The 144,179-nt window shown below is 32.7% G+C and overlaps 4 protein-coding genes across 5 annotated transcripts in view; 3 read left to right on the top strand and 1 right to left on the bottom strand.

Moving 5' to 3' along the window:
- Positions 1 to 11,749, bottom strand: part of LOC127698903 (paired box protein Pax-1-like) — a 15,796-nt gene extending 4,047 nt beyond the window's left edge. The window contains exons 1-2 of one of the 2 annotated variants that reach the window (XM_052202637.1): positions 11,502 to 11,749; positions 9,768 to 10,615 (exon numbers count right to left, since the gene is read on the bottom strand). In XM_052202637.1, the coding sequence (XP_052058597.1) occupies positions 9,792 to 10,615; positions 11,502 to 11,535 (858 nt within the window). In that variant the 5' untranslated portion in view covers positions 11,536 to 11,749 and the 3' untranslated portion in view covers positions 9,768 to 9,791. Of the gene's footprint in view, positions 1 to 9,719; positions 10,616 to 11,501 lie in introns of those variants that run through there. The other variant, XM_052202636.1, reaches the window with a different exon arrangement.
- Positions 11,750 to 46,782: 35,033 nt separating this feature from the next.
- LOC127698877 (proton-coupled folate transporter-like) lies at positions 46,783 to 125,940 on the top strand. Its single transcript, XM_052202591.1, has 5 exons — positions 46,783 to 46,815; positions 110,041 to 111,164; positions 112,268 to 112,351; positions 116,005 to 116,161; positions 123,876 to 125,940. The coding sequence occupies exons 2-5, from the start codon at positions 110,042 to 110,044 to the stop codon at positions 123,940 to 123,942; spliced, it is 1,431 nt and encodes a 476-aa protein (XP_052058551.1). The 5' UTR covers positions 46,783 to 46,815; position 110,041; the 3' UTR covers positions 123,943 to 125,940.
- LOC127698876 (proton-coupled folate transporter-like) lies at positions 77,891 to 98,011 on the top strand. Its single transcript, XM_052202590.1, has 5 exons — positions 77,891 to 78,155; positions 87,768 to 88,894; positions 92,496 to 92,579; positions 92,983 to 93,139; positions 94,370 to 98,011. Exons 2-5 carry the CDS (start codon positions 87,769 to 87,771, stop codon positions 94,434 to 94,436), a joined length of 1,434 nt encoding a protein of 477 aa, XP_052058550.1. The 5' UTR covers positions 77,891 to 78,155; position 87,768; the 3' UTR covers positions 94,437 to 98,011.
- A 1,895-nt stretch (positions 125,941 to 127,835) lies between the features above and the next one.
- Positions 127,836 to 141,218, top strand: LOC127698878 (proton-coupled folate transporter-like). The gene is made up of 5 exons (XM_052202592.1): positions 127,836 to 127,906; positions 130,509 to 131,641; positions 133,304 to 133,387; positions 134,599 to 134,755; positions 137,052 to 141,218. The coding sequence occupies exons 2-5, from the start codon at positions 130,519 to 130,521 to the stop codon at positions 137,113 to 137,115; spliced, it is 1,428 nt and encodes a 475-aa protein (XP_052058552.1). The 5' UTR covers positions 127,836 to 127,906; positions 130,509 to 130,518; the 3' UTR covers positions 137,116 to 141,218.
- Positions 141,219 to 144,179: the final 2,961 nt, after the last annotated feature.

Below are 144,179 nucleotides of genomic sequence, written 5' to 3'. Positions count from 1 at the left end.
TGTACGGTTTGTTCTTATGTTGTGTTGTTACACCACTGTCCCAGATTAGGGAAGGGTTGAGCGCTCACAAAGATGTTTAATCTCGCCACATTCTTTATTTGCTTTTCCCAAGTCAGGAGTCTGTAATTAAGTGGTTGTCGTTGGTTCATGTCTGTCATATTTGTTTTGTTGTGAATTAGGCCATTACTTTTCTCGTTTGAATTGTTTCACATTTTTCATGTGGGGGCCTGTTATGGCCAACTATACAGTATGGATTTTTCTCATTGTTGAAGGTTGTGCGGTGGCCTATAATTGCTTACATCCACGTCATTTGTACTCTGGTGGATAGTTGTCTCATTAGCAATCATACCACATCTCCTTATTTTATATATTATGCAATTGTGCATAGCGAGCTATGTACACATGTACATATATCAACTTAATAATCAAGCTTCACTTTATCCGCTAAATATTAAACTGATAATTTCAAGTAATTTTTTGCTTAAATTCAGGAAAAAAACCATTTCCATTAATGATTTTTTTTTAATAGATTAAGTGTAATAAAGAAAATTGATAGAAAATAATAATTGGTCCATGTGCTTGTCTTCTTTTAGATACAGGCATTTGTAAACCCAGAATGTTTTGCAGGAAACGGATCTCTTTTGAGTTTTTCATAAGAAATGTACAGGATGAAATGGATGTTAAACTAAATAAATATGCAATAAGAAATAGTAAGAAAATCTTGTGTCAGAAGAGTATTCAACAGAGAGGCGGAAGATACTAAAGAGATATTCAAACTCACAAGTCAAAAACAGGCTAACAACGCCATGACAAAACATGAAAAAGGACCAAAAGACAAACTCAGTCCGAAAACCACAACATAGAAACATAAAGAATGAGCAAAACGAACTCCTACAAATACTGCGGTAATTTCAGGTTCTCTGGGAGGGTAAGCAGATCCTGCTCCACATATGGCACACTAAAGTGTGACACTTAAAAATTGAATTCTAATTTTTATAATTTAAGAAAAGTAAGGGTTGTCGGAAAAATTATTTTCGGAAAAAGTCGAATTGAGTACTAAATGATAAATTATAATGATAAAACCGAGCGACAAACATTTAAAAAAAAATTTACAGAGCTAAGCAGCAAGAAATAAGCCCAACGATGTTGTTACAAGTTTTTACGATGATTAGAAAAAGTACTTTAGAAAAAAAAACATAAACAGATGTAGTTTTTCTGGAGATGGCTTTAATCCATAATTAAGATAAGATAATGCGATACTTGCAGGTGTAAAAATTGCATCATACTATTTTCCTTGTCTTGAATTTTCTAAACAGATATATTATTAAGTAAGACTCTTCCTGTCAATGTTACCTCCCGCTGAATCGGATGTTTGTTACCGTCACGTGGTTACCGTTACATACATCTGCTACATGATTATTATAAACCATTTTGGTCACTTTATCACATTTATTAGATGCATTTCATAATTAGATTTGGTAAATTTTTGATAGATAGTAGACTATTGAAGGGAAAAAATGGTAAACAAATGATTTGAGACGGTCATTCTTATTGGGCTTCGTAAATTACCTGTATATCACCCTTGATTTTTAGATACGGATATGGTGTGTAATATTCAAAATACGGATGCCAGGAGTTACCAAAAAATATTGGACAGCACAACAGAAAGCACCTGAAAAAAAAGTAACAAACAAAGACAAACACCAACGAACAACATGATGATCCTAATAGACTGACTTTGTACAGACACAATGTTTGTTGGGATAAACAAGTGTTACGTGCGCACAAATTCCCCCTTTTGTCTATCTAGACCATATGTCGTAAAAGTAAAAGACACAATAAAAAAAAAACCTTACACAGTGCAGCTATTAACAAGATGACTATAACTTATAAACAAGTAACGAAAAGATGACACATAACTTAAACAAGGAACGAAAAGATGACACATAACTTGGAAACCAACTTGTCAAAATATATCGCTATTACAGCATTCTAGTGTTCAATCATTTACAGTGTTGCGTTTGTCGGACCGTTTACGATTTGATTAAAATCTTTCATAATGACATGCTTTATGCTTTCATCAAGTAAAATATCTCTAGTGGTTCGGTCCGTAAGATACAAGAGAAAATACCACATACCACCCGATCGAAGCATCATCCAACCTTATTACATAACTCCTGTTTCTTCGTCAACAAAAATCTGAAAGCAAGTGTTACACGTAGGTTTAGCGTTGCCGTTGATTTAATCGGAAAGCAAGCGTTCTGAATATATATCGTGTACAGGAAGCTAGCTTAAGCATTAACCATCGGAAACTTCTTCAGATTAATCTTAACATAGAAAACATATGAAACCTATATATAGTCTTTTTTCTTCCAGCTTTGTGATATTTCTTATAAGTTTTTTATTTACTCGAACGTCAATAAATTCGACGTCGGCTGCATGTTGCCAACTTGCATAGCAGAAGATTCTCACCCTCGATTAAGGGCCTTTCCTGTCATTTAAGATTTAAACGTTTTGTCAGACTGTTTCTAATATTTGATCCTTCTTCTTTACACGATCTATATTATATCATTCGCTAAATCAGAGAGGTAAATAGATTGCTAGTTATTGTGTTGATTGAAAATGAAAATTATATCATTACCCTGTAATATAACATATTAAGGTAGCTAGTATTTTTTACAAATCACATGTCTCCGAATAATCCTCTAATAGAGACTTCATAAAACCTCTAAAAAGTGTTGTTTCTAAGTTTTCGTTTCTTGAGCAGCAGTATCAAATCGCCGGATGTAGCTTATTTTGGCTACTATCTAGTAGTAGAGAGCACATTTTGACCCTGCTTTTAAAGTTATGTGTCGTTTATTTTCTTGTTAAAATTAGTAGTCGTTCTGTCGATAGCTGCACTGTGCAGGTTTTTATTGTGTGTTTTAATATTACGAAATACGGTCTAAATTGGTGATGAGGAGGTTGATGCACACTTAAAACTGGTTAAACCACATCACATTGTGTGCATATACCAAGTCTTGCTATCAGAACTGTTCATGTGTGCTGTTTGTTGTTGTTCGTCTGTTTGTTTTCGGAGGAGTCACTGCAAGTTGTTGATGTGGTCTGTTGTGCTATACAGTTTTTTTTTGGTAATTCTTGTTATCCTTTTTATGTATTATGTTTTTCTTTTTCGTGCAATAGATATAGGAAGATGTGGTATGAGTGCCAATGAGACAATTCTCCATCCAAGTTACAATTTATAAAAGTAAACCATTATAGGTCAAGGTACGGCCTTCAATTCGGAGCATTGGCTCACACCGAACAGCAAGCTATAAAGGGCCCCAAAAAATTACTAGTGTAAAACCATTCAAACGAAAAACCAACGGTCTAATCTATATAAAAACGAGAAACGAGAAACAGGTATGAACTACATAAACAGACGACAACTACTGTAATCAGATTTCTGACTTAGGACAAGTGCAAACATTTGCAGCGGGATTAAACGTTATCCTTTCCTCAATGGAATTTTTTTTTGCATACTTGATTTGCATAGGATTTTTCAATAAAATGCTGAAAATATGCTTTAAAGTATTAATGCATTGCCAAAATCAAATATTTCATCAAATAAATTTAAGTCAGATATTCTTATGAATATCCTTTTCATATTGGATACAAATTTTATTAAATCTGATGCAGACATTTTGTAGTCAAAGCGTTTCAATTGAGGTACTACACAGGCGTCAAAAGGCGTCATTATGGAGGAAAGGGTTAATAGTACCAAACCTTTTCCCTTTCTGAAATAATAGTATAACGATTGTATAATGATTGCAATTCTTTTATATCTTAATGGTTGTGTAGCTTTTTGGTTTTGGGCATGGTCTAGTTAGTAAAAGACCCCAACCCCTACCACTTGACGACTAGTTTTTGTATTGTCTTGAAAAATGGGACTGTCATGGAGCTTTATCGTGGCTGAAGAAATTAAGTGGCGTCTAACACAAAATAGAATGAAATCCGTCATTTTCATTATTACCAAATGGTTTATTGCTAGTATCAGCTGGCTTTAAGTGCCCATGGAAGTTGTCGGTACTCAGTCTTCAAATGATATGTAAGATGTTTGTGATATTTGAACCCCATAAGGTACGCCTCCATCGGTCGAAAGTAAGCATAAGCGTTTTGTGTGTACAGTCGAACCTCGTTGTGTCGAACTCGGTTGTGTCGAAAACTCGGATAAGTCGAAGTAATTTCTTGGTCCCGGTAAAATTCCCGTTTGATCAATGCATAATTACCTCTGATGAGTTGAACTCCGTTGATTCGAATACTCGGTTAAGTCGAGTAAATTTTATAGTCCTGTCGATGTAAAATTAATGTAAATTGACCCCGATGACTCGAAGTTCGAAAGTAAGAATTTTCAAAAGATGAAGACCTAATGATAAAAATTCAAATCGGATGTATTTCTTATGTAACCTAATCATTTTTAAAAGAGATTAAAGCTGAGTTAACATACTTGTTTGTATAACAGTTAAAATGTCATGTATATGGTGACCGGTAATTAACACCTTTGTTGATCGTTCAAGCGGAATGTTAAAGTGTTGAACATTTTTCACATCAGATAAAAACGAAACGAATTTAAATGACCCAAGCCGAGATTAAATGAATCGTTAGATTTAAAACTCATTAATTACAATAAATAAAAGGATTAGGACAATTATGATAAATTCATGATCATTTAATGTAAAGCAGAGGACCTCTGACTTATCAGAGACCGTTCAGAACTTAATTCGCTCCTCGAGTGATTTCATAATTTATAGTGACTGACCTTTGTAAATATTTGTGTAGACTATTGATTTTATTTGTGCATGTACTTGTGTGTTTAATTATTATGAATTACCAAAAATGGCGATTGAATACAAAATCATAAAGTGTCATATCGAAAAAAGGCACACTGTTCATTGTATCTAGTTTACACAAATCTCATACCGTATTTCATGCATTCCAAATTTATGACGACACACTCGACCTCGGATGAGTCGAACCTCGGATGTGTCGAATACTTTGGTCCGGTCCCTTCGACTTCGACACAACGAGGTTTGACTGTATTTGAACTTTTCGTCTTTTTGCATTGAGTGTATTTTAATAAACACAATAGTTTGCAACAAAAAAAATAATCTTTCCATGAAGCTTTTTTTTTTTACCTTATAACTTTACTATTTTAGAAGCAAGTTTGATGTCTTTGCTTCAAATTTTTAAATTATTTTGTTTAAACAAGTTTCTTATATGCTAATTACGAAGAAAAAGTCATTTGCATATACAAATAGAATAAAAGTCCTACATTACTTTCGTAAACTTTAAATAAATGTCGGGATTCAAAACGTGTTACGGAAACCAACTTGGTTTAAAAAAAGGAATGTGGGTATTTATGTCAATGATACAGCAAAACATTAAAAGAAAAAAGAAAAAAAAAACATCTGCAGGTCAACATACGGTCTTCCTCAATATACAGGTGAAAGGGTGGCGGAATATTCCAAAGGGATACTATATCAATAAATTGTGACTATACAATAAATTCAATTTCTAAATCATCCCGAATCTAAAAACAAATTGTGAATAAATTAAACAGACTTTTAAAGATCTGAAATCAACATCAAATTCTTCGAACATTCTTAATAAATATATTAAGTCCAAAATAAAGGAGCACACCCCCTCCCTCCCCCCAAAGCACTGAGTAATATTCTACTGCATTCACACACCCAAAACTGGCAAAAATACAGGAGCATACACCTAACACACGCCGATACATTTTACTGTATCCACACAAGTATGTATTGTGCAAATAAGACACATACACTCTAGACAATACAAAACAACATCAGAAGACAACTATTTAATAAAGTACAGAGTACTAAGGATCTTTAATCTACTCGACTGCATTGCTGTAGTGATTTACTTTTATTAATTGATTTTTAGTGTGTGACTATCCCATTTGGCAGTTACAAATCTCTACAGCGCTATATAATCTCTTTTAATGCATGTCCTTATGTGTCTGAAGTTTCCGAACTTGTTGAAGAGTTTTTTTTTATAGCTAAAATATATTCTTGTCGCATTTTGTATGAAAAGAGGCGTTGCTATAGAGTCGCCAGTTTCAAATATTAGTCATTGCTACTGTGGTGCTGTTTAGAAAGGGAGTAGCCGTTTTTCACAAAATACTATGATTCACTGAATACAATTTTTATAAATTTATTAAAATGGAGATAAAGAACAGCAACAAAAGTGCTGTTTCATGAGACTATATTCTTGTATTTATCGACCCCGTACTTATCCTTGTACTGATTCATCTCATTATATTGTTCTTTCTTTATTTCGGCTATTATGTTTAACTCTGTGGAATTAAGTTGTTTTTTTTAATTTATTTTCATATGTTTTTTAATATTAAAATTATGAATTACCAAAGACAAAATCTTAACATAATGATATTAAACGATACAAAAATAGGAACCTTTTGTCTTGGACTTGATAATTGAACAAAATTCAAGACTCATTCACAAGAAAAAAAAGCCTTTGACCTATAATTGTTTACTTTTTACACATTGTGATTTGGATGGATAGTTGTCTCATTGGCACTCATACCACATCTTCTTATTTATATTTGTGACGACCAAATATCCAAACAATATAAATGTCATGTCATATTTTTTGGGGTGGGTATTAAAACTGATTTGACTTTTCAAACAGCATGAATGACGACTGAAATGTTGAACTTATCTATTTTCTACATTGGAATTATATCCATGTAGAAATTTGCTTTGCATTGTTTTGGCGCTGACGAAAGTCATGTTGCTGTGGAGACTGTTGGCGTTGCTGTATGAAATCTATTTAGAAGTTATTAAAAGAGAAAGATAGATCTAAAAAGAGAAAATTATACAGGGAGGAGAATTTTGATTAAAAAAAGATGCTTCTACTGTGGTTAGGCACTGTTTCCTTTGTATTAATTTTACAACCTAAGTAATTTTTATAGACTTTGTATCTATAATTCAAATTATAGTGATACAAGTTCGTGTGTGTAAACAACATAAAGTCATAGCTGTAAACATTTAAACAAATGCTAAATGCTCAAAGCTGACAAAAATTATTTTATTTTGACATTTAAACAAATGCTAGATGCTCAAAGCTGGCAAAAACTGTTCATAATGGCAGAGTTTTTGGTAAATTTTAGTTAGTATTTCCAAAATAATCAGGAAGGACAGTTAAACCAAACAGTTATCTGTTAAAAGTGTTTTCATGTTCTGAATGTCCTACAAACTCACTTGAAAATGAATATCGTTATATGAGGGTCTGGATGGGAGATTCTTCATTTCTTTATTCTTTAACTTTAAGAATATTTTGTGTCCAATATTCTCTTTTCTTTATATTTTAACACCCCATTACTCTGTATTCTGTATTTTTTGGCTTATTTCATAAAAATAAGGAGATGTGGTATGAATGCCAATAAGACAACTATCCACCAAAGTTCAAATAAAGTACATGGGTGTTAGCAATTATAGGCAACAGTAAGGCCTTCAATAATGAGAAAAACCATCGTATATAGTCGGCTATTAGAGCCCCGACATGAAAAATATGAAACAATTCAATTAAGAAAACTAACGGCCTTATTTATAACAAAACAATTTACGAAAAACAAATATGACAGACAACCACTGAACTAAAGGCTCCTGACTTGGGACCGGCACATAAAGAATGTGGCGGGGTCAAACATGTTTGCGAGCGTTTAACCCTCCCCTAACCTGGGACAGTGGTGTAACAGCACAACTTAAGAACAAACTGTAAAAATCAGTTGAAAAGGCTTAACTCATCAGATCGATACAAAGAAAAAACATCAAACAAAAACACAGACTGGACGTGGCAAGGTATATATCCATCCATCATCCCTAACAACAAAAAGATACTAAGTACAGATCTGAGAGTTACTCTCAGTTACTGACAGCTAGTTCAAAACCAATAACAACTAATAAAAAATCATGTATCTAAGACTAAAATATCAATCAGTACACATCCAACATCCAATGGATTTAGTAAAAAGACGTCATTAATGGAGAAAAAGATGACCTTGTGTAATGCCGAAATATAGATATCGACAGATTGTAGTACCGTGAAAGTACATATGTGTAATATTTAGTATGGTTTTAAGTTCCTGATAACAAATTCAATATTCATTTCAATAAAACAATATTCAAAGATTCAATAACAGTGTTGAATAGGTAACCGTTTTTGTTTAATGTGTTATCCCTTTATTCTGCACTTTCTCTTATGATTCTGTAAACCCCGTCCAGAGCCTCTTATATAAAATCTGCATGAACCAGCTTTAACTGTAATGACGAATTTATGAGATTTGAATATATTGAATGCATATAAGAAAAACTGTTATTATATATCTTATTTAGACTTTTTGTATTAACATTAAAGTAAATAGGTTCCTTTAACTTTCACTGACACTGTGAATGAAATAAACAATGCAAAAAGTGGCCATAACTTTTTCAAAATAAATTTTATAAAAACTGTTTCATTTTTGCTTTATTTTATATATATTTTAAGAAGTCAATTTTTATTTGGTCGAGATTTATTAATGGGAAAGTATAGAAATTGCACAAAACAATAATATCTTAATAAGCATAATGCTAGTTTTAATAAGTAATATGCTATAAAAGTATTCATAATTCAAGTTTTTTATTTGACGTATTGTCGGTTGATATAAGTGAATGTTTACAAATTTTAGAGGCGTGAATTTCATGACACTTCCGGTAAAAAAATTTCGCATAATACCATTATAATTATGATCTAAACATGCATAAATTACAAATATGTTCATGTGACACTTAGTTGTACGTTAATTTCTCAAGCATGTAATTTCCTTTTCACAATCATTTATCTAATTAATTTTATTAGCTTTCAGTGTCTTATTATAAAAGTATTTTTATAATAAAATTGTACGGCTTCATGTGCATGAACATTATCTAAAATAGTTATTTTAAAACATTTGAATTTCACATAAATATTATTCGTTTTCTGCATGTACTCAAAATTTATATTCTTATTGTTACTAACTTTGATCTTTACAACGCTGAAGACTCTGAATAGAAAATTAATAAATTTAATATTGTACAAAACAATTTTATTGATATTGCGGTATAGAATAAAGTATCAATATTTGGGTAAGAAAATTCAAAAGTAATATTTTCTGTTTTTTACAAACGCATTATTTAATCTCGAAAATGTCATGTGAAATCAAAAATGAAAAAAAAAAGAAAAAAAAAAGGACGTTTTAATAGATCCAAGATTTTTCTCTCTCGTTCCATTAACAAATATACTTTAAAAAATATCTTGCAACTACTTTGTGTTCACGCAATGATATTTGAACTTTTTATTTGTGTACGTGTGATAATTTATATAAATAAATTCCTCTGTTAATCTTCATATTTTTTTTTCAAATATGCAACAAAAGTGCAAATTTATCTAAAATAATTTATATTCTTCTTACGAAATACGTTCAAATGTTATCATGAAATTGGAGGCTATTTTCTCTTCAGGTTATCATTTTAATACATTAAGTTGATAAACGATAATCTCTGAAATAAAACGAGTGTTGATTTTCAGACTGAAAATAAAAATATATTTATATTTTGAATAGTAGTTCAAATAGGACACTGCAATTCAAATTCCTCAAAATAAAATAACCAAAAACAAAGGAAGTTCATATGGCACATTATTTTACTATCTAAAATCAACAAACTTACACTTTTTTCATATCTCATAAATTGTTAACTTTGTAAATACATCGGTGACATGGTTGTTGGTTTCATTCCATAATAATTCATATTCATATTATAATTTTGTCCTAATGATGTCATCATTTGATTATCAGGTGGCATTACTTGTGGCATCTGTTGTGGCACTGGTGGCCTAAAGCCCAGAATGTCATTGACGGAATGTGAAGATGCAGCCCAAGCCCGCATCATACACGGCGTGACACAACTAGCGGCATTTTGTTGTTGTTTATTTGTTGCAAAATGTCCAATCGTATGTGGTTGATTTTGCATTTGTGGTGGTGGAACTTGTGGCATGGAGGGTGCTGGACAAGAATACGGATAAAATTGATTGTATATTGGAGCGGGAGCTGAGCATGCCACCGGTTGTGGCGGTTTGTTTTCATATTGCTGCGGTTGTCCGGGACTACCAGAAGTGTTTCCAATTTTATTCCTCAATATTCTACTGATGGAACTTACAGATGGAACGTTATATTTGTCACAAACTCCGTCTGCTAATAATTTGTCTCGTATTTCCCAAGCAAATATTCCAGGGTCTCTTTCTTTATAGATTTTGATATGTTTGACTACATTTGGAGTTGTCACCCTTGGTTTGCTCCCTCCTATTGCTCCTGGAAGTATGGAACCAGTTTCATTATATCTAGCTAGTATTTTACTAACACATCCATGAGAAACACGCAATTGTCTACTTATATCACACGGACGGACTCCAAGTTGAGCAAGCTCCACAATTCTTAGTCTTATTGCATTTGGGAGAGGTCTACCGTTGACAAATACTCCCCCTAATTGGTTCACTTCACCAAAGGTAGATGACTGCTCTGAAATCAAAATACTATATTTATTTTAATCAATTTAAAGAAATAGAAACAATGTAATCTCTATAATGGATGCACAAACTAAACAAAATACATTTTTACAAATTGCAAGAAATATATATGTCAGAAAATTATGCCTAACTCTGTTTACCGGATTTTTTTGGGTATCTATTTCAAATTATATACTTGTTTTAACAATTCTGTATGTCTAATAAATAACCCTTATCAGAACGAGTAATCGTGTATTTCACCCCCAAAGTATGTAATTCTGATATGTAATATCTTTGATAATGCGAAGAAAAATGGCAAATGATATCGCCATCAAAATAACTGGACGTGATGAAGGATACATTTCCCGTCACATTCAATTAAGGTCCACAGTATCTTGATTTTGTGGCCCCAGAGGGGATACGAAGTCCTCATAATAATCTCCAATAGCCTTTGGTCAATCGTTCAAAACTTGATATAAAATTTAAGGCCACTTGTTCCCATCAATATACAGTTGATAATCTGTCTGATCACCATAACTTTTCTTTCACGGCACATTTACACGTTCATTTGAACCGTAAAACAATAAAATCTTTCTTTTATCCTTAATGAATTTTCAATTGTTAAACGAACGATTTTACATTTGATCCTTCGTCGTTATTAATCATAATGTAAAACGTCCACGTTCGAATGTTATTTGACATTTGATTTGTTTATTTTCTTTTTTAGAATTGAACATGATGCACCTCTATCGCCATCTATGTGTACTGGTATTTCTGTACCATCTAAAAACAACTTGTTATTAAAGTAATTAATTAATTAAGAAGTATCAATTTACATATATATATATATACATATTCATAAAAAGTTGAATAGCCTAAATAATAAATAATAAACTTACCCATATTTAATGGATGCGACAATAACTCAAGCATCAAAACTGCTCGCTTTAATCTTTCGTTAAAAGTCTTTTCTTGTCCAAAACTTCTCAAGGGCTAATAGAACAAGGTAATCTCGAAATTTATCGACTTAAAACGTTCATTTTTAAAAGTTTAAAACGTCTCACAGTAAATCAAGTGTCTGCAGTTTTGTATGTCACTAGTTGCATTACTGTGACTTTTAGGTCTGTTGAAAATTGGCCATGGGCCGGCGCAAACTTCAAATAACATCATAAGTTTACGGTGATTGGTCGCTACTTGTTTTAGTGTCAATCATGCTAATCTTAAGTTCCTCCTACGGATCACTGAAAATAGTTCCGAGCTAATGAAAATCTACTACAGCTTTACCAGCGAATAACAGCAGGTCTTTGCTCTCGTCCATATATTAATATATTTATGTTCAAATGAATAAAATTGTACAAATTAATTAATTTATGGATTGTCAGAATTCCATCCCCAATGAATTTTAGTCAATAGAAACGTTATATACTTTCATTATCAATAAATCATGATTTCTCGATTAAACTTACTATATCTGTTTGAAATAAGAAATTAAGAAAAGAAATCAAATTTTTAATTGAAAATCATATGACAGACTTTGCATAAGGTGAAGAATCCTTTTTGCAGGTTGTTTTATTTAATTGTATGATGAAAAACGCATCATTGAAAAAATTCCCAAAATCAAAATTTACCGCCTTATTGAAATTATCATTTCTGTGCGTGACAATATGAGAAAGAACAAATCTAAAGGTTCTTTAAAATAACCAATATGACGAAAATAATAATTAAATTCCAATTAACGAAATGAAGAGAAAAGCATCAGAATTAAGCCCTGGTATGGTAATTGACTTGAGAAGGTTCTGGAACGGCACACTTGGATTCCTCTAATTGAATCGTCGTGCAATTTGAATCTTACGCAGATTATGGTGTGGCGATGATCCAATACAATAACATTTATAATTTGTACCTGCATGTGTACATGTTTTTTGAGAAAAAAAAAACCCGGACAAATAAATCACTTCTCTGCTGTCTATGTGCATTGTTATTTCAAGAGAATTGCAGTGATAAATTAGTGGATTAAAACATAATTTAGATGTTTAGGCTGTTTCCGAATTTTCAGTGTTTTCAATACATGGAAAGCGGTTTTTTATCTCTCGTTTTTTTGCCATTTTGTGCTGTTGTATCAAAGTCAAAATTAGAAATAAAAAATGGATTGAAAATATATCACAAAGGTAAGAAGTTCCCGATTATTTCATTTTTATCATTGGAAAAATTGTCAATTCACAAAAGCATAACATGTCGCAGACGTATACAGGGAATCGCTGTTTCTTATTTTAGATATAATTTTGTGATAAACTAAGAAGCAAATTTCTGAATAAATGTGAATCTAAAAAAAATATATATATATTAAAGTAAATAAAAATAGTAGGGGGTAATTTACTGCATGTTTGTTCAAAACTACATTCGATATAAAATATTAGAAAGTTACATGTATTCGTGACTTTTTTACGGACGGTTTGCAATCCTTACATATGATAAAAAACATAAAGTTAAATAGTATTATACGTTATAGTAAATTTTATTTTCATTAAATTTCTCTTCGTTTCATTTCATTTTATTTCTACTATCTTTGAATTTTAAATTTTTTTTAAACATAAGTCGCTTTATTTAGTTACTAAAATAGCATACACATTGCACACTCTTGGTAATACATAGAGTTTTTTTTTTGTCAAATAAGATTTAAAATCTATGTATGTATGTAGGCCACCATTGAAATCAAAATTCGATATTGTATCAATTATGTCGACACGTACTTTAAAAATAGCATAATAAGTAAATTTTATAATTAGATAAAACCCAACTGAATAAGCCGTTTTGGGGTCTCACAACAATAAAAAAAAAGAACATGCAATTTTTTGGGAGGTTAAAAAATATGTCTTTAAACCTTTTAACAAAACGGAGACTTAAAACGTTCGTTCGAAACTAAACAAATATATTTGCTTAAAATAATCTAATTTGTTTAAATTCCTTCCATTTATAATTTTTTTCCGCAGAAAACTCCAATATTCCATACTTTGATTTTTCGTAGCCATGAATTTTATAACTTATAAGTATAAAACGCATTATTTCAATACAAATAAACATGATCATGATAAGACAGACAGACAGACAGATGAATAACAAATAAACACAATATAATACGAAACAAAAATTGTATTTAAATACTTTAATAACCTTCAATGTTCAAATATATGATTTTTTGGGGTTTATTTAGTAAGTTGGTAAGAAAATATTAATATACAAAAGTTTGAGCTGAACAGTAAAGTTTCCTTTGCAACCCTATATTTACTGAGGTACATGTTTTAATGTAATTAAACTGCATTTAACCTTAAAATTATGAGATAACCCCAATCAACTCCTTCATGAATTTTTATTAGGTCCATACATTATAAATATATGTTCGTACTAACAAATAACCCGATATAAATAGGTTACGCTTATCATCTTATTTCTTCCTTTCTTCCCCCGCTAATGATACAACGTGTAACTTGAAATATTTTCAAACAGTTTGTAGATAAATGTAAACAAATATTTATGATTTTTATAATTTTCATTTGTTCTATTTGTGCATTTTAATCATTTCCAAGGGTATAGGATTTTCAAAAATGCAGTCGGAGAAATTGGTTAGGAATACAGCGATAAGAATGCAAAAAAAAAAATGACATTTTATCAATAGGGAAAAATATCTTTATTTTTTTCCTTCTAAGAAGAAAGGTTCATTCTTTCACCGTACAACTATTGTACGTTTTTATTTATACTTTTTCACATATAAAACATATTTTGCGACAAAATTTGCTGTAATTTGGTATATATTCATATAAAAAAGGAGACATAATGGTATCAATAAAATTAAATAATAAAAAATAAACGACATGGCCATTGCAGTGCATTCTATGCCAAGATCAAGTATATGTTAATTTTTTTATATGAATTATAAAACTTTTTAAATTCAAAAAATCTTTACTTATCTGTCAGTTTAATATTTCAAAATATCATATAGAAGATTAGCCAAAACGTGCAACTTTCACATCTTCAAAAATCATTTGAACAATTTAATTACCAAAAAATATCTGAGTGTTTGATAACGAAGATATCTTATTGACAGGCAAAGTTTGAATATCGAGTACAAAATGCTTGTGCAACCAGATGGTTAAAACATTAGGAGCTACCGCTGGCAGGAATAACGGATAGATTACAGTTCATCCTAGTACGACACCGATTCCCGCACTTCTTTTTCATGATGATGACGCTGTATTTCCTTTGAACCAAATAAATACCGAAGGATAGCCAAAACTTGTGGGAACGAAAATTGTAGTTGATATTAGAAATTAATGATCTTCCAAATTTTCAGTAAATATTATGTGCGAAAACAACGTTTCAAAATCAATCTGACATTTTGTTTTCAACAAATATTTTTTCTAGTTAGTAAATGGAGTAGTTGCATTCATCTGAATATAAAACAGTATACATTTTTTTTTATCGAAAACCAAGTTTGAAAAATAAAATCTTAATAAAAATGAGCCTCCTAATGGGGTTTTTGACTATGTCATTACTTGGCCGTTTTTATAGTGATTATTTGATTACCAGACCAAATATTTCATGATTATTTGATTATTTGATAATCTAGGACTGTATTTTTGATTATTTGATTATCTTGTTTAAAAAAATAATTAATGATTATGAGTTTATATTGGCAAAAAATTTGTGATTATGTGATTACTTGGACACCCCCATGAGGGGCCTCAAAATTCGCACAGTCGGGCAAAGCTCTTCCAATTCGTATTTGTTTTTGCCTTCTAATTGTTTTAATTCGAGTGCCACTGGCGAGTCTTATGTAGATGAAATGCCGGTCTTGCGTACGAAATTATATGACTGGTATCTTTGATGAGTTTTTTGTATACCTTATAGTCCTTATGCATAGACCAAAACAAACAAACACGTTTTTTAAAAATGTTTTGTATGGGTTACCTCAAAGATAACTCCGAAAAACATCAAGAAAAAATCAACAACAAGAAGAAAAAGCATGATGACAAAAAGCACTTAAAGTTCTCTAACATCGATCCAGTCACTGTTTTAGGAGAGGTTGCGTTTGTGGATAACCACTCCCAAAACTAGTTAAGCAAACTAAAAGTTTTAATACTTAAACACATTTAGATATAACAGATGTTATAGGAGGTGCACTGCTTCTAAGTGCGGAAAAGTCTCAGAAATTCTGTAATTTAGGAGTTATTAATTTAGAATGTCATCGTCCTGTATTTTAAACATGTTTTATTTACTATAAATTAAAGCAAAATGGATTACACACAAGTCCTATAACTAAACTTGGAAGTATTTATCCCAAGAAATTATTGGTTTGTTTCAAAGGAGCATCTTTATTTTCATATAAATAAACATATATATTCTCGTGCTAGGGGCCGTCTTAAACTTGCATTGAGGTGAGGGGTTTTTGCTCCGTGTTGAAGTCCTCACTGTGACTTTGAGATGAAGAACAGCAATAAAAGCACTGTTCCTTTGCTTTCTTAGGTTTTTCCTGTGCATGTACTTATTTTGTGTCATGGATGGATACCCCATATCCTTTGTTTTTCTATTATAAAGCTTATATTTTCTTATTCTTATAATATAAGTTTTGTGGCAAAATAACCAAGACATATTCATGATAAATGACAAGCAAAAGGCATGTCCGTGTTGAAGACCGTACTGTGACCTATAATGGTTTACTTTTATAAATTTTTACTTGGATGGAGAGTTGTCTCATTGGCACTCATACCACATCTTCTTATATCTATGTATGAATACACAAACTAGAGAGTAGAGTTGTTTACATCTACGTTATTAAGAATATTATAGATAGTTGTCTCATCATTGGCAATCATATCACATCTCCTTATTTTTATAATAATTAAAATATTCTATAATTCAATAACGAATCCCTTTTTCTTAAAACTACCTATACTGTTTTTTATAAGGACATTATATGATTTTTATTCTTTTGGAGTTTTGATGGGAAGTCAATATTTCATTTTTTGATTATCATTACTGCTTAAAGTTTTTTGTAGAATTTTGCGTGAAAATTAATAGTATAAATAAAGCGTACAAAATGGTTGTGTTTTTCAAGTTTGGTGATATAACGTCTATTTTCATTTAAACTTGAATTTAAAAAAATGTGTTTAATTTCACAATTTGTTTCAATTTTTTTTTTATACAAAACAAGTTTAATATTATTATCTATTTTCGAAAAAATTCTAATGTAAACGTTTCATAATAATTCAGAATTTTGAATTGATCTCGGTTTTTTGTGTGCTTTTAAACGGCTTGTATCACTAGTCCGTTGTTATGAAAACTTATACTCTCCCTTTTAGTTTTTCTGTGGGGAACCCTACGAAAAAAGTGTTCAAAGATTTTAAGGATTTAGTGAAATTCTTTTACTCATTTAGGAGAAGCAACGAATTGCGGGATTAAAAACCAATGCTTTGCTATGGAACACCCTTTTAGTCTTAAAAACATCCTTTTAACTGAATTCCATTCAATTGCGTTTGGGTAATTGGGGAACGGTAAGGTTGAGGAACAGGCAGAGGCTATCATAACGGAGCTGCAATTTTGAAAGCAATATTTTTTTATTCAATTCTAATCAAAACAAAAATATTTTAGATAGCTTCGATAGAATTAAAGGACTGCACAGACTAAAATGTATAAACCTTAATTGTATACTCGACTTAGTCTGAACACACCGTTCGCAACATACTTACATTTATATCATTTTTTGTTTTTATTTTTTGTGTGTTTAAATTACCGAACGTTTATTTTATATACTAGTGTTTTAGTTTAAATTTTCATGGGTTTCACTATTACAAGTGACCAAAGGTGCAGCGATCTGATACATTTGTTAAAAAAAAGTGAAATCTTTAAATATTTAAGAAGAAATTCTATGAATAAACTTAGTTATTTTAAGAGAAAAGTATCACACATGAACATTAAATTTTTGAGAATTTTTATTATTGTGCAAATGATTTAAACATTTTCAAAAGAGGTTTAAAATTTGGACAACATAGTCCCTCTAAAATGTCTAGAAATAGACCAAGGACCTGTTTATCGAATCGCTCTTATGACTTGGACATGTCATACGATCATCTTAATATGACATATCTTTATCCTAAATGTGTTTATCAAACATGTCGTAACTTAGGAAAAGTCATAGGAATCGTCATAAGTTTAGGACACCTTTTAAGGTGTCTTGAGATGGTATAAGGATGGTCCTAACTTTAAGATATTCAATCATGGTTAAGTTGTAATTCAATACGACCGCCGCATGCATATATAGGTTTATTTAGGGAGTAAGACTAACTTTTATAAAAATAACCCGCATAGGGACTTTAATAATCCACTGAACTATTTGGGTGACATTGATATTATACACAAGTATAGATTACCACAGGAAAGGACCCCATTTTTATTATTATTTTTTTTTTTTTTTGTATTTTAATTTTTATTTAATAAATATTCTTTAATATTTTAACATATTTTCACTTATTCGATGTGTTCTTTCTCTATTCAAAAGCTGTATATATATATGCTCACATTAAATAAAAAAGTTAAAATATTAAAAAATATTTACGTTAAAAAAAGGTTAAAAGACAAAAAAAAAAAAAAAAAAAAAAAAAATCAGAAAAAAGGGGTACATTCCCTAAACGCCTGTGATCCTTAATGAAATAATTTATGCACTCCGTATTTGTATAAAAGATGCACGAGATTTGCCTTTGAACTCTATAATTTAGTACCAATTCAGGAATATGACAGTTGTTTTCCATTCGTTAAGTGTGTTTGAGCTTTTGATTTTGCCATTTGATAAAGGACTTTCCATTTTGAATTTTCCTTGGAGTTCGGTGTTTTTGTTATGTATAAGTTGTCCAATTCTTATATTAAACGTATTTACATTTTTTGTTTTCTGTTTTTGTTTCATAAAGTTTGAATGTACAATTATTAGATAGATATTATCAATCATCTTTATAATAATACTAATGATAATCTAATTTTTGATCTCAAAATTTTTACTACTGGTGAAATTCGATGCATTTTTATATGTCTTTTAAAATTTTTCATATCCCATTTTCCCTTACGCTAACACTTATGACAGCGGTTAGGACATCCTAGCTAAGATAGTCCTAAGATAGCTTCGGTGTGCATGCTGAGAAATGTCGTAAGTCGGTCCTAACCTTATCTCAATTTATTCCTCAGATTGGTCTTAGGACAAATCTTAGGACATCTTCGACAAGGTCCCTGACTTCCAAGGAGCTAACAAAAAAGATTTCAACATACATTTTTCAACAATCGACAAGTGTCAAGCTCAAAATCGTTAAGATACTAAAATGTTGTGAATAAGTTTGAGACTATCAAAGATTTGCAAGCAATACTAAGTCCCTAACGACAAAAACTATGAGAGATCACAAAATATAATTTATGACGAGGGCCCTGACTTGGAACAGGCACATGAACATGCTGCGAGGTTAAACTAGCTGTTTTAAATCTAAACCCTTTCTCCTTTTTACCTCAATGAGCAGATCATAGAGCAATTCCAGAAATCTACTTGGAAGATTCAATTGAAGCATATACAAGTATGTGCCCAGATACACAATTGCACCGGCCCATGCCAGCAATCCAATTTAAACTTTTTGTGCCGTTGGTGTATCACTAAACTTTACCCACCATCTCTATTAATTCATAATAAACAATTACAATAATGTAAACTGTTGGAACAAATAGAAAGTAACTGATTGATAAAAAATATTTAGATTTTAGGGAAAAAAGACATTCAATATAAATAAGAAGATGTGGTATGAGTACCAATGAGACAACTCTCCATCCAAGTCACAATGTATAAAAAGTTAACAATCATAGGTCAAAGTACGGCCTTCAACACGGAGCCTTGGCTCACACCGAACAGAAAGCTATAAAGGGCCCCCAAAAATGACTAGTGTAAAACAATTCAAACAGGAAAACCAACGGTCTAATCTATATAAAAAACGAGAAACGAGAAACACCTATGAACCACACCTATTCAAGACTGGATATGTTTTTGAAGTTTCATCGATTTCCCACAGTTATTTGAAAGATTTCCAAATGAATTGAAAAACTCCGGAGTTATAATTTTGAGCGATCTTTCTAATTCATAACATCCTATCAAATCTTATAATATGTTATAAATATCCAATGGAATTTAAAATAACAGGTGAAAAAAAATAATCGATAGGCAAACTGAGTATGAAATCAATTTGAGAGAAAACCATAGAACATCTGATATCATATTTGTATTAAAATATTTAATCAATAAATATGAACATGGAGAAAAAGGAGGTTGTGTGTGTTTTTTGTTGATCTCCGTTTAGCTTTTACTCAGTGTTAAGAATAAGCCTTTTGTACAAACTAGTAAAATTGGGTGTTGAAAAACATTTTTTCAGTGTTATGAAAGAGCATTACAAAAGAACAAAATCTTTTAAGATAATCAATTTCCACAATATTTTAATATTTCAAGAAGGATAAAACAAGGGGATTCATTTAGCCCTGCATTATTTGATATATCTATTAACGATGTAATTGTACAAAGAATTGGATTATAGAAATGTCAGTGACATTAGTTTTTTTTCTTCACAAATATTGACCCTCTTTTGTTTTTGCAGATGCTTTACTGTTATTATCTGAAACTAAGGAGGGTTTACCTTCATTGGTAGTCAAGGTCGTAATATCCCCCCCCCCCCCCCCCCCCCCCCCCCCCCCCGTCAACGAGGGTTTATAAACAAATTAAATGTTTTTTTGGGGATAATGGGCAACTAAGTTTAGATGTAAATAAAGCTAAATCTATGGTTTTAAAGCAAAATAGTTTTAAAATGGTTCCTCATCTGTAACAGACAAATTCCAATACCAGATACAAATAAGTACACACTTTTAAGCATGTAGATTAAAAATAATGCAATTTTTTATCACAGCACTATAGATCTAACTGAAAAAGCTATAGAAGTTATCTTTTCAATGAAATCATATACGAGTACATTAGTTAAGCTTATAGCTTTGTACAATTTAGAAGTTACTTTTTGGATACTTATATCACACATTTAAGACCCAATAAGAGAGCAAATAATTCAGGAAAACAATTAGACCTTTTTCTTACATTGATAAATCACATATAAAAAAGTTTTTCAAATATTATAATAGCATACATTAGGTGGTAGAAAAATGTCCTCAAATTTAAGTGCAAGAGCTATTATTGTATCTAATAAAAATATATTCCTCTTGCTAAAGAATCTGCCTTTTCGGTATGGGCTTTCCTCATTGTTGAAGGCCGTACGGTGACCTATAGTTGTTAATTTCTGTGTCATTTGGTCTCTTGTGGAGAGTTGTCTCATTGGCAATCATACCACATCTTCTTATTTTTATATTTGAATTGACTCAAAACCTTGACTATTTAGGAATGTATATTGTTGTTTTTCATTTGCAAAATATTGTGCATGGAAGGGGATACGGGTCTGGATTTGGATGCATTTAAATAATATTCCTCGCAGAAAATATCTAAAATTATACGAATACAAATAAAGTTAAAAACATTTTTATCAAAAATTGATAAATAATAAACAAATACATATAAAAGACAACAGCAAACTAAATCTTTATAGGCATGAAAAAAATGTTTCTGAAGAAAAAACAATCTGTCTTTCTCCCAATTTGTATTTAGAAAGCTTAAAACAAAATTTAGAATACAAATTTTTAATAAAAAATGGGAGATATCTTAAAAAACCAAAGGCAAAAATATTATCCAAAATGTACAAAAAAATCGAAAATGACATATATCCTCAGGTATAGATCATACATTCAGGTGAATAAACTTGGGCCCTTTTTAAAACAGTCAATCGTACCGAGGAAAGGGAACTCTTGAACTATTTACTTAAATACTGTTGATGATGTTGTTTTTGTTTGTATTTTGGCACATGCTAAAGTTGTAGTATATTATGACAATCAAGATTTGAACTGAATTGAATTGAATATATTACCTCTGAAAAAGTAGAATAAGAACTTAACAACAGACCCATTACAAGGTAGCGGAAGTAGACTTCTCGATCTCTCTGCATCCGGTGCAAGTGGAACAAGACAAGAAAAGACAACACAACAAAAATCTTTTAAACCAAGGAACATGTATTACACCAATAATCGGCAGACGGGCTAAATGCAATCGTAAATTATAGCTTGTTACTGTTAGCATTACTAGCTGTCAGTAACTGCGAGTACTCTCAGGTCTGTACTTAGTGTCTTTTTTGTTGTTAGGGATGAGGGATATATATATACCCTGCCACGTCCTGTCTGTGTTTTTGTTTGGTGTTTTTCTTTGTATCGATCTGATGAGTGCTGAAATATATGTTTAGAGTAATAAAGGTATGGGACAACGCTTGCTGTATGATGACTTTAATTGTAACAAAAACTTTTGATATAGAATGCTGGTATTCATCCATACATTATATTTTTAAAAAGCTGAATATTCAAAATTCAGATGTAAAGCCTAACTTTTATTTACCAAGTCAGTTATGTAAAAACTATGTACAATTTTATTACATTTTGGAACATTAGAAGAACAGATCAAAAAGTGGTAAATAAGGTACTTATTTCAAACTAAAAAGATGTTTTTCAAAAGAAATGTATCTATCTTTTAAGTAGATAATCTATTTTCGTCTTAGAAGCGCCATATGTAAAATGAGAATCAGTGCCCATGATCTTTTGATAGAAAGAGACAGATATAACATTTTATATATTGAAAGAGACAAAAAGCTTTACTAAAATTGTGCTCTAAATTTGGTTGAAGATGGACAATAGTTTATTATTAGATGTCCAGAAAAGGAAACAATGATGATATTTTTTTTCGAAAAGAAAAACAATATAATTATGTCACAATTTTTTATGTATCTCAGTTGAGGCAACATGTATTTGGTTATTTACTCATGAAAATCTGTCTGTACTAACATATTTCGCTAATTATATTGATAAATGTCTAGATGCGAGACGAAATGTGAATTAATATGCAGCATAATGATTATTGTAACTGGTTTTATGGTTTTGGTACTGTCTTGAATCAAATAAAGAAAAACATGTAAGACTTCTTTTAAACTGAGTTTTACTGTGCGTATTGCTATCTGTTTGTTTATTCTACATTGGATAGATGTATAGGAGGACGGTTGAGATCTCATAAAACATGTTTAACCCCGCCGCATTTTTGCGCCTGTCCCAATTCAGGAACCTCTGGCCTTTGTTAGTCTTGTATGTTTTTTTTTAAATTTTGGTTCATCTATATGTTTCGGAGTTTAGTGTGACGGTGCGGGATTTTCTCGCTGTGTTAAAGACCTATTGGTGGCCTTGGGCTGTTTTCTGCTCTTTGGTCGGGTTGTTGTCTCTTTGACACATTTCCCGCTTCCATTCTCAATTTTATGTATGATGGATGGTTGGTTGTTGTTTGTTTAACGTCAATTGGCAAATATCACATGCACGTTCGGGACGAGAACAAATTTAAAATATTGCAATAGGTAGGTCCTGTAATAGGGGTCGTCCTGAATAAAGGTCGGGAAGTTTAGACGGACACAAGAAAAAGGAGGGTATATTGAATAGGAATATAAATTTTGTCTTGCAGCAGGTCACCTACGGACTCCTCAAAGAGTTATTGCATGGGTTCATAATGATATCGTGCAGGGAGCGTGGCACTCTCTCTAAACATTATACATTTCATTTTCATGAGCAATTGTGTAAAAAAGTAATGTTTGTTAATGCATATGTCTTTATTGTAACAAAGAGTATTCTTGTTCCTGTTCCTAATGTATTTGATGACGATTTTCCCAGAAACAGGTGTTCCGCACATGGAAACCCTATGATACGTTTTACGGATGTAATGTTACACAATAAAATATAAAAATATTATTTTCGTTGAAAACTTGTTTTTTTTTATTGTGTGTGACTGCAGTCTATTTTAGAGTCAAAGAGTATAACAATATGAATGGTGATTTTTATCCCAACTTAAGCCCCCCTATACATCTATTTGTCGAAGTTGGTGAGTGTAATCAGTTGTATTTTGTCTTCCTTCTATTTTTCATACATGTACATGCATAATGCATATAGAATTAAATATCACGGCTTAGTAAAACTAAATGTGAGCAATAGCCTTACCCAGAAGACATTTATCTCACAACATCTTTGAATAATACGTATTGGGGTAAAATGTCGTCTTGCTAGAATTAGAAGAATTGAAAAAGAGGAAATTAAGGCTATTTCATCAATTACCACTGAATTCATGTTTATATTAAAGGGAAACATGTAATTGTAATCAATAATTTGCATTATAAAGTGGAGAAATCTTCCCACAAATTTTATCATTTAGTACCTGAAAAACGAACCAAAATAAAAGTCAAAATCATAAAACGTTTGAGAACATTTATTGTTTGAATACAGTTACATCCATATGGGTTTATGCAAACCAGACTAAAAACAACAATACACACAACAAAGACATATTACAACAACAACAAATTACTTTAACCGATGTGGACCTTATTTTCGAAAAGATAATAACGGCTTAATGCAGTCAAAAACCACAAGAAAAAGTTTTATAAAATTAAGATTTATTTATATTTCTCGTATAGGAAAATTTTGACAATTTGTGTCACCAAATATAGTTGGTCTATTGCATATACTCAGATACTGTAAGCCAGAGGGCCAGAGAAACAGACCTGATTGCCAAAATTGAACATTGAAAAAATTAATGAACCATAATAATGAAGTCAAGGTCTGATGAACCTTACCAGACAGACATGTACACCTTACAATCATTCCTTACAACACATATAGTTGTCCAATGGCTTACAGTATTTGATAAATGGACAAAACCATTAAAACTTGCCAGATAGACATGTCTACCTAACAATCATTCCATGATATATACCAAATATAGTGGCCCTATCGCTTATAGTATCATAGATAGAGCCCAAACAGGAAAAACTTAAAACATTGTCCAACGAATCGAAAAAAAATTGTCAAGGTCAGAAGAAACCAGTCAGATGGACATCTTCACCTTACATTCATTCCATACACCAAATACAGCTAATCTTCTGCTTATAGTATCTGAGAAGTGACAAATGAACTATGAAAATGAGGTCAAGTTCAGATGAAACCTGCCAGTCTTACATGTACAATATACACCTTTTAGTCATTCCACACACCAAATATAGTTGACCTATTGCTTATAGTATCTGAGATACGGACTTGACAACGAAAACTTAACATTGATCACTGATCAATGAAATGAGATTGAGGTCAGGTGAACCATGTCTGACGGATATATGTAGACCTTGCAAGCATTCAATATACCAAATATAGCTACCCTGTAACTCATAATAAGGGAGTACATGTATTTCACAGTGACAAAACAACTAACACAAGCATTTTGAGAGTATTGCATGGCAATGCATAGACCCCTACCAGTTAAAAATGCATTGCACTAGAACAACATGTATAACTTGTCCTGGTATTAATTAACATGGTTAAACTATATGATGAATATCAAATCAAAATCTTCAAGCATGACGAAAAATAGTGTGGAAAACTGATTATTTGCGTGAGTTTTCTTAGACCGGGGACCAGAACGCTGCAAAATAAAAATCATCCAAACCGAACAAAATTCAAACTTGATCTGTAACATGTCATTGTAAAACTATATACCAAATACCAAATCAATATCTTCAAGTATAATAAAAAAAAAAATGCGGAAAACTGATTACTTGCCTGAATTTTCTAAATCAAAGGAATCATAACTCTGCACAAAATCATCAGATCGGAACAAAATTCGAGCTTAATCTGTAACTTGTCATGGTAAACTATATACCAAATATAAACATGACGAAAAAAAGTGCTGAAAACTGATAAGTTGCGTGAATTTTCTTAGACCGGGGACCAGAACGCTGCAAAAAAAAAAAAAAAATCATCCAAACCGAACAAAATTCAAACTTGATCTGTAACATGTCATTGTAAAACTATATACCAAATACCAAATTAATATCTTCAAGTATAATGAAAAAAAATGCGGAAAACTGATTACTTGCCTGAATTTTCTAAATCAAAGGAATCATAACTCTGCACAAAATCATCAGATCGAAACAAAATTCGAGCTTAATCTGTAACTTGTCATGGTAAACTATATACCAAATATAAGCATGACGAAAAAAGTGCGGAAAACTGATAAGTTGCGTGAATTTGCAAAGTCCAAGTACCATAACTCTGCACAAAATCATCAAACCGGAACAAAAATCAAATTTGATCTGTAACTGGTCATGATAAAACTATATACCAAATATCAAATCAATATCTTCATGCACGAAAGAAAAAGTGTGGAAAACTGATTTGCCGGACTGAAGGATGGACAGACAGACGAATGGAGTACAAACCTGAACTTCGTCGATAGGGGACTAAAAATATTCAAGCAGTTGCTTAACCATGAAAATGGCAATAGACATATGACAGACAGGAAACTTCGTAATATCCAATGGAATTTAAAATAACAGGTAAAAATATTAATAATCGATAGGCAAACTGAGTATGAAATAATTTGAGAGAAAACCATAGAACAGCTGATATCATTTTGTATTAAAATATTTAATCAATAAATATAAACATGGAGAAAAAGGAGGTTGTGTGTGTTTTTTGTTGATCTCCGTTTAGCTTTTACTCAGTGTTAAGAATAAGCCTTTTATACAAACTAGTAAAATTGGGTGTTGAAAAACATTTTTTCAGTGTTATGAAAGAGCATTACAAAAGAGCAAAATCTTTTATAAGATAATCAATTTCCACAATATTTTAATATTTCAAGAAGGGTAAAACAAGGGGATCCATTTATTCCTGTATTATTTGAAATATTCATTAACGATGTAATTGTACAAAGAATTGGATTATAGAAATTTCAGTGACATTAGTTTTTTTTCTTCTCAAATATTGACCCTCTTCTGTTTTTGCAGATGCTTTTCTGTTATTATCTGAAACTAAAGAGGGGTTACCTTCATTGGTAGTCAAGGTCGTTAAACCCTCCCCCGTCAACGAGGGTTTATAAACAAATTAAATATTTTTTGGGGATAATGGGCAACTAAGTTTAGATGTAAATAAAGCTAAATCTATGGTTTTAAAGCAAAATAGTTTAAAATGGTTCCTCATCTGTAACAGACAAATTCCAATACCAGATACAAATAAGTACACATTTTTAAGCATGTAGATTAAAAATAATAGAATTTTTTATCACAGCACTACAGATCTAACTGAAAAAGCTAAAGAAGTTATCTTTTCAATGAAATCATATACGAGTACATTGGTTAAGCCTATAGCTTTGTACAATTTAGAAGTTACTTTTTGGATACTTATATCACACATTTAAGACCCCAAAAGAGAGCAAATAATTCAGGAAAACAATTAGACCTTTTTATTACATTGATAAATCACATATAACGTGTTTTTCAAATATTATACAGCATACATTAGGTGGTAGAAAAATTTCCTCAAATTTAAGTGCAAGAGCTATTATTGTATCTAATAAAATTATATTCCTCTTGCTAAAGAATCGGCCTTTTCGGTATGGGCTTTCCTCATTGTTGAAGGCCGTACGGTGACCTATAGTTGTTAATTTCTGTGTCATTTGGTCTCTTGTTGAGAGTTGTCACATTGGCAATCATACCACATCTTCTTATTTTTATATTTGAATTGACTCAAAACCTTGACTATTTAGGAATGTATACTGTTGTTTTTCATTTGCCAAATATTGTGCATGGAAGGGGATACGGGTCTGGATTTGGATGCATTTAAATAATATTCCTCGCAGAAAATATCTAAAACTATACGAATACAAATAAAGTTAAAAGCATTTTTATGAAAAATTGATAAATAATAAACAAATACATATAAAAGACAACAGCAAACTAAATCTTTATAGGCATGAAAAAAATGTTTCTGAAGAAAAAACAATCTGTCTTTCTCCCAATTTGTATTTAGAAAGCTTAAAACAAAATTTAGAATACAAATTTTTAATAAAAAATGGGAGATATCTTAAAAAACCAAAGGCAAAAATATTATCCAAAATGTACAAAAAAATCGGAAATGACATATATCCTCAGGTATAGATCATACATTCAGGTGAATAAACTTGGGCCCTTTTTAAAACAGTCAATCGTACCGAGAAAAGGGAACTCTTGAACTATTTACTTAAATACTGTATATTGATGTTGTTTTTGTTTGTATTTTGTCACATGCTAAAGTTGTAGTATATTATGACAATCAAGATTTGAACTGAATTGAATTGAATATATTACCTCTGAAAAAGTAGAATAAGAACTTAACAACAGACCCATTACAAGGTAGCGGAAGTAGACTTCTCGATCTCTCTGCAAGAGGAACAAGACAAGAAAAGACAACACAACAAAAATCTTTTAAACCAAGGAACATGTATTACACCAATAATCGGCAGACGGGCTAAATGCAATCGTAAATTATAGCTTGTTACTGTTAGCATTACTAGCTGTCAGTAACTGCGAGTACTCTCAGGTCTGTACTTAGTGTCTTTTTTGTTGTTAGGGATGAGGGATATATATATATACCCTGCCACGTCCTGTCTGTGTTTCTGTTTGGTGTTTTTCTTTGTATCGATCTGATGAGTGCTGAAATATATGTTTAGAGTAATAAAGGTATGGGACAACGCTTGCTGTATGATGACTTTAATTGTAACAAAAACTTTTGATATAGAATGCTGGTATTCATCCATACATTATATTTTTAAAAAGCTGAATATTCAAAATTCAGATGTAAAGCCTAACTTTTATTTACCAAGTCAGTTATGTAAAAACTATGTACAATTTTATTACATTTTGGAACATTAGAAGAACAGATCAAAAAGTGGTAAATAAGGTACTTATTTCAAACTAAAAAGATGTTTTTCAAAAGAAATGTATCTATCTTTTAAGTAGATAATCTATTTTCGTCTTAGAAGCGCCATATGTAAAATGAGAATCAGTGCCCATGATCTTTTGACAGAAAGAGACAGATATAACATTTTATATATTGAAAGAGACAAAAAGCTTTACTAAAATTGTGCTCTAAATTTGGTTGAAGATGGACAACAGTTTATTATTAGATGTCCAGAAAATGAAACAATGATGATATTTTTTTTCGAAAAGAAAAACAATATAATTATGTCACAATTTTTTATGTGTCTCAGTTGAGGCAACATGTATTTGGTTATTTACTCATGAAAATCTGTCTGTACTTACATATTTCGCTAATTATATTGATAAATGTCTAGATGCGAGACGAAATGTGAATTAATATGCAGCATAATGATTATTGTAACTGGTTTTATGGTTTTGGTACTGTCTTGAATCAAATAAAGAAAAACATGTAAGACTTCTTTTAAACTGAGTTTTACTGTGCGTATTGCTATCTGTTTGTTTATTCTACATTGGATAGAGGTATAGGAGGAGGGTTGAGATCTCATAAAACAAGTTTAACCCCGCCGCATTTTTGCGCCTGTCCCAATTCAGGAACCTCTGGCCTTTGTTAGTCTTGTATGTTTTTTTTTTTAAATTTTGGTTCATCTATATGTTTCGGAGTTTAGTGTGACGGTGCGGGATTTTCTCGCTGTGTTAAAGACCTATTGGTGGCCTTGGGCTGTTTTCTGCTCTTTGGTCGGGTTGTTGTCTCTTTGACACATTTCCCGCTTCCATTCTCAATTTTATGTATGAAGGATGGTTGGTTGTTGTTTGTTTAACGTCAATTGGCAAATATCACATGCACATTCGGGACGAGAACAAATTTAAAATATTGCAATAGGTAGGTCCTGTAATAGGGGTCGTCCTGAATAAAGGTCGGGAAATTTAGACGGACACAAGAAAAAGGAGGGTATATTGAATAGGAATATAAATTTTGTCTTGCAACAGGTCACCTACGGACTCCTCAAAGAGTTATTGCATGGGTTCATAATGACATCGTGCAGGGAGCGTGGCACTCTCTCTAAAGATTATACATTTCATTTTCATGAGCAATTGTGTAAAAAAGTAATGTTTGTTAATGCATATGTCTTTATTGTAACAAAGAGTATTCTTTTTCCTGTTCCTAATGTATTTGATGACGATTTTCACAGAAACAGGTGTTCCGCACATGGAAACCCTATGATACGTTTTACGGATGTAATGTTACACAATAAAATATAAAAATATTATTTTCGTTGAAAACTTGTTTTTTTTATTGTGTGTGACTGCAGTCTATTTTAGAGTCAAAGAGTATAACAATATGAATGGTGATTTTTATCCCAACTTAAGCCCCCCTATACATCTATTTGTCGAAGTTGGTGAGTGTAATCAGTTGTATTTTGTCTTCCTTCTATTTTTCATACATGTACATGCATAATGCATATAGAATTAAATATCACGGCTTAGTAAAACTAAATGTGAGCAATAGCCTTACCCAGAAGACATTTATCTCACAACATCTTTGAATAATACGTATTGGGGTAAAATGTCGTCTTGCTAGAATTAGAAGAATTGAAAAAGAGGAAATTAAGGCTATTTCATCAATTACCACTGAATTCATGTTTATATTAAAGGGAAACATGTAATTGTAATCAATAATTTGCATTATAAAGTGGAGAAATCTTCCCACAAATTTTATCATTTAGTACCTGAAAAACGAACCAAAATAAAAGTCAAAATCATAAAACGTTTGAGAACATTTATTGTTTGAATACAGTTACATCCATATGGGTTTATGCAAACCAGACTAAAAACAACAATACACACAACAAAGACATATTACAACAACAACAAATTACTTTAACCGATGTGGACCTTATTTTCGAAAAGATAATAACGGCTTAATGCAGTCAAAAACCACAAGAAAAAGTTTTATAAAATTAAGATTTATTTATATTTCTCGTATAGGAAAATTTTGACAATTTGTGTCACCAAATATAGTTGGTCTATTGCATATACTCAGATACTGTAAGCCAGAGGGCCAGAGAAACAGACCTGATTGCCAAAATTGAACATCGAAAAAATTAATGAACCATAATAAAGAAGTCAAGGTCTGATGAACCTTACCAGACAGACATGTACACCTTACAATCATTCCTTACAACACATATAGTTGTCCAATGGCTTACAGTATTTGATAAATGGACAAAACCATTAAAAATTGCCAGATAGACATGTCTACCTAACAATCATTCCATGATATATACCAAATATAGTGGCCCTATCGCTTATAGTATCATAGATAGAGCCCAAACAGGAAAAACTTAAAACATTGTCCAATGAATCAAAAAAAAAAATTGTCAAGGTCAGAAGAAACCAGTCAGATGGACATATACACCTTACATTCATTCCATACACCAAATACAGCTAATCTTCTGCTTATAGTATCTGAGAAGTGACAAATGAACTATGAAAATGAGGTCAAGTTCAGATGAAACCTGCCAGTCTTACATGTACAATATACACCTTTTAGTCATTCCACACACCAAATATAGTTGACCTATTGCTTATAGTATCTGAGATACGGACTTGACAACGAAAACTTAACATTGATCACTGATCAATGAAATGAGATTGAGGTCAGGTGAACCATGTCTGACGGATATATGTAGACCTTGCAAGCATTCAATATACCAAATATAGCTACCCTGTAACTCATAATAAGGGAGTACATGTATTTCACAGTGACAAAACAACTAACACAAGCATTTTGAGAGTATTGCATGGCAATGCATAGACCCCTACCAGTTAAAAATGCATTGCACTAGAACAACATGTATAACTTGTCCTGGTATTAATTAACATGGTTAAACTATATGATGAATATCAAATCAAAATCTTCAAGCATGACGAAAAATATTGTGGAAAACTGATTATTTGCGTGAGTTTTCTTAGACCAGGGACCAGAACGCTGCAAAATAAAAATCTTCCAAACCGAACAAAATTCAAACTTGATCTGTAACATGTCATTGTAAAACTATATACCAAATACCAAATCAATATCTTCAAGTATAATGAAAAAAAAAAAAAATGCGGAAAACTGATTACTTGCCTGAATTTTCTAAATCAAAGGAATCATAACTCTGCACAAAATCATCAGATCGGAACAAAATTCGAGCTTAATCTGTAACTTGTCATGGTAAACTATATACCAAATATAAGCATGACGAAAAAAAGTGCGGAAAACTGATAAGTTGCGTGAATTTTCAAAGTCCAAGTACCATAACTCTGCACAAAATCATCAAACCGGAACAAAAATCAAATTTGATCTGTAACTGGTCATGATAAAACTATATACCAAATATCAAATCAATATCTTCATGCACGAAAGAAAAAGTGTGGAAAACTGATTTGCCGGACTGAAGGATGGACAGACAGACGAATGGAGTACAAACCTGAACTTCGTCGATAGGGGACTAAAATATTCAAGCAGTTGCTTAACCATGAAAATGGCAATAGACATATGACAGACAGGAAACTTCGTAATATAAGAATATAAGGCATTTGCATACAAGGTATGAAGCATCCAAGTCTACTACATGTACCTTCTGAAATATAAAGCTTTATAAACAAATAGTCTATGCCGTCGCTGCCGCTGGATTGTAATCTCTATATCTTGCATTCTGCGACTTTCGGCACATCATTAGTGACATGCGAGACAAAAAGATCAAGCTTTAATGAATATTGATTAATATACTTATGATCTAAGAGACTGATCGTTTTATTTCATTGGGGGACCTGGAAGGAAAAATTTGAATTTTTCTTATTTTTTTCAAGTCCCACCTTGAAGGAAAATAAATTCAAGACCACCTTCCAAAAGCCATGAATATCTCAACGCCACTCCGGGATCCTTACAAATTTCTCAATACTTTAATACTACCTGTTTCTGTATTGACCCCGTTATGGATTTAAGGTTATATACTTATATTAGCTTATTGGCCCCGAGACTCGAGGCCGAAGGGTTGAGGGCCAATACATGTGACAATGTATCTACAAAAGGGCCGATACAGAAACAGCCAATTCATAAGACTTTAATTATATGATACACAATCCTCGATAAAAAAACCAAGAAACTTACTGTTAAATACATTGTAGGTACAGGAAATCACATTTCAGTCATTTGTCATGATTTGAACTTGCCTCTTCCAAGTCACGACGAATTGTTTTGTCAATTATATTGTTGAGATTTCTGATTTCCACTCCAGGAACCTAATCTATGCTAATGCAATTCTATTTATCTAGAAAACATAAAGTACTTGGGAAAAATATTCAGACATTATATTTTTTTTTGTCGACGGAATGATAATAAATTGAAAATTCTACTCGGAAAGTATGTGGAATGTTTCCGCAAATCGTAACAAAAACGGATCATAATTAAATTTTCTTGTCATTAAAATTGAAAAATGTGTCTTCCAATTTCTTTTAGATACGTCTATCCTCCAGGTTATGTATGATACGTCCAACATAATTTGGAAGCGAAAATTTGCCACTGGAAGGGAAAATCCTGTATTGCTTTTCGGCCTTTTTTCTGTATCGGACTGGGCCGAAAAGCAATATTTACTGATGATATATGTCAACAGGGCAACATCAACAGTATTACACATGCTGATTTATCCGTATCAGGACTGATTTGCTCATATCATTTTATAAATATAAATATCACACGATGAACGAAGTTGCATACCTATAAATATTCAATGAGGTACGAAATGGTAAGGGTACGAAATGACTATAATCCATTACATCATGACAAGAAAACAACGCCACTTATGCACAGGCACTTGTTTCAGAAAAAAAATTTCCTTTATACCTTAATATAACACAAGGTACTTAACTCGCATGTTTGAAAAATGTCAACCGGTCGCGAAATTCCGTTATATTTCTATTTCTCGGTTGTCAACCCCACTAAAACTTGTTATGCCGTAAATCTAAATTGATTTATCTACACAATAGTGTATAACACGCCTACCTTTGTTGTCGGAATCATTCGTAGTAGTCCTACCCAAGTATGTCAACCGTAATTATTTCGTCTACCAACACCCGATTGGAAATATAAGACTCGCAGTAAAAGGTATCTTTCCACTCTCTTTTTATATCTCGGTTTCCGATTGGTCAAATTTTATGGGAAGGTCTATTGCTAAAAATAAATGTTTCTTGGAGTTATCTGATCATTTCTCATTTCATATGTATAGTCCATTGAGAGTCTGAATGACATTGATGGAATGGGGAAAATTTGAGTCTAAACATAGAAAATCGTAACTCATTAGACATACCTCCAAAAACACTTGTTAGATTTTTTCACGGAATCTTTTACAAATTTACTATCTGGATGATAAGTTCTATTCAGACAAAAACTAACAGTGTTTTTAAATACTTTTTATAATTAATCATTTACTGCGAGTCTTATATTTCCAGTCGGGTGTTGGTAGACGAAATAATTACGGTTGAATACTTTGGTAGGACTACTACGAATGATTCCGACAACAAAGGTAGGCGTGTTATACACTATTGTGTAGATAAACCAACTTAGATTTACGGTATAACAAGTTTTAGTGGGGTTGACAATCGAGAAATAGAAATATAACGGAATTTCGCGACCGGTTGACATTTTATTTGTGTGTGCATTTTTCTTCCTAGCTGGATGGTAGTTTTTTTTTAATTGATTGAACACAAATCAAAGAAAAAACAGTCACAGCCTTATAAATACCACACCCTATTACCGGTTAGTATTAAAGCCGATACAATGGGATCTGTTTTCAAAACACTTGTTTTGCTATAGTGTATAGCTGAGTTTTGTCTGTCGTTCCGATTCGCATTGCAATGCAGTGGATTTTGCAATCGTGTACACCAGATTTTGATCTGTTTTGCCTATTGCATATGCAGTACCGACAGCCGGCAATATGATGTGTACATTTGTACTTAGCAACTCGACTCAGCTTTTTCACATTTGTTTTAGAGTTGTCCCTCTTTTTACAGTTTCGCAAATAGCGTCAGATCGGTTTCAGTGCTTCCCTTCTGTTTGCATATTTTAATGGAAATATATTTTGGTGTAAAGGTAGAACTTGATCAAATTTACATAATGTATTTGCAAATTTATCAACTACAAGTACATGTATAAAGGTAAGTTCCTTAAAACCTATTTGATGTTCCAGAATGCAACTAGTTTGAAAAATGTTTAAAACATGTTTTTTTTTCGTATATTTGGATTTGTTTTGTATCGTTGATACAATTAATATATTGAGTCAACTTAACCACAAGCCATTTTCAGATGCGGATCAAGGATTTTGAAAGGGGGGCGGGCCCCAAAACTAGACAATATTTGTGGGGAAACCGATGAAAAGTCTGGATTTGCCATAATTAAACCTCCATAATTCCCCCCCCCCTCCCCACCCAAATCCGCCTCTGATTTTTGTTATTGCCATTATACGCCATTTCAGTATATAACAACAGTCGAAACCCCAAAAGGTGGTCTTGTGTTAGCGTACTCGCCTTTAAAGTCTGAGCGTTGTTCCTGTGTGTTCCAAACTTTTTCGATGTGATATCGACATTATTTAAAGATCGACAGAGAAGGATACATAACATCGTCTATATAAAATCAAATTGTGTTATAATGGAAATTAGGGACATATGCCGATATGTTTTATTTATATCGGTAAGTTATCGTTCTTCAAATGCTTTTCCAAAAGCTAACTTGAAGAGTTTACTGCAGTAGTCCTGCACAAAATGATTATGCCTGAGGGTATCTAACCCACGATTATGGTCTGTGATTGGTTTCTTCTCTAACTCAAGTAAGTTTTAAGAACAAATTAATCCAATGAGTTAAGAACAAAACTCATTAACAAGCGAAAAAAGTTACATTTAGTAGCAAAGTAAATTGAGGGATTAAAAACAATTTTATTATCTTTTTTTTTACAAACACATAAAACAAACTACGTCAGTTTTCCAGTTTAGAGCTCTAATATTCCAATTTAAAAAATTATTTTTTTTGGTGTATAATGATCATACCAACGGAGTATTATGGTAGAAACTATAACGAAGCTTAGATGAAGATAAAGTAAATGTATTCGCATAGACTGAAAATATTGCCGTTCGATCGCCTAGTCTCTGGAAATTGTACATATACATAATATGTGTAATTGTCGACATTGTCTTAATTAATAAGATACACCATATAATGCAAAAGTACGTGAAAACATTCCTGTTATTTTTTCATGTCAAAATATGCCCAGGAAAACATGTATCCTCAAAGTTTTTCAATTAATAAACAAATAACAAATTTAACTCCCTGCATGTGACTATTAAATTATATGGTTTAAACTATAGAATTCGAACTAGAACTATGTTATGTTCTATATACTGATCGACAAGGGATAGTCAATGAAATGCAGTTATGACCAAACGTATAATAATTATGGACAGATGTATAATGATTCAGCTTATTGATGATACTCCAGTAACGTATCCATGCAGAATTCGGAAAAAAACGAGGGTAAAAATAAATTGGCACAACGAAATTGATCCCAATAAAGGGGAGACAAGTCAAATATCTGAAGTATAAGGAAAATGAATATGGTTATACAGCTAATAATAAAATTTAATGATCTAATAATTAAATTGATTTATTGCATTCAAAATACATGTATTTGTTTATTGAGTTTCGATTGTACAGTCAGTCCATTGTTTACGGTTTGCCATTTAAATCTTTACAACAATATATTTAAACATACGAAAGAATATGCTTTGAAGCGCCTCGTGGACTTTTGTCATATATAAACACGTGTTCCCGCTCAATTTTCATTCAATGATTATTTCTCAACAGAATTGCACAAGGACAGGACCAGAGCGTAAATAAGATAAGTTGTTTAAGTTTATCCGTTATACTTTAGATATGTTTCCTTTTATTCATTTTAATTCACTTTATATTTAAAGAAAAAACCTTTTTTTTTTTTTTTTTTTTTTTTTTTTACCTGTGAGTTGAAATTCTGCGACGATAAAGTAAAACGGGTAACTTTAAATTTAACACGTGTTCGCATGTGTTCGTATAATTATATGTTTCTCGTCACGTTCATTATTAAATTATTGAATTGTTTAATGTCACTTGAATTAGATTTATATATATATATATATGCTTATTTATTACCATTCAATTTCATTTACTTATGGTTGTTGCATTTAATTCACAGTTCTTTAACAAGGTATTTATATCGTTTTAAGTTTTTGTTTCTATTTTACCATAGTAGCAATAAATATTCTCATGTATAATTAGCTATGGAATACTTGTGTAAGCTTGCTGACAAATATACGCTTAGTTACATTATTTTAATTTACGTTCTTTACCTGCATATAATTCGGGTACTAAATTGACACTGAAATACCGGTTATTCAACGGAAGGCCCGATTATTACAAATATGACGGCATTTATTTAATTATAATACAACTGCTGTTTAGTTTGCTGCATGTTATTGTGCATATAAAGCTTTCTTTAAATTTGATTCAACAAATGACACTGATATTAATATTATACCTGTTATCATGTTATGGAACGCACGATTATTACAAATGTAATGGCATTTACAACTGCCGTTCAAATTACTGCTGGTTATTATACACCTATAGATGTCTTAAGAGGCGTACATTATATAAACATTTATAATAGTATATATTTTAGGTACGGGGCATTTTATCTATATGCAGCCGAGGCATCAATGTAATGTTTCATAAATTAAAGCATCTTTATATATTTATAAAAACAATATACTTATAATGACTTCATTTTATAAAAGAATAGAAGAAATGAAGTAAGCCGGAGATTAAGACCAAGGGTAAACAACGTTGGGGTTCAACGACCTGCTCATCGTGAAGCACCAGCACCAGAACAGGTACCCGTCCCTGAGGAAGTTGTCCGAGTGGTTAACAGAGGAAGACACGGAAAAAGAAGGCGTGCAGCGCCCGAGCTTCAACAAGCAGATCAACCTGTGGAGCCCAATAATCAACCTCCACCTCAGAAACAACTGAAAACTACGGCAGCTCAGGCTCAACCGGGTAATACTTTAAATACTACTGTCCTTTGTTTATACCATGTTCTAATGAAATTGACACAATTATTTCTCAGCAAATAATAGAGAAAATTCGGAATTGTAAAAATGTTGATTTTGGTACTCTTCTTAAACAAAATAGTCAATATTATAGTAGTTTGGACCAGAAACAAAGTGTTACTGTTAAAAATGGAATGCTTGTCATTTCTCATTAAACTTCAAAGGACAATACAATAAATAACATTGAATTATGGACTGAAGCATTTGCAATTTTTTTCTAAAATTCTTCTCCAAAAACATGCTAGCTTAGCACAAGACTTGTTTACATACATGTTAATCATAAATGATTTTATATCAGATGCACCTTTTGACAGAGTTTACCCGTATGATAGAAAATTTAGATTAAGTGTATCACTAAAACACTCCAAATCTTTGTCTGAGATTGATGGCTTTCTTTGGTTGAAATTCATTGTAGAGGGATCGCAAGGCACACCTAATCCTGTAGTTTGCCACGTTAACTTACAAAGACCTTGTTTTGACTATAACTTTAAAGGTTATTGTGATAAATCTCAAGTGTTTTACAGACATAACTGTATGAAATGTTCATTACAACATCCAGTCTTATGTGTTAGATTTGATAGCTTACAAAGTAACCAAGGTTTTCATAAGGGATCATTGATGCCACCAGTGTTTATCCAAAATAGATCTCGTATGTCTAACCAGTTTCAACAAAACAGGCCTTCATTTGTTCAACAAATAGATATAGGCCACCAATAAACACAAGGTATTCCGTCCCTAGATTTAATCAAATGACATATAGTTAACTTTTCTTTCAGAATTGTCAAGGATAAATATGATATTTGGAAGAAGGGACATTTACCTATTAATATTGAACAATTAAGATTATCCTAATGAACAGGATAAACAAATTTTGTTTATTGGTTTTAAATTTGGATTTAGCTTGAATCATGATTGACCAAGATTTCCACTTGAATCAAAAATTTAAAATCTGTTTTGTCAAATCCTATTGAAGCTAGATGTAAGATTGAATCTGAAATATCATTATGAAGAATAGCAGGTCCTTTTTGTAAAAGACCAATATCTAATCTTAGATATTCTCCAATTGGATTAGTTAAAAAAAAAAAAAAAAAAAAAAAAAAGAAGTTTTTTCGTCTGATTACCCATTTATCATATCAGCCATTGAGCAGCGTTAACGACTTCATTGATGAAAGGTTTACCTCGTTAAATATTCTTCATTTGATAATGCTGTTGATTACTTCCGGTTTATACATGAGATTTTGACTACTTGGTTTTAAAATTGTAGATGAATACTACATAGACGAGGCAATGACATTGGACTGCTCAATTTCATATGCTAAATTTGAGAAGTTTTTAGCCTTTTTGAATTGGTTTTTAAAACAATCTGGTTTAAATAATATAGACCACTATTTGGAAGATTTTTAATTTTGTTGGCTAATCAAATTCTGATGAATGTGAACAACTGATATTTCAGAATGATGAAATTTGCAAGGATATTGTAGTCTCACTTGCAAATAAAAAAAAATGAAGGTCCAACTACACTGATTGAGTATCTGGGTCTTACAATTGATACTATTAATATGCTTGTTTAAATTCCACATGAAAAAATTGAAGAACTTTTAAACTGAATTAATAATTTATAAGCCATGAAAAAAGTAACGTTAAAAAAATTGCAGCCAATATGTGGTTCATTAGTTTTCTACGCGAAGACTATACCTGCTGGAAGAGCGTTTAGTTGTATTCAACCATGGACAAAGTGTCAAAATCGTTTCATTTTTAGCTATTGATATGGAAATTAATTTTGGAACAGTATAACAGGATTTCGTATTTAAATGACATAGGATGGATATCAAATTTTTATATTGAACTATATACAGATAGTGCTGGTGAATTAGGTAAAGGGTGTGCATTTATATTAATGGTCAATTGAGTGGCATAAAGAATGGAATAGTTCAGAAATAATTGAAGATATAACATATTTTGAAATCATTCCAATAACACTAGTTTGATAAATTATACAAGAAACATACTTTTTCACATTGATAATCTGGCAGTAGCGAATGTTTTAAACAAAATGTCAAGAAAATATTTACTAGTTACGTCCGTTTTGAGTTTAATTATTCACTGTTCACTCATTGGTAATTTTCAGTTTAAAGCTGTTCACATTTTGTCAAAGGACAATGCAATTGCTGATGCATTATCTCGTGCAAATTTTCACAATTTCAATGTCTGCACCACTTGACAGCGATTTTCCACATCCAATTCCAGTGGAGTTCTGGAACCTTTTAAAGATGAAGTGAATAAACTTTTACAGCAATCTGTTTCTTCAAATAAAATGGATGTGTATGAAAATGCATCTATTCATTCATAAATTTCTGACCTTTTTTCGAATAGAGGAAAGTTGGCCACCTCCTGTTAATCATACAATTAATTTACATATCTTTCAAAAATAGTTATTCCTATAACCTTCAAAACATATCTATCAGGAATTAATCATAAGTTGAAAATGAATAATTGAAATGATTATAGCAAATCATTCATTTTGGAAATAATGTTAAAAGGTATGCAGCGTCTGGGTAATAGATATGATTCAAGAAACCTATTACTGTTGATGTATTAAAACAACTTGAATTAATTCTTCAATGTTGGTAAATGTTAAGGGGAGGATTTGCTTAAGCCTTTTTTGGATTTATGAGAATAGGAGAAATCACAAAACTGATAATCATGTTTAAAACAATTTCAGATATTAATTTTGATGATATTAATTCTAAAATTTTTGTTACAATTATGTCTTCTAAGAAGGATCAAATTGGTTGTTCGACAAGTTTAATATTGTCCTCAAATGATAATGATGATGAACATTGTTTTGTCAAAACATTTACAGATCACTTACAGTTATATACAAGTTGATGTGGGCAGGAATGTCCGGTATGTCACTATATAATTTTGTACCAATAGTAGAGAATGTGAAACATGGTGGGGGTTTACCAGATGCTGTTTTGCTCCACTGTGGTGGCAATGAAATTAGACTTGTAAACTGTGCAAAAACTTTTATATTATATTTAATTTATGCTAGATATAGTTGGACGTATGGTGAATGGAAGTTAAAAAATTATTTTTTCAAGCATATTACCAAGGTTGAAATGAAGATGTTCAAAAGATTTAAGAGCAATGGATGGAACCAGGAAACGTATTAATAGGGGAATTAAATCACATTTAATTAAAACTGGGGGGTTACACTATAATTCATTCTGATTTTGAAGTCAAACTTTTATTTTTGGTTAGTCATGATGGAGTATATTTATCGTTTATTGGCAATGATATAGTTTTGAATTCTTTTCAAACTGCTTTAGAACAGTTTGATTATATACCAAATAATTCTGTTTATCCGATGCATGAATGATGTTTGTTTATATTTGTTGTATGTTAGAATGAATAACAACTAGTTGATCATATTTTTGTTTAATTTATGCTGCTTATTCAATTGTCATGGCGGATTAGCATTTGATTGAGAGTTCACTAAAATGCCAATTTTGGCAGTGATTTATTCAAATATTGTTCATTGAGCTGTTATGGATCTGCCCAGCAGCTAGAAATTATTATGCATTTACTGTTGGTTTTACCTTCAGTGACCAATTGTCATCAAGTTTTAACTTGTTGGCCAGTTTGTTGATGTTGGTTGTTTGTTGGTTGATATTGTTGAATATTGTTGAATAAATGCCATGACAAATAATAAGCCAAATTTCAATTGTTTGTTGTTTATATTATTCTGGCGAAGGAATGAAACAAAACAAATCTATAATTGTATATTTATTGCACAAAATGAATATGCAATAATAAAATTTAATGATCTAATAATTAAATTGATTTATTGCATTCAAAATACATGTATTTGTTTATTGAGTTTCGATTGTACAGTCAGTCCATTGTTTACGGTTTGCCATTTAAATCTTTACAACAATATATTTAAACATACGAAAGAATATGCTTTGAAGCGCCTCGTGGACTTTTGTCATATATAAACACGTGTTCCCGCTCAATTTTCATTCAATGATTATTTCTCAACAGAATTGCACAACCCACCCTCCCTCCCTTTAATAAACAAAATTGCTGCTGTTTTAAGTTTATTTTTCAGATTACATGGTAAACAGATCCACATGTGTTGAATATTTCAATTAGATTGTCATATATCATCAAAAATGTCGGACGTTTCAACATTCATCGGCGATTCAATGAAACCTGAATATTCAAGAAATTTGCAGTAATAATTAAAAAAAAAAAAATGTCTATCGTCATGGCATTACGTTCTATATGGAAAGTGCGTTGGATGTCATCATCACATTGATTCAACTGGCAGTGATTTATTCAAATATTGTTCATTGAGCTGTTATGGATCTGCCCAGCAGCTAGAAATTATTATGCATTTACTGTTGGTTTTACCTTCAGTGACCAATTGTCATCAAGTTTTGACTTGTTGGCCAGTTTGTTGATGTTGGTTGTTTGTTGGTTGATATTGTTGAATATTGTTGAATAAATGCCATGACAAATAATAAGCCAAATTTCAATTGTTTGTTGTTTATATTATTCTGGCGAAGGAATGAAACAAAACAAATCTATAATTGTATATTTATTGCACAAAATGAATATGCAATAAACGAGATCTACGTAGGATTAAAAAGCAGAGGGGAAATGTAAATTGACACACTGGCAAAAGGTTTGTTGTCGAATGTTATAAAAAGGGGAGGAGGCAATTCAATTATGTTACAATTACCCATAACAATAAACTAATCACTGATACCAGGCTTAAAATTTGTACGCCAGACGCGCGTTTCGTCTACGAAAGGTTCATACTTCAACGATTTGTGTTTCGAGTCCACTCGATTCGGGTCTTGTATTTAACCACCACGTCTTTAATAGAGTGTTGTGTCATAGGAATATAAATAAATATGTTATTCGTCTACTAGATTATGAAGTAACGTGAATTTAGCAGTTTGACTCTATAAGAGTTTTACAATTTTTTGGAGAAACCATGAGAGGTGAGTCAGAACTTGGGTATTTCCTTTATTCAACATTTTATTCATTTTTACCTCACTGGGTACATTAACAAAGTAACCCGCTATATATTTAGTTCGAATATCTTTCAATTCACCACAACAGAAAATATAATGAAATTCATTTCCAACAGCTTGTTTACAGAGATTGTACAATCTTTCATCCCTTGGTATACCATTCCAACGTCCCGTCTCAATCGGAAATTTAAGATTGCTGGTTCTCAGTTTACAGATATAGCTTCTATTTACAGGACTTAAACGTAGAAGATAATCTTCTAATTTAAATTCCATCTTAAAATTTAGAATAATATTCCCCATTGTGAAGAATTTGTAACATCTGAAAACCACTTTTGTATAAATTGATCGTGCAATCTCTGTTTTACAACGATTTTCAAAAATTCAGGATTTACATATTCTTGATTATTCCATATTTCACTAAAGCCCGTTTCATCAAATATGGATTTAATATAATTAACCCAGAACATGTTTCTATTACCATTTTCATATAATTTAAACAGTAATTTGTATATTTTACCAGACACTTTCTCTGCATTTCCAACTAATTTGTTCCAGAAAGACATCATTTTTAATTTTATCTGTATTTCTAAGGGTATCGCCCAAGTTCGCCATACACCATAAAAGTAGGCGTGCTTGTTCTAATCCCTAAAATTTTCTTACAAAACTGTAAATGAATTTTTTCTCTAATGTTTTTAATTTTCAAACCCCCAAATCTCAGATGAATATGTCAATATAGGAGACACAAATACATTAAATAGTTTTAGTTGTAAATATATAGGTATACTAATATTACGAATTTTCGTATATAATGAATACAGTGATTTCTGTGCTTGTTCCACAAGTTTTTTTCTTGCAGAACACCACTACTTCTGTTTCCGACACATTAACTTTGAGTTTCCATAAATTACAGTAATTTTCAAACACTTTCAGTGCTTGTTTTAATTCTTGTGGTGATTCTGCAAATATAAAAGTATCGTCTGCATAAAGTAACAAAAATGGTTTCATATATATACCTAGATTCTCAAAACTTATAGAACCCAGAGTTTCAAGTCCGATTTCACAATTTTCAGACAAATATTCTTCTAAGTCATTTGAATAAATAGCGAAAAGAAATGGAGATAAATTCTCTCAAGCTCCTTGCCTTACTCTGATTTTTTTATCACCATCTTTAACACTCCTTGCCTTACACCAATAGCACACGTAAAAAAATCAGAGTATCTATCACCATCTTTAACACAAGATTTGATATTGCTATATAATGAAAAAATAACTTTAAACATTTTCCCTTGAATGTTACTTTTAATTAATTTCTGCCACAGCCCAGCCCTCCAAATTGTATCAAATGCTTTTTTGAAGTCTATAAATGTGCAGAATAATTTTTTTTCTTTGATAAAAATAGAGCAACTAAACAATACAAAATAAAAATATTATCCTGCATAGAATATCCAGTGCGAAAGCCTGCTTGTGTCCCAGATATAAGATCCGTTTCATCTGAAAAAATATTTAATCTTGTGTTTAAGATTGAAGTAAACACTTTACCTAGACATGGCACTAAAGAAATCGCCCAATAATTGTCGGGGTCCTTCGGATCACCTTTATTTTTGTCTATAGCTTGTATAATTCCTAGAAATGTCCATGACTCAGGACTATCACCACTATCAAATACTAGATTAAACAATTTATGGTAGTATGGTAAAAATTTGTATAAAGTTGTTTTCATGTATTCATTTACAATATTATCTATGCCAGGTGCTTTTGAATCTTTCAAATTTTTAATTGCTTTTATGATTTCATCCTCTGTTATTTCAGAATTAAAAAGATCAATATCATTTTGAGAATAAACTCTTGAAAAATCATCCACACTGGCTTCTTCATCATTTTTATTTAAGTCTTTAAAATATTCATATAGGCGATCAAGTGTAATGTTATTTTCTTCAGAAGTTTGAAACTTTGAGAATGACTTCAATATACCCCCAAACTTTTTTGTATTGGTTTTAGAAGCACTTCGAAGTTTCGTCTTAAGTTTCTTCAAATGTTCATTATAACATTTTTTCATTTCTTTCTTTTCTTTCTTATATTCTCGACCCGATCTCGTGAGTATCTGTTTATTTACAGACGACTTTCGCAGATTATATTGTTTACGATTAATATAGCGACTTGGGCATGGTCAATATGATATGATTAACTGAAATTTATATTCTTTGAATTTGTATCCCGAGATTGATCTGACCACCGACGGCCTGTTTTTTGGTTAAAGCGTCAGAGAAATCACGGACTATGCATTTGACGACTTTAAGAACATACATTCGCTAATATATAGGTTAAAGCATGTTTCTTTTGATTTTCATTATATTTTGTTTAGACATTGCTCGAGATCAGATCTTCATGTACTGGTGCAGTATGAAATCTATGAATTACAGTAACCAATATGAAAACAAAACCATCAAAAATACTAGGCTTAAAATTAAGTGTACGAGACGGCATGATTTCTTAATTTCGTGTGTTTTTTCACGGGGGTTGGGAGGGGGTATAGGGCTGAGATATAAGGATATAAGATATAAAATAAAGTCTGAACACACTTTGTTGAAGACTGTGTCATGCCTTTGATGTCTTTTTGTTAATTTTGTCTTTGGGTTGCTGCTTCATTGATGTCTACCTCCACATCTTCTTTCATTCAAATATATTCTTGAAAGGGCAAGTCGATTTTAAACAAGTTCTGAGTAAATTCAACAGAGATGGCAAAATATCACAAACACAACACAAATTTCTAAAAAAAAAATATATGAAGGGAAGCTCCGCACTTATGTAAAATTTAAGAATAATTATGGTTTCGAAAAATATCTAAATATCATGTCCAATTTTGAACTAAGAAGATCATTAACAAAATTTAGGGTGTCATCTCACCATTTGCAGATTGGACGATACCAGGGTACTCCTCCACACCTTAGACTATGTCAGCAGTGTAACTCTGGTAATATTGAAGCTGATGTTCATTTTCTCTTTTATTGCACAAAATATAACGAAGACAGACACCATTTATATCACATTATTTCGGAATCATGTCCCAGTTTCATTAACTTAAATTCCCAAGAGAAATTGCTATGGCTGCTGTCTTGTGAGAACTCAACTGTATAAAAAGAGTTGTGTATATTCCTAGTTAAACACTGCAATTAGCAGATTTATATGACATGTTTCGCATAATTAGCAATTGTTGTTATTTAATTAAAAAAAAAATTTGTTAATTGACCGGATTCAGTTTCTCTATTTATTATGTTCATCTGCTTCTGACACGGGGAGGATTGCTGTTATAGCCTATCGCAATCAACAGTATATCCTAGAGCACCGTCCCTTGGTGTCTCCTGCAGATGAACAAATTTCCATCTTTATAGATAATAATTAAAAGTTTGTTCAAACTTTATTATTAATATTCTTTTATTTTTTTTATTTTTGCACTGCTGGACATAGAAATAATAATGGTAATAAGGAAGGAAGGGAAAAAAAAATACTCAAGAGTACTTTAAATGTATTTTTGTTATTAATACTATTTTCATTTGTCTATTATAATATCTGTCACGTTATATACTGTACAATGTCTCATGTTTGTTGCTTATACTATCATAATTGTTAATTGTAAATGCCCCCTGTGGGACCCTGATTGGAATAATAAAATATTTGATTTGATTTGATTTATAGCAAAACTACACAGCATTATTTATGACACCGGTGTATACTTTAAAGAAAGGTACACTTAGCAACATAAAAATAAAACAAGACATTAATTATTAGTGGGGTCTAAATGTTCACAATTCAATTATAGTTATAAAATAGCCTTTGCGGGAAAAGGGGGATAACTGTATTTTAGAATTTTATAATAAAATCATGTTCGAAAATATAGGACGAGAAAATCCGAATTTTAACTGTTTACCTGCATTTATAACGTTCTAGTTATTGACCCATACCGCAAAGGCCCAAGGAAGTAAACATAACACCGACTTAATGTGAGTTGTATTTTATGAAGTATTTCAAAATAATTATATGTACCGTTGTTGGTGAAATACACTTTTCATTTATTAAAACCTGTTCATCATGTTTTACAAAATTTGATTACTGAATGATGGAAAGTAACTTAAATTTCTAGCTTTTGCTAATTTTGAAATAAATAACTCTTATAATCAAGATTTAATGAAGTTTTTTGGAAAGCCATTACATTGATGTGATCAGATTTAAATCAGTCAGCCTGCAACCAATGAAAAATAGAGTTGCGTGAAAATTATATCGGATGATGACAATAATAAATGAGTCATCAGAACAAGAACTTAAGAGTGTCTTGTGACTGACAACCTTTCAAATTTGACATCCACACGGGAAAGGGTGTATCATATACCAATACTGTACAAAATAAACCACACCAGAGAACTAAGGATTCGTAAACAAAGGTAAATCGGACTTAGATTCCCCCTTTTTATTATTTCATTTATATCTTTTGTTTCTTTTACTTGTATTTGCTCATACCATTACAATTGGTGTAGACCTGGAGATATAAAGGTAGTCTAACTTGTTGAGATAGGGAAGTTCTTCTTTGGCTCAATTGTTTAGAGCGCTGCCTTCCACATCCCGAGATTGAGGGTTCGAATCCCGCTGGTACAATCCGTGGATTTTCACAACAGTGGCGCTGCGAGAATCTACTACTGGTACACACGAGTGTATGTGGAGTATTGTCCGGCGGTTGGATTTTTCCTAAAAAAATATTCTGATCCCCAATTTGATGAAAACAAATATTGTGGTCAAGCAGATGACAAAAAAAAAATATTCTGAATCCAGATTCCCCCCGGCCCTACATTATAGTGTTTAATTTTGAAAAAAATAATTTGATTGATAGCGTCGCTTTACGCGAACATTTTTTCTGACTCAGACAAAAAACCATAACCCCCCCTTGAAGTTAAATGGTTGCTCCCTTAAATATGGTCATGAGGTTTGACCAGGTCATTAGATGACAAGTGCCATGTCATGGGTGACATGCAGGGGAATGGCCAGAGGGTTTCTGAGTGGAAGACTCGGGGTGTACAGTAGTGGACCTGTGAGCTGCTCGGATGGATGGTACGTAGCCCCAAAAAAAGAAAAGTGGGAAGAGTGTTGTAGACCTGGAGATATACAGGTAGTCTAACTGGTTGAGTATGGGAAGATATTCTTTTGCTCAATTGGTTAGAGCGCTGCCTTTAGATCCCGAGATGGAGGGTTCGAATCCCACTGGTACCATCCGTGGATTTTCACCGACACGCCGAGTCGTATTTTAAACTTGCTAGTTCACACGGTAACAGTCCGCAGGAAGACATGTCACCCTTCTCGGACACATTATTCTGACTCCGAGCTGACTAATCATTGCTCTTACTCCATAATGCGATTAAGAGCTTGACATCTCGTATGGAAACTTATTATATATCTTTAGTGAGGGACGGTAGGAGGGGGTGTCATCCCGAATTCCCGAAAAAATAAAGTATTCTTTCCCGGATTCCGAAAAATTAGTCATTAATTCACGAGTCCTGATAGTTGTAAATTTCGAATTCCCGCCAAAATAAAGGCCCAATCCTGACGTCCCGAAAAAGTTCCTTCAGCCCGTCTATAGTTGAAGCCAGTGCTTTGACCTCTGTATGGCTTTTGGTTGTTTTGACGCTTGGTAGCTGTTTTATTGACGTATTCCCCCTTATTTGCTTTTATATATGCATATGTGACCAGCCATTAGTTTTTTAAGGATTATGGAGGTACCAGGGTCAAAATGAGTTTTTTTGCATTTTTATGAAGTATAATTAGATTCAAATCTTTTTTAATTAATCAAAATATAATTGTAGCTTTGATAACTAAATAACTGAAGAATTTTAATTCGGTTGCCATAGCAACAATGTACCGGAATCTGCAATCAAATTCATATTGATTTAAACATTTTTCTTTCTTTCGTAAGGAAATAAACATCAATGCAAAGAAAGTGAAAAACAAGATATATAATATACCATCAAGGAGCTGTATATTATTTTTCAAATATGCTTTCTAATATTCATCTCGTCCTGAACATGCATGAAATTTGCCACTGGATGTTAAGCAACCAACAATCAATCAATCAATCTAATGTTCATCTATTATCTTATTGTGAATACATATTGTACATGTATCCTGACAAAGTGCTTAAATCAAAGATCTGTTAATGCAGAGCAAGATGAAAAATCAAACAGCATAATCAATTAGGTGAAAGGGATGCAGTAAAAATTTCAACAACCGATACATCTTGTTTATGTAGCTATAAGACAGTCACAGATAAAAAAAACCTAGGAATAACTATGGGATGAGACACTATTGGGGTCCCACTGGGCAGGTATATCTTGCTTGATTTACATGTACCGGTGTATGTCCATACATATGTTCATATTTTCCCTTACAATGTGAAACAATGAGATTGACTCCAAAAACTTGGTGTTTATTCTTCAATCTATTTCGGGAAAGTAAAAATTTTTCGGTACTTTATTTTCATAAATAATATCTCGCAATGGTGACATAATTTAAACCATTTTGTATATTCGAAAACGTATTAATGATTCAGGAGAAAGGTTTTACGCAATTAAATCTAAAAGATAAATTTTGTGAATTTAGAACGCGATTCTAAACGGGATTTTAACCTCAATCATTAATTTTAAGTAAAAGATCTACTTGTTTTGTATATCTTAATATGAAATTCAAATGTCCTCAAGTCATGAAAAAATGAATCTTTATATTACCGCATGATATAATTGGCCATTCAATAACAGGTGTCCCGATTACGTTACGTGACTTTACATCGACGTTTTCTCATTATGACGTTTACCGCCATAAGCCTAGAAATGTCTTGGCGGGTCACATATGTCTATTAAAACTCCGTGTTAAATTTTGAATGGTTGTTTGATAAAAGATGTAGTTTTAAAACGCTTTGCCGTAAATTATGCTTAAGATCAAAATATGTAGCACCTATAGAAATTGGGATACATCCTTCATATGTTACTTCAGGATTTAGAAAGTACAGCATATCTGCAAATTTAAAATTATTTCTCACTTTCTTAGTTTATATTATAGAATGGATTCCATCGAGGAAGATAAACCACTTTTGCTCGTACCAGATGGGCCCACGGAGAAACCAGTCATTGTTCGTCCAGTGTATCAGTTCGTTGCGATAGAAATTATTTGCATTCTGCATTTTGGAGCTTTGATGGCAATGCTTCCAATCCAGCAGTTTTATATTATAGACGAAATTGCAAAGAAATATGGGGAAGACGGTGAAAAATCAAACGTTGATTATTGCCCCAAAAGCCCCGAATTTTCAAACAGTACCAGTAATATTGTACAAGCAGAATCTGCAAACATACTCATGTATCTGGGATTCGTCGGCACATTAATCGCTGTGATTCCCATATTGGTATTGGGTTCACTAACTGACAGATACGGAAGAAAATTTCCATTGTATCTATCATTGGTTGGAATTTTACTCAAAGAAATTGTAATGACTGTTACCGTTTACAAAGGGTTGTCACTCTGGTTTTTAGCTTTGGGAGAATTTTTCCTCGGCATCACTGGACATTTTGGTCTATTTTTAGCTGCTATGATGGGGATGATTGCCGATATTACAACTCCTGGTAAAGACAGAGCAATAAAGATAACCGTTTTGGAAGGAACTGCGGCCGTTGCCATAGCATTTTCGATTTTAGGTATTGGCTTTTGGATAAAAGACGGGAATTATAGACACCCATTGATAATGTGCATCGCATGTACCGTTTTGGATCTAATATTAACATTAACATTATTGTCCGAGACGTCCAAGACAAAGAAAAAGAAGGACACTAGGATATGCACCAAATCAGTTATGTGCGCATGTTTTGATGTGTACAGAAATGGGAGCAGGAAAAGAAATAAAAAAATGTTGATAGGACAAATCATATTTTGTATCAATGTTGGGGCACTCTTGGGGAAATCTAACGTTGTTACTTTATTCCTCCTCCACAAGCCGTTGTGCTGGAGTGAGGTTCACGTTCAGGCTTTCACATGCTTCCACATCTTGGTGAACTGGGGTGCAATATTATTTGGCATTAGAATTTTACACAAATACCTTGCAGATTACACTATTGTTATAGCAGGAACAGTGTCGGCCATAGCAAGCTCTGTCACTTTGGCTTTTAGTATAGAAGACTGGATAGTTTATTTATGTAAGTATTTTTACGGTTAAAAAAATAAAGAGACATAAAGGGTATGCGTCAGTGAAACAGCAACCTTACAACACAGAAAAGTCTGAAGACGACTGGAGGTAAACATATGGTTTTCAACAATAGAGTATAACAAGCTCTAGATCGTCTCGAATAGAAAATGAGGTTGCAAGTATCAAATATCGATCAGATGTCCGCATTAAATTAAAAAAAAGCATTACGAGAACTACTGACGAGGCTTGTCTATCTTGGACATGTGGCCGGTTAAAATCTCACACTCCTTTAATCTCGATAAGTGAAATGGCAAATTTGACATCGTCTTTCTAATACAGCCATCGCAAATGTCTATTTCATCAAGATATGCAGGTCAAACACAAGATAATTATAGATTATCGTTGGTTATCTCAACGAGATTGATTTTCTCGCTTGAGCCGGTACGGCGAAAGTGAGAAAAGCAATCGAGTTGAGATGACCAATGATATTCTGTTTATCGCTATTTTACCAATGAAGACGTTGTTAATTTCCTTGACAACGGCACGTGTTCCCTTAGTTTCTAGCGATAATTTTGATATCACTCGACTCCGCTGAGAACGGAAATTATCAGTCAGCAAGATCAAAGGAAAAATTCGTAAAATAGCGATAATACAGCAAACATTAATTTTCTTGATTTATTCAAATATATCATCCTTTATTAAAACAATCAGGTAGAAAAAATGCTAAGAGTTTTGTGTGAGAAAATGATGGTTTATTTAAATTGGCTTTGAACGAGTTTCCAGTAACTATGAGTACTCTTATGTCGGTAGTTTGTATTTTATTTTTGTTATTATGTTTTAGCTTCGTGCCGACGTAAAGAGTCAACCACTTTCCAACTGATGATTACAGTTTTTTCTTATGTTAGGCTGTTATACCGCTGTCCAGGTTTGGGGAGGGTTGAGCACTACAAACATGTGTAACCCCGTCACACTATTTATGTGCCATTCTGAAGTCAGGAGAATCTATATAAACGCAGTTGTTGTTTTTTGTTATCTGTCAGGTTGTTTTAAGCATACATCAGGTCGTTGGTTTTCTCTTTTGAATTGTTGTATCCTTTTTCTTGCCGGTGCCTTTTGTAGCTAACTATTCAGTATATGGGTTTTCTCATTGTTGAAGGCCGTATACCATGGTGGCATATAGTGTTGTTCACATCTTTGTTATCTAGTCTTTGGTTGCTAGTCAACTCGTTGGCAATCATGCCACTTATTTTATATTAAGAAGCAAATCGGAAAATTAAGCAACAATTTACCCCTCGCACAACATAAAATCAGTTACCTCTTTATCGAAGGTGAAAGGCAAGAACGTATATTTCGTGTGCTACATGGATTCGATCAATATGTTACTTAAATGACATTATGATTGTATTTAATCTGATTTAAATGCAGATCTTGTGTCCAAGCTTTGAACACAGGATCTATATTTTTGTCGAGCCTGCGACTTTTGTCGCAGAAAGCTTGACATAGGGATAGTGATCCGGCGGCGGCGGCGGCGGCGGCGTTAGCTAACTTCTTAAAAGCTTTATATTTTAGAAGGTGGAAGACCTGGATGCTTCATACTTTGTATATGGATGCCTCATGTTATGAAGTTTCCGTCAGTCACATGTCCAAAGTCCTTGACCTCATTTTCATGGTTCAGTGACTACTTGAAAAAAAAGTTAACATTTTTTGTAATGTTAAATTCTCTCTTATTATAAGTAATAGGATAACTATATTTGGTATGTGCGTACCTTGCAAGGTCCTCATGCCCGTCAGACAGTTTTCACTTGACCTCGACCTCATTTCATGGATCAGTGAACAAGGTTAAGTTTTGGTGGTCAAGTCCATATCTCAGATACTATAAGCAATAGGTCTAGTATATTCGGTGTATGGAAGGACTGTAATGTGTACATGTCCAACTGGCAGGTGTCATCTGACCTTGACCTCATTTTCATGGTTCAGTGGTTATAGTTAAGTTTTTGTGTTTTGGTCTTTTTTTCTTATACTGTATGCAATAGGTCTACTATATTTGGTGTATGGAAATATTTTATGATCTATATGTCAGTCACGCAGGTTTTATATGACCTTGACCTCATTTTCACGGTTCATTGCTCGGTGTTAAGTTTTTGTGTTTTGGTCTGTTTTTTTTAAACTATAAGCAATAGGTCAACTATATTTGTTATGTGGAAGAATTGTTAACTGTACATGTCTGCCTGGCACGGTTCATCTGACCTTGACCTCATTTTCATGGTTCATTGGTCAATGTTTAGTTTTCTTGGTTAATGTTAAGTTTATGTGACAGTTGTAATAAAGCTTTATATTAAGGACTATCAACATAATATCAATGATTAGTAAAGCAGGCGAGACATTTCAGCGTGTGCACTCTTGTTCCAATTTGCTTCGATGTCACAAATTTTATCTTGATTCTGATACATACTCTACTACCTTTATTCGTGTCTCTTTCGAGGCACACTACACTAAAAAACGCAACTTGCACAGACTCTGCTACGGGAAATGAAGTAGTGTGACTTATTTAGAGGGAAGCATGTCTTCTCCGAGGCGAAACACGTCTTTCACGGAATCCAAGATCATAACATAAAAAATCAAATTAAAAGGAAAAAATCTACGATATGTCTATTTTTGTGCATACGACTTGTGTTTCTGGACTAAACTTCACCAGGTACTCTCGAGATCAGATTGGCAAACCAAAGGCATAAATCATTAGTATCAACAATAAATGGACCTAAGCTGAATTACCAAAAACTTATTTTTGTCTCCCCTGCGACTGCGAGACCAGGTATTACTATCCGGCGGCGTAAACTATTTGTATAAAGCTTTATATTTCAGAAGGTAGACGACCTGGATGCTTCATACTTTGTATGCAGATACCTTATGTTCCGAAGTTTCCGTCTGTCCTATGTCCATTGTCCTTGACCTCATTTTCATGGTTCAGCGACTGTTTGAATTAAAAAAAAAAAATTTGTCATGTGAATTTCTCACTTATAATAAGTAATAGGAAAACTATATTTTGTATACAGGTTCCTTGCAACGTCTGCATGTCCGTTAGACAGAGTTCAACTGACCTCGACGTCATTTCATGGATCAGTGATCAAGATTAAAGTTACATGATTAGGTCAGTTTCTCAGATACTATAAGCAGTAGGTCATCTATATGTGGTGTATGGAATGATTGCGAGTGGTACATGTCAGTCTGGCAGGTTTCATCTGACTTTGACCTCATTTTCATGGTTCATTGGTAAATGTTAAGTTTTTGTGTTTTGGTCTGTTTTTTTCAAATACTTTAAGAAGTAGGTCAACTATATTTGGTGTGTGGAATGATTTTAAGGTGTACATGTCTGTCTGGCAGGCATGATATGACCTTGACCTCATTTTCATGGTTCATTGGTCAATGTTAAGTTTTTGTGTTTTGGTCTGTTTTTCAAATACTTTAAGCAGTAGGTCAACTATATTTGGTGTATGGAATGATTGTAAGGGGTACATGTCAGTCTGGCAGGTATCATCTGACCTTGACCTCATTTTCATGGTTTATTGGTCAATCTTTAGTTTTTGTGTTTTGATCTGTTTTCAGTTACCATAAGCAATAGGTCAACTATATTTGGTGTATGGAATAATTGTAAGGTGTACATGTCTGTCTGACCGGATTTATCTGACCTTGACCTCATTGTCATGGATCTTAAAAAAGCGTAAAGTTTATGTGATGCTTGTAGTAAAACCTTTATTTTTTAAGACTTTCAACATAAAATCAATGTTCATTAAAGCAGGTGAGACATTTCAGCGTTTGCGCTCTTGTTTATATTAAGGAATAATATTTTTCAATAGTATATATATTGCTAAATACTTTTGGTCTCTATTTGACACTATTACTATATTACAGATGCAGTGATTGGTATTATGGCAGTCTCGATTTCACCCTTACTAAGATCGGTTCTTTCAAGGCTGGTGTCACCAGATGAACAAGGTAATATTTTGTTCAGACTCTTGTCAGATCATGTTATGTCACGAACAAGACAATGTTTTTATCCAAGCTATTGTATCATTCAATGAACATGTCAAATGATGAACGATAGACTGATTTTAATAGCCTCATGTCACTTCATAAACAGAGTAATGTTTTGCTTGGGTTCGGATCTCCTGAGGAACAGAGTTATGTTTTTGTTCAGGCTTATGACATTAAAATTTTTTTTTTATCCAGGCTTGTATCACTAAATGAAAAAGGCAAATGGTTTAGCCCAGTCTCTGGTCAACGCATGAACAAGGTAACGTTTTTACTAAATGGAAAGATGGTAGGTAACACAGCTGCACCATTAAAAAGGGTGAGAAGATACCAAGGATCAATTAAATCTGCAGCAGTAATTTTTCCAGCATGTCACTAAAAGAATGTTCATGTCGTAATTGTCATTACATTTTATTTTTAGGAAGCCTTTTTGCTTGTATTGGTAGTTCTGAATTGTTGCTGACATCACTTGCACAGCTGTTTTATGGTTTTGTTTACAAAGAGACTGTTAGTTATCTTCCAGGATTGGTATTTTTGATAACGGCTGGAATTCTAGTCATAGAATTCTGTTTATCTTTGTAAGTATAATCTTTAGTACAATTTTTACTTTTTATAACTAAATTTCTTTGTATTCAAGCATGAAATGCATGAAAGAAATTCTGGTAAGATAAGAGTTTTCAATACATATATTTTTCCCTTCGTGCCCCTTCCTAAATTTTACAACTCTCTGCCTTATTGGAGGATTTTTTGCCATCAGTCATGGTTTATTGACTTTGAAACTTTTGCATAATTAAGAGATTGTGTCAGTTTAAGATGAATCACTTTAAATGGTAAGTCATTGATATTTGGTATGCAGTTGCATTATCATTTGCACGTCTCATTTTCATGGAGATTATATGACCTCATCCCCTCAGTCATGGTTGACTTTGTAACTTCTGTTTCGGTAACATGTTAAAGATTGTGTTTAGGTTAGTTTAAGGGGAACCATTTATGATAGAACCTTTATGATAAGTCAATGGTATTTGGTGTTCAGTTGTATTAGCATTGGCATATCTCATTTCTACTGAGATTATTTTGCCCTGCATCATCAGTCATGGTAAATTGACTGAATGTTTTGCATAGTTTACATGTTAAAAGTATTGCAATTTTAGTTTGAAAATTTGCATTTACTAGTAATCAAAATTACGTACAGGCAAGACATATCTATGTGTCAACAGTTTATTCTGTATTTTACTGATAAATGGACTTTTATGCAGTCAACATAATATTTTTACCATGGCAGTTGCAGGCGAGACACAAGGTTCCACAGAACACTTTATACAAATTTTTAAATCAATTATTTTTTTCAAACTTTTCTGTAAAATATGTACATATATTCCTTATAGGAGGGAATTTTGGCTGAAACCATCATCTGGCATCGAAATAACAGTTTTTGCAAGAATTTTGAATCCTAAAAGCAAAATGTACAACAAAATTATATATGCATCTTCATATCAATTGAATAATAAAGGTTATGACTGATCAGATTGAAAGAAGCCCAGAAAACAACAACTAACAAAAAAAGACACAAAATACCATTTGAATTTTCAACTTCTTCTCCATATTTCTTTCCATCTTCGTCTATTACATAAAACTGTTGGATTAGGAGCATTGCCATCAGAGCACCAAAACTGATCACATTAACTGAAAGCTAATTCAAAGGCAATTAGATTATCAAAATAAGGTTTCGTTCAGTGTATGTTCACTTGTGTTAATATGTCTTTTGATTGAGTTAAGCCATTTCAATTGATATTTTATAGTGTGTCTTTCTATGTTGTGATGTTACACTATTGTTTCAGATAAGGGTGAAGGTTGGTACCTATTAAAACGTTTAAACCCGCTGCATTTGTTTGCACCTGTCCTAAGTCAGGAATCTGATGTTCAGTAGTTGTCGTTTGTTGATGTGGTTCATAAGTGTTTCTCGTTTTTTATATAGATTAGACCGTTAGTTTTCCCGTTTAAATGGTTTTACACTAGTCATTTTTGGGGCCCTTTATAGCTTGCTGTTCGGTGTGAGCCAAGGCTCCGTGTTGAAGACTGTACTTTGACCTATAATGGTTTACTTTTACAAATTGTGACTTGGATGGAGAGTTGTCTCATTGGCACTCATACCACATCTTCTTATATCTATTTATTGAAAACCTGAAGTAAGAGCGCATTACATATACATTTTTGTAAAATTCAACATAATATTATATAATACATATACATTTTATTTCATTTTCAGAGTTCTATACAGTATTATGTCCTCAGAACCGATATCTGTAACAGAAACAGTTATTAAAGTCTCCTAGATTTTAGAGCGGCTGTATCAGGAACCTTGATAGAAATCTCTGGATTTAAATTTATATCAAAAACAGTAGTTGAAATCTCCAATATTTAAGATCTGTGATCCAATATCAAAAACAATTGTAAAACATCCTGTATTTGAGAGCTGTATATGTAAGAAACAATGATTGCAATCATATTAATTTAAGACATGTCTCCCTAATGCATGAAATCTCATAAATTTTAAAAGTTGTCTCCCTTATGCAGGTAATCTCCTTAATGTTTAGATCTTTCTATTTATAAGAGAAACAGTGGTTGAACTCTCTAATATTTTAGACAACCAGTAGTTAGAATCCCTTGATTTTAAGATCTGTCTCTATGTTGTTTTTTACCAGACATATATGGTGGTATCTCCTTTATTTAGGATCTGTTGGAATTTATCAGGAACAGGGATTGAAGGTTGCATAGATTAAAGAACAATACCATAGTTGAAATCTCCTTAATTAAGATATGTCTGTCTTAATTAGACATTCAAATGAAACCTCCTTTTAAATTTAAGATCTGGTTATCTCCATAAAAACAGTGAATACATTCTCCTTGCTAAAAGTTAATGGTCAACTGATTGTCATTGTTAGAAACTGCAGTTTAATTCTTCATAGATCTTTCTGTATATCAGAAACAATAGTTGAAGTCTCTTAGATTTAAGACTGGTCTATTTCAGAAAAAGTTGTTGAAATCTCCTAGATTTTAGACAGGTCTATTTCAGAAAAAGTGGTTGAAATCTCCTAGATTTAGGATATGTCTATATAGGTCAGAAAAAGAGGATGAAGTCTCCTAGATTGATTTGTCTATTTATCTTAATACCTTATATTTTGATTCCAAAAAAAAAATTAAGCATGAAGTGTTACACCAATACATTCATCATGCTTTTATAGTTATTAAGTTCTGAATTTAAGTACAATGAGTAAACACCTCAGACACCCATCGGAGTGGTCTATATTTTATTAGTATCCTCCTTTAGTACAAAACTCTTCATTAACATCTTGGTCATTGTGACCTACATTTTAAGCTTGAGTGATTTAAGGTAATTTTTTGCACTTTGGTTATTATATCTGACATCGATTGATATTTAAGCATTATGATCCCCTTGTTTAGAACTGTAATTTTTTAATGTTTAGAAACATGGGTAATTAAGTTCTGCATTAAGGTATAGCTAGGGAGTCTAAATGATAGACAATAGATTTTTCTTAAACTTCTTTAAAAGACTTCTGGGTCAATGTACTTTCAAATTTCAATATAAAAGCTGATTAAAATTCAATGAGAGAATTGCTTTTCATAAATGCTTCCGTAATATCAAATAAGGCCTTATTTTCTTGAAAATCAAAAAAACACAAATTGTCCTATCAAATTCAATATAATCATCTTCCCTTGATTTTAAAAGGATTTATTCTGAAAATTTTAAATACACTTTTCAACATTTAATTTTTTGATTAATCTTTAGGTTAATCTTAAAATTTCTAGTTTTAGATGCTTCTGTTGTAAATTGAATGATACGTGGTAAAATATTTTTAAACCAAACAAGTATTTTGGAAACATATAAAAAAGATGTGGAAACATGCCCAGAAGAAGTGCTCAGAAAAAGACGCATGAACTTCCTTAAGGGCAGTACTTTTGAAACCACATGTCTAGTCATTTGTGTTAAATAGTACAGTGCAATTTAACTAACTTTTAGTCACTACATATCTACAATTTATTAGTGAATGTCTTTGTTTAGTTCTTCATTTAGGACCTTTCCCCTAAAACTCTACATAGTATATATATCAATGATATTTTACTATTGTATCACCCTTATTTTGTTTAATATAGTTCCACTACAATTAGATCACTATAGCCTATTTTTAACCATTGAGTAACTTCAATGGTTTAGTTTTGTGTTCATATTATATCTGATTTCCAGTGCAGCATATAAGTGAAACATAGCTGTATAGTACAACACAGTCCCTAGGCATTTGAGTGCCTGAAAGCTTCATCTCATGTTCAAACGATTTTTGTTAATTTTTTCATTCAAATTTATTTTTAAAGACACAGGGTGGTGTGTTTATGACATCTCTAAACTACCCTCAAATCTACCTCCAGAATACTGCACAATTCAGCATTACTCGGGAAATCAAGACCTACATTTACAATTTACAAGACAATTATGCAGCATTAATGTTTATTAATATTGGGCATCTGCCTGGGCCATACAGAGACATTCTGTATTTATAATATTAGGATTTTTCCTATTTTTTTTTTATTCCATTTCATGTTTTTATAATCAGATTGTTTATGTTTTTTACAACTTTAGTTAAATCACTTTACCAAATAACACCTTCTTCTTTATATTTTGTTTCAGTTTGTAAGTAATCAGTATTTGTAAGGGTTACATGTTTCATCGGATCAGATCTGATGGTTCTTAAAATATAGTGTTCATTTGAGTGATTATAATGTTACACCGGACTTTTTATTGAAATATTGTGTTATTTTGAGTAGTTATTTTGTTACATTCTGTGTTTTAAAATATTTGTTATTTTAAGTGACTTTTTGTTAGATCTGTTTTATCAAAAAGGTAATGCTATTATACATATCTGGATGAGTGTTTCATCCTGATTTTTTTTTATGTATTCATGCATAATGTTATATGAGTCAAAAATATAGAGTGAAATATATTTACATGTGTATTATGTACATGTTTGGGATGAATTATATAAAAATAATGAGAGCTTTATAGAAATTTGCTTCATTTGATTAAAAGGAAAAATGAATAGGGTTGATGTCAATGAGATAACAACCTACAATAATATATTACAACAAAGAACATCCAAAGGGTCCACCAGAGAGTCTAAATAAATTGTGAATCAATTATCAGAGGTACAATGTATAAAATCTACACCATATATTTAAACAGTTAAATAGTAAAAACTTTACTTTAGACATACCGTGGTAAGCAAGGTAAATAAAGTACACATATTTTTTGTTTATTCTTTGTGAAATACTGTAAATTATATTATATTATAGCGTGCGTTTATCATTGCGATTTTTTTTTTTTTAAGAACGGAAAAAGATTTGAGAATGATTAGGGCTATTCCAGGACATTTTGCATACAGATAAATGTATAAGATATCAGAATGGGAGTTTTTCACTATTGCAATACCCACTTAGTCGCATAATTCGCATTAATAAAAACCTCGCAATAATTTCTGAATTTACGGTAACTTATCCATCTCATTCAATCAAAGGAAATAATGCCATCTGAAAAAAATCCAATGTTTCCCTTTTTGAAAACACGGTTTTTAGATACATTCCCAAAATCATACTTGAAGTTTAATATATTATTCTGAAAATGAATTTAGGATAGCTATATTACGATTTAAGGTGGTATGGGGTCTTCCACCATCTCAGATCGAGTAAAATAGCACAACACCATAGGCCTAGATTTTCAATCAAGTCGGCAAATTTTGATGCCGTGATGAAATTTACAAATAAGAATTTTCATTTAAATGAACAAATTAATGTGATTTTATCTTATAATCATTTATATTTTAATAAAGGTAAAATATTTTTGATTGTTTTCATTTGTTTTTACTTAGCATATATATATATATTGTTACATCTTGTGATCAATTTATTTGGCAATCGCCAATGGCAGTCAGCAGGGTTTAAGAACATCAGTTGTTCGACCTGTTAGTCAAATGCGTTTTGTTAAAATATACTTTTTCACTTTTTTGGCCTTTTGGAAAATGTTGTTTGTGCTGTATTTAGACCCTTCTACAACAAAATTTGTTTTACATGCACACGTGTAAAAATTGCGATTTTTATCCAACGCAATTATAGGTTTGAACGTAGTAGTCAATTTAGACTTATACAAGTCTAAATTGAAAACTACGTTCAAACCTATGATTGCGTTGGATAAAAACCGCAATTTTTATACGTGTGCATGCAAAACAAATTTCTTGGTAGAGGGGTCTAAATACAGCACAAACAATATTTTCCAAAAGACCAAAAAAGTGAAAAAGTAAATTTTAACAAAACGCATTTGACTAGCAGGTCGAACAACTGATGTTCTTAAACCCTGCTGACTGCCATTGGCGATTGCCAAATAAACGGATCACAAGATGTAACAAAATGGATCTTATTATTAATTTATTACCAAACAGAAAACAATAAACTTGCGGAAAAGATGGTATACCACAAACATGAGGTGCAAAAATTTGTACACCATATCCGGATTTCGACAATTAATGTCTCTTCAGTGATGTTAGGAATCGAAACGGTATTTGGAAGGCCATATAATTTACCTCAATTTAGGATAGACTCTTGAATTTTGAAAGAGTCGAAATAGGATGAACGAATCATATATCTAAATTGAAAACAACGTTCAAACCTATGATTGCGTTGGATAAAAACCGCAATTTTTATACGTGTGCATGCAAAACAAATTTCTTGGTAGATGGGTCTAAATACAGCACAAACAACATTTTCCAAAAGACCAAATGAGTGAAAAAGTATATTTTAACAAAACGCATTTGACTAGCAGGTCGAACAACTGATGTTCTTAAACCCTGCTGACTGCCATTGGCGATTGCCAAATAAACGGATCACAAGATGTAACAAAACAGATCTTATTATTAAATTATTACCAAACAGAAAACAATAAACTTGCGGAAAAGATGGTATACCGCAAACATGAGGTGCAAAAATTTGTACACCATATCCGGATTTCGACAATAAATGTCTCTTCAGTGATGTTAGGAATCGAAACGGTTTTTGGAAGGCCATATAATTTACCTCAATTTAGGATAGACTCTTGAATTTTGAAAGAGTCAAAATAGGATGAACGGATCATATAAACCCGAAGGCAAATATAATACAAGCCCAAACGAAAAAATATAAACAAGTCTAAATTGAAAACAACGTTCAAACCTATGATTGCGTTGGATAAAAACCGCAATTTTTATACGTGTGCATGCAAAACAACTTTCTTGGTAGATGGGTCTAAATACAGCACAAACAACATTTTCCAAAAGACCAAATGAGGGAAAAAGTATATTTTAACAAAACGCATTTGACTAGCAGGTCGAACAACTGATGTCCTTAAACCCTGCTGACTGCCATTGGCGATTGCCAAATAAACGGATCACAAGATGTAACAAAACAGATCTTATTATTAAATTATTACCAAACAGAAAACAATAAACTTGCGGAAAAGATGGTATACCGCAATATATATAATGACTGAATAATAGCCAAAGTTAAATCTTACAGGGCGATGGATCATATAATTATGATACAGTACACTACAAAATATGATATATAACCAGTCTAAAAGGGTACAACATCACCAAAAAATAACAATAAAATGAACAAATGTAACTATAAATATTTCGGATAACAGATATCCTTCATCAGTATGATCACGATGTAAAATGAATCTTATCAATCTATTCTGATTATAAAACTATAGCAATCATGAATTCTATACAAAAAAAAACAGTTTTACCAGAACATCATAGAGACGCTAGTACAATTCTAAAATTTCCAAACACGGCGCAACGACATACCTAAAATAAAAATAGTAATAATTTGCGATATGAGCTAGCACAACTTAAAATTCCAAAGGTGACGACAGTTAAGATGTTACAACAACTGCGTGGAAATAATATATAATGATATACGAAAGAAAGTTACAACAACTATGTATATAAATAATATCAAACAAATCATGGGTACGAGCTGGTAAAAATAGCGTACGAGTTGGCTGAGTACGAGTTGCCGAAAGTACGAGTTGTCGTGTTCCCCATACAATTTACCTCAATTTAGGATAGCCTCTTGAATTTTGAGGAGTCAAAATAGGATGAACGGATCATATAAACCCGAAGGCAAATATAATACAAGCCCAAACGAAAAAATATAAACAAGTCTAAATTGAAAACAACGTTCAAACCTATGATTGCGTTGGATAAAAACCGCAATTTTTATACCTGTGCATGCAAAACAAATTTCTTGTTAGAGGGGTCTAAATACAGCACAAACAACATTTTCCAAAAGACCAAAAAAGTGGAAAAGTATTTTTTAACAAAACGCATTTGACTATCAGGTCGAACAACAAATGTTCTTAAACCCTGCTGACTGCTATTGGCGATTGCCAAATAGACGGATCACCGATGTAATAAATGGATCTTAAAATTACTTGCGGAAAAGATGGTATACCGCAAACAAAAGGTGCAAAGGTTTTTGTACACCATAACCGGATTTCGACAATTATATATATACAAGTCTAAATTGAAAACAACGTTCAAACCTATGATTGCTATGATAAAAACCGCAATTTTTATACGTGTGGCTTCAAACCATAGAAGTTCGTAGAAAATGAGTTCGATTTTCAGAAAAATCTAAAATTGGGGGACTTGTGAAAATTGCACAAAATACACTGTTAACACAGATTTATGTCTCGCGCCTTTTTATTATTCTTATAGTAAAATGCAAATGTTGAAATTATAAAGGCAATACTTGAACATGTAAATTATGCGAAATATTCAAAGTCAATGAACCATGACTGAAGGTACATGGCCGAATATTAATCTCCATGGAAATGAGATGTTCTAAATCTAATACAGCTGCCTACCAAATATTATTGATATACCACTAGTGGTTCCCCATAAACTTACCTAATCACAAATTAATACATGTAAACTAAGCAAAAAGGTCAAAGTCAATATACAATGGCTGAGAGGGTTGGGCCAAATAATCTCCATGGAAATGAGACGTGTCAATGCTAATTCAGCTGCATACTACTGATTATCATTGACCTGCCACTAGTGGTTCCCCAGAAACTGACCTAATCACAAACTAATACATTGTTGACGACACCGCCGCCGAAGCCGGAAACAGCATACATATGTCTCGCTTATTATTCCGTCAAGGCGAGACAAAAATTAATGTATCTGGATAGCGTCTCTATTTCTTGTCTGAGCTTCTTCAAATTTAAACTGAGGTCCATTCCCATGGATTTTTTTACCTGGCGACAATGTGGGGGCATGGGGTAAGTGAGCGCGCTCACTGAAGTTCTTAAGTTGTAATATGTCTATATGTGAAATCCTTTGTTTATTTAAGGATTTGTTGTGGCTATGATTTAATTTTTCCCATTTATTTCGGGGCCATTTAGTGCTTATTATGTGGTGTGGACTTTTGCTTCACGTTGAAGACCACACGGCGACCCCTAGATGATGGTATTTTTGCCATGTTCTATTTTATTGGAATGGTGTCTCATTGACGCATACCCTGTATCCTTTCTTTTTCATATTCTTGTTACATTGAAAACTGTAGGACAGGGCTATCTTGGTTATTGGTGATTTCAAAAGATCAAAATGATATTGGTTTTATTTCTGATTCTGAGAAATAACATTTACACATTTGATGAAATCGTCAATTCCATGTTTCTTGGTGGTGTTTGGAAAAGGTACGGAAGCCCTAAGTAAATCTCTCTATCTCTGCCACAAGGTTTCGGAAATTGGACAAATGACTTGTATACTGTTACCATCTTGCTCCAAACTAGAATTATCGAAACCTTCTACACCATAATACTGAAGATCACATTCTGTTATTGCACCAACTTGGTTTTGCAGCTGGCCTGCTACCCAAAGAGCCAATGGTGATGACCTAGTTGTACGAATTCGATGATTTGACCAAGCATCTACCCAAATTTCAATTTTCTTGTTGATATTATCCATGAATATGTAATGCAGTACCATCAAGTGCAACTCGTTCAATGGGTTTAAAACACTTATATCCTCCATATGATAAAACATATGGTAAAAATAACATAGAACGCCTTCGTCGAGATCACGCCAAAGTCTTTCAATGTGTTGATTATGAGTGCTAGGTCCTGAAATCATGCTTCCTGGTTTATTTAATCCTAGCATGAAATCGTCAACAAGGATATGCTCTAAACCTTTGTCCGAACTTACACGTTTGGGTGTTCCATAGCAGGAAATTCCAGTGCAAAAACATTCGAAAACTGTTTCCGATTTGTTATTATTACAATATTTCATGAACATTAGCAATCGGCTGTAACCGTCAATTCCACCGACAATAATGAATTTCCAACGAATCAGTTTGTGATTTGTGTCTATATGCCAAAGAAAGTTTGGTCCCTCCACATTATAAATTCGCCTATGAAGGCGTCATCTGCGTCTTTCTTGTAGACCGTTTTTGTCGATCCTTTCAATACTGTCTCGTAGACGCCATCTCGGAACATGTATTCCTTTTCTTTTCAGCATTATTTTAAATAGGTTTCCCCACACCGTGGAAAGTCACTTATTATTCCAATCAGATTTTTGTCAAGTTCACCATCTTCTATTTTAGAGAATTAAAGAAGTTTAACTTAAATCATATACGACCATCCTTCTGTAAACTGTTCCCTCAGAGACGTACAGTATTTTAGAAATTACTGAAATTTTAAATCCAGTCTCCGGCATGTTTTCTTATATTGACTTTGGAATGTTAAATTCTTGCACACCTCCATTTAAAAGTACTTTAATTGGCTTTGAGGTGCCATATTTAGAGCAATCTAACCTTAAATTCATCATGGCGGACCTGTTTTGGACACCAAGTTCCTCCATTTTATGCGATGACAACTGATAAAGAATTTCTGGAGATATTTTCTCTAGCTTGAATCTATGCAACAAGTGTTTTAATCGATGATTTATAAGAATTCCCTGCATAACTCGTCCTTCCGCCATATTCACGTCGAATTTATTTAATTCTACATAATTTAATTTTGGATGTAACGCGTCTTCTGATTGGCTGACGTTGTTTTGTTTATCAGCTCATAGACATAATTTTGTCATGTGACCGTGACGTCATCAACGTTTTTTCATGGTTTACTCCGGTTTAAAATGGAATTTAGAATTAAATTATAAGAAATGACTCTAATATTTTTCTGTCTATTCGAAATAATTCAGTGTGCACCACATTTTTGATGTTATTTCGAATAGACAGAAAAAATATTACAGTCATTCCTTAAGTAAACAAAAAAACTTGCGCCTTTTTTTATATTCGTTCGTCAGTATTACTGTTATAAATAAATATCAGTACGTCTTTAATTTTATAGTATACAGATGTAACATTATGATATAATAATCTGTTAGAATAGCACAGTGAGGTGATAAGATAGTACGAAAAGGTGGGTCTATATTATATCAAGATGTCTTTGTAGTATACGACTTTATCGTCGTAAGATATTAATATGACAGAATAGTATAGTAAAATGACAAATCAGTTTGAAAATGTCTCTCCGTGTTATATCAAGATGTCTTCGTAGTATAAAAGAATATCTTCATGACAATGTAAGATGACAGAATAGTATGAAAAGGTAACTCCGTGTTATATCAAAACGTCTTTATAGTATATAAATGTATCTTAGTGATATAGAAAATTAAAAACCTGAGCATGACATTAATTACGTTTTGCGAACGTTGGGACAAAACGGCTATACTTTTTGAAACGATCTAAAAACCTTGTTGCCTAACGAAAAAATATTAAACACTATATTGTTTAAGAAGAAAAAACAGAAAAACCTTTACCGCCAAGTTTTATTTTTTAGGATCTAACTATGCTTATTTGATAGACAGCTGGTTAAAACCTCGATTTTAAAGAAAATACAGCGTTTTTTTCGTTGGGACAAGATGGCTATACTTTTTGAAGTCATTGCAATAGAAACTATACGCATGGTTTCCGGGAAAAAAATATCATGAACCAGGAGAAAAGTAAAAAAACTTTCAAAATATAATAAATATTTTTTCTCTCAGCTTTTTCAATTTCACGGTATAAATGCGCAAACCCGAAATATACTTACTTTGCATACGGTTGGACATTTTTCAGACCGTTTACAAAAATAACATTTTCCGGATTACGGTTTCAGTGATATTGATTTTGCTTTAACACGCGAATAATTATAACAATAGCAATATTATTGTGAAGTTTTACGATGATCAGAGAAAAAATACCGTAGGAGAGAAACGGAACTCTGATCTTTTGCACACAAAATGAAACGTTGGACATTACGTTTTTGCGTTAAAATGTGATAATTAAGTGTTATAATTCCTGGTATTTTAAATTTCGGTTCCTTTTTTTCTTTAATTTCAAGTCTAATGGAATGAATTCAATCAGAAATCACTATATTTTTATCGATCTGACCAGTCTACGTATTTATTTTTATGCTAATCTATAGCAAAATGGAATTGGTACCAACATCGTGCGCAACGTCATTGCGATTATTGGAGAACAAATCAAAGTTAGGAAAAACGTATAAGATATCATAGAAGCAGAATCCAACACTATATGTATAGGCCTGTCTGTTGACAGATAAATTATGACTTCTTACACTCACAGCAAATCGTTGACAGAAATATTTCTTTTTGTCATATACATGTAAAGCATATAAATACACCAACTTTTAGCAGGAACATAACAAATTATGTTCTGTATGCGTACGTTTGAAGATTTCCAGGCATTTTTATTTTACTAAACAGAAGTTCATAATTATGATTGCAGATTTTGCATTTTCTAGTACTAATAGTTTTACAAAAACAAAAATCAGGGAAACAATAATCTCTTGTTGTATAAAGATTTATTTTGTTTATTTAGATAGATTTTAAACTAAATTTCAATGAACATGTCTCTATAATATGTAAAAAAGCATCCAAACAGTTAAATGTATTAAAAAGAATAGGAAAACACCTGACTAAACTCGGAAAATTAACAATATATTATTCTTTCATAATGTCCAACTTTAATTACTGCCCACAAGTTTGGCACTTTTGTGGGGAGGTTAATACAAAAAAGATAGAGAAAATTCAAGAGAGAGCACTAAGGTTCATCTATGAAGGCTATTCAGCAAGTTATGAAGATCTACTCTGCAAATCAAAATTACCATCTTTAAAAATAAGAAGAATGCGATCATTGGCTATTGAAGTTTTCAAAATTATTAATAAAGATTGTCCTGTTTATCTCCACGATTTAATACACTTAAAGGAAAACACTTACTCTTTCAGATACCAGAATACAGCCGACCTACCACATGTAAGAACAACTGCATACGGCCTACAATCTTTAAGGTATGCAGGTGCTAAGCTTTGGAATGAGCTGCCAGATGTGCTACGTAAGCAATCATCTTTAAATCAATTCAAGAACTTGATGAATTCTTGGTCTGGCAGCTCATTCCAATGTTTTGCCTGCAAAACCAGTTAATTTCTGTTCATTATTTTTGGTTTAATGCTTTAGTTTCAGCATGGCAATTTCATTTTATTATCTTTACTATAGTGCTTCTGCTGCTTTGTGCTAGTTTTAGTAACTAACTAATCTATATGTGCTTTTAATATGCAAACCATTTTATTTTTGCTTTTGTGCTTTATCTCACAAGTGCATGTTTCAGTGTGTGATTAACTTGTAAGATGCGTTTAAGAACTTTTGTGCTGCATGTTTATATACTGATATGAACTCTTGCTTTATATGTTTAATTTATGTGTGCATGACTTTATATGTATGTTTTGTTTTATTTGTTGCTCTATCGGTTTTAAAAGCTCTTCAGAGCTTATGTTTTATACTTGTATTTGCACATACCGACTCTAAATAAAGCTTTATGTCTTATGTCTTATGTTATTTATAATGCTTCCTTTCGTATACATTATCGACGATCCTGTTTCCTTTCTCAATAGATATAAAAACTTTAGTTCCAACTATTTCACTAACCAGACTCGCTACAAGTAAAAAGGTATTGCCATACTTAGTGTTTAAGGGTAAAGTTGACAGAAAACGACATACATTAAAATTTTGCACATCGTAACTGGTCAATAAAAGCATACAAAGAACGTGTGTGTCGCATAGCAAAGCACGTCAATTATGCGTCGCATAAAGCAAATCACAGCACAATGGAACATACAACGTTTTATAAAACCTCGCACACCTTGGTTTGTGCGTAAAATATATTTGTTTAACACATGAAATAGTCAACATCTCTTTGTTCTTACTGTGCTATGATCTGGATAATGCACAGCTAAGGTGTGCATTAACTACCTCAGATATACTGTACAGTTCAAATGTACACTTATCTTTAAGGGCGGAAAAGGGGAGTATGCCCTCTTCGCCCCCCTCCATTTTGAATCCCCCACTGACCTGACAATTATAGCATAGTTGATCAATTAACAACTTTGTATACACCAAGTCGTTTCAAATTATGAAATTGCTTCTCATTCTTTAGAACACTTTATGATATTATTTGTACATTTTAAATCTTGAATCCGTGTTTCAAAGTCAAATAAGATAAAACCAAAAATTGTAATTTCTTAAAATATCTAAATAGATGAAACCTGATTTGGGTTAGTTATGTTCTCAATGGAAGTTTTTTCAACTTTTTGAATATAAATTCCTTAATGTGAGCATTCTTGGATCGCATATAATGAGGTTCATATTCAAGTATGAGCCAAAAAAAAAAAAAAAATTGACAACGGTAGAGTAATTAAAACAGACGCTGCGTATTTAAACATCCAAATAGATAGCAGTTTGACATTGATTAAAAAAATAATAATAAATTGATTAATTATTTTATTAATCATACGCAGCCTCTGTTTTAATTACTCTACCGTTGTCAAATTTGAAATATTATACTAGCTTGGATCGGTCAGTGCTGTTTATTGGGAATGTATTTCCACGCAATCGTTGTTGTAAGATCTTAACTGTCGTCACCATTGAAATTTTAGAGGTGTACCAGTTCATATCGCACATTACTATTTTTATTTGAAACATATCTTTGCAGTCTCTGTTGTAAAAAGCTACATAACCTACGTCATGTTTAAAAATTTTAGAATTGTACAAGCGTCTCTATGATGTTCAGTTTTGACTGTTTTATTGTATAAATTTCAAGATTGTTATAGTTGTACCCTTTTAGACTTGTTATATATATATATCATTAAGCAGCACGGTCGGGATGACCCATTAACCCGAACTCCTACGCTGTTCGGGTAAAGTTGGGTCACCCGATCCGTGCAGATTAAATGACATCTACCGACTTTATAATACGTTATGCAGTTATTGAACAAGCACATCGGTAAATGTCATTTAATCCGCACGGCTCGGGTGACCCAACTTGACCCGAACAACGTAGGTTAAAGGGTCATCCCGACCGTGCAGATTAAATGACATATAATGGGGGAAACACGCCTTTAAGTAGTAAAAGGTTGGTAACTTTTTTTTGTAAATTTTTTATATTTAGGCTTTCTCCTAAATTGTTACACTATTTGAAAAATTGCGGTTAAATGGTAGATCTTTGATGGTTTCTGTTAAATCAATTCACAATGTTTCCCCCTCAAGAATATGCCAAGTTGAAGAGAGCTGTGCCTTATTTTATAGTGCAAAGAAAACAGAAAAAAAAAATCAGTTTTCAATATTTTAACTCCCACCCTAACATTTCAGCTGTGTTTGGCGCTTAATTTTGAGGACATGTCACGTTTAAAACAAGATTGATTGATCTGTAACTTATATTTTATTCGTATTTTGGCATATATTTTAATATGAATCCCATTAAATTTGATCCCAAAATAGTCACCAAAAGGAAGCTTACGGAGCTTCATATAGACTATGGTTAATGCATTTAGCATAGAGACTTTTTATTTTTTACTTGTCCTACTCCTATACCTGGATTCTTTAATACGAATATACTAAGAAAGATTATTTGTATGTTCGTGTACTTTTAAGATCTCGAAAGACTCATGATAAAGAAATTAATATAATTAAGTATCAGAATATCTAGTAAAGAATTGACAAAACTTTATTTTTTGTACCGTAAATACTAGTTTTCACATTTCAATTTTTTTTTATTTTATTATCCAATAAAAAAAAAACAAAAAAAACCCCGGACTAATCCACATTTTTCAAACTTTTTTTATAGCAAAACTTCACGGCATTATTAATATACATCAGTATGTATTTTCTGTATAAAATTAAAATATTAAAAAAAAAAAAAAAAAAAAAAGTCTGAAAAAGACTATATACCGTTAAGTAGTTTCCACATCTGTTAACCGGGTATAAACTATTTACTACAAGCAAACGTTTTCCTGTAAAAATACTATTTGGCGGTTAATAGTTTCAAAAACGATTTATTAGATATGAACTATAATTTACTAAAGAAAGCAAACATCCGGTTCTGTATAAGATAGGCACTTATTTACTGGCTATTCGGACAATAGCAAGTTTATTGTCTCTCGACAGAAACCATTTCCCTCAGCTTCGCGTCGAGATATCATTGGTGTATCGGGGACAATAAACTCTCTGTAACTGTTTTTTGTTCCTCGTACCAATCTTTTGAATTTAGCCAAAATTGCAACTGATTTTAAGTTTGATCTTATGTTGTGCTGTTATACCACTGTCGGCTAGGTAAGGGTAGTGTTGAGCGCTCACAAACATGTTTAACACCGCCACATTCTTTATGTCATTGTGCCTGTCCCAAGTCAGGAGCCCGAAGTTCAGTGGTTGTCATGGGTTCATGTCTGTCATATTTGTTTTTCGTAAATGGTTTTGTTACAAATGAATAGTTTTAAATTTTTCATGTCGGGACCTTTTATAGCTGACTGTCAGGTATGGGTTTCACTCATTGTTGAAGGCCGTACAATTATCTACAATTGCTTACATCCACTTCGTTTGAACTCTGGTGGATAATAGTCCCAATGACAACAGTGGCGGATCCAGAAATTTTCATAAAGGGGAGGGTGGCACTGACTGCCATAAGAGGGGGCCCGCTCCAGTCATGCTTCAGTGGTCCCTAAATAATCAACCAAATGTTTCCCACAAACGGGGGGGGGGGTTCTTGCACCCTGGGCCACCCCTAAATCCGCCTCTAGGCAATCATACCACATCTTATTTTTAGATACTAGATAGATTCCCTCTGCATTTTGACATTGCAAAGTCTATGATCAGATATTGGCACAGGCTTGAACATTTGGGTTCATCTTTTCCATTACTAAAAGAGACATATTTAGAGTCAAAATTACTATATGAGTCAAAAATTTTATCAGGGTATGGATCCTTAAACTTCTTTCTAAAGAATATATAAGGGGTTGGCAGTTTAGCTTCTGCAAGCAATTATAGCTTTAAATGTTTATACAAAAAAAATCGGTACCAGTACTATGAGGATCAGTGGAGACTCCAAATGCACAACTGTGCTGATGGAAAGCTCTGTAACTATAGCACTTTCAAGACAAATTAATTCTATTAAGTACTATAATGTATACTTGGGCATGTCATTTACCATCGTCCCTTTGTGCCTCTTGCAGCCGGGTCACCTTACAATACGTATCAACCCCTCTGCATCAGGCACAAGGATGACATACCAGGTTTGTGCATCTGCTCATAATATCATAATCAAATTGTCTATTTACATTCATGCATACCATGTGCGTCTATCCCCCACCTTGCCATGTAGCACCGTCCCATGTAACAAACTAAGAAGTTTAACAAAACAGAAAATACAAGTTAAACATCATGCTTCAAACATTAAATCATATATATATATATATATATATATATAACAATTTAATTATTACAACAAAATACCAAACGGTTTGAATATGAAGTTGACACCACACACACCGGATGTAAAGTCCTTCAGATTTGTGAACCGTTGGGACGAAACTTTATTCAATTGTTCTTTTAATTACGGCTTCTCCAACTTTTACTCTCCCTTTCTATCTATTCAATGACATACAAATTTAAGAAATCAATTCTGGAATAAATGAAATGCTTTCTAAAACACCAGTGTCTATTACTAACGAAGACATGGATTTAATCAAGAAAAGATTATTCGATATAGAAAGAATAGAAAGGCAAAATCACAAAAACAAGCAACAAAAGAAAATCACAAGAGATCGTTTAAAACAGCAAATTTCATGTTTTGATATAAATCAGATTTCAAGAGAGAGTGACAGTTTAAAAACGGAAACACCCCACGGAGAATAATTTAGTTGTTTATCTGTCGTCGATAGAATTAACCAACTCCGAAGAAAAATTGTTGAGTAGGGGCCTACATTTCTGTCCTATACCAGCCAATATTAACAACCTACAATTGGAGACAGATGTAGAGCAATTTGCAAGACGTCTTCGCCTGAAGGAACATTTCAATAGGCAACACAAAAAAACCTTACATAAAGCCGGAATGAATGATTCTGAATATGAGAGTGATAAAGAAGACATTTGCATCCCTAGATCTAAAAAGAAAAGCGAATGAAATCCACCCAGAAGTAAGAACGATAATTTACATAGATAAGTAAAATCATATAATAAAAAAGCAAAATGAGGATGTTAAATTTGATGTATGCCTTTTTGTGCTTCTTCGTTACATTTGTTTGTTTTTATAGTGATTAAGATGATTACACAATGTTGACGGCTGTACCCATATTTTTAACATTTTTACCTATTGTGTCTGTTTGTTTTGTTCACGCATGGTTGTCAATATAATGGAATTTGATGCGACTGTCATACAAGTGAGAGGTTTAGCTAGCTATAAAACCAGGTTCAATCCACCATTTTCTACATAAGAAAATGCCTGTACCAAGTCAGGAATATGACAGTTGTTATCCATTCGTTTAATGTGTTTGAGCTTTTGATTTTGCCATTTGATTATGGACTTGCCTTTTTGAATTTTCCTCGGAGTTCAGTATTTTTGTGATTTTACTTTTTAGAATCTTTTATACATCTATTAAAACTGAAGTAAAATCATCAGTCAGTGGCAAACGCATACGGAATCCCTTACCAAGAAACACAATTTTGGTATCGATGGATGTGTGTTCTTTATACACCAATATTCCAAAGAATGAAGTAGTCGCTTGTGAAAAAGTATGGAATGATCGTAAGGATAAACATCCCCCAACCGACTGTCTGATTCAGTTGCTGAAACTAGTGCTCAAAAACAACAATTTTGTATTCAACATCCAGCACTACTTGCAGATTGACGGTACAAGTATGGGAACCAAAATGGAACCTTTTTTGCCAACATTTTCATGGGGTATCTCGAAGAACGAATCCTTTCGAATGTATCATACAAACCATTGTCTTGGATCCGTTATATTGATGACATGGACATCAAATGGAACGAAACTGCAGAACATCTACAAGATTTTTTAGATTTCAGTAATAACTTACATCAATCTACAAAGTTCACATCTGAAGTTTCAAATGAGAAAATTGCGTTTCTCGACACCACCATAACTTTAGAAAACGGAGTCATGACAACCGACCTTCACACCAAAAAACTCACAAACACCAATTTCTCTTTCCGAAGAGTTGTCACCCAAAACACTGTTCCCGAAGCATTCCGTACAGCCAAGCTATCAGGTTATAGCGGATTTGCTCATCGGAATCAAAATTAAACAACCGTTTGGGACAACTCAGACAACAACTTAAATCAAGAGGTTATAAGAACAAAAACATTCCAGAAGCTTTCGGTAAAGCAAAAGAAAAAGACAGAACAATTCTACTTGAATACAAAGAAAAGAAGGCCCACACAAATAAAATTCCGTTTGTTGTCAGCTTTCATCCTGACCTGACAAATCTTTCATCTATTGTCCACAAACACTGGCGTCTTATTGAAAATGATCCTTCCTTAAAAGAGATTTTTCCATCACCTCCCGTCATGGCATACCACAGACCCAAAAACCTCAAAGATATTCTAGTTACATCTAAAGTATCTAAACAAGAGACATCGACAACAGGAGGTTATAAACCATGCGGAAGAGGCAATTGTAAGTGCTGCAAAGTCGCCAACATTGAAACCCAATTCGTCAGCACTGTCACAAAAAATAAATACAACATATTTATAACATCCAATTGCAAAACGCAAAATTGTATTTATGTTCTAACGTGTGGAACTTGCAAGTTGCAATATGTTGGTGAAACAGAAACACCATTCAACATCCGACTGAATAACCATCGGTCATTTTATACAAAAGAAAGCAACTGCCCAATCACAAGACATCTTTTAAGAGAAGGGCATGATTTTGAAAATGTCACATTTCAAAATGAAATCATTGAGAAAACCAAAATTGGGACACGCAAGGAAGACAAAAGAGAGAGAGAGATTTTGGATGCACCAGTTACGGACTCTTGAACCTGATGGACTCAATGGGAGAGACGAGAAAAGATTTAAAAACAAATCAAAATAATAATCTTGAAATCATACAATTTATAGAATATCAATAAGTATGTTAAACTTTTATTCCAACTTTGTGTAGTTAATTTACAAAGATAGTTTTTGTCAAGCATCCGATTTCACCTTCATAGATGCACGCGCCTGATGAAGCTAGTTTGTCTAGCGAAATATTGCGTATATCTATTTAAATCTAATAGAACTTTTTAATGTATCAATTAGCGTGTTTAAGTTATATTCTTAGACATTTATATAATTTTAATTCAATAACTGTATCAGTTTATTTTCACAAGCTGATCCACGCCAAAATAGATTGGCTGTTGATTGTTGCTATTTTTAGACATTATATATATATATATAAGAAAATTAATATAAGATAATGACGGTTTCCAGCATACGGATTCTATTTGACTTTTTTCTATATATATATATATATATATATATATTTATATATAAGATCCATTTATTACACCTGGTGATCCGTTTATTTGGCAATCGCCAATGGCAGTCGGCAGGTTTTAAGAACATTTGTTGTTCGACCTGTTAGTCAAATGCGTTTTGTTAAAATATACTCTTTCACTTTTTTGGTCTTTTGGAAAATGTTGTTTGTGCTGTATGTAGACCCTTCTAACAAGAAATTTGTTTTGCATGCACACGTATAAAAATTGCGGTTTTTATCCAACGCAATACAGCAATACAGCACAAACAACATTTTATCCAACGCAATACAGCAATACAGCACAAACAACATTTTCCAAAATACCAAAACGTGAAGAATGATATTTTAACAAAACGCAATTGACTAACAGGTCGAACAACTGATGTTCTTAAACCCTGCTGACTGCCATGGCGATTGCCAAATAAACGTATCACAAGATGTAACAAAATGGATCTAAATTATTAATTTAATACCAAACAGAAAACAATAAACTTGCAGAAAAGATGTTATACCGCAAACATGAGGTGCAAAAATTTGTACACCATATCAGGATTTCGACAATTAATGTCTCTTCAGATATATATATATATATATGATCCGTTTATTTGGCAATCGCCAATAGCAGTCAGCAGGGTTTAAGGACATCAGTTGTTCGACCTGCTAGTCAAATGCGTTTTGTTAAAATATACTTTTTCACTCATTTGATCTTTTGAAAAAGAGATTTTGTTGTTTGTGCTGTATTTAGACCCCTCTACCAAGAAATCTGTTTTGCATGCACACGTATAAAAATTGCGGTTTTTATCCAACGCAATCATAGGATAGAACGTTGTTTTCAATTTAGACTTGTTTATATTTTTTCGTTTGGGCTTGTATTATATTTGCCTTCGGGTTTATATGATCCGTTCATCCTACTTTGACTCTTTCAAAATTCAAGAGTCTATCCTAAATTGAGGTAAATTATATGGCCTTCCAAATACCTTTTCGATTCCTAACATCACTGAAGAGACATTAATTGTCGAAATCCGGATATGGTGTACAAAAACCTTTGCACCTTTTGTTTGCGGTATACCATCTTCTCCGCAAGTTTATTGTTTTCTGTTTAGTACTAAATTTATAATTGAGATCCATTTATTACATCGGTGATCCGTTTATTTGGCAATCGCCAATGGCAGTCAGCAGGGTTTAAGGACATCAGTTGTTCGACCTGCTAGTCAAATGCGTTTTGTTAAAATATACTTTTTCACTCATTTGATCTTTTGGAAAATGTTGTTTGTGCTGTATTTAGACCCCTCTACCAAGAAATTTGTTTTGCATGCACACGTATAAAAATTGCGGTTTTTATCCAACGCAATCATAGGATAGAACGTTGTTTTCAATTTAGACTTGTTTATATATATATATATATATATATATATATATATATATATATATATATATATATATATATATATATATATGTGTGTGTAGTTCATTTATGTCCAAATTGTTTTTTCTTTTCTTTGTATGTATACTTAACTATTGTTTTTTTTAATGTTGTTGTTGTTGTCTTATTAATGTCTTATATTGTATTATGCTCTTTGTGAGGCCATTCATTTAATGGAAATAAAACATCTTCTTCTATCTATATATAGGAAGGTACACATAGCAACATAAAAAATTAAATTAAAAAAACATGTTTATTAGCGGGATCCAAATGTTCACAATTAAATTAAGATTTATAAAATGATGCTAGAAAATATAGGACCGTGTATAAAAGCCTTAACAGGATTCTACACGTACCAATACAGATACAGAACGAGAAAGTCCGAATTTTAACTGTTCACCCGTATAACGTTCTAGTTATTGACCCAACTACAAAGGCCCTCAGTAAGGAAGTAAACAAAACTATTACATTCATATGATCAAATTTAAATCTGTCAGCTTGCAACGAAATAAAAATAGAGAAACGTGAAAATGATCTGATGATGACAATAATAAATCAATGAGTCAGCAGAACAAGAACTTAAGAGTGTCTTGTGACTGACATTCTTTCAAATTTGATATACACACGGAAACGGTTGTGTCATATATGAATACTGGACAAAATAAACCACATCAGAGAACTAAGGATTCGCAAACAAAGGTAAATCGTAATATCTTTTGTTTTTTTAACTTGTTCTCGCTCAGTCATACCAAAACAATTTTATAGTGGTTGAAGTTTGTATGTGCTACTCCTATCAACCTCATGCCAGCACATTTTTAGTAGTTTCTGAATAGAGAATAGAAGATATAAACGGCATCAACTGTGAAAATTATGTTTTTACATAAGGTGATGATAATGATGATGATAAGGGGTGACTGTTTAATGTCTAGCGGCAACTTTAGAAACACATTCAGGACGAGAACATTTTAATGCGATATGAATATTAATCCTGCTTTGTAATAGACCGAAACGCCGAGCCAGATTTTTAACTTGCGTGCTAGTTCACAAGGTAACAGTCCGCAGGAAGACATGCCACCCTTCCCGGACACATTATTCTGACTCCGAGCTTACCAGTCTTTTCTTTTACTCCATAATTCCGCATGTTTGGTACCGGGCGGGGAACCATCAGATATCTATTTTAAAGTCTTTGGTTTGACCTGGTCGGGATTCAAACCCTTGACCTCACTGACTCGAGTCGAACACGCTACCACGAGAACAATTTATCTAGAATTACTATTTACTTTTCTTATATAGAGTAAACTGTTGGGAAATCTAGTGACAAATATTACCTCCCCTGTAAACACTGAAAACTAGAATTTTTCAATGTTTGTCACGTTTGTTGGCGTTATCAATTATAAAATAACGGGAAAACGTTTTGGTAAATAGTAGAAATAGAAATAATTCAATTCAATTCAAAAATATTTTATTGTTCAAATATCAAACATACATTTAAACAAAGGGATTGGACAAAAGGCAACGCCTATACAAATCTTTTCCCAGTACAAAATGGGTTGAATAATCTGATATATATATACGTTATATTGTTTGAACGTTGTTTTCAATTTAGACTTATGTACATTATATTATATATATTCAGGTTGCACTCTAATAAACTATTTATTCATTCATTCATTCATTCATATGTATAATATATTTCTGGCAACTCATAGATCATTCATTAATTTCAAGTTGAAATAAAACAAAACTTCCATTTAATGTTTTCATTTCCCTCCTTAATGATAGCAAACGATGAGTCTTCTTCTTTTGGTATACAAATATTCCATCGACATCCGATGATTACATATTGTCGCATACGTGGACCATTTATAAAATTTACCATAATTTAAACAAAATATAATTATTTAGTGCAAGAAAATAACAAATTTGTGATTAAAATTATATACAATCTTAATTAATGCTATTAAATAATAGTACAGAGAACAGCTGGAGTGAGCTGTTCTCTGAAGTTATCAATGGATGGTGCTTGGACAAGTACCACAGGGAGCTGATTTCCCTGTGGTATTGTATAAGGAAAGTATGAATGTCTGGAAGAGTCTTTAGATTTATGTATATGCCTGTATGTGAGTGTATGGATTTTCCTAGTTCTTAAGTTCATTACCAATCTTGTGCGTAGCCTACGTTCTGCTAGTGATGAAAATTTTAAGCATGTTTAATTGTAACACTACTATTATTGTGGTATTTATTGCAGATATACCGAGCAGCTCGTCGTTATACCATCTCAATTTTGGATGCCGATTCGATTGTGTGAGGGTCCCAAACAGAACAAGAATATTTAAGTTTGGGTCGGACGAGTGTTTGGTATATATGCCTGGGTTTTTATGTGTGGGTTTGTTGTTTTTAGATTTCGTTTTAGAAAACCTAGTGATTTGTGATGTTATGCCATTTATATGTTGTCCCATTTAAGGTTTGACTGTATTGTGATACCAAGGTACTTAGCTGATGTTACAGATTCAAGTGTATGACCATTTAGAATTTAGCTGTGTGGTACAGGTTGTATCTTTTTGGTGACAGATAGCACAGTGCATTTATCTGGATGGAAAGCCATCAGCTATTGATGTGAAATTGGTTTAAAATGTTGCTATGCGAATAAATTCCTGAAATACAAACTTCAATTTATTTTTCTACTGGCTGTATACCTCTCTGGAACATGCTAATTATCTAGAGGAGGGACGACACTCTGCACACGGCATATATTAATATATATTCATAATTACTTTAAATATCAGCACAACAATGTTAAATCTGCAAATTTCCAGAAGCAAATTTTAGTTCTTCCCTCGCCGGGATTCGAATATCCCAATAGCTTCAATCAATTCCATCTTCATGCCTAATATATCATGTACTGTGTTACAACTCTAGATTCTACTGACGAGGAAAGGTAACACTAGGCCACCGAAAGTTGTTCAGTCTAGGTGGTCGAGTGGTCTAGAGCGCTGGACACAGTGCAGGCGGTGTTGTCTCGATATCCCAATAGCATGAGTTCGAATCCCGACGAGGGAAGAACAAAAACTTGCTTCCGGAAATTTGCAGATTTAACATTGTTGTGCTGATATTTAGAGTAATTATAAATGTACAAGTCTAAATTGAAAACAACGTTCAAATCTATGATTGCGTTGGATAAAAACCGCATTTTTTATACGTATGCATGCAAAACAAATTTCTTGTTAGAAGGGTCTTAATACAGCACAAAAAACAAAGACCAACTAGAATTTTTCAATGTTTGTCACGTTTGTTGGCGTTATCAATTATAAAATAACGGGAAAACGTTTTGGTAAATAGTAGAAATAGAAATAATTCAATTCAATTCAAAAATATTTTATTGTTCAAATATCAAACATACATTTAAACAAAGGGATTGGACAAAAGGCAACGCCTATACAAATCTTTTCCCAGTACAAAATGGGTTGAATAATCTGATATATATATACGTTATATTGTTTGAACGTTGTTTTCAATTTAGACTTATGTACATTATATTATATATATTCAGGTTGCACTCTAATAAACTATTTATTCATTCATTCATTCATTCATATGTATAATATATTTCTGGCAACTCATAGATCATTCATTAATTTCAAGTTGAAATAAAACAAAACTTCCATTTAATGTTTTCATTTCCCTCCTTAATGATAGCAAACGATGAGTCTTCTTCTTTTGGTATACAAATATTCCATCGACATCCGATGATTACATATTGTCGCATACGTGGACCATTTATAAAATTTACCATAATTTAAACAAAATATAATTATTTAGTGCAAGAAAATAACAAATTTGTGATTAAAATTATATACAATCTTAATTAATGCTATTAAATAATAGTACAGAGAACAGCTGGAGTGAGCTGTTCTCTGAAGTTATCAATGGATGGTGCTTGGACAAGTACCACAGGGAGCTGATTTCCCTGTGGTATTGTATAAGGAAAGTATGAATGTCTGGAAGAGTCTTTAGATTTATGTATATGCCTGTATGTGAGTGTATGGATTTTCCTAGTTCTTAAGTTCATTACCAATCTTGTGCGTAGCCTACGTTCTGCTAGTGATGAAAATTTTAAGCATGTTTAATTGTAACACTACTATTATTGTGGTATTTATTGCAGATATACCGAGCAGCTCGTCGTTATACCATCTCAATTTTGGATGCCGATTCGATTGTGTGAGGGTCCCAAACAGAACAAGAATATTTAAGTTTGGGTCGGACGAGTGTTTGGTATATATGCCTGGGTTTTTATGTGTGGGTTTGTTGTTTTTAGATTTCGTTTTAGAAAACCTAGTGATTTGTGATGTTATGCCATTTATATGTTGTCCCATTTAAGGTTTGACTGTATTGTGATACCAAGGTACTTAGCTGATGTTACAGATTCAAGTGTATGACCATTTAGAATTTAGCTGTGTGGTACAGGTTGTATCTTTTTGGTGACAGATAGCACAGTGCATTTATCTGGATGGAAAGCCATCAGCTATTGATGTGAAATTGGTTTAAAATGTTGCTATGCGAATAAATTCCTGAAATACAAACTTCAATTTATTTTTCTACTGGCTGTATACCTCTCTGGAACATGCTAATTATCTAGAGGAGGGACGACACTCTGCACACGGCATATATTAATATATATTCATAATTACTTTAAATATCAGCACAACAATGTTAAATCTGCAAATTTCCAGAAGCAAATTTTAGTTCTTCCCTCGCCGGGATTCGAATATCCCAATAGCTTCAATCAATTCCATCTTCATGCCTAATATATCATGTACTGTGTTACAACTCTAGATTCTACTGACGAGGAAAGGTAACACTAGGCCACCGAAAGTTGTTCAGTCTAGGTGGTCGAGTGGTCTAGAGCGCTGGACACAGTGCAGGCGGTGTTGTCTCGATATCCCAATAGCATGAGTTCGAATCCCGACGAGGGAAGAACAAAAACTTGCTTCCGGAAATTTGCAGATTTAACATTGTTGTGCTGATATTTAGAGTAATTATAAATGTACAAGTCTAAATTGAAAACAACGTTCAAATCTATGATTGCGTTGGATAAAAACCGCATTTTTTATACGTATGCATGCAAAACAAATTTCTTGTTAGAAGGGTCTTAATACAGCACAAAAAACAAAGACCAAAAGAGTGAAAAAGTATATTTTAACAAAACGCATTTGAATAACAGGTCGAACACCAAATGTTCTTAAACCCTGCTGACTGCCATTGGCGATTGCCAAATAAACGGATCACCGATGTAATAAATGGATCTTAATTATAAATTTAATACTAAACAGAAAACAATAAACTTGCGGAAAAGATGGTATACCGCAAACAAAAGGTGCAAAGGTTTTTGTATACTAGTACCATATCCGGATTTCGACAATGAATGTCTCTTCAGTGATGTTAGGAATCGAAACGGTATTTGGAAAGCCATACAATTTACCTCAATTTAGGATAGACTCTTGAATTTTGAGGAGTCAAAATAGGATGAACGGATCATATAAACCCGAAGGCAAATAAAATACAAGCCCAAACGAAAAAATATAAACAAGTCTAAATTGAAAACAACGTTCAGACCTATGATTGCGTTGGATAAAAACCGCAATTTTTATACGTGTGCATGCAAAACAAATTTCTTGTTAGAGGGGTCTAAATATATATATATATATATATGAGGTAAATTATATGGCCTTCCAAATACCGTTTCGATCTCTAACATCACTGAAAAGACATTAATTGTCGATATTCGGATATGGTGCACAAATTTTTCCACCTCAAGTTTGTGGAATACCATCTTTCCGCAAGTTAATTATTTACTGTTTGGTATTAAATTAATATTAAGATCGATTTTGTTAAATCTGGTGATCAAATATATATATATATATATATATATATATATAAACAATTCTTAATTGAAAACAACGCTAAACCAATGATTGCGTTGGATAAAAACCGCATTTTTTATACGTGTGCATGCAAAACAAATGTCCTGGTAGAGGGGTCTAAATACAGCACAAACAACATTTTCCAAAAGACCAGAAAAGTGACAAAGTATATTTTAACAAAACGCATTTGACTAGCAGGTCGAACAATGGATGTTCTTAAAGCCAAAAAAAATGATCACTAGATGTAACAAAATGGATTTTAAATATTAATTTAATATCAAACAGAAAACAATTAACTTGCGGAAAAGATGGTATACCGCAAACAGAAGGTGCAAAAATTAATACACCATATCCGGAGTTTGACAATTAATGTCTCTTCAGTGATTTTAGGTATCGAAACGGTATTTGGAAGGCCATATAATTTACCTCAATTTAGGATAGACTCTTGAATTTTGAAGAGTCGAAATAGGATGAACGGATCATATAAACCCGAAGGCAAATATAATATAAGCCCAAACGAAAAAATATATACAAGTCTAAATTGAAAACAACGTTCAAACCTATGATTGCGTTGGATAAAACCCGCAATTTTTATACGTGTGCATGCAAAACAAATTTCTTGTTAGAGGGGTCTAAATACAGCACAAACAACATTTTCAAAAAGACCAAAAAAGTGAAAAAGTATATTTTAACAAAACGCATTTGACTAACAGTTGAACAACAAATGTTCTTTAACCCTGCTGACTGCCATTGGCGATTGCCAAATAAACGGATCACCGATGTAATAAATGGATCTTAATTATAAATTTAATACTAAACAGAAAACAATAAACTTGCGGAAAAGATGGTATACCGCTAACAAAAGGTGCAAAAGTTTTTGTACACTATATCCGGTTTCGACAATAAGTGTCTCTTTAGTGATGTTAGGAATCGAAACGGTATTTGGAAAGCCATACAATTTACCTCAATTTAGGATCGACTCTTGAATTTTGAGGAGTCATAAATAGGATGAACGGATCATATAAACCCGAAGGCAAATATAATACAAGCCCAAACGAAAAAAATATAAACAAGTCTAAATTGAAAACAACGTTCAAACCTATGATTGCGTTGGATAAAAACCGCAATTTTTATAAGTGTGCATGCAAAACAAATTTCTTGTTAGAGGGGTCTAAATACAGCACAAACAACATTTTCAAAAAGACCAAAAAAGTGAAAAAGTATATTTTAACAAAACCCATTTGACTAACAGGTCGAACAACAAATGTTCTTAAACCCTACTGACTGCCATTGGCGATTGCCAAATAAACGGATCACCGATGTAATAAATGGATCTTAATTATAAATTTAATATTAAACAGAAAACAATAAACTTGCGGAAAAGATGGTATACCGCTAACAAAAGGTGCAAAAGTTTTTGTACACCATATCCAGATTTCGACAATTAATGTCTCTTCAGTGATGTTTGGAATCGAAACGGTATTTGGAAAGCCATACAATTTACCTCAATTTAGGATAGACTCTTGAATTTTGAGGAGTCAAAAATAGGATGAACGGATCATATAAACCCGAAGGCAAATATAATACAAGCCCAAACGAAAAAAATATAAACAAGTCTAAATTGAAAACAACGTTCAAACTTATGATTGCGTTGGATAAAAACCGCAATTTTTATACGTGCGCATGCAAAACAAATTTCTTATATATATATACATGTGATAAGTACGTTTAAACAAGTGACAACTCATTGATAGATCCATCCATTGGATCACCAGTGAAGGTGATACACGGCTGAAAACACATATTATATTCATAAATACTCTAGAACTTGGCCACAATCATCATTGGGGTATCTAGTTTTAAAAATATGTCCGATTACCCCGCCTGCCAACTAAGATGGCCGACATGGCTAAAAATAGAACATAGAGGGAAAATGCAAGTTTTGTCTATTATTTTGAAAACCGTTATAGAGAAAATCTGACATGAAACGTTCAAAATGTTGAGCTCTACCAATTGTTTCATACATCAAGACTGTCAGACGACTTCTTACTGTGGATTCATTTATTTTTGTGGATATCAATTTTCGTGGATTGAGTAAAACTTGCATTTTCGTGGATATTTGATTTCGTGGTTTTGCCAAAGTCTGCATATAACCTTATAGAAAATTTGTAATTCGTTGAACACTTAATTTCGTGGTTCACCTGTACCCACGAAATCCACGAAAATTAGTATCCAACGAATAATAATGAATCCACAGTATATGAGTTATTGCCCTTAAAAGACAAATTTTACCATTTTTTAAAATTTTTGCCTATTATCTTGATAATTATAATAGATAGAGAGAAACTATAAATTGCAAAAATGATCAGCAAGATAAATTCTACAAATAAGTCTATCAAGGTCGAAATCGTCAGTCGACTCCTTATTAGAGTTATTGCCCTTTAATGACGATTTTTACCAATTTTTTGCGTTTTTGCCTTATATCTTAAAAATTATAATAGATAGATAGAAACATAAATAAGCAAAAATGATCAGCAAGACAAGATCTACGGTTAGGTAATATGGAGGAAATAGTCCGACATTTCCTTATTGGAGTTATTGCCCTTGTGACGATTTTACCATTTTTTTGCGTTTTTCCTTAAATGATAAAAATTATAATAGATAAATAGCCATTTTAAATCACAAAAATGACCAGTAAGTCAAGATCTACGAACAAGTCACATTTTGCCGATATAAATAGTAGACTGTCACTCTTTATAGGAGTGATTGCCCTTAAATGAGGATTTTTTTTTACACTCTTTTGTGTTTTGAGCAAAAATCTAAAGAAGAAATAGAGAAACTAAACAGCCTAAATGATCAGCAATACAAGATCATCAAAACAGAGATTTTTGTCAAATTCTATTCTCGTCTACAATTTTGGAGAGTGTCCTTTGTTGAATATGTACATAGATCAAGGTGAGCGACACACAGCCTCTAGTTGCTTATTTACTTGATCTATATGCTTTTTTATGTTTCTTTGTTGAAACAGTTGTATGTTTTTATAGTGATTAAGATTATATTACAATGTTGACTTCTGTATCCCAATTTTTGACGCTTTTACCTGTTATGTCTGTTTGTTTTGCTCTCACATTGTTATCGATATAATGGAATTCAATGCGACTGTTATACAAGTGAAAGGTTTAGCTAGCTCTAAAACCAGGTTTAATCCACCATTTTCTACACAAGGAAATGCCTGTACCAAGTCAGGAATATGACAGTTGTTTTTCATTCGTTAGATGTGTTTGAGCTTTTGATTTTGTCATTTTATAAAGGACTTTCCGTTTTGAATTTCCCATGGAGTTCAGTATTTTTGTTATTTTACTCTTTCCAAGCACGTCATGATGTAAACATCACCTGGACACTCGAAATTTGTTGGAACCACCCCCCCCCCCCTTCCCTTTTAAAATTGGCCGGATCCGCCCCTGATAAAAACAATGGTGTTTAATATTTACCTATTCATTTACGGATTTCACAAATATATTTGGACATTTCATTTGAAAATCATCGTTTTTTATCGACTTCCTATGCAGCATCGGATGGAGAATTTAGGAGACATTTTATGTGCAAGGTTGTATGAATAATATTCTTTTAACAGCTATCAATGTCAATGATTTTTACATGCGAACTAACGAAATATTAACAAAAATTAGTGCCTTGTATTTTTAATGAGATCGAACACAAATTCCCGCCATGATTGTACATAATCTTTAATGATATAGTTTATCAAAAAGAAGTGAAAACACATTAGATATTTTATATAAAGGTCATTTTCGATCAGGTATAAATCTTTCTATTAGAAAACTTGCTATATTTTTAAAGCATAAAAACATTGGCATAATTTAAAAATACGTGTGTTTGCCTCTACTTCCACTTATCGAGATTTTAAGGGGAGGATTATATCTCAAACTAAGTACATTTTCATGTGCCTATCCCCAAATCAGTGATTGTCTTTCTCTATATCTTAATTTTTTGGTCATTTTGGGCGATTAAGTCAGAGCTTGACATCGTGTGTGGACAACTATCATATATAAATAGTTGAAGCTAATGATTTGACCTCTATATGTCTTTGGTTAAATGTTTTCAGTGACGCTTCATTACTGTCTTATTGGTGTCTTTCGTAATTGCTTTTATATATACATACTTCTATTGAAACTCCGTGTTAAATTTTGAATGGTTGTCTGATAAAAGATGTAGTTTTAAAACACTTTGCCTTAAATTATGCTTAAGATAAAAATATGTAGCACCTAGAAATTAAGATACAAGCATCCTTTAATTGTAACTTTAGGATTTAGAAAGTACAGAATATCTGCAAATTTAAAAATATTTCTCACTTTCTTAGTTTATATTATAGAATGGATCCCATCGAGGAAGATAAACCACTTTTGCCCGTACTAGATGGGCCCAATGAAAAACCAGTCATTGTTCGTCCTGTATATCAGTTCATTATGATAGAAATTATTTGCATTCTGCATTTTGGAGCTTTAATAGCTATGTTGCCAATCCAGCAGTTTTATATCATAGACGAAGTTGCAAAGAAATATGGAGAAGACGGTGAAAAATCAAACGTCGACTATTGCCCAATTAATGGTACCGAACTTTCAAACAATACAAGTAATATCGTACAAGCAGAATCTGCAAACGTACTCATGTACCTAGGATTCGTGGGTACATTTATCGCTGTGATTCCCATATTGGTATTAGGTTCACTCACAGACAGATATGGAAGAAAATTTCCTTTGTATCTATCATTGGTTGGAATTTTACTCAAAGAAATTGTAATGACTGTTACCGTTTACAAAGGGTTGTCACTCTGGTTTTTAGCTTTGGGAGAATTTTTCCTCGGCATCACTGGACATTTTGGTCTTTTTTTAGCTGCTATGATGGGAATGATTGCCGATATTACAACTCCTGGTAAAGACAGAGCAATAAAGATAATCGTTTTGGAAGGAACTGCAGCTGTTGCCTTAGCATTTTCGATTTTAGGTATTGGCTTTTGGATAAAAGACGGGAATTATAGACACCCATTGATAATGTGCATCGCATGTACCGTTTTGGCTCTAATATTAACATTAACATTATTGTCCGAGACGTCGAAGACAAACAAAAAGAAGGACACCAGGATATGCACTAAATCAGTTATGTGCGCATGTTTCGATGTGTACAGAAATGGGAGCAGGATAAGAAATAAAAAATTGTTGATAGGACAAATCATATTTTGTATCAATTCTGGGGCACTCTTGGGGAAATCAAACGTTGTTACTTTATTCCTGCTCAACAAGCCGTTGTGCTGGAATGAGGTTGACGTTCAGGTTTTTACATGCTTCCAAATCTTGGTGAACTGGGTTGCAATATTATTTGGCATTAAAATTGTACACAAATACCTTGCAGATTACACCATTGTTATAGCAGGAACAGTGTCGGCCATAGCAAGCTCAGTCACTTTGGCTTTCAGTTTAGAAGACTGGATAGTTTATTTATGTAAGTATCTTTTACGGTTAGAACAAAAGTAAAGAGAGATGAGGTGAAAGACAGCAACCTTACAACACAGAAAAATCTAAAGACGACTTGAGGTAAACATGGCTTTCTAGAGTAGAGTATATCAAGCTATATTATTGCAGTTAGTCTCGAATAGAAAATCAGGTTGCAAGAATCAAAGATCGATCTACTGTCCGTATTAAATTTACAAAAAGCATTAAGACAACTACTGGACAAGTAGCCGGTTAAAATCTCACTCTCCTTTAATCTCGATAAGAGAAATGACAAATGAAAAATTTGTCATCTTTCTATTAAAGCATTTACAAATATCGATCTCAGGAAGATCTGCAGTTGTAAAACTGTTAAACCAGAAGATGATACTGCAAACTTTATTAAAACAATCAGTCAGAAAGGATGCTACGAGAAAATATGGTTTATTAATTAGATGAAATTGGTTTTGAACGAGTTTTCTGTAACGACGATTATTCTTAGGTCGGTACTTTGTATTTTTAGATTTTCTGATCACTTGACGTCCGTCGTCCGTTAACTTTTACAAATCTTCTCCTCTGAAACTACTTAGCCAGATGTAACGAAACTTGGCCACAATCCCCATTGGATATATAGTTTAAAAAATTCGTAAGGGGTTCCACGGAACCCTGTGTGTCGCCTGCGATTGCTGCTGTTAGTGTAGAAGTGTTATGTTGACTTAAAAAGTGAGTCCATTTATAAGTAAAATACAGAATTTGAAAAAAGATTCAAACTTTTCTTTAGATGCAATTTCTTGGTCTTGAAGATTAGCTTCTGTCCAAGTTTCATAACAATTCATGAATGTTTATGAATTTATCATGTCAAAATTGTTTAATCCCAGACTGGCTGTAAATGTTAACTGTATTAAAAAAAACCAAAGTCTATCTATCAGAAAGATATTAAAAATGAAAAAAAAAATTTCAAAGGTTTGCTTAAGACATTATCTCTTAATCATTAAAAAGTTTCTGCCAGAGTTTTCATAAAACTCCATGAAAGTTTGACAAGGTAATTGACGTGTAACAAACTTTAACCCCGGATATTTACTTGTTAACTGTAAAAAACTTAAGTCCATGAATCAGTAAAATATGGGAAAATGAAAATAAATATTTTGCAAAATTTTGCTGTGGATACCTGTCTTTTGGTCATAAACAAGCTTCTGTCCAAATTTCATAAACTTCAAACACTATTGTGCTATTTCGTGGCGGTCAGTTTTTGTTGGTGGAGGAAGCCGTAGTGGCCGGAGAGAACCACCGACCTTCAGTAGGAAAACTGACAATCCGAGTCAATAAATACCGCGTGCGGGATTCGAACTCACAACCTCAGTGTTGACTGGCTAGTGATACAATAGTTCGTCTACTTAGACCACTCGGCCACCGAGGCCCTACAATAGATAGATGGAAAGTTTAAAAAGAAAAAATTATCAGCAAGACAAACTCTACAAATAAGTCTCGTGGTCGAAATCTTCACTTGATTCCTTAGGGAGCTACCATTTGATTTTTATGAGGGGGGGGGGGGGGGGGGATGCTAGGATGAAACATGTTGCCCTCCTTTTTTTTAGTTGTAATGTCTGTCCTGCCTTTTTATTTTTCACTCTATTCGGTCCTTCCTTTTTTTTTATTAGTATATCCTGACTCTTTTACATAAATTGTCATCCTGCCTTTTTTTTGGCCAAGTTGCTGATCCTGCCATTTGTTTTTACTCATAACTCCTGTTCTGCCTTTTTTCAAATTTTTCATCCTAGCTCCCCCCCCCCCCCCCCCCCCCCTCCCCCATAAAAATCAAATGGTAGCTCCCTAATTGGATACATTGCCCTTTAATGACATTTTTGTCTCGCCTGCGACGAAAGTCGCGGAAAGCGAGACATAGGGATTGCTTTTCCGGCGAAGACGGCGATGGCTCCAGCGTCAACAATTGTTTTCTGCTTAAGTTAGTTTGAAAGGAACTACTTGTGATAGATCATTGCTATTTGGTATGAAGTTGCATTGCTATTAGTACATATCAGTTTGCCGACTATTTCGAGGCCCTGTCACCTAAGTCAAGGTGCAGTGACTTTGAATTAATAAGCAATTTTCAATTTTTAATTTTTCTGCTTAATCTAGTTTGATAGGATCTACTGGTGATAGATCATTGATATTTTGTATGAAATCGCATTACTTTCAGTATATATAAGTTTGACAACTATTTTGAGGCCCTGCCCTCCTAGGCCATGGTTCAGTGACTTTCAGTTAATTAGCAATTTTCAATGATAAGTTTTCTGCTTAAGTTAGATTGATATGAACTACTTGCGATAGATCAATGATATTTTCTATAAAGTTGCATTACTATCAGTACATATCAGTTTGACGACTATTTCAAGGCCCTGGCCTTGCGGTCATAAAACTTTCGAGCACGATTTTCGTACTCAGACTCAGAAAACAACCAATCAAAATCATGGATTTGGTGTTTCGAGCACAAATTTTGTACTCCGAGTACCGAGTAAAGTTTTATGACCGAGAGCCCTGGTCCCCTAGGTCATGGTCCAGTGACTTTCAATCATTTAACAATTTTCAATGTTAAGTTTTCAGATTAAGTTAGTTTGATAGGAACTACTTACAATAGACAATATTTTCTATAAAGTTACATTGCTGTCTGTACATATCAGTTTGACAACCATTTTGAGGCCCTACCCACTAGTTGGTCAGCGACTTTGAGTTAACTAGCAATGTTGCTATCCATCAGATTGTCTTTTTATGAATTCTATGCCGACAGGCGAGACATACCTCTTTATTTTGCGTTTTTGCCTATTATCTTAAACTATAATGGACAGATGAAAGCTTTGAATGCAAAAATAATCATCAAGACAAAATCAAGTAAGTCAACATGTATGTGACCGAAATCGTCAGTCGACTCCATATTGGAGTTTTTGCTCTTTGATGACGATTTGTTTTTGCGTTTAGCTTATCATATTGAAAACTATAAAAGATAGATAGATACATTAAACTAGCAATTATGCTTAGAAAGACAAGTTCTACTAATAAGTCATATGTTGCCGAAGTTGTTAGTTGACTCTTTATTAAAGTTATTTCCCTGAAATGATAATTTTTTAATCTTTTTTTTTGTGTTTTGGCTACCGTTTGGGCAAAAAATAAAGAAGATAGAGGGTAACTGTAAACAGAAAAAAATATCAGCAATACGAAATCAACATCAAAGAGATTTTTTTACAGTAGACACATCCAAGTTCAAAAACATAATAAAACTTCAGATTTAAAGAAAAAAATAGGATTTATCTTTTTTCGTGAGCACGGCACTTGTTTCTGGAATAACCCTAAGGAACGGATTCAAAACGGGGGGGGGGGGGGGGGGGGGAATAAAAAATCCTGGATCCAACCTGACCTTCATCAGGTACTTTCGCCAGGAAATCAGATTGGAAAAAGGCATACAGAATTTGTAAGTATCAAAACTAAATGGGCCTCAATGATACAATCAAAACCATTTTTTTATAATTTATATATAATAATTATATATAGTAGGAATAATGTTTTTGCAATGTATTGCTTGATACTTTTGTTCCCTATTTGACACTTTTACTTTATTACAGATGCGGTGATTAGTATAATGGCAGTCTCGACTTCACCCTTACTTAGATCGGTTCTTTCAAGGCTGGTGTTACCAGATGAACAAGGTAATATTTTGTTCAGACTCTTGTCAGGTAATGACGAAAGTATGATTTTTTTGCTAAGGCTCATGCCATTTGATATAAACAAGACAATTACAATTTTTCTATCCAAGCTATCATGTCATTCACTGAATAAGGTAATGTTTTGTTTGAGCCCATGTCACCTGATGAACGATAAACTGTTTTACCAGTCCCTTGTCACTTGATAAGCAGAGTAATGTTTTGCTCGAGTTCGGATCTCATTAGGAACAAGTGATCGTTTTCAATTAATGGAAATATGGTAGGTAACCAGTAACACACCTTTACCATCAAAAAGAGTGAGAAGACACTACTGCAGGAGTAATTTTTCAAGTATGTTACTAAAAGAATGTTCACGCATGTGCTAACTGTCATTACAACTATTTTTTAGGAAGCCTTTTTGCTTGTATTGGTAGTTCTGAATTACTGCTGACATCACTTGCACAGCTGTTTTATGGTTATGTTTACAAAGAGACTGTTAGTTATCTTCCGGGGTTGGTGTTTTTGATAACGGCTGGAGTTCTAGTGATAGAATTCTGTTTATCTTTGTAAGTTTAATCTTACGTACATTTTTAAAATTTTTATTACTAAATTTCTTTGTATTCAAGCAATAAGAGTTTTCAATATTGCAAAATTTTTCCACATCGCACCCCCCCTAAATTTTACAACTCTACCTTATTGGAGGATTTGTTGCCATCGGTCATGGTCTATTGACTTTGGAACTTTTGCTTAGTTAACATATTAGGTCAGTTTAAGATGAATCATTTTAAATGGAAAGTCAATGATATTTGGTTTGCAGCTGTATTATCATTTGCTCGTCTCGTTTCCATGGATATTATATGACCCCATCCTCTCAGTCATGGTTGACTTTGAAACTTTTGTTTAGGTAAATTGGTAAATTGATAAAGATTGTGTTAAGGTTAGTTTAAGGGGAACCATTTATGATAGAATCTTTATGATAAGTCAATGATATTTGGTATGCAGTTGTATTAGCAATGGCATATCTCATTTGTACTGAGATTATTTTGTCCTGCATCATCAGTCATGGTAAATTGACTGAATGTATTACATAGTTTACATGTTAAAAGTATTGCAATTTTAGTTTGAAAAATTCGCATTTACTATCAAAATTACATACAGGCAAGACATATCTATGTGTCAATAGTTTATTTTAAATTTTACTGATAAATAGACTTATGGTTTTAGGCAGTCAACAAAATACTTTTAGCAGCAGTCGCTTGGAAGACACAAGGTTCCACAGAACACTTTATACAAATTTTTAAATCAATTGATTTTTTTTAACTTTTCTGAAAAACATCTACATATATTCCTTATGGGAGGGAGTTTTGGCTGAAACTGTTATCTGGCATCAAAATTTCCAGTTTTTGCAAGAATTTTGAATCCTAAGAGCAAAATGCACAACAACATTATATATTTTCATATATCTTCATATCAATTGAATAATAAAGGTTATGACGGATCAGATCGAAAGAAGCCCAGAAAACAACAACTAACAAAAAAAAAAAAAAAGACGCAAAGTATGAATTTTGAAATTCTCCATTTTCTTTGCAACTTCGTCTATTACATAAAACTGTTGGATTGGGAGCATTGCCATCAGAGCACCAAAACTGATCACATTTACTGAAAGCTAATTCAAAGGCAATTAGATTATCAAACTGAGTTTTATTGAAAACCTGAACGGTTAAAGAGCACAGTTACATATACATTTTTGTAAAATTCAACATAATCTTATATAATGAATTTTATTTTATTTTCAGAGTTCTATACAGTATTATGTCCTCAGAACCAATATCTGTAACAGAAACAGTTATTAAAGTCTCCTAGATTTTAGAGCGATCTGTATCAGGAACATTGATTGAAATCTCTGGATTTTATACCAAAGACAGTAGTTGAAATCTCCAAGGCCATAAAAAAGAATATGTTTGTTTGCCCTAACTCTACCTTCCCAGAAAATAGCTGCCTTCTCAAAATCTTTTATTGTCCTGATGTGAAAAAGTTTTTTTTTTAATCAGATAGGCATGAAGACTAAAATACATCTGACACTTCAATTTCTTGTTGCCGAAAAAAAAGAAAAGAAAATGCCTACCAACCTACCCACTGTCTTTATGTTTTGGTAGGGTTTGGGCAAACCAACATATTTTTAAGTGTTTATAAATATTTAAGATCTGTGATCCTGTATCAAAAACAATTGTAAAATATCCTGTGTTTGAGAGCTGTATATGTAAGAAACAATGATTGAAATCTAAAAATTTAAGACGCGTCTCCCTAATGCATTGAATTTCATAAATTTTAAAAGATGTCTCCCTTATGCAGGTAATCTCCGAAATGTTTAGATCTTTCCAGTTATAGCAGAATCTCTAATATTTCAGAGAACCAGTAGTTGGAATCCGGTAATTTTAAGATCTGTCTGTTTTTTACCAAACATATGATTGAATCTCCTTTATTTAGGATCTGTTGGTATTTATCAGGAACAGGGATTGAAGGTTGCATAGAATAAAGAACACAACAAAAGTTGAAATCTCCTAAATTAAAGTCGTGTCTGTCTTAATCAGACATTCAAATAAAACTTTCAAATTTAAGACCTGGTTTTCTCCATAAAAACAGTGAATACATTCTCCTTGCTAAAAGTTAACGGTCAACTAATTGTCTTTGTCAGAAACTGCAGTTTAATTCTCCTAAGATCTTTCTGTATATTAGAAACAATGGTTGAAGTCTTCTAGATTTAAGACCCATCTATTTCAAAAAAAGTGGTTGAAATCTCAGTGAATACATTCTCCTTGCTAAAAGTTAACGGTCAACTGATTGTCTTTGTCAGAAACTGCAGTTTAATTCTCCTAAGATCTTTCTGTATATTAGAAACAATGGTTGAAGTCTTCTAGATTTAAGACCCATCTATTTCAGAAAAAGTGGATGAAGTTTTCTATATTTATTTGTCTTTTTGGTTAATACCTTATATTTTGATTCCAAAGTTATTGAAGGATGAAGTTTTACACTTGCCAATACATTCAACCACATGTCTAGTCACTTGTGTTTAATAAAACAGTGCAATTAACTACTTTTCAGTCACTATATATTATATACAATTTATCAATGATTGACTTGGTTAAGTTTAGCATTTAGGTCCTTTCCTCTGAAATTCAACCTAGGATTGTCAGTTTTCCTACCAAAAGTCGTTGGTTCTCTCCGGGCACTCCGGCTTCCTCCACCAATAAAAACTGACCGCCATGAAATAGCACAATAGTGTTGAAAGTGGCGTTAATCATCAATCAATCAATTAATTTGAAACTCAACATTGTATACATATATCACCAATGCTATTATACTATTAAATAACTCTTATTTTGTTTAATATAGTGCCACTACAATTAGAGTACTATGACCTATGTTTAATCATTGAGTAACTTTGGTTTAGTTTAGTGTTTATATTATATCTGATTTCCATTGTGGTATATAATTGAAACATATCTGTATAGTACAACACATTCCCAAGGCGTTTGAGCTCCTGAAAGTTTCATCTCGTGTTCAAATGAATTTTGTTCAACTTTTTATTCAAGTTGATTTTTCATGGTATGTTTATGGCATCTCACCACTATCTTCCAATCTACCCCCAGAGTTCAGCACAATTCAGCAGTACTTGAGAAATCACGACCTACATTTACTAATTATTTACAAGACAATTATGAATCATTAATGTGTATTAAGATAGGACACCTTAGCCATGCAGAGATAATCTGTAATTCTACTTTTGGGATTTTTTCCAAAAATGATTTTTTTTTCTTTTTTATCTTTTGTCTTTATCCTCCATTTTGTTTTACAACTTTAGTATTGAATGCCATATTGCACCTTCTTCTTTATACTTTGATTCAGGTTGAAAGTAATCAGCATTTATAAGAGTGACTTGTTTCATCGGATCAGATCTGACGGTTCTCAAAGCATAGTGTTCATTTGAGTGATTATGATGTTACACCTGACTGTTTATTGAAATTTTATGTGTTATTTTGAGAAGTTATTTTGTTACATTCTGTGTTTTAAATATTTGTTATTTAGAGTTACATTTTGTTAGATCCGGTTTTTTTAAAAAGGTAATGCTATTATAAATATTGCCATTTCTGTAACACAGTGATGACTGCTGTACCCATATTTTGACTATTTTATTTATAATGTCTGTTTTGTTCACGCATCGTTGTAAATATAACGGAATTTGATAAGACTGTCGTACAAGTGAGAAGTTTAGCGCTATAAAACCAGGTTCAATTCACCATTTTCTACATTTGAAAATGCCTGTACCAAGTCAGGAATATGACAGTTGTTGTCCATTCGTTTGATGTGTTTTGTCATTTGATTTTGCCATGTGATTAGGGACTTTCCGATTGAATTTTCCTCGGAGTTCAGTATTTTTGTGATTTTACTTTTTTCTTACCTGATTTTTTTTTTATGTAATCATGTATATAAATGTTATATGAGTCAAAAATATATTATCATGCATATTGTGTTCATGTTTGGGTGGAATGATATAAAAATAAGAAAATGTGGTATGATTTTCAATGAGACAATTATCAACCAGAGGTTTATAGAAATTTGCTTCATTTGATTAAAAGGGAAAATGAACAGGGTTGATGTCAATGAGATAACAACCTACAATAATATATTACAACAAAGAACATCCAAAGGGTCCACCAGAGAGTCTAAATAAATTTAGAATCAATTATCAGAGGTACAATGTATAAAATCTACACCACAATTTAAACAGTTAAATAGTAAAAACTTTACTTTAGACATACCGTGGTAAGCAAGGTAAATAAAGTACACATATTTTTTGTTTCTTCTTTGTGAAATACTATAAATTCAGATATTATAGCGTGCGTTTATTATTGCGATGTTTTAAGAACGGAAAAAGATTTGAGAATATTTATGGCTATTCCAGGACAATTTGCATACAGATAAATGTATAAGATATCAGAATGGGAGTTTTAACTATTGCAATACCCACTTAGTCGCATTATTCGCATTAATGAAAACCTCGCAATAATTTTTGAATTTACAGTAACTTATCCCTCTCATTCAATCAAAGGAAATAATGCCATCTGAAAAATATTCAATGTTTCCCTTTTTGAAAACACGGTTTTTAGATACATTGAATTTCCCAAAATCAAACTTGAAGTTTAATATATTATTCTAAAAATGAATTTAGGATAGCTGTATTACGATTTAAGATGGTATGGGGTCTTCCACAATCTCGGATCGAGTAAAATAGCACAACACCATAGGCCTAGATTTTCAATGAAATCGGCAAATTTTGATGCCGTGATGAAATTTACAAATAAGAATTTTCATTTAAATGAACAAATTAATGTGATTTTATCTTAAAATCATTTATATTTTAATAAAGGTAAAATATTTTTGATTGTTTTCATTTTTTTTTTACTTAGCATATATATATACAAAGGGGAGATAGCTCAGTAATTGTATTATGAATAAACTAATCCACTAATCCACTTGAATTTTTTCTATTTTTATGTCATAGACCCCATTTTTGGTTTGATATTCTAAAAGCATTTTACAAGAGCTATCTTTTCATATGTTATTGCAAAATTCTATCATTTAGTTTACTATTGTAGTCTAACCTATAGCTTGAAAACATGCTTGGTGAGGCTGGTAACCTATCATTTTTATTATTTTTGAACATATCACAATATACACTGCATTTTGGCTAAGTTTGAAAACGTTCTATCTATTTTTGTTTAAACTCCCATTCTACTTTAAGTATATATCTCCCAATTGATACGATATTCCCGGGCTTGTGTTTCCTATCATGATTTCCTTGATAGAGGATTGCTGCTCACAAGGAAGCTATTAAGCCAAGAGTTCCAAATGGTGAAGTTGAAATCATCCCTTCGTAAATTTTACGGACGCCATCACGAGTTGGTTGACCGTTATGGAATAACCGTTTCACAGATGATATCGGATATGTTCCTTATGTCGTAACTACAATACCCTTCCCTTTTCACGAATGTGACTTACCGAATTAGACTATTTACCGGATTTGTAATAACATAAGCAACACGACGAGTGCCACATGTGGAGCAGGACCTGCTTACTCTTCCGGAGCACCTGAGATCACCCCCAGTTTTTGGTGGGGTTCGTGTTGCTTAGTCCTAATTTTTCTATGTTGTGTCATCTGTACTATTATTTGTCTGTTTGTCTTTTTATTTTTGGCCATGGCGTTGTCAGTTTGTTTTCGATCTATGAGTTTGACTGTCCCTCTGGTATCTTTCGTCCCTCTTTTAAGGTTTATATTCAAATCCTTTAACTACATACATTGTATTTGGTAGTTACTTTGTTGATGCATTGTGTTTTTATTTATAGGTGTTGTATTTAAAGTTTTCTTGATTTTGTGTCTGTTTTTTAATTATTCTTTCTTGAATATACAGAAATATTGTCATAACTTAGATTGGGCAATTTTCTTGATAAAAAAATATTTTGTGACTTTATCTTAAAAATTGGAAATAATTTTACCTGAATATAGGACAGAAAGTCACAGGACAAAAAGTCACAAGTCAGTTTTAAAAATTAGTAGGGTATATAGCATGTATTTTAAATACGATTTTATCCGTTATTTTTAGAATATTGGGATTGCATAATTAAAATAAAGTCATATATTACAGAAGTTAGTGCAATCATTAGTCTTCATTAATCAGCTGGTTTTTTTTTTATATATAACGTAATCTTAAAAATCTTTTCAAGCGGTGTAATATAACAATTGGTTAAACACAAGCGGACCCCCAAGCTAATGCATACACACTTTTTTCTTTACAAGTTAATAAAAACTACTAAGATTGAGAAATATTAAAGTTAATTTGCCGAATCCCTTCCATAAAAAGTTTTTTAATTATTCTTTCTTGAATATACAGAAATATTGTCATAACTTAGATTGGGCAATTTTCGAACAAATTACCTGTTGTCATTGATCATCAATACTATTTCCTTATAAATATTCCTCCAATCAGCGAAATTTACAAAACTTTTCAGTTATGTGTAAATTGCTATTTACCCTGAATTTACTTCACAAAACCCAACGACTTTTAAAATAGTTATTCATTATTTTATTATGGGGCCGGATTGGTTTGGGGCCGGAACGACCTGATACCTTGAAAAGGGCAAAATTGGGTATTTCGCATTGGGGTGATAACATCTCCATTTCTTGTCCGAGCCTCTTTAAATTCAAACTGATGTTTACTTTCGTACAAACCTTAGATGAGCTCGATTTTCAGAAAAATCTGAAATGAGGGACCATTTTTGGGGAGGTTGCCTTGTGTAAAAATTGATGTCGCCTGGATAGCGTCTCAATTTCTTATCCGAACTTTTTGAAATTCAAACCAATGTTCACTCTGAAGGAAACCTTGGATAAGCTCGATTTTAAGAAAAATCTAAAATTGGGCACCATTTTTTGGGATGGGGGACTTGTAAAAATTGATGTCGCCAGGAAGCGTCTCCATTTCTTGTCCGAACCTCTTCAAATTCAAACCAAGTTTCACTCTCAATGAAACCTTAGATGAGTTCGATTTTCAGAAAAACCTGAAATAGGGGACCATTTTTGGGGAGGGGGACTTGTAAAAATTGATGTCGCCTGGATAGCGTCTCAATTTCTTGTCCGAACCTCTTCAAATTCAAACTGAGGTTCAGCCTCATGGAAACCTTAGTTGAGCTCGATTTTCAGAAAAATCCGAAATGAGGGACATATTGTTTTGGGGAGTGGGACTCGTAAAAATTGCACATAAAAATGATATCGCCCTTATAGCGTCTCCATTTCTTGTCAGAGCCTCTTCAAGATCAAACTGAGGTTTACTCTCATAGAAACCATAGAAACTCATAGAAAATGAGTTAGATTTTCAGAATAATATGAAATGGAGGACTTGTGAAATTTGCACATAATACAATGTTAACGCAAAGATATGTCTCGCGCCTTTTTATTATTCTGATAGTAAAATGCAAATGTTGAAATTAAAAAGGCAATACTTGAATATGTAAATTATGCGAAATATTCAATGGAAATGAGATGTTCCAAAGCTAATACAGCTGCATACCAAATATTATTGACATACCACTAGTGGTTCCCCATAAACTTACCTAATCACAAATTAATACATGTTAAGTAAGCAAAAAGTTCAAAGTCAATATACCATGATTGAGAGGGTGGGGCCAAATAATCTCCATGGAAATGAGACGTGTCAATGCTAATTCAGCTGCATACTACTGATTATCATTGACCTGTCACTAGTGGTTCCCCAGAAACTGACCTAATCACAAACTAATACATTGTTGACGACACCGCCGCCGAAGCCGGAAACAGCATACATATGTCTCGCTTATTATTCCGTCAAGGCGAGACAAAAATTAATGTATCTGGATAGCGTCTCTATTTCTTGTCTGAGCTTCTTCAAATTCAAACTGAGGTCCAATCCCATGGATTTTTTTTTACCCAGGGACAATGTGGGGGCATGGGGTAAGTGAGCGCGCTCACTGAAGTTCTTAAGTTGTTATATGTCTTTATGTGAAATCCTTTGTTTATTTAAGGATTTGTTGTGGCTATGATTTAATTTTTCCCAATTATTTCGGGGCCATTTAGTGCTTGTTATGTGGTGTGGATTGTTGCTTCATGTTGAAGACCACACGGCGACCCCTAGATGATGGTATTTTTGCCACGTTCTATTTTATTGGAATGTGTCTAATTGACGCATACCCTGTATCCTTTCTTTTTCATATTCTTGTTAGATTGAAAACTGCAGGACAGGGCTATCTTGGTTATTGGTGATTTCAAAAGATTAAAATGATATTGGTTTTATTGCTGATTCTGAGAAATAACATTTACACATTTGATGAAATCGTCAATTCCATGTTTCTTGGTGGTGTTTGGAAAAGGTACGGAAGCCCTAAGTGAATCTCTGTATCTCTGCCACAAGGTTTCGGAAATTGGACAAAAGACTGGTCTACTGTTACCATCTTGCTCCAAACTAGAATTATCGAAACCTTCTACACCATAATACTGAAGATCACATTCTGGTATTGCACCAACTTGGTTTTGCAGCTGGCCTGCTACCCAAAGAGCCAATGGTGATGACCTAGTTGTACGAAGTCGATGACATGACCAAGCATCTACCCAAATTTCGATTTTCCTGTTGATATCGTCCATGAATATGTGATGCAGTACCATCAAGTGCAACTCGATCAATGGGTCTAAAACACCTATATCCTCCATATGATAAAACATATGGTAAAAATAACATAGAACGCCTTCGTAGAGATCACGCCAAAGTCTTTCAATGCGTTGATTATGAGTGCTATAGGTCCTGTAATCATGCTTCCTGGTCCATTTAATCCTAGCATGAAATCGGCAACAAGAATGTGTTCTAAACCTTTGTCCGAACTTACACGTTTGGGTGTTCCATAGCAGGAAATTCCAGTGCGAAAACATTCGAAAACTGTTTCCGATTTGTTATTTTCACAACATTTCATGAACATTAGCAATCGGCTGCAACCGTCAATTCCACCGACAATAATGAATTTCAAACGAATCAGTTTGTGATTTGTGTCTATATACCAAAGATAGTTTGGTCCCTCCACATTATAAATTCCCCTATGAAACCGTCCTTTGCGTCTTTCTTGTGGACCGTTTTCGTCGACCCTTTCAATACTGTTTCGTAGACGCCATCTCGGAACATGTATTCCCTTTCTTTTCAGCATGATTCTTAAATAGGTTTCCCCACACCGTGGAAAGTCATTAATTATTCCAATCAGATTTTAGTCAAGTTCACCATCTTTTATTTCTGTAAACTGTTCTCTCAGAGAAATTTCTGATATTTTAAATCCAATCTCCAGCATGTTTTCTTATATTGACTTTGGAATGTTAAATTTGAAAGTATTTTAATTGGCCTTGAGGTGCCATATTTAGAGCAATCTAACCTGAAATTCATCATGTCTGACCTGTTTTGGACACCAAGTTCCTCCATTTCATGCGATGACAACTGACAAAGAATTTCTGGAGATATTTTCTCAAGCTTGAACCTATGCAACAAGTGCTTCAATCCATGATTTATAAGAATTTCCTGCATAACTCGTCCGTCCGCCATATTCACGTCGAATTTATTAAATTCTACGTAAACAAAAAACTTGCGCCTTTTTTATATTCGTTGGTCAGTATTACTGTTATAAATAAATATCAGTACGTCATTATAGTATACAGATGCAACATTATGATATAGCAATCTGTTAGAATAGCACAGTGAGGTGATAAGATATTATGAAAAGGTGGGTCCATATTATATCAAGATGTCTTTGTAGTATACGACTTTATCGTCGTACGTCGTAAGATAGTAATATGACAGAATAGTATAAAAAAAGTTGCTCCATGTTATATCGAGATAATTGTATAGTATACAAATTTATCGTAATAAGATAGTAAATAACATAACATAATAGTATAGTGAGGTGACAAAATAGTATGACAAAGTTGCTTAATGTATTATTAAGATGTCTTTATAGTATAAAATGTATCTTTATGGTCTATCAATATCACATAATAGTATAGTAAAATGACAAATCAGTTTGAAAATGTAGCTCCATGTTATATCAAGATGTCTTCGTAGTATAAAAGAATATCTTCATGACAAAGTAAGATGACAGAATAGTATGAAAAGGTAACTCCGTGTTATATCAAAACGTCTTTATAGTACATAATTGTATTTTAGTGATATAGAAAATTGACAGAGTAGTATAGTCAAATGTCGTAATAGTATAGAGCTGCATGTGGCGTTCCATGGACAAGGAATATTCAACCAAATGCAGTTATGACCAAAACGTTTAAGAGTTATGGACGGATGTATAATGATACAGCTTATTGGTAATATTCCAATACTGTTTCCATGCAGAATTTAGAAAGACGGGGTGAAATTAAATTGGCACAATGAAATTGATTCCAATAAAGGGGAGACAAGTCAAATATCAAAAGTATAAGAACTTTGAATATGGTTATGCAACTAAATAAGAGCTATATTATGGAGGATTTAAAGAAAAAAGGATGAAACAAATTGTCCGCTGAAAAAAGTTTTTGATCGAGTGCAATAAAGGGGAGAAGCTAGGCCAGTCACCCATAACCATAAATATCAGTCAGTGAAAAATGTAGGATGGACTGGATGGGGTTTACAGAATAGAGAATCATGGGTCAATGCTGTAGAAAAATGAGCCCAAAAATAAAGAATAGAGAAAAATAGGCCTAACAATAAAGAAAATAGAATAATGGGGTGCTCAAGTATATACAAAGAGAATATTAAATGGGCATAATATATAAAGAATAAAGAAAATTGACATAGAAATTAAAGAGTACAGAAATAAAGGACCTCCATCCAGACCCTCTTTTAGGGTCGGGGTTTTATTTTGTCAATGAATAGCAACAGGTAAATGAAAATAGAAATATTGAGATCACACTTTCCATCAATATTCAAGCCGCATATTAAATGTAGTTTATTGTTGTATTCATATGAAAAATAATGTAATAAATCTCATGAAAGTAACAATATGTCAGGAATCCGGTTACATCTTTGTTCAATTGTGGCTGTTCAGGACCTTGATGTTAATTTCAGATAAACTCTTTGTTACATGCGTGAGAGAGTGACATCGTCTTAGCAAGTTGAAAAATCTCTGAGAAATGTTTTAAGGGTACGAAGTTAATGGAAAAGCAAGTGACAACTTCTTTGCACTTTTAAGACTTAATTAGCAAGTTGAAAAATCTATGAGAAAATATTTAGGTGTACGATTGAAGTTGATGTAAATGCAAGTGACAATTAACTTTTTGCACTTTTAAGAACCTATTCAACATTTCGTTTAAATGCATAGCGACGGGGGCGTAGTCATTTTAATATAATTAACTGAATTTAAGTCTTTAAATTTGTAAATCCGAGATTGGTCTGACGGATTGTTCTATGTTAGATTGTCAGAGTAATCTCGGACCATGAATTTGACTGCTCAGTTAAGGAATATATAAATTCGCTAATTTATAGATTAAAGCATGTTTCTTATGTTTGTCTTTATAGTTTTTGAGACATTGCTCGAGATCAGATCTTCCCGGCTGTATGTTTATGGCGCTGCTTTATGAAATCTTCTATGAAGTAAAGCAACCAATATTTAAAAAATAAAAGCCGGGGGCGGGTGATATGGATGAGATATACAGATATGAGATATAGAAATAAAAATCTTAACAAACATTGTTGAATAACGTCGAGATGTCTTTTGGTTGTTTTTGTCTTTGGGTTGCTGCTTCATTGATGACTAACTCCACATCTACTTTCATTCAAACACATTCCTTGAAAGGGCAGACCGATTTTAAACAAGTTCTGAATAAATTCAACAGAGATGGCAAAATATCACTTACACAATACAAATTTAAAAAAAAAAAACAAAAAAAAAAAAAACAAATGAGCAGACCATGACAGCCAAACACTATAGCATCTCCCAGTGACTCTAGACAGCTCACACGTGTAGAGGAATAAAACAGTTTTTGTAAGAACTCGGTCATATTGCGATATTTGATGAACAATATTTAGAAAACGTATTAGGAATCATAGAAGCAGTCTTCGGTGTGAGCCAAGGCTCCGTGTTGAAGACCGTACTTTGGCCTATAATGGCTTATTTTTATAAATTTTGACTTGGATGGAGAGTTGTTTCATTGGCACTCATACCACATCTTCTTACATCTATTAATTCTTTGATTTTTTCTATCATTATTCTTTATCTTAATAATAATGTCTATTCTATAATTACTTGATAACTGTATTCTGAACATTCATGACAATGTTCTTTTCTGTAATCATTTTTCCAGTTATTCTGTATATTTTAGCACCCCCCCCCCCCCCCCCCCCCCCCAATTATTCTCTATTCTTTCTTTTTTTTTGCCCATTATTCTCTATTCTGTAAACCCCATCCATTCCCTCATATAAAATACAGCTTTTAGCAGGTAATAACAAACTATCGTCTGCATGATTACGTTCGGGAGATCTTTTTTTTTTTACTAAACTCAAATTCATAATTTTGATTGAATATTTTGCATTTTGTAGTAGTTTTACAAAAATCAAAATCAGGGAGTGAAAAAAACCCAATAATCTCTTGTTTTTTAAAAGTTTATATTGTTTATATTCATAATGCTTCCTTCCTATAATATAGACATTCCTGTTTCCTTTTGAATCAATAAAAACTTCAGATTCAACTTATTTACTTACTCACAATAGGATACTTTATTAGAAGGAGCAAACGTGCAACTACATATATAATTCTTTCTAAAGCAGGGTGTATATTTGAAAATAATCAAAATGGAACAAGACTTGCATCAAGTAAGACGGTATGTTTGTTTTTGTATTTACTTCCACGTTTCTCACGTATGAAACATTTTCCATTTTCCATATGGGTAGATGATTGGTTTAGTAAGGTACGTATATTCGTATAGCAAAGCACAATCGAAACAGAAAGTTTTAATTCACGTCCCTTGTGTAAAATTTACTATACAACTACAAAAATGTGCTACAAAAGTGTCAAAAAATTTGTCATGTTATAACCAATTGTGCCCTTGAAAAGAAACAAGTTAATGGTTTGTATGCATAATATATTACGTATTGTACTGCACTGATTATGATCGGCTATGGATGAACTTTTATGATATAGATTGTGGGGACGGTCTTTCGCGTCACGTCAATTAAAAAAAAGCATTTTTTTTTCATAATTTGATAATTTTCTGTCGTTTGTTTTCTAATCAAATACTTCTTCTAAACCGTGCAATTTAGATCGAAATAAGCGCACATGGATTAAAACTGGTCTTATTTATGAAAGATTTTATATACTATATGTCTATGACATTTAAGAACTTTGATTAAAAAGAAGGCCTTACTGTGACTTTGAGATGAAGAAACACAATAAAAGCGCTGTTCCTTTGCTTTTTGTGTGTTTTTGCTGTGCATGTACTGATTTTATATCATGGATGGATACCCCATATCCTTTGTTTTTCTATCATCTTGTATTTGCTATTCTATCATTTAGCTTAGAGTGAATTTTGGATAGAAATATTTCGTTCCTTCATAGTTTTCAATAAATGTTTTGCATTATTGCAATTGCAATGGGGAATCCAGGTTACGTGTTTTATTCTCAAACTAAATGGACTCTTGACGATTTAGAACTTGACTCTGAAATAGTGTACGTGCACAGACACCTGTCATGATATTGTTGCCCTCTATATGTCTTCTGGTTAATTTTATAGTAGGGTTGCATTCTTCATCTCCATATTTTATAAATTCATTTTCATTTACTTAACTTCTTTTGACCGTTTAAATCAAAACAGTCTGTCTTTACATAAGATTCTTTGATAAAAGTGTACCAAGAAGAATTATTTTAAAGGTCATGTACTTTGGAGATCTGGAAAGACTCATAGTAATATTAACAATTATCATTTAGCAAAAAAAATGAAATAGCAGTGGCTGAAGTATAATTTCATTTTTTGATACCGTTAATAATTATAGTTCTTACATTTCGAATTGCGATATTTAAATGAGCATTTTTTTTAATTTCCATCACCCAAATAAGGGAAGAAATTCTTATTTTTCAAACTGTGATTTATAGGAAAACTACACAACACTATTTATTGCACCGGTGCATGTATGATAATTATATAAAAATGTTTTTTTTTTTAAATTTTAGTTCATTTATAGGTTTTGGAGTTTAGTGTGATGTCCATTTTCACGGAACTAGTACACATTTTTGTTTAGGGGCCAGCTGAAGCTCGCCTGCGGGTGCGAGATTTTCTCTCTGTGTTGAAGACCTTTCGGTGGCCTTGGGCTGTTTTCTGCTCTTTGGCATAGGTGCTTGAGGACAGGATCCTGTTTTGATCTGTTTTGAGCCCCCATATAGTCCCTCCCCCTTATTATCATAAATCTTAGATTTTTCAATATGTATCACTTATTTGTACCATATATATACTAATATACCATATTTTTACTCTTAATATGCATGTTTACTATCAACGTGAATCTCGACTATAGATCCTGTCCTCAAGCACCTGTATATGCTCTTTGTCGGATTGTTGTCTTTGTCTCTTTGACACATTCCCCATTTCCATTCTCAATTAAATTTAATAGCAACATAAAAGTAAAACAAGACATTAATTAGTAGTGGTGTCCAAATGTTCGCCATTCAATTTATTATAGGGATAAGTGTATTTTAGAATTTTATAATAAAATCATGCTCGTAAATATAGGACAAGAAATTCCGAACTGTTCACCTGTATGATGTTCTAGTTATTGACCCATACTGCAAAGGCCTAGGAAGTAAACAAAACATCGACTTAACCAATGTGTGAGTTTTATTTTATGAAGTATTTGAAAATCATTATATGTACTGTTGTATGCGAATACACATTTCACTCATTCAAACCTATTTATCGTGTTTTACAAAATTTGATAACTGAATGAACGGAAATTAAAGTAACTTAAATTTCGAGCTATCGCTAATTTTGTGATACTGATAAATAACTCTTTCAATTAAGATTTAATTAAGTTTTAGCCATATATATAATTATGATCAGATTTACATCAGTCAGCTCGCAACGAAATAAAAAAATAAGAGTTGCGTGAAAATGATCTGATGATGGCAATAATAAATGAGTCATCATGCAGAACAAGAATTTAAGAGAGTCTTGTGACTGACAGTCACAACCTCTCAAATTTGACATCCACCCGGGAAAGTGTGTATCATACATGAATACTGTACAAAATAAACCTCACCAGAGAACTAAGGACTCGTAAAAAAAGGTTAATTGGATTAGACTCCCCCTTTTTATTATTTCATCAGACATCATAATATCTTCTTTAACTTGTTGCTGATACCAAAACAATTGTATACTAAAGTGGTTGAAGTTAATATGTGCTACTCATATCAACCTCATGCGAGCACATTTTAAGTAGATGCAGTATATATCACGGCTATTGGTTTCCCACCGAATAAAGAATAGAAGATAAACGGCATCAACTGTGAAAGTCATGTGTTGGCATAATTTATGATGATGATGACGATGATAATGATGATAATGGGTGACTGTTTAATGTCCAGCGGCAACTTTAAATACATATTCAGGACGAGAACATTTTAATGCAATATGAATATTAATCCTGCTTTATAGAAATAAACCGACACGCCGAGCCGGATTTTTAACGCGCTTGTTCACAAGGTAACAGTCCGCAGGAAGACATGTCACTCTTCCCGGACACATTATTCTGACTCCGAGCTGACCAGTATTTGCTCTTACTCCATAATGCCGCGTGGTTGGCGGAGAAGCAGCAAATACCAAATTTAAAGTCTTTGGTTTGAACCGGTTCAAACCCACGCCCTGACTCACTTGAGGTGAACACGCTACCACCGAGGCGGTTGTGTGTTGGCATGAAAATGATAAATAAAGCATGATAAGCTGAAAATTACAGACATTTGATGTAAGATAACTGTAACAAAGATAATAACAAAAAGGGATGTAGAGTGTTACCTTTATTTAAGAGTATACGGTAGAATTGGTGAGTCTTATGTATTTACGAAACGTGCGTCCGACGTATAAAAATTATAAAACTGGCACTGATTATTGATGAATTTTTGTTAAAGGTGATTAAAAATGAAAGTAAACATTTTTTTTTAATTTGGTGCGTCCGAAGCGCTTTTCTGGATTTACCCTTATCAGGGACGCTCAAATACAAACATATATGAAAGCTATGGATGTAAAAATACCACACGATAATACTTGATGAGCTATATGACCAAAAGGGACATAAAAAGAATAGCCAATCCATACACAAGTTCTTTTTATGTATACTACATTTAAAACATTCTATTATCATGAGTATGTACTGTTTATTATTACACTTATCGAAATTCAAAGGGGACGATGATATCTCAAACTAGTTTTACCCTGCCACATTTTCACGTGACTGTCCCCAAGTTAGTAGTTGTCTTTCTTTATATCTTTAATGTTTTTGTCATTTTGTGCGATTAAGAGATTGACATCTTGTATGTATGGGCATCTATTATATATCTATATAGTTGAAGTCCGTGATTTGGCCTCTATGATTTGACCTCTATATGTCTTTTGGTTCTTTTGACGCTTGGTTACTGTCTTATTTACGTTTTCCCCCTTATTTGGTTTTATATATGCATATTTCTGTTAGAATTTTGAATGGGTTGTTTGATAAAAGATTTAGTTTCAAAACGCTTTGCCTTAAGTTATGCTTAAAATCAAAATATGTAGCACCTATAGAAATTAGGGTACATCCTTTATGTTACTTCTGCAGGATTAGAAAGTACAGAATATTTGCAAATTTAAAATTATTTCTCACTTTCTAAGTTTATATTATAGAATGGATTCCATCGAGGAAGATGAACCACTTTTGCTCATACCAGATGAGCCCAATGAAAAACCAGTCATTGTTCGTCCTGTATATCAGTTCATTGCGATAGAAATTATTTGCATTCTGCATTTTGGTGCTTTGACGGCAATGCTCCCAATCCAACAGTTTTATGTTATAGACGAAGTTGCAAAGAAATATGGAGGAGATGGTAAAAATTCAGACGTTGGCTATTGCCCAAATGGTACCGAACTTTCAAACAGTACAAGTGATATCGTCCAAGCAGAATCTACAACCATACTCATGTATTTGGGATTCATCAGTACATTAATCGCTGTAATTCCTATTTTGGTATTAGGAGCATTAACAGACAGATACGGAAGAAAATTTCCATTGTATCTTTCATTTGTTGGAGTTTTACTCAAAGAAATCGTGATGATCGTTACCGTTTACAAAGGATTGTCCCTTTGGTTTTTAGCTTTAGGAGATTTTTTCCTGGGCATCACTGGCCATTTTGGTCTATTTTTAGCTGCTTTGATGGGGATGATTGCTGATATTACAACTCCCGGCAAGGAAAGAGCAATGAAGATAACCGTATTGGAAGGGACTATTGCCGTTGCCTTGGCCTTAGCGACATTAGGTTTTGGCTATTGGATCAAAGACGGTAATTATAGACATCCATTGATAATGTGCATCGCGTGTACCGTTTTGGCATTCATATTGACACTTACAATCTTGTCCGAGACTTCAAGGTCAAACAAAAAGAACGACATCAAGATTTGTACTACAGCAATGTTATGCGCTTGTTTCGACGTGTACAAAAATGGAAACAGGAAAAGAAATAAAAAATTGGTTATAGGGCAGATAATATTTTGCATCAATGTTGGGGCACTCTTGGGGAAAACAAATGTTGTTACTCTATTCTTTCTTCATTATCCGTTGTGCTGGAGTGAGCTTCACGTCCAAGCTTTCACTTGCGTCCAATTCTTGGTGAACTGGGGAACAATTATACTGGGCATAAGAATTTTACACAGATACCTGGCAGATTATACTATAGTTGTTATAGGAACAGTATCGGCCATAGCAAGCTCTGTCACTTTGGCTTTTAGTACAGAAGACTGGATAGTTTATGTATGTAAGTATTTTTTAATCATTTTAAAATGAGATGTCAAGTAAACGTCAATGAGACAGCAACCGAAGGAAATAGAGAGAAAAAAAGACGTCTAGATGTGAACCACAGGCACTAGACGTTCTATCAATAATAATAATATATGGGCAATGGGAAGAAAATAGTGTCCATGTATATCTATCAATAATAATAAAATATGCATGGGCAATGGGCAGAAAATAGTGTCCATGTATATACATGCATGGACACTATTTCTTCCCATTGCCCATATTTTATTATTATTGATAGAACGTCTAGTCACTATTTTCTTCCCATTGCCCATATTTTATTAGTATTTATAGAACGTCTAGTGCCTGTGTGTGAACATACGGTCTTGAACCATAGGCAGGTGCCTATAAAGTAAGCCAAGCTATGAATTGCTCAGTTTCTAAAGAAAAGTTGAGAAAGTATAAACAAATTCTACAAGCAGCACCAAATTATCCAAATGACAATAAAAGTTAAAAAAAAAGTAACAATGGACGACCACTGACGAGGTTCCTGCATAAGGACAGGCACATATAACATACGGTAGGGTTTAAGTAGTTTCTCGAGATCTCAACCCCTTTAATAACAATATCGTCTTTCAAGATGTAAGTTGAATTGATTTTTGTAGTTTTTCCATTGCCGAACTCGTCCTGAATATGCATGAAATAATGTCAATTTGACGTTAAGCGAGTACCATTTAATAGAGCTATTCATTGCCGAATATGGATTTTAAGTTAATTCGCCTGTTTAACTCCTGGACAACTAAACTGGCACAAAATTTGCAATAGAAACTGAAATAAAGTGTGAAAACGTGCATGTGGTTCAGTCGGAGGTGACGCATAGCTTCAATTCTCCAGGGTGAAACACGTCGTTTATGGAAGCTGCTTCAAGGTCATTTACACAACACATGTGTCCGGAATAACTATCATCAGGTTCGCTCACCCAACACATGAAAATTGTGTGACCGTCGACACCAATTGAGCCTAAACAATGCAATAAAACCTTGTTTTTCATATACTAAGGAGGTTTTGCATTGCTTGACATTTGCCACAAGATACTTATGTGACACCATTATTACATTACAGATGCGGTGATTGGTGTTATGGCAGTCTCAATTGCACCGTTACTAAGATCGGTGCTGTCCAGGCTGGTGTCACCAGATGAACAAGGTAATCTTTTGTTCAGACTCGTGTCAGCTGATGACACAAGTATAATTTTTACCTCACCTGGCCCAAAGGGCCAAGTGAGCTTTTCTCATCACTTAGCGTCCGTCGTAGTCCGTCGTTTTTCACCAATTTGTTTGCGTTTTGCCTTATATAATGAAAATTAAAATAAATAAATACAAACTTTAAATAGCTAAAATGATCAGCAAGGCAAGATCTACGAACAAGTCAAATTTTGCCGACATAGTTAGTAGACTGTCACTCTTTATAGGAGTGATAGGTAGTCCTTAAATGAGGATTTTTTAACCTCTTTTGTGTTTTGAGCAAAAAGTAAAGAAAATAGAGAGAAACTAAACAGACAAAACGATCAGCAATACAAGATCAACAAAAAAGATATTTTTGTCATGAATTTTATTCTCGTCTACAATGCAGGAGAGTGTCCTTTGTTGAATATGCACAAAGACCTAGGCGAGCGACACAGGCTCTTAAGAGCCTCTAGTTTTGTTCAAGCTCGTGTCATATGATGAAGAAGACAATGTTTTTTTTCAGCCGATGAAAAAAATACTTTTTGTCAGGCTCATGTCAGCCGATGTTCAGGCGCGTGTCAGCTGATGACTTAGGTAAAAATTTTAACCAAGGTCATATCAAGTCTGACCATGTTGTTTCACCTGATGAACACAATGGTAACGTTTGTTCAGGCTCATGTCAATAAATAAACTGAGTAATGTTTTGTCCAGTCTAGTGTCATTCAATGAACAAAGTAATGTTTTAGTCAGACTCATATAATATGAGGAACAATAAAATGCTTTGTCCAAAGGCCTCCACCAAATCAGATGAAATTTAAAATTTTTTGTTAGAGATCCAGTTCGAATTTGACGGATTTCCTAATTGACATTACAGAGTGATGCCCTTGATAAAAGGGAAATCGTCACATTTTTTGTTTCGGGATAATGACTTAAAGAGGCATCCACAAAATCACTTGAAATTTGGAAATCGATTGTAAGGGGTCACCTTAACACAGATCTAGGTAGAACTTTATCGATTTCTCTGGTGGAATAAAGCAAAATTTTGTGTTTCAATGCAGACGATTTCTTGAGTGAGCATCCACAGACTTTATTTATTGATATTGAGTTATGCCCCTTTATAAAGCTGGGAATAACCAACATATTGATTGGTTATATAAAAACCGAAATTTCATCCCTTTCCTCCAATGGTATAAACTATGGCTGGCCCCTTAAAAAATGTTTACTAGTTCAGCGAAAATGGACGTCACACTAAACTCCGAAACATATAAATAAACCAAAATTAAAAAAACACAAGACTAACAAAGGCCAGAGGTTCCTGACTTGGGACAGTCGCAAAAATGCGGCGGGGTTAAACATGTTTTGTGAGATCTCAACCCTCCCCTTATACCTCTAGCCAATGTGGAATAAAAAACACACAGCAATACGCATAGTAAAACTCAGTTTAAAAGAAGTCCGAGTCCGATGTTAGATACATATTTTTCTAATGCCTTCATAACATAGGCTGTGTGAAATGGACACATTCTGTTTTTATTTTTTGTTCATTTAGATTAAATCTGAGTTTAGAAACAATATTCCATCTATAATTACAGAAACTTTGACACAGTTATGGGTATCAAAACATAATAGGATATGTGCAAAGTAGTGACCATAAGATGACTGTGAGGGATCTGTTTTGCTTTGTGCTTTGTTTAAATAAAATACAGTCACGTGCAGTCTGATTGAGCGTTACATTCCATGCTCCTTGTTTATAAATTGACACACTCTCTGCAGGCTATAATGAATGCTTCTAACAGCTCTGCAATTTCCTCGCCAGGGTGACTATCACAGCCACTAAATACTTTTTTTTCAAGTGGCAGTAGGATAAACCCCCTTTCATTCACAACCAACTCATGTCTAAATAAAATTAAGAATGGAAACGTGGAATGTGTAAAAGAGACAACAACACGACCAAAGAGCAGAAAATAGCCGAAGGCCACCAATGGGTCTTCAACACAGCGAGAAAATCCCGCACCCGGAGGCGGGCGTCGGCTGGCCCCTTAAAAAATGTTTACTAGTTCAGCGAAAATGGACGTCACACTAAACTCCGAAACATATAAATAAACCAAAATTAAAAAAACACAAGACTAACAAAGGCCAGAGGTTCCTGACTTGGGACAGTCGCAAAAATGCGGCGGGGTTAAACATGTTTTGTGAGATCTCAACCCTCCCCTTATACCTCTAGCCAATGTGGAATAAAAAACACACAGCAATACGCATAGTAAAACTCAGTTTAAAAGAAGTCCAAGTCCGATGTTAGATACGGTAACAGAAGAAACTTGGAAAAATGACAATGATGAACATAAATTAACAAAGGACTACTAGCAGTAACTGACATGCCAACTCCAGACCTCAATTAAACTGATTGAAAGATTATGTCTTCATCATATGAAAATCAAGCACAATCCCTCCCGTAAGGGGTTTAGTATCATAACATCATAAAATATACGAGAAGAACATAACCCGTATCATGCCAACAACTGGTTTTAGAATAAATGTGTTTATTTCCGACGCAAAGACCCTATGAGTGAATCAATATTAATTCCAAAAAATGCCATCTTTAATGACTTGACAACAGTATCGTAACTATATCCCTTCTGAATAAGTCTGTTTAAAGGTTTGGTTAGCTTTTGAGGTGAATGACGACATTTTAAAATTTGTGCTTTGTATAGAATATTACCTTAAAAGATGGGATGTGAAATACCGAACGTATAAGATGTCTGCACGTTGATTTATATTTACGAATAATGTCCTTGTACCGATGATAAAATTTAATAAATGTTTTGAAAAGTTTGTGATATCGAAACCCCTGGTGTAATATTTTTTCAGTAATACAGAGATTTCTTTCATTAAAATCAAATACATTGTTACATACACGAGCGAATCGTACAAGTTGGGATATATAAACACCATAAGATGGTGCCAATGGAACGTCACCATCTAAAAATGGATAATTAACAATAGGAAACTTAAAATCATCTCTTTTATCGTAAATTTTAGTATTAAGCTTCCCGTTAAAGATATAGATATCAAGATCCAGGAAAGGACAGTGTTCATTGTTAGTATTAGCTTTATTTAAAGTCAGTTCAGCAGGATAAATCGCTTTAGTGTACATACTGAAGTCGTCATTATTGAGAGCCAATATATCATCCAAATATCTAAAAGTATTATTAAATTTTTTTATCAGATGTTGTTTCGATGGGTCTTTGCTGATTTTAGTCATAAATTGTAACTCGTAACAATACAGAAACAGGTCCGCAATAAGTAGTCCTCTTAATTAAAAGTTGCAACTCATGACCAATATTTTCCCGTTAAACACGGAAAGACAAAAATAATAATGTGTTGAAATATTAAATTTTTATGTTTTAGGTAAAAGAGAAATTATGACAATATAAATTAAGAAGACATGTGGTATGTTGCCAATCAGACAACTCTCCACCAGAGACCAAAATGACGTAGAAGTTAACAACTATAAGTGGCCACTTTTTCGATGGTCGTCCCCTTGGGCTATAAATTAATTTACTTGTTTAACTACAAGTTTGCAAGAATGTATAACAAAACGTTCCCGTGGTAACCGTCATCACTTTTTATTTTTAGGTAGCCTTTTTGCCAGTATTGGAAGTTCTGAATTGCTGCTGACGTCACTTGCACAGCTGTTATATGGTTTTGTTTACAAAGAGACTGTTAGTTATCTTCCAGGGTTGGTGTTTTTGATAATGGCTGGCATTCTAGTCATAGAATTCTGTTTATCTTTGTAAGTATAGACTAGTTACTGAAGAAAATGGTATTTCATTTAAAAATAAGAACATGTAGTCTGATTGACAAAGAGACAACTATCCACCAGAGACCAAATACGATAGATGTAAACAACTAGTCACTGACATTCTGGTAATACTACATTTCTTCTAGAAATTGTGTGAAGATATCCCTAATAATTATATTTCTTTATTCATAAAAGGTATATTAACCGTATTAAAAACGCCTGGTAAAGCATCAAATCTCAACCAAATGGTTAAGCGATAAAAAAGTTTACTGGCACTTCCTGTTGAGCTTTTCTGGTACAAATTATCAAAAATATAGATAGGGTAGGTCAACTTTTCATTAATTTATTGTTAACCTGTAAATACTTTGTTAAATAGGAGAATGTCATGCCATAGAGGGGCGTATGACATTTGCGCCGATTTTATAAATGTTCAATCTTTCATTTGCGCCGATTCAATAATTTCAAGTTCCATTTGCTCCTTTTTAGCTCACCTGGCCCAAAGGGCCAAGTGAGCTTTTCTCATCACTTGGCGTCCGTCGTCCGTTGTCGTCCGTCGTCGTCGTTAACTTTTTACATTTTGAACTTCTTCTAGAGAACCACTGAATGGAATGAAACCAAACATGGCATGAATGTTTCTTATGAGGTGCTGACCAAGTGTTGTTACTTTGAAGCCGATCCATGATCCAAGATGGCCGCCAGTGGGGGAATTAGTTTAACATAGGATCCTTTGGGAAATACATACAAATGTCTTCTTTTAGAGAACCACTGAATGGAATGAAACCAAACATGGCATGAATGTTTCTTTTGAGGTGCTGACCAAGTGTTGTTACTTTGAAGCCGATCCATAATCCAAGATGGCCGCCAGCGGGGGACTTAGTTTAACATAGGACCCTTTGGGAAATACATACAAATGTCTTCTTTTAGAGAACCACTGAATGGAATGGAACCAAACATAGCATGAATGTTTCTTTTGAGGTGCTGACCAAGTGTTGTTACTTTGAAGCCAATCCATAATCCAAGATGGCCGCCAGCGGGGGACTTAGTTTAACATAGGACCCTTTGGGAAATACATACAAATGTCTTCTTTTAGAGAACCACAGAATGGAATGAAACCAAACATGGCATGAATGTTCCTTATGAAGTACTGACCAAGTGTTGTTACTTTGAAGCCGATCCATCATCCAAGATGGCCGCCAGCTTGGGACAATGTTTAACAAAGGACCCTATGGACAATACATACAAATGTCTTCTTTTAGAGAACCACTGAATGGATTGAAACCAAACATGACATGAATGTTCCTTATGAGGTGCTGACTAAGTGTTGTTACTTTGAAGCTGATCCTTCATCCACGATGGCCGCCAGCGGGGGGACTTCCTTTAACATATTAAGACCCTATGGGAAATACATATAAATGCTTCTTCTAGAGGTGTACTGAATGGAATGAAACCAAACATGGCATAAATGTTTCTTATGAGGAGCTGATGAAGTGTTGCTACTTTGTTGCCGATTTACTGTTCAAGATGGCCACCAGGATTTTTTATTAAATTACAGGGCCAATATTAAACCAAATTTGGCATCGCTCATTATTATGGTATCTGTTATGATTTTAATCTATTTTTACATGATTTCCAAAACCAAAGTAGAATCAGGTGAGCGACACAGGCTCTCGAGAGCCTCTAGTTGCATTTTAGTGCTGTGCTTTTTTCATGGCGTAAAGAGGTTTTATTGTCCTTTGATATTTTAAAGGCTGTAAATAGATTTTTATATCATTTGATATTTTATTGCTATACTCAGTTATTTTAGTGGATGTAAACAGAGTGCTTTTAACCTTAAAATTGACTTGTTTTGCTCGAAATCCTACTTCCATCTCCCCATTGTGGGAAGGGGCAACAGTTATATGCATGTTTTAATTGATAATTCATAACATATGTATAACTGGCCATGGCTGGCGGAAGAGGTTTATAATGATGAATAAAAATTGTTTTCACCTGTAATTTACCTGTAAAACAATCGGCGCAAATGAAAGAAATAATCGGCGCAAGTGAAATGCAGATCGGCGCAAATGCAAAACGCCGCCATAAATAACTAAACGAGAGCTTGTCTCGTTCATTACTCGGACCAATGTAATTTAAAATGACATCGGATTGACTTTTCTCTCACAGGTAAGTGCGGCCAGCTCAGTGAGTTTTTGACAAAATGACAGCTGAGTTCATCAATGCGTAACGTATATATCAGTATATAAGTGTTCTTCTTTATAATAACAGGTGTTTTTTTTTTCTATTTCTTTACGAATATAATTTTTATTAAGCTGAATATGTTATAAAGTATGTCAGGTTGAGATTGTCTGGTATCGGTTGAGATATTCTGGAACAATGTTGAGATCTTCTGTCAAATAAAACTTCCAACTTGCTAATTGTCAAGTGGATACGACCGTCAAAATTCGTGAATAGGGGTTTGTCATTATAATTTGTTTCTTGTTTTAACATAAGTTTTGTATGAAAAGAGTAGAAAACGAGATGTAAAGTCTAGCGCCGAAGATGTAAGGTCTAGCGCTGAAGATGTAAAGTCGAGCGCTGTAGGTATAAGGTAGCAATACACAGTTAGGAGTTTGGTTTATCTATTCGGCCCCGGTGAATTTGTCAAATAAGAAAGTTGGTGTGCTATGAAATTTATTCTTAAATAGCTGAAGAATAATATAACTGTCAAAAGAGGTTTATATGAACATCAAGATTGTTTTTCGCATGTTTTATAGTGATTTTTTTTTGTTTGACAGTCTTTGTATCACATTTGTTCCGACATAAGGTCCAGAAATTATTGAAGCGTGTTTTTTTAACATTTTTTATACGCTCAAACTTTTCAATTCAATTTTATCGAAAAATTATGTTAAACGCATATGGTTTTTATTTGACATCTAGATAGATACATGTCAATGGTTTCAAAAAAGATGTCACTCAAATGGATTGAATTTCTACTTTAGACCATGTTTTTGAGGACATTTGTGACATTTTTATCCCCCTTTTTCCAATATTTTGTATCGAATAAATGCAAACTGTTTCCTTGGTAACACCTATAAAAGAGATTATATTTTACCATTTTACCTATTGTAAATCAAACCTATGAAGCGGGATGCTGTTTCCATATACATATGCATTTACATGATACAACAGTAAGCCTTTTTTGAAAGAAGCAAGACAGGACTTTGAATCTACAGCTCTGAAAATTAAGATCTACAGCGCTGGTCTTTGCACACAACTCTTTAGTATCTGTATTAGACCAACAGGGCTCCATATAAAACTAATGTCAAAACCAGAAACCAGATAAATGACAAACACTATACAGAAAGTTCATGAATTTTGACGGTTGTATCCGATTGATACGTAGCTAGTTGAAAATTTTATTCAAAAGTAGATCTCAACATTGTTCCAGAATATCACAACCGATACCAGACAATCTCAATTACCTGACATACTTTATAACATATTCAGCTTAATAAAATTAAATTCGTAAGAAATAGAAAAAAAAACTGTTATTATACGTTTATTTTTATTGCAAAGAACACTCATATATATAGATTCTACCACTGCATCGAGTTTGATACGATATTTATCCACTCGAGACAGTTAAATTTTCAAATTTAAAACGTGAGGCTCGCCGAGCGTTTTAAATATTTAAAATTTAACTGTCGAGAGTGGATAAATATCGTATTACACGAGATTTGGTGGTGGAATCTGTTTCTCTAATGATTTTCAAACAATATGCAGGCAAACTTATTCCGTCTGTTGATCTGTAAAAAGATGTGTTCTTTCTATATGACGTCATCTGGCATGGTCGCCTTTTTTCATGCCGTCACAATAGGAAATTCAGAGGAAAGCAAGTAAATTCGACGTCATAATCGGATTTTAACCAATGAAGAACTGAGATCAAACGAACCACACGTTGATTAAATTTTTTTATACAATAGGTGCAGAAAGGGATAAATTGACGAGGAATTAGAGAAATATAGATTCTACCACTGCATCGAGTGTGATACGATATTCATCCACTCGAGATAGTTAAATTTTCAAATTTAAAACGCGAGGCTCGCCGAGCGTTTTAAATATTTAAAATTTAACTGCCGAGAGTGGATAAATATCGTATTACACGAGATTTGGTGGTGGAATCTGTTTCTCTAATGATTTTCAAACAATTTGCAGGCAAACGTATTCCTTCTTTTTGAATGATCTGCAAAAAGATGTGTTCTTTCTATGTGACGTCATCAGGCATGGTCGCCTTTTTTAATGCCGTCACAATAGAAAATTCAGAGGAAAGCAAGAAAATTCGACGTCATAATCGGATTTTAACCAATGAAGAACTGAGATCAAACAAACCACACGTTGATTAAATTTTTTTTATACAATGGGTGCAGAAAGGGATAAATTGACGAGGAATTAGAGAAATATAGATTCTACCACTGCATCGAGTGTGATACGATATTCATCCACTCGAGATAGTTAAATTTTCAAATTTAAAACGCGAGGCTCGCCGAGCGTTTTAAATATTTAAAATTTAACTGCCGAGAGTGGATAAATATCGTATTACACGAGATTTGGTGGTGGAATCTGTTTCTCTAATGATTTTCAAACAATTTGCAGGCAAACGTATTCCTTCTTTTTGAATGATCTGCAAAAAGATGTGTTCTTTCTATGTGACGTCATCAGGCATGGTCGCCTTTTTTAATGCCGTCACAATAGAAAATTCAGAGGAAAGCAAGAAAATTCGACGTCATAATCGGATTTTAACCAATGAAGAACTGAGATCAAACAAACCACACGTTGATTAAATTTTTTTTTATACAATGGGTGCAGAAAGGGATAAATTGACGAAGAATTAGAGAAACTGATATATACGTTACGTATTGATGAACTCATTGTCATTTTGTCAAAAACTCACTGAGCTGGCCGCACTAACCTTCGGGAGAAAAGTCATTTAATGTCATTTTAAATTACATTGGTCCGAGTAATGAACGAGACAAGCTCTCATTTAGTTATCTATGGCATGACATTCTCCTATGTAACAAAATATTTACAGATTGACAATAATTGATGAAAAATCGACCTACCATATCTATATATTTTTGATATTTTATACCAGAAAAGCTCAACAGGAAGTGCCAGTAAACTTTTTTCTCGCTTAACCATTTGGTTGAGATTTGATGGTTTACTAGGCATGTTAAAGATATAAAAATACGGAGACGTACCAATGAGACCACCATCCAACAAAAACCAAAGTACCAGGGTGTAAAATTCCACCTTTAAATAAAGAATAGGAATTGTATGAATTGTCTATAAGAGTAAAAGTGAGATTTTGTGTTGATTGAAAAATTTGTTTAACACCGTACCGCAAATTATTTTGTTTCCCACATTAACGTTTATTTATTATTTTCTTGCATACTATATAAAAATCAAAGTACTGACCATCGAATGACCGCAAGTTCTGGTGGATGGTCACAAGCACTTGTCTCAGAAAAAAATCACATCTCTATACCTGAAAGTTAGGTTAAGGTACATATATATATTTTTTTCTGATACAAGTTCGTGTGTGGATGATGAATAAATGACAGGGAATTCAACCTCGACGTAATAACTATTATGCTGTAGTGACAACGCCATGGCAAAAAAAGAAAAAGACCAAAAGACAAACTATAGTATACAAAACACAACATAGAAAACTAAAGACTGAGCAACACGAACCCCGCCAAAAATCGGGAGTGATCTCAGGTGCTCCGGAAAGGTTAGCAGATCCTGCTCCACATGTGACACCCGTCGTGTTACTCCTATAAAATATAATGATAAGTTATATCAAGTATGCTATTCCTAGATTAAAGATATAGAAATTTTGACAATATCTTAAATGAAAGAATTCTGAACAGTGTGACAAATAAAAATAGCAACCAAACATTGGATAAATGGTAAATTTCTGAACTTTTTGTTTATAATGTTATGGTTAATAACCAAAACATTAATTAAATTAGCCAATAGGTATTCGGTTACTATATAGGCGCAGAAATTTTTGAAAGGGAGGCTCCCCTGGGAAAGGGAGAGTCCAGCCTTATTTTCTTTTAATTTTTTATACATTGTATTACTTACATGTAGATACGGAACAAAGGGAGTTAAACAGAAAGACAGGTCTTTAATCTTTATTGCTTGCTGGGACCAAATAATTCTGAAATGTAGTATGTGGATGATGCAACATGTAGTAAAGTCAAACTAATACAAAGAAACTAGATGAGAGAGAACGACTTCTTGTTGTTTCTAGTAATGCCCTGCCTAATGTAGTTTGTGCTTCCGTCCGTCCGTCAGAACGTCTCATATCAAGTTAAATGTTTTTGGTAAAGGTAGTTCACCATGAAGTTGTGGTCATGTCAACTTGAAACCAAGTAGATATGTTCATTATGATGTAAACTTTTGATATGTTTTACCAAATTACGGTTTTGACTCCGATTTCATTGTTCACTGAACATAGAAATTAGATAGTGCAAAATTGTGATCACCTTTAACACACTCTGTGTGAAAATACGGTGCATTCTCGGTTTAAAGTTTTTGGTTATGGTAGTTCACCATGAAGTTGTGGTAATTATGTCTTATGGAAAGAATGATATTTTTATACGCCCGTTTACGGGACGTATTATGGTATACCGTTGACCGTCTGTCCGTCCGTCCATCGTCAACATGTTGGACATTAACTCAAAAAAGCTTTAACCAATATGCATGAAACTTTGGTGAATTGGTTATATCTATTGACGTGAGCTCCCTTTTGTTTTTTATAAATTTCAGATTTACCGTTTCCGAGTTTTGGGGTTTTAATCATTAAAAAAGGGGGGGTTTTCCGACAATAACTCAAGAATGCTTTCACCAACTTGCAAGAAATTTTGGTGAATTGCTTATATCTATTGACATGAGCTCCCTTTTGGATTTTTATAAATTTTAGATTTAACGTTTCCGAGTTACAGGGTTTTATTCATAAAAAAGGGGGATTTTCCAGTTTTCGGACAATAACTAAAAAATGCTTTCAGCAGTTCTCATGAAACTTTGGTGAATTGTTTATATATGTTGATGTAAGGTCCCTTTAGAATTTCAAAAATTTTAGATTTTAGATTTCTGAGTTATGGGGATTTATTCATTAAAAAAGGGGGGATTTTCCAGTTTTTGGACAATCTCTCAAAATTGCTTTCAGCAGTTCTCATGAAACTTTGGTGAATTATTTATAGCTATTGATGTAATCTCCCTATTGATTTTCATAAATTTCAAATATGACATTGAGAAGAAATTGAACTTTTTTGTTTATAGTCTGACAACAGATTTACTAAGGATTGCGCAACAGCACAGTGTATTACACAACAGCAAGAAATCTTTAATTGAATATAAATTCAATTCGTACAACCAATTTCAAGTTCTTTGACTACATTTATTTAGAAACCTATAATATGTCAAATATTTAATTATAATCCAAATTCAGACCTGTATCAAGCTTGAATATTGTGTCCATTTTTGCCCCAACTGTTCAGGGTTGGACCTAAGCGGGCGTATCTAGCTGCGCTCAGTGAAGCAGTTTATTGTTTATCTCATGCTTTATGTTTGGCTTTCTACATTTTTCACCAGATTGAAAAGAAAATTAAATATAACATTCAAAATATTGTGATCTTTTCACCTTATTTTTTATTTTCAGAGTTCTATACAGTATTATGTCCTCGGAACCAATATCTGTAACAGAAACAGTTGTTGAAGTCTCCTAGATTTTAGAATTGTCTATCAGGAACATTGATTAGAATCTCCCAATTTTATATTAAGACAGTAGTTGAAATCTCCTATACTTTTCGATCTGTGACTTTATATTAAGATAATTGTTGAAAAATCCTACATTCAATAGTTTATATCTGAAAGAGTGATTGGAATCTCCTAATTTTTTTTAGATCTGTGTATCTATATCATGCACAATGGATGAAGTCTTAATGATTCTTAATTTAAGATCTGTTTTTTAGACTCACACATATTGTGAAAAGCAAAACCAATTGAAAAATTTACCATTATGTTTGTCTGTATGAATTACACCTTTTATTTATATATTTTTACCCCACTGAAAAATATGTTTGAAAATATGCAAAATTTTGTCATTTTTGTTAGAAAAATTTAATTATGCTTTTCTTTCGACCATTTAATCTCCGTAAACATTGATAATTTTTCAAATATTTTAAAGTTTAAATTTTGTACATATTTATCAACTAACAGTATATATTGATTTTTAGAGGCAAAATTGGACCCTTAGCCCACCTTCTCTTTTAATACATCCAACTGCTTTTGTTACAAAGTTCTGCATTGATTTATTCCATCATTACAATCCTCTTGTTATGAGCAATACACCATTTCCCTTAATCTTCTGAATCACTTTTTATTTTTTATTTTTAGAAACGTGGTTACTGTGAATTCAGAAATTATTGTGAGGTTTTTATTAGTGTGAATAAAAATGTGACTGGTTGAGTATCAAAATAATAACTTGTATTCTGATAAGTGATGCAGATTATCCTGAAATCACAATAATTAATCTCACAGTTTTGTCTATTTCTAAAAAAATGCATTAATAAATGCACGCAATTGTTTCTGAATTTACAGTAATTAAGTTCTGCATTAAGGGCAGTTTGAAACCACATGTCTAGTCACTTGTGTTCAATAGTACAGTGCAATTTAACTACCTTTTAGTCATTACATATTTACAATTTTTCATTCAAATTTATTTTTCAAAGACACAAATTTAAGTGGTGTGTTTATGGCATCTCAACACTACCCTCCTATCTACCTCCAGAATACTGCACAATTCAGCATTATTTGGGAAATCATGGCATAATTACAATTTACAAGATAATTATGCAGCATAAAGGTTTATTAAGATAGGGCACCAGGGCCATACAGAGACTTTCTGTAGTTATAATTTATTTTTCCCCAATTTTTTGGGGGATTTCATCTAATGTTTTCTATCAGATTTTGTTTTTCAACTTCAGTATTGAATGCCATATTGCACCTTCTTCTTTATACTTTGATTCAGGTTGAAAGTAATAAGCATTTATAAGAATGAAATGTTTTTTTTTCAGATGAGATCTGACAGTTCTTAAAGTATAGTGTTCATTTGAATGATTATAATGTTACACATGACTTTTTATTGAAATATTATGTGTTATTTTGATTAGTTATATTGTAAGATTCTGTTTTAAAATATTTGTTATTTTGAGTGACTTTTTGTTAGATCTGTTTTATTAAAGAGATAATGCTATTATAAATATTGCATTTTCTTATCTGGATGACTGTTTCATCCTGACTTTTATTTTGTGTATTCATGCATTTTATTTAGGGGCCAGCTGAGGACCACCTCCGGGTGCGGGATTTTCTCGCTGCGTTGAAGACCCATTGTTGGCCTTCGGCTGTTGTCTGCTCTTTGGTCGGGTTGTTGTCTCTTTGACATATTCGATCCCCACTTCCATTCTCAATTTTATTATAATGTTATATGAGTCAAGAATATAGAGTGATATGTAAATATAACATCAATGAGACAATTATCTACCAGAGTTTTATAGAAACTTGTTTCATTTGATTAAAAGGAAATATGGACAGGGTTGATGTCGATGAAATAGCAACCTACAATAAAAAATTACAACAAAGAACATCCAATGGGTTCACCATAGAGTCTAAACAAATTGTGAATCAATTATCAAAGGTACAATTTATACCATCCAGGGGCGGATCCAGCCATTTTAAAGGGGGGGGGAGAGGGTTCCCAACCCAGGATAAAGGGGGGGGGTTCCAACCATATATCCCCATTCAAATGCATTGATCGTCCAAAAATACATTCCCCCCAAATCATACTTGATGTTTAATACATTATTCTAAAAATGAATTTACGATAGCTATATTCTGATGTAAGGTGGAATGGGGTCTTCCACCATCTCGGATTGTGTAAAATAGCACAACAAAATAGGCCTAGATTTTCATTCAAGTCGCCAAATTTCGATGCCTTGACGCAATTTTCAAATAAGAATTTGCATTTAAATGAACAAATTAATGTGATTATATCTTAAAATCATTTATAATTTAACAAAATAAGATATTTTTAATTGATTTCATTTTACTTTTCACTTAGCATATAAAGTAGTTAATAATGGAATCTACTGGAAATTTTTCTATTTTATGTTATAGCAGGAAAAAACCTACATTCACAGACCCCAATTTTTGTTTGATATTCTGAAAGCATTTTAAAAGAGCTAACTTGTCATATTTTATTACAAAATTCTATCATTTAGATCGTTTTAAACCTTCTATTTACTATTATAGTCCATACAAAATGTGTAATTTTTTCACAAACTGTAGCTTGAAAACAAGCTGGTGACCTATTATCTTTTTTAGATTTTTGAACATACATTTTGTATCATAATATATACTACATTTTGGCAAAGTATGAAAAAGTTAATCCTTTTTTGTTTATACTCCCATATACTACCTGAAGGTTTATAATATATTCGAATCTTTAAACTCCATACTTTTGTAGTTACTTTTTTATGCATTGTGTTTTTATTCATAGATCTTGTATTTAAAGTTTTCTGGATTTTTTGTTTTTAATTCTTTCGTGAAATAACAATTATTTGTAATTTTGCAGATTTCAAAGATTGTCATGATATCTAAGATGGGGCAATTTTCTTGATAAATAATTGATTTGTGAAGTCTATCTTAAAAAATAGGAAATAATTAATATACTTTACCCAAAATAATTATTGAATGAAATCATTTTAAATACACTGCTCACTTTACCAGGAAATCTTTCCTATAAATGGTTGTTAAATGCAAAATCAATCTGAAGATATATGAGAATATTCAATATATTTTTTATAATTTTCAAACTATGCAATTTTTTCTGGTTGTTAATTAATTGAATAAAATTAAAATACAAAAAACAGGTTTTATCTTTAATATTCTATGCCATTAAAACAACATAAAACAAAATGTAAAGGTTCCACAGAACCCTATGTCCCGCCTGTGATTGCTGCTGTAATTGTGAAAGTGTATATTGATTACCAAAAACTAACTGACAGTCAATTTATTATTAAAATGAAAAAAAAAATTTTCCGTAAGATGCTATTTCTTGATCTGGGAAGAAACTTATTTCCAAGTTTCAAAACATTCCTTTACTAAATGATGTCTAAAATATATACTATCCCAGACTATACGTAAATGTTAACTGCAATAAAAGTTAGTCCACTTATCTTATCAGTAAAATCTAGTAATGGCCTTCTGATTCCAGTGATAATGTAATTTTGCTGAATTGATATCACAATGGTATATATAGTATACTTAAGGGAAAAGTACATTCTTTGTCAGAATGTGTGTGTGCTCTGACTGCTGATTTTTTTTATAATAGAGTTTGTGCTTGCTTTCATTAATGAATCCGTCGTCTATATAATTTAAAATGATATGTGTCTTCTTAATCTGTTAATTGGTTTAGTGAAATCAAGGAATTGTATATATACAATTCCTTGAAATATACAATTCCTTGGTGAAATCTAACTTAAATATGGCGGGAAAATCAGGGGGGATAATTATGATAATCCGAGGTGTTCCGAATGCATGTAAACAATAAATAATAACATTGTCACGCGGTACTTCCTCATGAGATATGCCTTTCTTGCGGAAGTATTTTACATTGATAACGATTTACAGGTAAGTAATGTTCAAGATATGCATGTAGAGAAACCAAATTCTGCATTTTAATATGATTATAAATATCACAAATGTAATGCAGTTATGTAATAATCGACATACTGACCGCAACTTAACCCCCGTCAACAGGTTAACAAAGACCTTTATGTCAATATTCATGAAATGAACTGTCTAATATGTATATATCTTATTGACTACTATTGAATGCTTATTATATGTTGATCATAAACTGATTAGATTTACACTCGTATGACAAGTTTTGAATAACAACCCCTTTTAAGTTATATTCAAGTATTTTTTAATATTTTATACTGACCATTATCATCAACAGTTAAGGTTCAGCTGCAGGATCAGAAATGTTAAAAACTCATAAGTTGAGCTGGAAAAAACAAATGCCAGTCTTGTTTTTGTTAATTTTTATATGATTTAATAGGAATTTTCACCAAAAGTTGGTCCCAACCCCCACGGGAGTACCCTTAATTAATTCCTCTATACATGTACATGTATATAAATCCTAATTTACATTGTACTGTAATATGGAGGGGATGACACGTATTTGGGATGTCGGATATACATGTAGGTGGTAATCAAAGTGGGGATTTGGGATAAAGGGGTTAAAAATTGGGTATGCAGGATATTGGAAAAAGAAGGGAAAAACAAGGCGGAAGTGTGAGCACCCCATGTCAGTGACTCACCCCACATTTATCGATAAACATTTCCAAAAATAACGAAACGCCTGTCATATCCCAACATCAAATTCGCCTTACTGTAAATTCTACAAATCGGATAAAATACATTGCACTTAACAGTAATAACTCTCAAGTCTGTCATACACATTCATGTATATAAGTGTCGGATTTTCAGTTCGATCTTGTGGTTACATGTACGAATATTGTATAATGATTAAAGCCAGAAGTTTTCTATACAAGAGGTATAGACTCTTGTTTGCTTGTTATCTGATCGTGTTACAATGCACACGGTTTGTATTTGGACATCACTGGCTTTAGTTTGAAAAAAAAACCTCATTATATTTTTTGTTTTTAAAACATGCAAACTGATAATGTATTTAACATTTTCGGGTACCCCCCCTCAACACAGTTTCTCGTTTGAAAGTGGCAGTATAATCAAAAGACCTAGATGACTCGATAAATATAGTTCTACTGTTGCAATAATTATTTTTTCCCGATTTTAAATATGGTTGTTTGATAATTTGCGATGATGTTTATACAAATACCATGAATACATTTCATTTAAAAAAGTTAACCTTATGCAGTCGCACATCATTCTACGTCAATAACTTATAAATGCGTTATTTAGAGTCGGCATAGTCTACAAATAAGGATATAACATAAGCTCTAATGTAGCAGTCATAAATGAAATAATTCATCTCAGGTGTTAGAAGTAATGTACTTAAGAAAGTTCACACACAATTCTCGGTAGTGAATATTAAATATTTAATCGCTCACCATAAACTTCATGAAAAAAATATACATGTTTCAAAACATAACATAAAACTTTTAATCGATTTTAAGAGGTCAAAAGTTTAGATATAAAGTACATGCAGTTAATTTATCAAATTTATTATTAAGTATTGAAGTTAATCATATTTAAAGGCGTTTCCATAAAATTGAATAATTCAAAAGAAATGAGAATAATCATGTAAAATGTATAACGTTGTACATGTGATTACATGTGATCTTATATACATGTACATGTCTCTCCCAGTCTGTATATCTTATCGATGACTCATGATGATCAGAACATGTATATCTTAAACTTTGAAGAGGACCGGTGATGTTGAGAACTTCGTCTCGTAATGCAAGTAAAAAAAATGTAATAATTTGTTGTATATACATGTATTCGAAATTAATTGTTTATTTGAATCTAAAACTTGATTGAATATTTGTCTCGTCGGTATGAGCAGTAATTTTATCCTATAAAGTTTGAATGTTTTGATTTCTCCCAATTGCAAAAAGATCGTCACAACTGTCATGACTTTAAATGTTACAACTGTCAACTATAGGCCGAGACGTCAGAGCGCATTCCACATATAAAACATAAAAATTACCGACCCAGACTCCTTATTGAATCTCCTTTGTTACTAAACTTGTTTCTGGATAAAGCAATTTTGTTAATGTATGATATACATGTATACTAAAAAAGAGTTAACTAGATAATGCTGGTATACGTCTATTACAAATGACAAAGAGACAGACCTACAATAAAAACAATATAAGCAATACTATATCTAAGAATCCTTGATTTTTTGGAATCAAGCTCGAACGTATACTTTGGGCCAAACATTTAACTGTGTTTCCAGCATCCTTACCTATACTCTGAATGTTCAAGCCTACGCTAAGACATTCAATGGAGATTTTTGGTTATGCACCGTTAAAGCATAGAAATGTCTCGTTATGCACTGTTAAATACCAGAATATCTTTTGGCCTTATCCAACAGTCTTCTGACTTCAATGCTGCTTTACTTTTAAATAGGTTTTTTTCTACAATAACGGTGTAAGCTTTTTTTTTATTCGCGGAGTGCTCGATTTATTATTGGTAGAGTTGACAAAGTTTTTCAGTTGTAATACTTTTTCTTCTTCAGATAAGTAAAGATGGCAACAGACGACGCCACCACTCCTTTGTTAAACCCTTCAGCTAGAGGAACAAAGCGTTTCCAGCTATCAAAATGGACGCCGATAGAAGTCTTAGTCGTGCTATATTTTCTTGCTGCAAGTTGTATTCTGCCAGTTCAGCAATACTATGCAATCACAGTGATAGCAGAAAAACATAATGTTTCCAATTTTATAAACCACGAGGAGAAAAAATGTCACAGTCCTAGTACTAATTCGTCAAATAATGAGAAAACTGTAGTTGATGAAATCGAAGAGGAATCTTCACAATTTTTAATGTATCTTGGATTTTGTAGTACATTTTTATCGGTAATTCCAATTGTATGTCTAGGATCGATTTCGGATCGACTAGGGAGAAAATTTGTACTGTGCTTTTGTTTAGCTGGTTTATTACTAAAAGAGATACTTTACATTATAGTTATACATTTTCATTTATCTTTATATATTTTGTATCTTGCACAAGTGATTGAAGGCCTTACTGGTGGCTTTGGAGGCATGCTGATGGCACTGTTTGGAATGACTGCCGATGTAACGGAACCTGGTAAAAATAGGGCATTTAGGTTGTCTGTCGTAGAAGGTACTGCAGCAATCACCTATTCCCTCGCAACACTTGGAATGGGCTACTGGATTAAATACGGAGAATTCTACTTTCCTATGATATTTATTTGTGTTGTTACTATACTTACAATAGCTTTCTGTGTTTTATGTATTCCAGAAACGTCACCAATGCAGGGTCGCAACGAAACCTTCGGTCTTGTATATTTTTTCAAATGCTACCGTTTTTATGTTTTACCTAGTCCGGAAGGGAGACGACGGAAGTTAACAGCATCGGTATTTATCCTGGCCCTCTCCGGTGCTGCTATACTGGGGAGATCAAGTACGCTAACACTTTATCTACTTAAATCACCAATATGTTGGACTGAGGTCAAAGTTCAAATTTTTACGTCAGTTCAGACATTCACGAACTGGGTTGCAGCCATGATTGTAGTTCGTATTTTACATGTATTCACTCAAGACTATGTAATTTTAGTGATTGGAACTCTCTCTGCAGCATCTGCCAGTCTCCTTCTTGCATTTGCGACAAAAGGCTGGCTTGTTTATTTGTGTAAGTACATGTACTAGTATTTAATTTTCGTTTACATTAATTTTTATCCATCTTAGCACCTCAAGGGTTGACAAGAGATATAGAAATATAGTCATCATTGGACATCTCCCGGCCGTTACTTAAACAATAGTTAAAGTGGGGTTTCTGGTTGGAGTTAAGACGCCGTGCTTTCATGTGCAGCAAGTTTAAGGACCCTTGCAACAACTCTCTGTGGGGCCTGTAGGTGGCCTGTTGCAAGGGATAATCTGTGACCCTAGCCCATATACATGTAAAAATAAACTTTTAATTGCAAGTGGCAATCCAAATTTCCCGCCCTTCATCCTGGTCGACCTACGCTTCCAGAACCTTCGTGTACCTATCCAGATGCGGATCTAGGATTTGGAAGGGGGGGGCACGGGCCCCCAAACTTGACAAAATTTGTAGTGGAACCGGTAAAAAGTCTGGATTAACCATAAATAAATTTCCATAAGGGGGGGGGACCACAGCCCCCCCCCCCCCTAAATCTGCCTCTGCCTATCGTATTTATCGTCCTGAATATGCATGAAATAATATTTGCCATCTTAACGTAAACAAGAATCAATCAAACATACCCAGCCTTTGAAGTTGACTGGGCTTGTAATGAAGACCTTTGTCTGTCCTTGCCATAACTTGAATATGTTTTTACCAATTTACATCAAACTTGAGCATATGTTTCGGAATGATGATCTGACTATCTACATGTAGCCCTCTGACGAATTTTTGTCCATGCAATTACTGAACTCCATTCATCTACTTGTCTTAAATATGAAGACTTGTATCGCTAACAGTTTATTTTTACCGGTTTTTCTAACTTTACCTATCATAATAGCTAGTACTAAAAGGGATTCTATAGTTTTTGACGATTTTTGAACTTATTGCAGAAATATGAAATTTACTTGGAAATATATAAACTTTTTTCAAATGCTTCAGCATTAGTTCTGGAGTTTGCTTTGAAAGAATTATAACTTAAGTTGATTTAATTGATGTCACTGACTATCACAAATTTGGAAATATGAATATTCTATTGTAATTTTGATAATGCACAAACATAAGTGATATTTTAGTTTTAATGAGAGGAAGATAAGATTGTTTCGTTGAAGTGTCGGAAAGGAAAACGAGTTAATTTCCGTGTTATAAACTCAATAAAAATATAATAACCAAATTTGGGGATTAATGTTCAAGTATTCAAGTACATGTACATTGTACGGATCAAATTTTATCAATCTTTGTAACTTAGGATGATGCCTGAAAAAACTAAAGTAAAAACATGACAGTCTCGTTATTCATTAAAAAAATTAGAAGATAATAAAGTCGAAAAAAATGACAAGGAGAAAAAAAAAGTAAAAAAAAAATGCTGAACAGAAAACTAAAGATTGATCAACACAAACCCCCAGAAAAAAAAGTTGGGAGGGAGGGGATGCATGACCACAGGTATTGCGGAAGAAATTTTATTCAAGTATAGTCATCCTTTGTTAGGAGCATTTCGAATAAAATGACCGTAAGACAAAAAGGACATAAAAGTCTTTAGCCCAAAGTATACTTGCAAGAAAAGACTAATGAAAATAACGTTAATCCTCGTTTTCAAATATCGTATTTAACCATTTTCTATATACTATTATATATATATATATATATATCTTACAGTTGTTATTGTTGGTATATGTTCAGCTGCCGTATTTCCGACGGTTAGAGCTATGATGTCACGTCAATGTACAGCAGCCGAACAAGGTAAAGAAAATTTGATTAAGTCCAAATAATTTAATTTTGGATGTAACACGTCTTCTGATTGGCTAAAAGTGTTTTGTCTATCAGCTCATACACATAATTTTGTCATGTGATCGTGACGTCACCAACGTTTTTTTCAAAATTTACTCCTTAAAAATTGAATATAGAATTAAATTATAAGGAATGAATAATATTTTTTCTGGCTATTCGAAATAACCTAAAAAATGTGGTGCACACTTTTAAATAAACCGCTACGCAGGTTATTCAGAGTGCACCACATTGTTTATGTTATTTCCAATAGACAGAAAAAATATTACAGTCATTCCTTAAATGAAAAAAAAATATCGTATTATACATGTAAAAGATTATTCAAGAATTGTTCTAAAACAAAACTATAAATAACTGAAAAATATACGTAATGCTCTAAAAATGAACGTTGGCATATAATTAAACATTTAGATTATAACTTATAAATACATGCAGTTAAGGTAGATAGGGTGTCTTCCTCCATCTTGGATTTTGAAATACCAGAAAACAATCGGTCTAGATCTTTAATAAAAGGTGCAAATTTTGAGAGTAGTAGGTACTTCATGTGTAAGCATTTTCATTTCAATATATAAAATGACATATTTTTTCATATTTATGGTTGTATTTTACAAAAAAACAGAATACTTTTGTTTGATTCTATTTTTTCCAACTTTGCCACATAAGGGGAGGCAACTCAAATGTAAGGGCAGATAATTCAGATAAAGTTACTATTACAATAGAATGTGTTAGGAATTTACCTATTTTATTATGTAGCAAGAAAACGGGTCCCGTGACCCCATTTTTTCATTTCTTATCTGAAAGCATACTATTAGAGCTATCTTCTCATATTTTATCTCAAAATTCTATGGTGTAGTTTTCGTTTTATGCAGAAAATTGGGTTTTCCATGCATAATCTATACAAAATCTGTCAATTTTGCACAACCTGTAGCGTGAAAATTAGCCCCGTGACCCATTCTTTTTATTATTTTTTTTTTAAAAAGCATGATATAAACTACATTTTGGCAAATTATTAAAAAATTCTATGGATTATAATTTAGACACCCCATCTACCTTAAGTTGTCTTTCATGTAGAATTATATAATATTTTTCAGAATAAGTGAACAGGTAAATTGTGCGAAAATGAACAGTGAACAGTACATGAGAACATATTTTTTTTTGAATTGCAGGATCGTTATTTGCCAGTGTAGCTAGTGTAGAGTTATTGTTCACTGCCTTTGCACAATTAACGTATGGTGGAGTATACAAAGCCTCGGTTTCATTTTATCCTGGGTTGGTGTTCCTGATAATGGGAGGAGTTCTATTCCTAGTTCTATTAATCTCTATGTAAGTATAGCTAAATCAATTACCATGTATTTGTCAGATTTGTAGCTGAAGGGACTATTTTATCCTCTTTGGCTTTGAGGCTCTCCACACAGAAAATACTTATTCATATCCAAGACAACTTACATGTATATTTAAAAGAGTACGAAAAAGCTCATCATGCTTTGCTATTTACCATGATAATTTTGTTTTGAGTGCCGCTTACGAGTCTTATAAAGACGAATGTTTGTCTGACGTACCGAGTTTTACTCCTTTAACCCGGTTAACATTCAATGCACAAGCAGCTCTTTCCACATAAAGTATGACGAGTATAGTCATGAACATTTCAGTTTAATTTTCGATTATTTTTGTGTAAAAATAATCTATATATAACATATATATGTTCATTTAATTTCACTTCCAAACGGTTCGATCTCTCCGTTCCTGAAAAAAGTTCTCCCAGACGAACTGAATGAGTGGAATAATATACCGTAGAAAAGAAAGATTTTTTTATTGGAAATCCTTGATATCTGTGGGAGTGAAATGAATATTTCAGTTGAAAGTAATCCTAGAAATTGTTTTATTCACTTCGTTTTCTGACGAACTTCAACTGAAACCTATATCTAGTCGGCTTACTCTGTTGCAATTTGTATTTACAAAACAATATAGGCAATAAGAAATACCCAACGGCAGTTAATTCCAGGCACGATTTTTAAAAGCACTTAGTGGATGTCCTTTTTATTTTCTGGAGGGGGAGGGGCTGGAGGATTTTGTTTTTGGCGAAATATTTATTTCCACCTTTTAAACACAATTAATATGTTTTTTGTGGGGCAGAATATTCATTTCCATCCTGTCTTGGAGAAGCTTATTTTGTTCATTGTTTTCAAGTCCAGATAATCAATTCTAAAATCCTCCTCCCCATCCCCCAAGTACATCAAACGGTCGTCACCTTATCTCCCAGTTGCAGCAATGAAGGCTAGTGAAAAAGTTTGTTGTTTTATTTGATTTGAATTGTATATTATGAAATGTTGAATCATTGATATAAATCATTAAACTTCGGCTATAACTCAGTCACACTATTGCAATGTTGCCTCTATACTGCTAAAATGTAAAATAAAAAAATCAAACGAATGGAAACAACTATCATATTCCTGACTTGGTACTGGCATTTCCTTTTGTAGAAAATGATTGATTAAACCTGGTTTTATAGCTAGCTAAACCTCTCACTTGTATGACAGTCGCATAAAATTCCATTATATTGACAACAGTGTGTGAACAAAACAAACAGACATAATAGGTAAAAATGTCAATAATAGGGGTACAGCAGTCAACATTGTGTTACAATCTTAATAACTATAAAACCAAACAAATATGTCAACAAAGAAAAACAAAATGGCATATAGGCAAAGCACATAAGCAAAAATGAAAGACAAGAATACAAAAAATGACGATAGCACAATAACACAATGGCGGGATGTATAAGTACCGAGCCACGCCAAGAGGATATTACCAAAAATGGACTAAACAGTAAAGTAAATAATTTACAAAGACAAATGAAAGAACACTATAACACGTAATTAAGATGATAAACAAACAACGTCAGTACCTATAATCTATACTTCAAGACCATCGTGTATTATTTGTGAAGTTGATACGAAATATTTATCAACAAGGTATTGGTATCTTCCGATGAACTTTTTTAGAAAAAGGACGAGAGACGTTCCATGACATAACCCTAAATTATTTTGATCCAAAATTGTGAAATATTTTCGTACCGCCAAGAATATGGTGCAGACGTGTCGTAATTTGTATGTGATATGACCAAAAGGAGATGTTGGGAAAACGTTTAATCAATGACCGGTCAACCCCTTTAAAACAAAAAAAAAAGATGTCTAAATTTTGATAATTTTGGTTTATTTTAAACACCCTTGCATATATTTCCTTGTTTTTTTTTTGCTTGAGATTAATAAACAGTTTTTGGTCGCTAATTTTTTCGGTTGAGAATGCATATTGGATAAAATGAGTCAAACAAGGAGACTTAAATTGTACATCTTTAAGAAAGTCACAGTGATTTCACGTTTAATTCCTCAGAAAAAAACTGATGGTTTATGTTAATGTATTTCCTTTAAATGTTTATTGGAAGCATTACTTGTTCTCTTAAACAGATAAAACTTCATAGTGAGTTTCAAATAAAAATAAAAATTCTTTTCCCGACAAACCTTGCCTTGTGGACCCTTTAATCATGTTTTTTATGCTGCACTTGCCATAGCTATTTATTACCATCTGTATTCATATTAAATGTTCAAATAATTTTTTGTAGAACACTATTTAGATGGATGAGAAAAGAAAATTTAAATATACAGACGTGGCAAGTTATAAACTAATGAAAAAGGAGAAGTCAGCTTTACATCAGCACGTCACAAATACTGTTTTTAATGTTTAAAAGTATTATTTTTTCCCCTTAATCAAGTAATATTGTGTATTTGTATTGTAACTAGATTCTGTCAACAAAAAGGGCATGGTTTATTTTAATTAGTTCTACGAATTAATCATTGTGGCCTGTTTACATTTTTTTTACAAATATTCAGATAGAAGTAGAATATTTGTTTTGTTGTCGATACCCAGTTCACTTATTAATATTTGTTTTATCTACTACAAATGTATGAGACTGCGATTTAAAACCTTTTTTAAGCAGATATGTTAAAACAATTTGTTTATCCTAGTCACACGGTGACAAATGATTTTAATCACAACTATGTCACAGTATAGTTTACAATTCAGTGCTTTTAGATATATAACTCAATGCTCACAAATCCATATATGACACATTTATATAATTCATCAGCTGAAGTATAGTTGAACTGGTTTATGTTTGTGCAAAGGGACATTTTTGTAAATTTTAATATTAAACGAAAAAAAACATTCATGAGTATAAATTGTGTTTTAAATGTAACTTTACTATAAGGAACTATAAACTACTATATTCATTTAGAAAAATCCGTTGCAATTATTTACACCTACTAAAATGTTCCTTCATTATAAATTACTGTAAAATTGTCATGACCAACATCACGATACACTTGTGAACATGAGCAACACGATGGGTGCCACATGTTTAGCAGGTTGCTTAGTCTTTAGTTTTCTATGTTGTGTCATCTGTACTATTATTTGTCTGTTTGTCTTTTTATTTTTTGCCATGGCGTTGTCAGTTTGTTTTCGATCTATGAGTTTGACTGTCCCTCTGGTATCTTTCGTCCCTCTTTTAAGTATGCCTACCCTTCCGGAGCACCTTATATCACCCCTGGATATTGGTGGGTTCGTGTTGCTCAGTCTTTAGTTTTCTTTGGTGTGTTTTGTATACTGTTTGTCTTTTGGTCGTTTTTCGTTTTTTGCCATGGCATTGTCAGTTTGTTTTTGACTAATAAATTTGAATATCCCTTTGGTATCTTTTGCCTCTCTTGTGAAAACTGATATGATACACTGCCTACTTGAAATTGTTGTTGGTTTTTTAAAGTTTTCTTTTCCCGATCTATATTTCCTTAATGTCAAATCCATTATTTGTGTTTAGCTTGGAATAATCTTGGAAAATGAATTGCCACAATCTGATTAAGAAATTTGGTTCTATAGATTACACGAGTTAGACGAATAGCCTTAACATAATTTGAAAGTTATTCTTACAATTTTGTTGTTGTATAGAGAAGTCACTGCCATCAGAGAAAGAGAGATTAAAATGGTCAATCTTGCCCCAATTTTTTTTATTTTTAGAAAACTGATTTGGTCCTGCATTAGATCAACACTTGTCAAAAAATATTTTGAAATGTTTTATATGTATTTTATTTACGTCTGTTGATGTTCATTGTTGATGTGTATGTATTAATTTATAATAATTAAATAAGGTGCTTTTTGTTTGATTAAGTCTTTTTTAAATACCACAAACATTTTTTGCTGAAATTTTTATAGATCTGTTTTTGTTTGTTGTACAATCTCTATTAATATTTGAACACTCAAGTAGTATTATATTTATGGGGAATACTCCAGTTGATATAAAATGTTTCTTATTATAATGTTGTTCCTTTAAATAGGTGCTATGATATTAAACATATTTCTTCAAATGACAAAATACTGACTATTCGATTGCCAAGAGGGATTTTATACAGAAAATACAAATGTAGGGGCATGAGATAAACTTTTCATATAATTATTATTGTTAACGCTTACTTCAAGCATATGCATGTTATTGCCCTGGATTATTACAGATTATCTGAGTTGTACGAATAGCCTCAATATCCTTTGAAACTTGCTCTTACAATTTTAGTTGCGAAGAGTCAACACTGCCATCAAAGATCATATGACAAAGACAGGGTTACTAAAAAGATCATAAATCTTGTCCAAATTTGAAGTTATTCAAAGAAAACTCACTCGGTCATGCATTAAATCAACACTGTCGAAATATTACTATTTGGAAGTTATATATGTATTTTTTTCAATTGTGAAATTATATTCACTATATTGTTTTTTTTTATGTTAACTTATTTATAATTATATAGAGTGCTTGTTGTTTGATTAATGTTAATAATGTAACTGATATATTTTTACTAAAATTTTTAAGGTCTGTGTTTGTTTGTTGTAATCTTTGATATTTTAACATGCAATGAGTCTTATATTTATGGTTAATACTGCTGATTATATAAATGGATACTTATTTGTATGTTCCTTTAAAAAGTTCTTATGATATTGAAAATATTTCTTCAAATGACAAACTACTGACTTTTCGATTACCATGAGGGATTTTATACATTTAATACAGAAAATACTAATATAGATGTCCAGTGGAAGATACACTTACCATAAATCTAATCATTGTTTACTCTTTCGTTTCTTTTTATTTATAAAAGTTATTGCCCTTGAATATTGCAAAATAGTAGATATAGAGATAAAAAAAATCTTGTTCAAAATGTAGTCATGTAAATTAACAGTCAATTGTAGAGTTATTCAAACGTTCTGAAAATGGTCTGATATCGGATTTTAAATGATGAATTGTTTTTGAGTCATTTATAAGTTTTTTACTTACACCAAAATATTCAGTTGTTTACATAAGTCTTTTACTTACACCAAAAATTAAGGTAACATTATATATGATGAATGTTTGAAAATATAAACGCTTTTATTTGTCTACAAAATGATGTAAAATCACTTCATCCTCTACTTAATGCAGTTTATGTTTTCAATACCAGTGACTTTTCTAAATTGAAGTTTTTGTTTTAGATACAATATTCTAAAACTCTCCATTTCTCATGATATATGCCTAATTCAAATTATCATTTTGTTACCCTAAAGCTAAATAATTTAAGTCCTTTAATTTGCAATGTAGGTGTAGTCTTTTTTTTTTTAACATACTTAATCGAAATTTGTTTTTAATATTAATTAATATTCATAATATGTGAACAATTTATTCTTTTATTTTAGGATTAGAAAGGTTTTTAATATATTTTGATATTTATTTTAATTGATAGATCTGCCGCAAATGCAATGTTATAAAGCCTATGTATTATAATAAAAGGATGTCGCTTTCCAACTTATTTTATCACATCTAAAATTGACCATTTATACTAATATTATTCGAGTAATAATTTTGATCTGCTAATGCATAAAAAATGTATGCATTTAATAACTTGATTTTTTAAATTATGTTTTGTTAATGTTTTTCGTAATTACAATATGTTGTAATAAAATGTTTTACTTATTTACTTTACAAATAAGAAAAGGCATCGCAGTAGACTAGAAACTAAAAAAAAATGTTAATGGTTAGCATTAGCGTTGTAGAAATGCATTTTAGTGGTTATAAAGATGAGTTTTATTGTGTGTGTTTTTTTTTAAAGTTGTTTGTTTTTTTATTTTTAAATATTTTTGGAGTATTTCTTTATACATGAAACTATTTTGTGAAAAACTTGCATTGAATTATGAAAATTATTTAAAATCCAGAAAGATAATGCAAGTATTTTAGAAATGCATTTTAGTAGTTAAAAAGTTTTTTTATTGCTTGTTTCAATTTATTTGTTTGTTTTTTGTTTGTTTGTTTGTTTGTTCTTTTATATTATTGGGATATTTGTTTGTTTGTACTTGAATAATTTTGTGAAGAATCTGTATTGAATTATGATTAAAAATCGAAAAAAAAAGAAATAGTTGAATGTGTATCATGTCATGATTAAAGTATTTTTATGAATTCAGGGATTGTTTGTTGTGGACAAAAACGTAATGTCGACATTTCTTTTATATATTTCGTTCGTAGGGTCAAACTCGGAAAGATGTTGAATCTAACTTGAATTTTTATGTACCAGAGATCATAGAGCATACCATCACACGTGAAATAGCTCAATATATTTTTTTTGTTTACTGGCTTAAAAAAATACGGATATTGTTTCATTGAATTTTCTGTTATAAAATTTAGAAAATAATTTGAAAGTAAGAAATGTATCAACCTCATACATCGGTCTCGTTCCTTGTCTGGGTTTGGCAATACATTTGGCCCTTTTCAGTTCTATCAATTGCAATAAACACTTGTGTTGGATTTTGGATTTGATAATATTTTAGCCTCAAGCATCACTGAATAGTTTATAATTTTCAAAATGCAGATCTCATGAATTGATTAACATCTTTAACCAGAATAGAAAACTCATTGTTGTTAACCGGGTGAAAAATTGGAACGGCAAACGCGCGTTTCGTTTATACAAGATTCATCAGTGACGCTCGAATCAAAATAGTTAAAAGGCCACATTAAGCTATTTTGTTGGGTCCATCTTGGTCATATAGCTCTCCAACTGTTTAGGTTATTATACATTCTTGGCTTTCCAATATTCGGCTTTGAGCGTTCCTGATGAAGGTAAATCCAGAAAAGCGCATCAGACACATGAAATTTATAACGTGTTGTTTCCATTTTTTACAGCACTTGACCAATACCTCTGCTGGTGGACTATCAGTCCCCTAGGGTATCATCAGCTCAGTAATCAGTGCTTCGATACTGACATGATTTAAAACAAACATTTCTAAAATTGTCCGTTAATAAATTTTGAAATTATAAAAAAAACTTAGGTTTCAACTCCCTCAGGCAAGTTGACCTTAGATAAATTTGGCTATTTTTTTTAGGTTTTAGTCATATAGCTCTTCAACTGTTTGGGTTATTATACATTCTTGGCTTTCGATATTCGGTTTTGAGCGTTCCTGATGAAGGTAAATCCAGAAAAGCGCTTCGGACGCATGAATTTTATAACGTGTTGTTTCCATTTTTTCAAGTACGAAGTTGTTGAACATTGAAAACCCAAGATTCTAAAACAAAGTTTTGTTCAATACATAGACACATAATTAACTTTGCTATGTAAATAAGGTTATTTTAGAATGTTTATCTAGTTCATTTTTATAAATATCCCAAATTTGGGATAGATTATAATTCTGAGATATCTGTTGACATTTATATTTTGGGTGTATGATCGGATATGAAAATCGTTGGAACTGAGATTGAAAAAACAGTTAAATGTTTCAGAAATAAGATCTGTTGTGAGGTAAATTTGAGTATAGGGGAAAGACCCTTCTCTCTTGTCATGCAAACACATGCTCAAAATCGTTTTAAGAATTGGTGAAAAGGAAGTAGTAAATCTCATCAACATTAAAAAACAAACTAGAGGCTCCAAGCAGCCTGTGTCGCTCACCTGATATTTTTGTTTTTAATTGATGCATGAAATAATGCAACTGTTATACTTTTGCTTTAGTTTCAGAGATATAAGCCAAAAACTGCATTTTACCCCTATGTTCTATTTTTGCCATGGTGGCCATCTTGGTTGGCAGGCGGGGTCATCGGACACATTTTTGAAACTGGATACCGTAATGATGATTGTGAATACGTTAGGTTAAATTTGTCTCATCAGTTTCAGAGGAGAAGATTTTTGTAAAAGATTACAAAAATTTATGAAAAATTGTTAAAAATCGACTTTAAAGGGCAACAACTCCTTAAGGGGTCAATTGACAATTCTTGTCATGTTTGACTTATTTGTAGATCTTCCTTAGCTGAACATTATTGCTGTTTACAGTTTATCTCTATCTTTAATAATATTCAAGATAATAACCACAAGAGTGCACACGCTGAAATGTCTCGCCTACTATACTGACCATTGATTTTATGTTGATAGTCCTACATATAAAGTTTTACTACAAGTATCATATTAACATTTATGATCCAAGAAAATGAGGTCAAGGTCAGATAAACCAAGCCGGAAATACATGTACACCTTTAATACAACCCCTCCATACACAGAATGTAGATGACCTATTGCTTATAGTATAAAAGAAACAGACCAAACCATGGAAATTCTTTACTGACCAATGAACCATGAAAATGAAGTCAAGGTCATTTGAACCTTGCCAGACAAACATTTACACCTTAAAATCATTCCAAGCATCAAATATAGTTGACCTATTGCTTAAGGTATCTAAGAAAAAAAGTTAACCAGGAAAAATGAACATTGACCAATCAACCATGAAAATGAGGTGAAGGTCAGATGATACCTGCCAGATAGACATTTACACCTTACAATCATTCCATACACCAAATATAGTTGACCTATTGCTTAAAGTTTAAGAAAAACAGACCAAAACACAAAAACTTAAAATAAGCAATGAACCATGAAAATGATACCTGAGTAACAAAATTCATCAACAATGTCAATAACATTACCATCAAAGTACCACTTTTCTTCAACCCTCACATTACCACCATTTCTGAATACCTTATTTTTGTTTTAGCATTGTTTACAGTCAAACCCCATTTACGAGTGTACAATAAAAGTGTGTCTAACATATCTTGTAAACCTTTTACAGAATCAGAAAACAGAATCTTATCATCGGCCTACATAAGGAAAAATAAAGATATTTCCTGTACTTCATACGGTACATTACCGCTACTTAAAAATTCCATTTTAAAATCGTTCACGTACAATGAAAAACGTATTGGAGGGAGTACTTCCCCTTGCATTAAGCCAACTGTACTAGTGAAATACCCTGACTAAAAACCATCAATACGTACACATGATTTTACATTTGCATACATCGATTTAAGTAATGATAAAAGTTTCCCTGTAATACCAATTTTTGACAATTTCAACCATTAATTCAGCCTAGATACTGTATCAAACGCCTGTTTGTAGTCTACAAAACAGCAATACACACGATTCTTGCTGAAAAGTGTTTTCTGAATCCAAACTGTGCATAAGTGATAATGTCATAGCTATCAGACCAAAGTAACAATCTCATTTTCAAAATGGACGTGAACAATTTGGCCAAATTACTAACCAAACTTATGCCGCGATAGTTTACAGGATCAGACGGATCGCCTTTTTGAAAACTGGAACAAGTATCGCAACTGTCCATGTTGTTGGAAAGTAACCGATGAGAATACCCT

Source organism: Mytilus californianus, unplaced genomic scaffold (assembly GCF_021869535.1).
Source record: "Mytilus californianus isolate M0D057914Y unplaced genomic scaffold, xbMytCali1.0.p SCAF_4, whole genome shotgun sequence".
Taxonomy (NCBI): Eukaryota; Metazoa; Mollusca; class Bivalvia; order Mytilida; family Mytilidae; genus Mytilus; species Mytilus californianus.
This window is presented reverse-complemented; position numbering and strand designations above follow the sequence as displayed.

What these genes read in the sequence shown, in the direction of transcription:
- LOC127698876 (XM_052202590.1), top strand. Translation starts at nt 87,769, where the DNA reads ATGGATCCCATCGAGGAAGATAAACCACTTTTGCCCGTACTAGATGGG. An exon ending in GGTGTTACCAGATGAACAAG is followed by an intron (nt 92,580 to 92,982) that starts GTAATATTTTGT and finishes ACTATTTTTTAG; the next exon opens with GAAGCCTTTTTGCTTGTATT. An exon ending in ATAGAATTCTGTTTATCTTT is followed by an intron (nt 93,140 to 94,369) that starts GTAAGTTTAATC and finishes TTTTATTTTCAG; the next exon opens with AGTTCTATACAGTATTATGT.
- LOC127698877 (XM_052202591.1), top strand. Translation starts at nt 110,042, where the DNA reads ATGGATTCCATCGAGGAAGATGAACCACTTTTGCTCATACCAGATGAG. An exon ending in GGTGTCACCAGATGAACAAG is followed by an intron (nt 112,352 to 116,004) that starts GTAATCTTTTGT and finishes TTTTATTTTTAG; the next exon opens with GTAGCCTTTTTGCCAGTATT. An exon ending in ATAGAATTCTGTTTATCTTT is followed by an intron (nt 116,162 to 123,875) that starts GTAAGTATAGAC and finishes TTTTATTTTCAG; the next exon opens with AGTTCTATACAGTATTATGT.
- LOC127698878 (XM_052202592.1), top strand. Translation starts at nt 130,519, where the DNA reads ATGGCAACAGACGACGCCACCACTCCTTTGTTAAACCCTTCAGCTAGA. An exon ending in AGGCTGGCTTGTTTATTTGT is followed by an intron (nt 131,642 to 133,303) that starts GTAAGTACATGT and finishes TATATCTTACAG; the next exon opens with TTGTTATTGTTGGTATATGT. An exon ending in CTAGTTCTATTAATCTCTAT is followed by an intron (nt 134,756 to 137,051) that starts GTAAGTATAGCT and finishes AATTTTTTGTAG; the next exon opens with AACACTATTTAGATGGATGA.